We start from the raw sequence: 144179 nt of genomic DNA on the forward strand, positions 1-144179 counted from the left end.
GATATTTGCAAATGACATATCAGATAAAGGGTTAGTATCCAAAATCTATAAAGAACTTACCAGCTCAACACCCAAAAAACAAATAATCCAGTGAAGAAATGGGCAAAAGACAGGAACAGACACTTCTCCAAAGAAGACATCCAGATGGCCAACAGACACATGAAACAATGCTCAACCTCACTCATCACCAGGGAAATACAAATCAAAACCACAATGAGGTACCACCTCACGCTTGTCAGAATGGCTAACATTAACAACTCAGGCAACAACAGATGTTGGCGAGGATGTGGAGAAAAAGGACCTCTTTTGCATTGTCAGTGGCAATGCAAGCTGGTGCAGCCACTCTGGAAAACAGTATGGAGGTTCCTCAAAAAATTAAAAATAGAACTACCCTACGACCCAGCAGTTGCACTACGAGGTATTTATCCAAGGGATACAGGTGTGCTGTTTTGAAGGTACACATGCACCCCAATATTTATAGCAGCACTATCAACAATAGCCAAAGTATGGAAAGAGCCCAAATGTCCATCGATGGATGAATGGATAAAGAAGATGTGTTATATATATACAATGGAGTATTACTCAGCAACCAAAAAGAATGAAATCCTGCCATTTGCAACTACGTGGATGGAACTGGAGGGTATTATGCTAAGTGAAATTAGTCAGTCAGAGAAAGACAAATATCATATGATTTGACTCATATGAGGACTTTAAGAGACAAAACAGATATACACAAGGGAAGGGAAACAAAAATAATATAAAAACAAGGAGGGGGACAAAGCATAAGAAACTCATAAATACGGAGAACAAACAGAGGGTTACTGGAGGGGGTGTGGGAGGGGCGATGGGCTAAATGGGTAAGGGGCATTAAGGAATCTACTCCTGAAATCATTGTTGCACTACATGCTAACTAATTTGGATGTAAATTAAAAAAAATAAAATTAATAAAAAAAGTTTATATATGTGCAATATAGTTCATAATAAAATGTACTTCTTAAAAAGTCCATTTAAAAAAGAGAGAAAGATGGCACTGTTTCTGGCCATTTACTCCCATTTTCTCTATCATACTTTGAACCCTAAGAGAACTGACAATTTTCAGCTCAGAACCGGCACCTATGGATACTCAATACATCTGTTCAGTGAATTAAAGTTTTGACAAAAAATAACAAACTATACATTTTTCTAGGATTTAGGAGAAATTGATGTTTGCACTTCTGCATTATCTATGTACAATGATTTTATTTCAGGGTTGTGTCTTTAGAGTCTAGCTCTGGATTCTTAGACTCCTCAGCACAAAATGTTCAAGTCCTTATTTCTCATGGCTCTCAACATACGTGTCATGTATGTGCCCCTGTAGCATTGTGGTAATAATGCGGTTAAGGATGCTCAATTAGCTTTAGCAACAGGTAGATTGTTGTTGAACAGATCAAAGAGGATGCTCCAAATTTTGTCTTGTTAAACTGAAAACATTCACGAATTGGGGGAAATCAAATCATATGAAAAGTAAAAACAACACATTGTGTAGTACATAACTTCTTAAATTCTAAAGTGGACACAAACTGAAGAAGCAGAAGATTGTAAGTGCCGTTCCATTATAACAATAACTAAACCAAAATGTTACGGCTGTTCATTCTCTTCTATTAGAGGTAGTCCTACTGGTGCAGAGCACGGAATAGAAATGGAATATGTATATTTTTCCATGGCAGCAATTCCCTTGTTTTGAGTTGATCAGCACATTAGTTATGCACTAATACATAAATAATAATACAATTCTGAATTTGTAGAGTTCTCCCAGAATCACATGTCCTGAAAAATGATATACCCAAAGTGACCCTGGGTGATAAAGGTTTTGTGGTGTGACAAAATGTCCTCCATCTTCCAAGAGTAATTGGGAAATAAGAAGCAACAAACAAACAAGAGGCAGACAAGGCACATGAATACAACATGAATATGAAGCCTTAAGTACTTTGCATACTTTTTTGAAAAGACAGTAGAGACTTCTTTAGGAAGATGATTATTTTTATTGATATATAAATGTATACTATGACTTCCTATAGGATAATCTAAAGGGAGATCTAGTTTGATTGAATCCAACCTATTGATAAAGAAGTTGTTCAAAGCTAAGATGAATAAACAAAATAAAAAGGGCAAAGATAGGGGTGCCTGAGTGGCTCAGTCCTTAGGCATCTGACTTCAGGTTAGGTCACGATCTCACGGTGAGTGAGTTCTAGTCCTGTGTCAGGCTCTGTGCTGACAGCTAGGAGCCTGGAGCCTGCTTTAGATTCTGTGTCTCTCTCTCTGCCCCTCCCCAACTTGTGCTCTGACTCTCTCTCTTTCTCTCTCTCTTTCAAAACAAATAAACATTAAAAAAAATTTTAATGCAAAGATAAATATCTATGGAATTTTAGATGCTTTGAGTCAGCATGCAAAGGCTATAATATCTCATGACTTAGGACGGAGAAGTCCTCTTTACAGTACATCAGAAATGGACTGTCCAGGCAGTCAAGGTTTATAATCCTCTCCCCGTGGGCCTGGGCCGGATTAGTGACTTGCTTCTAACAAATACAATTTGGCCAAAGTGATGGCCTAACATCTGAGATTAGGTTACAGAAAGGCCTTGACTTCTATCTTGGGCGCTCTCTCTCACTCTCTTACACACTTGCTCTGAGGGAAGTCAGCTGACATGTTAACAGCAGCCTTTTGGATATGCATAGCTTGGAACTTGACATACATAGGAAAGAAGTGACCAACAAAGAACAGCCAGGAAAGAGCAGAAGTCCTCAGTCCAATGTCCCAAGAGGAACTGAATCTTGCTCACAACCGCATAAACGAACTTGGAAGTGTATCCTTCCCAGTCAAGCCTGCAATGAGGCCGTGGCCCCATCTAACAGCCTAACTGCAACCTCACAAGAGACTCAGAACCAGAGGCATCTAGCACCTGACTCAGAGCAATTGTGAGGTAATAAACATTTGTTACTTTAGGCCACTAAGTTTTGCAAGCTAAAAGAGAACTCACAGCTATAGCTCAGCATTGGCTCAATGGTTGAAAGAAGGTATTTTTAAAGTGTGTCACTCAGAGATTGATCCCTTGACAAGAGATAAGATCTTGAGACCAAAGGGTAATGATGGCAGAGGACACTGGAGATGATGTATCCAGGTTCTAAATTCCTCTCATGTAACCCACCAAAGTGAGAATTTACTTTTAATTTTGCTTAAAATATATGCCTTGAAATTTCTTTGTGAAATAAAAACACTTAGTTCTACCTTGGAACCAACTGTTCTGGACTGTACTTTAAAAAAAAAAAGGCAGAGAGGGAAACAGAGAACTATCAAAGGAAATGAAAAATGAGGGAGAGATCAGAGCTCAGCCTTTAATAGAGAACGTTCCCTACTCGAGGTTTGTCCAAAAAAAAAAAGTCCAAGATCCACTAGAGTCCTTATTCTATACTGCAATTACTGGTTTATCCATCTTCTGTGCATACTATGAGACACTTGGTTCAAAACTGGGTCTTATTTATTTATGTAATCCAGCACATTTTTCCAGGGTGTAGAACATAGTAGGCATTCAACTGTTCAGTGGATAAATAAATCAATGGGATAGGAATCTCCAGTGGATTAAGGTTCTTTATACCACAGTACATAGTGCATTTATATAACACCCAGGAATGGGATTATCTCAATTTAAAAGGTAACTAAAGAGTTTCTGCTTCCATGTAAATTGTTGTAAGCCCACTACACCCTAGTTCTCCTAGTGATTGTAACTAAAAGTCCTACAAGAGAATACAAAGAGCAGTATCTGAGGTCTCTGAAAATAAACAAGAGCAGGCATATTAGGGAAGGAAACCAAAACTGAAGAACAGCCTATGCAACAGTTTCCCAGCTTAGACTTGAGAGCAGCCCAAATACTACTGTGCAGCACATGTGGACGTGAAAATCTCCGAGAAAAATACAGTAAAACCTTGGATTGCGAATAACTTGTTCTGTGAGTGTTCTGCAAGATGGGCAGACATTTCTAATAAATTTTAACTTGATAAATGAGTTATGTCTTACAATACAATTAGCATGTGATGCCAAACATCACATGATCACAACTGAGCCAATGATTCTTCTCTCTTTCGCTGTGGGATTATAGGTGATCGCCTCCCATGCTCAGATGCTTTGTCTCAGGCTGTGGTGTTTGGCAGAAATTAGTGATTTTTCAGAAAGTTGGAAGGTGTCCACAACTGGCACAAGTGTATTTTTTGTCACTTCGAAGCACCTATGGACAGTCCTTTAGTTTTCCATGTAAGAGTAAGCTTGGGAATGCTTTGCTCCTTGCCAGGTCAGGCTGTCTGCAGATACAGACCCTTTCCTCTGCTGCCTTATTGCCACTTACATTAAATACAGTATATAACAAGTTTATTAATACTGTACTGCAGTCAACACCTGTGTGAGTGTATACAATGGCCCCCATGCAGAAAGATTCCATTGGGCCAACAGATAGCAGTGATTTCATTTGTGACAGTGAAAATCATCCTACACAATAACCCTCCTCTTTCTCATCTCCCTCACACCAGCCAAAAAGGATTTCAAAGGTAAGTGCAAGTGAATTTGTTTATTTTTCTTTATATTTTGTATTTTCTTTATTGTTTTGTATTATATTACACTATTGTAATAATATTTATATGAATATTTTTGCCTTGTGGAACAAATCATCTGAGTTTCCATTATTTCTTAGGGGGAAATTTGTTTTGATATACAAGTGCTTTGGATTACGAGCATGTTTCGGGAACAAATTATGCTCACAAACCAAGGTTTTACTGTACTCTCTTATCACAAGATGGGGTAGTAGCCTGATTGAGATTGTGGGAGAAATCTTTGTTTTATTTTTTTCTTTTTCTCTATCCCAGCTTTCCCTGAAGCAAACTCCAGTGTTAGAGTAGTGAAACTTGAGGTCTTGCAGCAGCTAAAACCCAAAGAGAAACCCTCATCTCCAGGCAGAAAGGGAAGGGCCTGCTCACCATACCCAAAAATGTGAGAGAAGCCCAGGATACATCTCTCACATTTTTTTCTTTGTTCTTTTTCTCTCTTGCCCCTGTGCTCCAGTTATGGGAAGGGCACAACAGTGTGGGGAGGCTGAAACTCTAGGAGAAACTGCAGCTTTCTAGTGACAGGACTGGGAAAAGGAATCCTTGGAAGATGGGAAATCACAGAAGAGGAAGCTGAAAGAAAATTCACTCAACCTATGTATCCCTGTGTGAACCCACACAGGTCTTAGGTTCACAGCTGAGATGCACATGTGCAATAGAGACCCAAAACAGCATAGTGAAGGCTTTCCATGGAACTGCAGTATAGAGCCCCACTCAAGTCCCAGATTGGGACCACACGGCTTTAAAGTTTGAAAGACTTTAAAAATTGAGCCATTGCCCACAGAAGATAGGATTTGTAGTTTGAACCTAACCAGGCTGTCTACTTGAAACAATGAAATCAACATTTCTAAGGATTTTTACAGGACCCAGATACATATAATATTCAAAATGCCCAAAATAAAATCCAAAATTACCAAGCATACAAAGAACCAAGAAAATCTTGGGGTGTCTGGGTGGCTCAGTTGGTTGGGCGTATGACTTTGGCTCTGGTCACAATCTCCTAGTTTGTGGGCTCGAGACCCATGTTGGGCTCTGTGCTGACAGCTAAGCATCTGGAGCTGCTTCGGATTCTGTGTGTGTGTGTGTGTCTCTCTCTGTCCCTGCCTCCCCACCTTCTCTCTCTCTCTCAAAAATAAATAAACATTAAAAATTTTTAAAAGAAAAAGGTCTTAACAGCTCCTAAGAGAAACTACAACCATCAGATGCCTGGAAACAGGCAGAAAAGTTAAAGAATGTAGAGGACTCCTATAAATCTACAATTATACAAATGTAAGCAGTTTCATGAACCAAGAACCATGAGATGACTAATTTTGGAAAAGATAGCCTCTGGGCAAAAAGTAGGAACTCCTGGAAACCATCAGAACCTCAAGGTGGGCTCCAAGGACATTCACACTCCATTGATGCCAGCATTATAGACTGAAGGGGGCCCATCCCCTCTCCGGTGATTGTCTGCTTGCCAACTTTGTAATGTTGGCAAGGTTAAGCTTAGTAACTCCTTGGTGCCTGTTTCTTGGTTTGAGAAATGGAGATAAAACAGCACCTGCCTTAAAGGTACTCAAAAGTACCTATTGTGGGAATGAAGGGAGTTAAAACATGTAAAGCACTTAGAGCAGCTCCCGGGCAGACCTCAGACTGTGCAGAAAAAGAGGCAAATGGATGGCGTCGCCTATGTGTTCTTGTGCCTGCTGCTTTCTCCTCCACACCCTCTAAGCTCTTCTAATGCAGCAGGCATTGCACTAAATGCTTTCCATGCTTCCCTCCGTTTAATCTTTACGAGGCCACTGTGAAATAGGTGCAATTGTTATTTGTATTTTTCAGATGAGAAAATTGGATTGACTTTACATATGCACGTACTCACAAATATACACCCAGACACATCACCAATCAGGTCACCATTATGTCTTACTTTTATTCATGAGTCTTTCTGTCTTCCCAGGTAATATCTTAATGTCTGACATATCCACCATATATTGATTTTATAGAAAAAAAACACAAAGGAAAATACATTTTCCTTTTTTTAAAATCTTTTTAATGATTATTTTTGAGAGAGAGATATAGGGTGTGAGCAGGGGAGGGGCAGAGAGAGAGAGGGAAACACAGAATATTGAGTAGGTTCCAGGCTCCAAGCTGTCAGCACGGGTCTCGAACTCACAAACCCCAACATCATAACCTGAGCCAAAGTTGGACGCTTGAGTGACTGAGCCACTCAGGTACCCCACCATTTTCCTTTTTAAAAAATCTCTTGGGCGGCACCCCACTCTTGCCCTCATATACCACCTACCTCACCTTTAAATATGTTATTTTATAGACTTCCATCTGGACCCAGCTCCTTTGGCTTTGTGATGGGCACACCATGATACATGTGCAGAAATCTGATCAACGGGGTATTTGCTGCATCTAGAAGCAGACATTCTTGGAGGCAATGTGGGAACAGTTTTTAGTAGCCATTTCATGTTATAATGACAGAAATGTAGTATTAATAGATCAAACTGTCCCTGGCATCTGAAAGCAGACCTGACTCCCTTAGGATGTTTTCTTTAAAATAAGTTGATCAATTTTTTCTGTACCTAATGCCAATGGCTGTGTCAGCGTTGCTGATTTGGAGGCTAATTACATGATTTCATAGCTATTCTGGGAAAACATGAACTACTGGAAATAGAATGAGGGAGGGTATGAGAGTGTTGACCTAAAAATGGAGACAAGCCAAACTGTTAATGACTTCCATGGTGCTCAGCAGAAATCATCTCTCGTGGTCTCTGTTGATATAGTTAGAATCCAGGAATGACAGATTTCCAGTTACGGATCACCTAACACATGACTATGAGAAGTCATCTTGTCCTGGAATTAAAAAAGAAATTAAGGTCTACTTTAAAATAAATAGTCATTATTCAACAACATTTGACTGACAATTTTTAGCTTGGTCCCTCTATGAAGGAAGTATAGTATATCCATATAAAACATTAAATGCCAAGACACAATAATCTCTGGAAATCCTTCAAAACTAAGTGGGAGAAAGAGGTAGAAGTTAGGAGAGATAAGGGCAGAACTGTTTGTAAGGGTTAATGAGCTCAGATCAATCATTTTATGTGTATTCTTCCCTTGTCAATATTTATATACAGGCGAAATCAGGTAAAACTATATATATTACATACATTCTTAAAACAATTAAATTGTTGAATCCATTAACTATCAGTATATATGAAAGAAAAACCTACTCAGACAGGCTTTAACAATAGCCTGTGTCATCAAAGACTCCGTGTTTTCTCCATCTCTCCACTCTGCCTTTTGTCACACAGGCTTTATCCTCAGGATCTACATAATGGCCTTCCAGGGAAGCCTCAGGGTTTCCCTGCTGGTGACAGTAATATGGACACAATATAACCAACTTCACATGTTATACCTCAACATCTTGGACAAAAGACATGTCATCTCTGCCATTTCCACAATCAAATTTTTTTCTTTACCTTTCTTTTAATGAGATAGTTCAGCAAGTGTGACCTTAAATATCATTGTGATCTGGTTACACACACATGTCTGAAGCAATCACTCAGGTTAAAAGCACAGGATTGGCTTAAATCAGCAGGGCCCACATGTTCCACAATAGATATATGATGTACTCAGCTCTACATTCATGAACCTTCAGGTCTCCATTATCAGGTCGTTTTCTCCTTCCCTAATCTTTAGCAACCCATTGGGGAACTTTAAGGACATACTGACAACAATCTTCCTTTAGGACAAACACCAACCATTTAAAAGGTTTTAATAACATTGGACCTCAAAAGAGAAGGGTTTGATAATTCACTCTCCACTCTCTGAGGATGTGTCTCTTCTTGGTGGCCAGCCGTTCATACCACGGAATCATGGGAGAGATTGTCCTTGTAAGGCCATATTTCCTGCAAAGAAATAGGTTCCTCTTGGCTCATCTTTGTATAACTTGTACTCTGAACAAAAGTTGAGCAACTGTATTTCTTGATCCAAAGGAACCATGCATGTTCACTGTTAACCTTTTGATAAATGTAACAAATTATAAAAAAAAAAAAAAAGAAATGTGGACAAATTATAGGTATACAGCAAAGTAAATTTCATTAAGTGAACATACTTTATAACCAACCTCCAAATCGACACAGAACACGACCACCAGCCAGAAGTCTCTCCACAAGCTCCCTTCAGTCACTTAACCCCTCCCCACCAAGACTAATCAGTATCCTGCCTTCTAACACCATAGATTGATTTGTCTCTACTTTTATTTCAATGACATCACATAGTATCTACTCTTTTCTGCCCAGCTTCTTTAGCTCAAGATTGTTGTTTTATGTTGTTATAGTTTTCTTTCATTCTTAAGTTCATACTGTGAGAAGAAAAGTGAGCAGTGAATTTATCATTTTACTCAGAAAAACAAACAAGATGGATTTTCAAGTTATATAAGTTTCTTTCAAAGATGTAACATGAAGTTTGATTCCAGAGTTCTAGAAGACTTCCAGGTAGTGAGACGGTAATGAGGCTACCCACTCTGATTAGATCCTGACAGTAATAGCTAACATTTGTAAGTGTGGCCAGAAACTGTACTAAGTGTTTTATATGGATCATTTAATCCCCACAACTTTATGATTCTTTATATTTAGTAGATGAAGAAATTGAGGTCTTATATTATGAAATTTGTCTAAGGTCACAGAGGTAGTCATATTACAGCAGTGCAAGATTCTGGATATGAATCCACGTTCTGAGCCACTAAGCTGTGTTCTCCTCTGAGACACTGAATAAAATAATTCACATTATTCAATGTAATTGTGCATATCTATTTCCAGTACACTACAAATACTACTTCACATTAATAATAATAAGAAAAATATCTTATATGACTTCTCCCTATTTTAAAAAATAATGCTTGTAATTTCAAGGATGATATTATATTAAAGTGATCAATATGGTAAGGAATTTACAGACTTGGTTTGCATCCTATAGTGGGCATTTCCTCTTTCTTTACCTTCTTTATAGAACCACAATTTTCATTCCAGTATCTTCCTTCTCTCATTCATTCCATGTGTTTCATGGATATACATGAGTTTAAGTCAAAGAGCACATCTCATCACCTGGTCACAGTAATTAATTCAGGGAAGGGTCCATGATACGATTCACATCAAGGAAATAAGAGATGTTTGCTAGAGGCTTTGGGGAAGAAAGCATACTTATTTTCCTGCTGAAGCTCCATGAAGAAATACTTTTAATGCTTCTGATCAGTGGGGTATGTGGATGTGAGGCCTAGAACTACAGCTGTTTTTCCACCATAAGGGAAGTCAGCATGAAGATGAAACCAAGACACAGAGGAAGGAAAAGCTAAGAGAATTACTTGATGACTGAAGAGCCTGATAAAACCATGTGTAGAATCCCCCCTCAACATTACATTCCAAAGTTTCAAGACCACACTACCATAGCTATATGATGAATCTACCCAACAGACACTAGTAGTCGTGTCTTCAACCATTATCCACCTAACTACCCTGCTGGAAAAATAACGCTCTCCATTTCTTCTATAAAACACACTTAGTAAGCCCCTTGTCACATTGCACAATCATGGCTAATACTCTTCTCCTTTATGCCTACATACTTCTATTCCCACCAGTCAAACTGTGTTGTCATCAAGTCACTCAGGTTCGTTCAAACCTCTTTATCCCAGTTGAGCTTAGTACTGTAAACACATAACTCAGATAAATACCACAAAAATCAATTAAATATAAATGAAAAAGGCAAAGTTGTTTCAATAAGAACTAATGTTTTAGAAATGCTCAGTAATAGAATCATAACCATCTTGTTCACTTTAGTGACTCAGTGAAGGTGAATCTCTAAGAACTACGGTCTTTAATTTAGGAGAAGTTGAACAGGCCCTCAAAAAGATAGGTGAACAAATCCTAAAAATACAGGAGCTTTCCCATAGCTCGCTTCACAAGTGTTTTAAAGTTTCCATCCCGGGCATGCCTGGGTGGCTCAGCTGGTTAAGCTTCCAACTTCAGCTCAGATCATGATCTCATGGTTTGTGAGTTTGAGCCCACATTGGGCTCTCTGCTGTCAGCACAGATCCCACTTCAGATCATCTGTCTCCCACTCTCTGTGGCCCACCCCACTCGTGCTCTCTCTCTCTCTCTCAAAAATATTAACATTAAAAAAAATAAAGTTTCCATCTTATTTTCATGAAACAAAACTGAGAATCACAAATGTTAACTATTGTTTATATACATCATGTATATATGAAAGACATTATGAAACTCCAATCACGAGACCCATGTGAAAAAAAAAAAGCCATCCTAAAAACTTGACAAAAGCATACATATTTATGTTTCAAGTTTTAATTACACATTGAATATATCGATTTTTAAAGATTCCCTGAAAGAAAAAAGGAAAAGAAAAAAATTTAAGAAAAGATTCTAGGCTGAAGCCACATTGTTGATGAGTCATTGGGTCCAGCTATGTGAGGTAAGGATTTTTCTGCCATTGTTCAAAAACAAGTAAAGTTGCGCAGTGTACCTCTGTCTTCAGCAAGTACCTTGGGCCCAAAATGAGATGTAGAAACAAAGTGTGGATTATCACAAATAAATCCAAGCTTATATTGAAAATGATGATGGCTTACGGAGTCATACAGACTTTTATTACCTTACATGCCTAAGAATTGGAACAATGTCTCTCTCATAATAGGTGATCAAAATATCCTTGTTACATATTTTTCCTGGACGTATGCTATTTTTATTAAATATTGCCATTTCAGCAACTGGCCATTACTAACTGATTATAATGATAAATCATTCCTTATATCATACCCAAAGGGGGTCTGAGGTTATTCCTTACCACTTTTTCAAAAACCTAAAGAACAAGATAAAGTCAACAAAAATATATCCTACTTATTCCCCTCTTCATTATATTCAGCCTCTTTTTTTAGTCTTTTGTCTGACCCAGATAGAATCTTTCTAATGGGCTAATTATTCTAATGTACTAAATGTAGTGATTTCAATGTAATTGTCTCACTTGATATTGAACAAGTAAACAGCTACAGCTTGATTTGCCTATACTTCTAGGAAAATCCCATTTAATTCATTTTCATTTTACTCTAAAAGATAAGGCTACATAAAGATAATGCTACATTTACTGCTATGTACACATTACTTAAATAAAATGCTTTTTTATTTATTGTTTTTTTATCGTCTATTTTACGTGTTTATCTTTTTCAGTTAATGTTATCCATGTTAAATATTCAAGTTAAAATTTAAAGTTCTAGGATAGATCATTTTTTTAAATGTTTTTTAATGTTTATTTATTTTTAAAAGAAAGAGAGACAGAATGTGAGCAGGGGAGGGGCAGAGAGAGATGGAGACCCAGAATCCAAAGCAGGCTCCAGGCTCTGAGTTGTCAGCACAGAGTCCGACGTGGGGCTTGAACTCACGAACCGCGAGATCATGACCTGAGCCCAAGTCGGTCACTTAACTGACTGAGCCACCCAGGCACCCCCAGAATAGATAATTTTAAAAGTAATTATCATATGGGGCACGTGAGTGCCTCAGTTGGTTGAGCGACCGACTTCCACTCAGGTCATGATCTCACGGTTTGTGAGTTCGAACCCCGTGTCGGGCTCTGTGCTGACAGCTCAGAGCCCGGAGCCTACCTCAGATTCTGTGTTTCCCTCTCTCTCTGCCTTTCTTCCACTCATGCTCTGTCTCTCTGTCTCAGAAATAAACATTAAAAAAAATTTTTTTAAAGTAACTATCATAATATAGAATAGAATGCAAATGAAATGCAGTACCCATACAAATTCTAGTACACAATACATGCCTCTGAGGGCAGGCCAGAAAGGTGCAGTGGGCAGGCCTTCATCCAGTTTGGGCCCTAGTGAACTTTCATGATCCTAGTATACAAAAATAATTTGTGACCAGTTGTTACTACTGAATGACTGCTATTTGACATGGAAAGTTTAACTTTCTCAACATTCACAAAATTAGACATCTATCTGCTCTTGAAGTCATCTCATGTGGACTTCTACCTCTCACGCTAATGTTTGAGACTTGTACTTGACTCAGTTCTGATTATAACCTAAGTGTATTATCCCACATGAGTTGGAATGTTATCCTTTCAAAAATCCAGATGATAATCATCAATGAGTTAATCCATCAAACACTTTATTTTACACTTAGATGATGGGAAAGAGAAGCCAACACAATTTAATCATAGTAATATAATGTCATTGAATAGTATGGCAACGTAGCCAGCCTAATTACTTTGGTAATATGGAAAAACTAAAGATTATGACGCAGTAGAGATTGGGTGGTAATCTACATCGCAGCCATTAAAACAGTTATACATGTTGACTCAGATGTTTCCATGGAGAAACGCTGAAGTATAAGGAAATTACTACCCAGGTTTCTCTTATCAACATGGAGCCAGAAATTTAGCAAAACTCAGGGGAGTTTGCTTAAATTAAATAAATAAACACATTAATTTCCTATTTTCTCACCTAACTTTGTGAGAGACAGTCCATCCCCCAAATCTAAATAGGAACTAGCACAGATCCTTGCTTAGAATAATACTTTTAAGAGGCACCTGGGTGGCTCAGGTCATGATCTCAACAATGTGTGGGTTTCAGCCCCACATTGGGCTCTGTGTTGCCAGCACAGAGCCCACTTCAAATCCTCTGTCCCCCTTTCTCTCTCTGCCCCTCCCCAACTCGTGTGCGGGTTCTCCCTCTCAAAAATAAATAAACTTTGAAAAAAAGAATAATGTTTTTGATATCAAGTGGAACAATAAACTTTAGGATCTGTGAGCTAGACAAAACAAGAGTGGTATCATCAGACCCAGCTCCCTTCTCCCAGAAAAAAAAAAAAAAAAAAAAAAAAGGAGCAATTTCAGGCTAACTGGCATCTGAACTCTTTACCTAAATTACATTAAAATTAATATTTAAAAAAAATTCTCAAAGCACACCTGCTAGGAAATCCTTTCTTTTATCTAAAGTCCCAAGTGGTCATAATAGCCCTCTGTTTCCTGCTGACATGTTCACCCCAAAAATGGAAGCAGTAAGGAGACTGTGAAAATACATAGATATTGATATGCCATTAATACTGACACACTTGATTAATCTGAGTTATCGAGGCTAGCAGTCTGAAGAAAATATGCTTGTGTGCAGGCCGTGGTGGGAGGAAGGCAACGAGGAAAAAGGGGCGGGGTCCTCACTCAGCTCCTTGACAAACTCCTCACAGGCTTGGCTTGCGAGCCATGAAAGCTCGGAAAACTCATTTCTCAATACACCATGCAGCGTCCCACTCATCAAGCTCACGAAGACTGATAAATAAACTCGATTTCAAGTATATTGATTTGCAAAGAAAAGTGTTGACTGCCACACGTTGCCATCGCCCATGCCTTCTTTACCTCCAGGAACACGGTGTGGGAAGCTAGGTTATAATCCAAAGGTTTCTTGGTGATCATAACCTCAAGATGAGTAGCATCAGTTCTATGCTCCCTCCGAGTCATGGTCTCTTGTCCCTCGGTATAGTCAATCTTTGTCCAGGTGATCTTTCTTTTTTTGAAATTTCAGGGCTGGCCAAGGCCCCACACCATCTGACTGATGCATATTTTCTTCAGCGACTAAATATATTCACTCAGGTTACAGTTCATTGTTACCTGCTGAGCCACCATTCTTTGTCTTCAGAGAAGATTTTGCTATCCTGTCCTGTGATCTTTTTAAACTTTTAATTCTCAACAGACAACCTAAAGTCTTACTGAGGAATGGAGTTCACCTTCACTTTCAAATCTTCACAACACGAAGTAATCTTGAATTTAAAAAATTCCTCTGTAGTTAGCCTTTCTTCACATGTCTCTTAAGTGTCATCTGGCAAAAGACTGTGCCAAGCAGGAGTGCATTTGTGAGGGAGAGGGAGATAACAGAGAGACATTAGTACTTGGATACGTGGATATGGGATACCAGTTTATTTTAGCCATACTCAGCTCCCAGATCAACCTGTCAGAAGCTCAAAAACATATCTAAGATGAAAGCAAGGATGAGGGGCGTCTGGGTGACTCAGTCAGTTGAGCGTCTGACTCTTGGTTTCAGCTCAGGTGATGATCTCATGGTTTATGAGTTCGAGGCCCAACTTGGGCTCTGTGCTGACTGCGCTGAAAGCATGGAGCTTGCTTGGGATTCTCCCTCTCCCTCTCTCCCTCTCTCTCTCTCTCCCTCTTTCCCTCTCTCTCTCTCTCTCCCTCTCTCTCTCTCCTCTCTCCTCTCTTTCTCTCCACCCCTCCCTTCCTCATGCTCTCTTTTGTTCTCTCAAGATAAATACATAAACTTAAAAAAAAAAAGTAAGGATGAGAAAACTAAGATGAGTCAGAAAATAAAAAAGTGAACAGAAATCACAATTCAGGAATAGTGAAACCTAGAACATAGGGTCAGTCAGAAAATAGGTGCAGGCAGGACCCAAAAGAGTAGAACCAGGACTGCACCACTGGGCATCCCAGGGGGCACTTTCAAATCACTGTCCACATGAGTGCAGCCTGCTACACTCTGGCACATGCACGGCATCCATAGAGGCTCTAGGCATGAGAATAAGATCAGAGGCCCAGATCTCAGGAATAAAGAGCTGAGGGAACAGAATGGGAAGGGCAAAGCAGGCAAGACAGAAGATGGAAGAGGAAGAAGGGGAAGGAGGAGGATGAGGAGGAGGAGGAGGAGGAGGGAAAGAGGAAGGAGATGGAGAAGGGGAAGGGGAAGGAATAGTAGGGAGGCCACTGCACTAATAGGACTTAAAAATTAAAATGCTGTCTTGGTTAGGGAGCTTTTCTAAGTTCTGCCAAGGTAGGGAACACATTCTGTGAATATGCAAACTGAAGCAAACTATATACCCTATTCAAGTGGGAAGGGGTAGGTAGGGATGATGGCAAGTCCCAAGAAGTGTTGTTAAACAGTCATGATCTCATTCCATGTTTCACACTTGATGGAGGATGATGTTTCCAAACGTATATTCCAATCCAGCTGGATGTACCATTGAAAAAATGCTTCGATGCCCCAGAAATATATGAGAAATGAGTAGAATGTATTCCCCTGGTGGGAATTTACAACTCTCAATAATTTATAATGATACACATATAAAAAGCTAAACTGTTTATTTGGATATGGAATTTCTCTTTGTAACATGAACTTTCTGTGGAGCATGCTTTAGGAACAGGCAATTACTGTCATATGAAATAATTATTTAATTTTCCCTCAGGATTGACGGTACATTTAGGTTAAGAAATACTGTACTTCTAACCAAACAGGATGAGAGAAAAAGAGATCAGGGGAAGTGTAGTGGTTAGGAAATGGCTTAGGCTGCTAGAGCTGAAGCTCAACTATAATGACTTAAACCCATTAGGATCTCTCTCTCTCTCTCTCTCTCTCTCTCACACACACACACACACACACACACACGAACTACAGAATAGTCCAGGAATGCTGTGTAGTCCTACAAAGTCACAAAGAACTTATACTCTGTCTTTCTTTTCTGCCATCCTTATCTCATGGCTTCCATGTTCGGAAATAGTTGCCAGGCAAGATAAGGCATAGAATCCTCTCTGCCAAGCTAAGTCAGCCCTCCACTAATTTTTTATATTCAGTTAAAATTTACATATAGTGAAATGTACAAATCTTAAATGTACAATTTAATGGGTATACTGTAGAACCAACACTCCACTCAAGAGATAAAATAGTGCCTGGGGCGCCTGGGTGGCGCAGTCGGTTAAGCGTCCGACTTCAGCCAGGTCACGATCTCGCGGTCCGTGAGTTCGAGCCCCGCGTCAGGCTCTGGGCTGATGGCTCGGAGCCTGGAGCCTGTTTCCGATTCTGTGTCTCCCTCTCTCTCTGCCCCTCCCCCGTTCATGCTGTGTCTCTCTCTGTCCCAAAAATAAATAAAAAATGTTGAAAAAAAAAAAAAAAAAAAAAAAAAAAAAAGAGATAAAATAGTGCCATAATGGCAGCAAATTGCTCTGTGTTCCCATTCAATTCCAGTCCCTAAAGGCAGGAACTGTTCTGGTCAATTGTTATAGTTTAGTTTTGCATGTTCTCGAACTTCATATAAATGGATTAATACAGTGTTCTTGTCTGTATCTGGATTCTTTCATTCAACATAAAGATTTTGAGATTTATCCATGTGCTAGCATGTATCATTTGTTCTTTCTCTCTCTTTTTCCTTTAAATTACCCACTGTGGAGCCCAACACTGGGCTTAAACTCACAACTCTGAGATCAAGACCTAAGCTGAGATCAAGAGTTGGACGCTTAACCGACTGAGCCACCCAGGCGCCTCTCTTTCTTTCTCTTTTTAAAAACTGTTTGCTACGCAGTATTTTATTATATGAATATACCACAATTTTCATGCACCCTCCTGTTGGGAGATGACTGTGCTGTTTCCAGCTTTGAGTTTGTATGAATAAAACTGCATAACTATTCTTATACAGGTCTCTTTGTGAAGACATGTATAAATTTCTATCAACTGAGAGGCCTGGAAACAGCAACGTTCTAATAGTTATAACCACACCTACCTAGTATCCAGTTCTTAATTTCTAAATATCATCCTGCACTAAAATATCACAAATATCACTAAAATATCCTACCTTTGTAGGAAACACAAACGTAATCATGGGTGATGATGTATCATGTTAGCAACTTACTCTCAAATGGCTTAGGAAAAAAAGTTGATTATACTGTACTGGCAACTTTCATGTAAGTTTGAGAATGCTTTTGTTTTGAATAAAAAAATAAAACCAGGGAGAAAATACTATATACATAGATTATATTTAACTCTTCAGAACACTATGAATGAAGAAAGTTTCTAGTGTGAATTAACTTGCCCAAGGACAGGTAACTAGTAAATGACAGAAGATAACATTAAATAAGAGATGCAAACTTCTGGCCCAGATTCATAAAGATTGTTCCCTGCAGGAGACAGCAGTTACGTTATTTTGGGTCATTTAAATTGTCTAGTTCTTCATCTCAAAAATGTCAGATGTTTTCGTCTTTAAAGTTGAGTTTAAATCAGTTTCTGATTCTATTCTTATTGTGTTGTTCAAAGAAGGCACACAGAGATCTTTGATCTCTTTGGGTATAGGTCAACTAAATCCAGTTCTCCAGTAGTGATAGGGAGAGGCAGGGGAAGATGACACATAAGTAAGAAAAATTATTTTTCTTCAATTTAATTCTGTCTCTGTTTTTCAGAGCATTCTTCCTACCTTCCATTTATCCCAAGTGAAAACCCAAAGTGACACATGCACCAAAATGTTTTGGGAATGTGGAGTATGGCGGAAGAAAGAGGGAATCATTGTATTTCCTTCTCCCCAACCTAAGAAAGTATAATGACAAAGCCTACATATCATTATATAATTTGTTCACATATGGTAAGAAGTCATTGAAATTATGACTTTTCATGTGAAAAGTGCCACTGTTTCCAGAACTCACTGTGTTACGCAAGATCATGGTTCTAATTTAATATCCTTCCATTTTTGTCAACAGCTCATCTAAGTACTGACAGCTCAAACAAGCAGCATATGCTCGTCCGTCATTCTTGTCCCAAATAATTATTTGAGCAAACAATTATTAGTTACTAATTTGCCATTTGTCAGAAGATATTTTTATTCATTCATTTAACTACCAAATCCCTTGCCTGGGGCTCATACGGAGATACTGCAACATTGGATAAGTATGATTCATGAAGCTAAATATCCATGTTTCTCCCTCCCTGTTTCACAGCCCTCTACCTCTGCAGGACACTGTCAAAACTCTCTGTACCTTTAAACTTTTCTAGAAGTATTTTTTTGGCTATGATAATATAGTCAACATCTGGCTTTTCCCTGATGGTATCTTTAACCTTGAAATCTGCTATAACAGGATAATTCTTCTTACTCTCTCCAATTCAAAAGAAAGAGGGGTAAGCCTTTCTTTACTGCCCACCACCCTTCAATTGTCCTCATGCGACCCTCTCTTTCTGCCCCCCACGCCCGAAGCCATCTGTTCCTTATACTTGTGCAGCCTGCCTTTCTAGTCTACATCAGCCTGTGGTTGATAGGGGCATGTCAAAGGAGCATAGGAACCAAGTGAAATAGCTCTTAGTCATCAAAGCTGGAACAATTTGAACAAGAAAATAAAAAGTAGTATTGAATTATAACCCAAAAGCATATGATAAATGCTCATGAGTCCACACTGATACAAATAAATTACTGAATAAATTACAGTTGACCCTTGAAAAATGTGTGTTTGAACTGCGTGGGTCCACTTATATGTAGACTTTCTTTGATAAGTACAATACAGTACTGCAAATGTATTTTCTCTTGCGATTTTCTTAATTACAGTTTCTTTTCACTAGCTTACTTTATAGTAAAAAATATAGTACTTAATACATATGATATACAAAATAGGTGTTAACCAACTGTTACTGTTATCAGTCAACAGCAGGCTATTAATAGCTAAGTTTCTGAGGAGTCAAAGATATGCAGGGATCTTCAACTGTACACCCCTAACCCTCACATTGTTTAGAGGTCAACTATAATACGGGGAAGAAGAAATAAATCTCCCATGTAGAGTAATTCCAAATAATGTATGTAGCTACTCCAGCCTCAAGAAGGGGGAGAATAACGCTCCACTCCATAAGTGTGGTTTGAGCATAGTAACTTCCTTCCAAAGAGTATGTGGTGGGGGGTGTGCAGGTCACAGGACAGTAACTTTACAGTGGAGACACCTGATAAATACTACCTTAGCCAGGTGATCAAGATCCATACTAACAGTGAGAAATAAATTCAAGACGACACAAAGAAATGGAAAAACATTCCATACTCATGAATTGGAACAACAATATTGTTAAAACGTCTATATTACCCAAAGCAATCTACAGATTTAATGTAATCCCTATCAAAATATCAACAGCATTTCTCACAGAAGTAGAACAAACAATCCTAAAGTTTGTGTGCAATCACAAAGACCTCAAATAGCCAAAGGATCCCCTAAAGGAAAAACAAAACCAGAGGTAGAGCAATTCTAGATTTCAAGTTATATTACAAAGCTGTAGTGATCAAAACAGTCTGGTACGGGCATAAAAACAGACACATAGATCAATAGAACGGAACAGAAAACCCAGAAGTAAGCCCACAATTATATGGTCAATTAAACTTCGACAAAGGAGAAATGAATATCCAATGGGAAAAAGACAGTGTCTTCAAAAAACGGTGATGGGAAAACTACACAGTCACATGCAAAAGAATGAAACCGGACCACTTTCTTTCACCATACATAAAAATAAACTCAAAGGGGACTAAAGACCTAACTATGAGACCTGAAACCACAAACATCCTAGAAGAAAGCATAGGCAGTAATGTCTTGGACATCGGCCATAGCAACATTTTTCTAGATGTCTCCTCAGGCAAGGGAAATAAAAGCAAAAATAAGCTATTGGGACTACATCGAAATAAAAATTTCTGCACAGTGAAGGAAACAATCAACAAAACTAAAAGGCAACCTACTGAATGGGAGAAGATATTTGCAATCGACATATCTGATAAAGGGTTAGTATCCAAAATGTATGAAAGAACTGATACACCTCAGTGCCAAAAAACAAATAATCCGATTAAAAAATGAGCAGAAGATATGAACAGACATTCCTCCAAAGAAGACATGCAGGTGGCCAACAGACACATGGAAAGATGTTCACCATCACTTACCATCAGGGAAGTGCAAATCAAAACTACAAGGAGATATCACCTCACAGCTGTCAGAATGCCTGAAATCAACAACACAAGAAACAAGTGTTGCTGAGGATGTGGAGGAAAAGGAACCCTTGTACACTGTTGGTGGGAATGCAAACTGGTGCAGCCACTGTTTCCACGGTGAAGGTTCCTTAAAAAATTAAAAACAGAACTACCTTATGAACCCATATTTGCACTACTGTGTATTTACCCAACAAATACAAAAACAATACATACAAAACTATACATACAAAACAAAAAATACAAATTCAAAGGGACACATGCACCCCTGAGTTGATTACAGCATTATTTACAATAGCCAAACTATGGAAGCAGCCCAAGTATCCATCGATAGATGAATAAATAATATTGGAATTCAAACTTTCATTTAAGAAAGAATGAAATCTTGTCATTTCCAACAAAATGGATGGAGCTAGAGAATATAATGCTAAGTGAAACAAGTCAGTCAAAGACAAATACCATATGACTTCATGCATATGTGGAATTTATGGTTACCAGATGGTTACCAGAGGGGAGGTGGGTGGAGAGATGGGTGAATTAGGGGATGAGGATTAAAGAATATACTTATCATGATGAAATAAGATAAAATGATTTAAAAAGAAATCTAAATAAAGTATGTTTTAGCTAGTAATACTATATCAGTATTGGTTCATTAATTCTAACAAATATGCCATATTAATATAAGATGTTATTAACAAGGGATATTGGGTGTGGGATATATAGGGGCTCGGTATCATCTTCATTTTTCTATAAATCTAAAACTATTCTAAAAAATAAAACTAATTCTAAAAAATAAAGACTATTTTCAAAAATACAGTTTTGGGTTACATCTAGGATTGACCTCTAAGTCTGTGTCCTTCCTCCCTGTCTACCAATTGAAAGTCCAAATTTCTTAGTATCCAAGTATCCTAGCAGATTGCAAAATATTGTCCCCGATAATGTACAATTCTTCCTATCAAAAGGTGAAGTCCTTTCTTCAAAGTCACATATGGGCTCAGTTAGTGACTTGGTAATGTGAAACAACCAGAGGCTTAGCAAGTCCATGAGCACTGGGTCTTGCCTTTGCTGCTCTTGAAACACTGCTGCTCTATGAACAAGCCCAACGCAAATGGCTGAAGTCACAACATGGAGAACTGAGCCACACCAGCCATCAATCTATCAACTAGACATGTGAATGAAGCCATCCATTCCCAGCTGATCTTCCAGCTGACTGCAGCTACATGAGTAAACCCAAGCAAAAGAGTTGAAGAACTAATGAACTGCTGCCAGTCCCAATTGCCAACTCAGTAAGTAGTAAGTGAATAATTGTTTTAACACACTAAAATTATGGCTTTTGGGGGGTGGTGGCGGGGAGAGATGACTGCCACATGACAAAGCAGCAAAGATGAACGGATGTATGCCTCTAATACCTTACCCAGCCAAGTCACATTTCCACTTTTGTTTTCCAGAATTCCCCTATGCTTCACCCAAATTGCAGGTGTTTTTATTCCCTATAAGTTCTTTTCACTTTCCTGAATATTTCCTCATGAAATTTTCTTTCACCTGAAGTGCCTTTACTCTCACATCTCTGCTTAAGCAAATATCACTCATATTCCCCTTGTACAGAAAGTTTCATATGTGAATATAAAAAGGGGGAGAAATTTTGGCTCACTGACTTCCTCTTAGTATTCTTTTTTTTAAAAACATTTTTTAATGTTTATTTATTTTTGAGAGAGAGAGAGAGGAGGAGAGAGATCATGAGCAAGGGAGGGGCAGAGAGAGAGGGCGACAGAAAATCCCAGGCAGGCTACTCTGTCAGTGCAAAGCCCAATGTGGGCCTTGAACTCACAAACTTTGAGATCATGACATGAGCCAAAATCAAGAGATAGACAACCAACTAAGCCACCCAGGCGCCCCTTCCCCTTAGTATTCTTAAGAAATGCCTTGGTGTGAAGGGTGGGAGCTTTAAGGGCATTGCACGATTAGAATATAGACCCAGTGGCAGAAACAGAAACCCAAAATATGAGTGATTTAAGAAAATAAACATTTACCTCTCTCAAGGCATAGTCAGTCAAGGACAGGCATAGGGACTCCATCATGTCAGTACATCTTGTTGCTCTACTGGTCCTGTCACTCTTATCTGCATAGTTCGAGAGCATACTTACCACCACATCCACATTCCAGCCAGAAGGAAGAGAGAAAAGTGAAAAGGAGGAAAGGCTCATTCCTTTATAGGGAAAACCCCTAATGTTATATACTTCAGTTCTGTTTACATTACATTGGCTAGTGACACTCATACAATCATACCTGTCTGTACATGAAGCTAGGAAATGTATTGTTACATTGGCACTCAAATATTCTACTAAACTATGGAAGAAGAGAGGAACAAATATGGATAACAGTAGTAGCATCTACCACAAGTTAGATCAAGTGTATTAGCCTACTAAAATGCTATATGTAAGGCAAGAAGAGAAATTAGCTTTGTCCCTGAAAGATAGAAGAGAATACGAGACAGGAATAGAAGCCAGGGAAATGGTGGAAGGCTATAACTCCTCCCTGAAACTTTTAACTCTCCCACAAAGCCTCTAAACTCTTAGAATGAGAAGCCCTGTGATAACTGGTGAAGAGATTCAATTCTTTTTTTTTAAATATTGATTGATTGATTGATTTTTGAGAGAGAGAGAGAGACAGAATGACAGAGGGACAGAGAGAGAGGGAGTGTGAGAATCCCAAGCAGGCTCCGCACTGTCAGCACAGAGCCCGAAGTGGGGCTTAAACTCATGAATCACAAGATCATGACCTGAGCCAAAATCAAGAGTCAGATGCTTAACTGACTGAGCCACCCAGGTGCCCCAAGATTCAATTCTTCAAGGTAAAATAGAGTGTACACTTTGATACAAGCATTAGAGGAACCTTCAGGACCCTATGGAAAGATCTAAACATAAGTGGACTTTGGAAATGAAGCAATCTTTCATTGATTTTATGAGATAGGATATGGGAGGCCTCAACATGTGAGTACCAGAGTACCACCACAGCTCCTTTAAAAGAAAGAAAGAAAGAAAGAAAGAAAGAAAGAAAGAAAGAAAGAAAGAAAGAAAGAAAGAAAATCCACAACTTTTAAACAAACAAGGGTGCTGAGAACAGGATTAAGCATAGTTGTTAAAACATAATCAAAAAGAAACCAATGCAGAATTTCTAATTATGCTACTTATAGCAACTATAATGTTAGCAATTTGAGAGAGCTTTTAGTTAGGTCTAAATAATGTTAAGTTTTAGCTACTGGAAATAAATAAGAAGTATGAATCACTTTCTTAACTGAAAAGTAGGCTAAACGTAGCCTTCGCAGATTTTAAGAATTTCACCTAATTTTCTCAACCATATTTTGTGTACTGACACTAACACATCAGTTAAGCAAACAGGATAAACTGGCTAATTTCTGTCTTTCGAAATGGACTCCATATTAGTGGAAATGACCTAGCAGATGGACAACTGTGCATTTCTAAAAGATTGCAATATGCCTGATTACAAAATAATTCATTGGTGAATAGGCCTCATCACCATTAGAAGCTGTCATGGAGAAAGTTTATTTAGAACCAAATAAACACAAATCAAGAGTCATCGGGAAGCCCTATGTGAGTGTCCACCTGTCACTTCTCACAGAAACTGACCTTTCAGATGTTAACCAGGTACAAGAAGGTCTTCATAGAAGAAATTCCTTGTTGAACAAGATAGTCCTGTCCTTCCTATGTAAGCTTGTCAGAGACATCATCAAAAAGACGTGACCACCAACTGATCCATGAGCTAGACCTGGGCAATTGGAGGCTCCTTGCCCCTCTCCTATCCTTCAAATGTGGGTTCTGTTTGCCTTTCAGCTGCCAGAGGCTGCCCCAAGGACATAGCCTTGAGATAGGGATGTGGTGTTGAAAAAACCTACATAGCATATGTAACTGAGCCCAATGAGGCCCTCTTTGTAAACTTTTATGATTTGGAGGGTAAGTGCCTGAATCCATTCATCTTGCTCCCTCTTTCTCAAGACAAGCCTCGTATGTAAGCTTCCTTTTGTTTATCAAAAGTGCCACCTACAAACACGTCTCTGGAAGCAAGGGAAACAAAAGCAAAGATGAACTACTGGGACCTCATCAAAATAAAAAGCTTCTGCACAGTGAAGGAAACAATCAACAAAACTAAAAGGCAACTGACAGAATGGGAGAAGATATTTGCAAATGACATATCAGATAAAGGGTTAGTATCCAAAATCTATAAAGAACTTATCAAACTCAACACCCATAAAACAAATAATCCAGTGAAGAAATGGGCAAAAGACAGGAACAGACACTTCTCCAAGGAAGACATCCAGATGACCAACCAACACATGAAAACATGCTCAACCTCACTCATCATCAGGGAAATACAAATTAAAACCACAAGAGATACCACCTTACACCTGTCAGAATGGCTAACATTAACAACTCAGGCAACAACAGATGTTGGCGAGGATGCAGAGAAAGAGGATCTCTTTTGCATCATTGCTGGGAATGCAAGCTGGTGCAGCCACTCTGGAAAACAGTATGCAGGTTCCTCAAAAAACTAAAAATAGAACTTCCTTATGACCCAGCAATTGCACTACTAGGCATTTATCCACGGGATACAGGTGTGCTGTTTCGAAGGGACACATGCACCCCCATGTTTATAGCAGCACTATCAACAATAGCCGAAGTATGGAAAGAACCCAAATGTCCACCGATGGATGAATGGATAAAGAATATGGAATATGTGGTATATATATACAACCGAGTATTACTCGGCAATCAAAAAGAATGAAATCTTGCCATTTGCAACTACGTGGGTGGAACTGCAAGGTATTATGCTAAGTGAAATTAGTCAGAGAAAGACAAAAATCATGTGACTTCACTCCTATGAGGACTTTAAGAGACAAAACAGATGAACATAAGGGAAGGGAAACAAAAATAATATAAAAACAGGGAGGGGGGCAAAACAGAAGAGACTCATAAATACGGAGAACAAACTGAGGGTTACTGGAGGGGTTGTGAGAGGGGAGATGGGCTAAATGGATAAGGGGCACTAAGGAATCTACTCCTGAAATCATTGTTGCACTGTAAGCTAACTAATTTGGATGTAAAATTTTACAAAATTAAAAACAAAAACAATACAAAAAAAACCTTGCCACCTACAACCTGGAGTGATCTGACTCTTTCTTTGGTCTCTCCTTTCCCTCCTCATACAAGGGCCAGCTTCAGATTATACCTGGAAAGCTCCTTAGAGTTTTGCACTAACAAAACTGTACAAAAACAGAAGTTGAAAATGTCTGGTCAACTGCAAATGGAGAACATGACTCTGTCCAATTTGAGTTACTGGAGGGTGCTTCAATTTTCTGCCCAGATATTCAGGTAACCTTTACGCTACTAAAAACTGACAAGCAGAATTTCAGGTAATTTGGGACTTTAACAAAGATGAGAATATCTATTAAAATGAGACACCATTCCCTCTCTGCACACACTATGGCTTGCAAATATTTGTGACAGCTATATTAAAAAATGTTAAAGTAATATAAACAATTTTTTTCAGCTTCTCACATATAAAATATTGAAAATCCTAATCTTTTTAATCTCTTCATCTCCTGTGAGAGGGCTCAACAACTCTGTATCATGCCCTATTACCACTCCTATGCCCTATTACCACTGTCCTATCTCTTCACTACTGTAAAGGACTCAGGTGAATATACCAATTCCTGCTTTTTGGGACCCAGAGGCATCTCTGTAGTCCAGAATGCACTCTGCTGAGTTGCTTGTCTCCTAAGAATGCTGATAATTTCCAGGTACATATTTCCTTTAATCTCCATTTTCCACAGTAGAATGTTATAAATTAGAATTCCAGTTCTGGGTATGAATTCCATATCTCCCAAATTCCAAAATCTATCATAGATAGATAGATAACTAGAACATATAGTTTATGCAAACTTTTATTAATTATGTGAAATCAAATAGCACTTAACATAAATGCTATATGTCAAGTATTCTTTCAGTATAATAACAATTTTGAGCTATTAATGGGTTGCTATTCCATCCTGAACTTTCTCATAGCTGTTATCCTTCATAAAGGCAACTTTGATAGCTTTCTCTACACTGCCTCAGAGGAAGAACATACACACAGACCAGAACAAAGAAGTAAATTAAACTTCTGAATGGACTTTTATAAATTTATATGAGACAATATTGAAACTCAGAGTCTTTAAGAGCCAGGAACTATAGAGGGGGGGAAAAAAAAAGGTTTGGGGAATTCTAAAAAATTTCATTTAAAAACTAATAGAAGGGCCTAGACCACCTAGATTCAGAGTCTATATCATGAACTGGAGCATGGGGAGAATGCTGATGATATAAGAGCTGTTTACGCAACCAAAAGAAATGAAATTTTTGACAAGAGAACAAGCTGTAGTAGATGAGAAGGGCTCCCCTATGCTACTCCCTTCTTGGAATCAAAATCCTAGGTCAGAGGGAAAGAAAGGAATAGAAACCCCAGATGAGTTTATAGGGTTCCCAGAGAAGAATGAAGTAGATTCTGGCATTCCAGGGCTTAGTCCAAAAGACTCCATGTTCTGGTTAGCTAAGTGAAGAAAGAAAGAAAGAAAGAAAGAAAGAAAGAAAGAAAGAAAGAAAGAAAGAAAGAAAGAAAGAAAGAGAGAGAGAGAGAGAAGAAAGAAAGAAAGAAAGAAAGAAAGAAAGAAAAGGGAAAAGAAGGGAAAAGAAAAGAAAAGAAAAGAAAAAAGGATAAAGGAAAAAGAAAAAAGGAAAGGAAAATTACTCCAAAACATAGTGGCTTAAAACTACAATAACCATTTTTATTATTGCTTATAGTTTCTATGGATGAGGATGTGGGGATAGGCTGGGATAATAGTTCTAGCTGACAAGTTTCTCAGGCCTTCACAGTCAGATAATGGCTGGAGCTGTAACAATGGATGAAAGAAAGGTATCTACAAATCCCTTCAAAAGGTAGAGCCAGATCCCTATCCCCCTGAATGTGGTCTGGCCTTAGTGACTCACTTCCAATGAATAGAATAAAATAGAAGTGACAATGTGTAACTTCTGAAACTAGGTCATAAGGGCACTGAAGCTTCTTCCTTGCTCTCACTCTTGGATCACTTGCTCTCGGGGAGGCCAGTGGCCATGTGTTTGAGGACAATCAAGCTGCCCTATGGAAAGGACCCAAGGGTAGGAACTGAGGTCTCCAGTCAGTAGCCAAGGATGAAGCCTGTTGCGAATAGCCATGTGAATGGAGCGATCTTGGGACTAGATCTTCCAGTCCCAGTCTGACTGTAAGCCTCAGCTGACATCGTTTGACTGCAACCTCAAGAGATTCCCTAAGGAAATCACCTAGCTAAGCCACTCCTGAATCCCTGACCCACAGAAACTATGAGGTAATAAATCCTTGCTGTTCAAAGATTTGGAGGTAATTTGTTATGCAGCAATAGATACCTAATTTGGAGAGGAGGCTGGAGTAGCAAGGGGCTCTCCAGTCATGTTTCTCTTTTTACATAATGCTTCTTCATATGCCTTTTCTGAATGGGCAAATTTGGGCTTCCTGATGGTTTGGCAGCTGGACTACTTATATGATGGCTGCTTACATGATGGCTGATAGGCTTTTGAGGATCCATCTTCAGAAGTCACATAGAATGACTTTCTTCATACTCTATTCGTTAAAATAGCCACAGAAGCTGTTCCATTTCAAGAGGAGGAGTCCCTCCTCTTGGTGGGAGGAGTATCAAAGTTGTATTGTATGAAGAGCATGTTGGATGAGAAATACCATTGCAGCCATCTTTGAAAAATATAATCGTCCACATTTAGGCCAAGTGCCACATCCAACAGGGCATAGTAGATTAGCAGAATTATACAGGTAGGAGTCATCACTGTAGACAGCAATTGAAGTCACTGGAGTGGATGAAATCACTTAGGAAGAGAGAACAGAAAGAGAAGGAGGTGTGGGCTTGAGAAATCACCACAAAGAACTCTAAAATTGAAAAGTTAGGCCAGCCAAGAAGTATTTAGAGAAACAGAAGGAATTACAGAGTGATTTAAAAGTACCAACAATTGCCATGTTGCTTAAAACTATTTGAGATAAGAGGCACCTGCATGGCTCAGTCAGTTGAGCATCTGACTCTTGATTTCGGCTTAGGTCATGATCTTACAGTCTTGGGATCAAGCCCCATGTTCAGGTCTGTGCTGGCTGTGGAGACTGCTTGGATTTTCTCTCTCTCTCTTTCTCTATCTCTCTGCCTCTCCCCAGTGTGCGCGCTCTCTCTCTCTCTCTCTCTCTCTAAAAAATTAAAAAAAAAAACTTTTAAGATGAAATATAATAAAACTTGAACTTTCCTAAATAAATATCTTGTCTAGAAAAAGAAAAAAAATAAATATACATAGCAGATTCATGGCTACAGCATAAGGAACATCCTATAAGTTTTTAATTCTTTCTTGTTGTTGTTCTTGCCACTCAAGGAAATCTGTACTTATTATAGCCAACAGTATCATTATTGCTTCAAGCATAACCACCATACATCACACTAGGCTAAATATTAGGCATTTAGTCTTGATACAATAAAAGATAGTGTTCTTTATGCCTGGAAAAAAAGAGAGTATTATATCTCAAAATCAAGAAAAAAATAGTATTCAGAGAAAGAAGAGGTCGTCATTTCAGGAGGCAGTGCTGCTGAAAAATTAAGTTAAGTGATAATAGAACATTATTCATTGGATTTAGCAACATGGAGGCCATTAATGATCTTCAATGGCATGTTAGAGGCAGTAACCAGACTACAGTGGTTGAAACATAGAGGAAGGCATGAGCATAGTCCTAGGAGGGAGACAGATCAAAAGCATCAAAGAAGAGATTAGCCTTGAATAAGAGAATGAACATCTCTAGGATTGCAGAGAAGTTAGGATGAACACAGATCAGGATGAACACAGATCAGCATGTTAGCGGGGGAAGCCAACGAGGGAGTTAAAGACTCTGTGAAGGTCATTTGTTGAGAGAGAGGTGGAACAAACGACTATCAGGGTCTTGGGAGCTTCTGAAAGCTTGTTACGGAAGAAATGGCATTACTTGCAAAGCTTTGGTGTATGATCTATGACTTTAAATTATTCATCAGGATTGAATTTTACCTTTTATTTGTTTAAACATCAATAAAAAGAAGCGAAATCAACCATTTTAGTGGGTTTTTTTAGTTTTTTTTAAAAATAAAACATTTAATAATATTATATATTACTACCAAGTCAATATGAGAATGGTAGGAAAACTCTGGTCACTAGTTACATCCCTACCAGCAGTTATAAGCCACCTATCCTAGCGAAATCTAATTTTTAAATTCTTCATCCAATTTATTACTTTATCAAAGTGTAGTTACAGTGAAGAGAGAGGTAGGAAAGGCCTAAAAGCAAAGAATTCAGATTCATTTTTGATTTTGGCCATTACAAGAGACAGATTGTAAATAGAGTACTATATTTACTGTGACCTTTTCAAGTAACATAGTTATTTATAACATTATGTATGGAATATTGTTGTATTGTATATTTTTCCCACAATTGGTCTACAATGGTAAAGCAGCATGGGTTCATTCTCAGAGGAGATTCTTGTGAAAATTTATTACAGGCTCAAGATCAAGAGTGTTCTCAATAATGATTTCACAGCAGATGGCTCTTTGGCAAAGGAAAAGAAAGAAAAGACTGCAACATCATGTGAAAATGGGCTCCTGTTCAACAAAAATAGAGCTTATCCAATTATAATGGAAATAGAGAAAGGAGTTTCACCTTCAAAGAATGGCTGTAACAGCCTTATGTCTTATTATACCAGGTTGAACTAACACAGACCAAAGTTCAGCCTAAATGTAAACTTCTGGTAAGAAATATAAACAGAGGGTAAAGACATTAGGGATATTGTGACTGTGTGGGAGCCACATATCTTCCTTACTCTAAGTTTGCTAGTATCAATATAATACTGCTGCAATGGCTACAATTCTAAAACAGGATTATATGTAATAATATTATTCTCAAGTCTGAACAGATGGGCCACAGAAGCTCTGCTTTCCTAATCCTGTTATTCTCAATCTCATTAAATTAAAAATTATATATTACATATTTTTACCAGGTCTGCCCACTTAAGATGCAGTCATTATAACAAAGGTATTATGCTCTGGAATTTAATTTGATATGGTTATATTTAATGTAATGTAGATGTTCTTAAAATAGGTAGGTATTAGAAGACTAGGTTGTTATTTCAGGTTACTATTCTTGGAGGAATTGTTTCCTTGATAAACAGTGGTTTCTGTCGAGTTTGGATTTTAAATCTAACATAAAATTCAGGCCAAGAAAGACCTTTAGTTTGCATATGTTTACATGCTTCCGTTGTATACATATTAAAGGTATGCAGTGAACCTCAGTAGAAGGAGATTCCTCAAATAAGTGGCCATGTCACTTTCTCCAATGCATAAAACACTACCCAGAAACATGAAAACAGAACAGTTTCCAAGAAGGAGTTTCAGAGAAACATAAAATTCAAAACAATGGAACTTATAATATTTCTTTCCATACTTATCAGCAATAGGCTGATATTTTGAAAGGCAGTTTACAACAAATTAAAAAGATATCTACAAATAGACTACTGTTAGCTATTTTTATTTCCACATAAATCTTTTTTCTCAATATAAATGTTAAGAAATTTTTTATATCCTAATTGTCTTCACGGAGATAGAATCATTACCTAACAAATCTTACTCAACAAATATCACAATTCTCTTCTGCTTTTCAGTTTTTGTTGCTATGATGGGTGAGACAAATAATAATATCTGACATTTTTGAGCACTTACTGTTCAAAGTCCTTTTGACTGGAACAAATATTGTTAAAATGTCTATACTACCCAAAGCAATCTACAGATTTAATGTAATCCCTATCAAAATATCAACAGCATTTCTCACAGAAGTAGAACAAACAATCCTAAAGTTTGTGTGCAATCACAAAGACCTCAAATAGCCAAAGGATCCCCTAAAGGAAAAACAAAACCAGAGGTAGAGCAATTCTAGATTTCAAGTTATATTACAAAGCTGTAGTGATCAAAACAGTCTGGTACGGGCATAAAAACAGACACATAGATCAATAGAACAGAACAGAAAACCCAGAAGTAAGCCCACAATTATATGGTCAATTAAACTTCGACAAAGGAGAAACGAATATCCAATGGGAAAAACAGTGTCTTCAAAAAACGGTGATGGGAAAACTACACAGTCACATGCAAAAGAATGAAACCGGACCACTTTCTTTCACCATACATAAAAATAAACTCAAAGGGGACTAAAGACCTAACTGTGAGACCTGAAACCACAAACATCCTAGAAGAAAGCATAGGCAGTAATGTCTTGGACATCGGCCATAGCAACATTTTTCTAGATGTCTCCTCAGGCAAGGGAAATAAAAGCAAAAATAAGCTATTGGGACTACATCGAAATAAAAATTTCTGCACAGTGAAGGAAACAATCAACAAAACTAAAAGGCAACCTACTGAATGGGAGAAGATATGTGCAACTGACATATCCGATAAAGGGTTAGTATCCAAAATGTATGAAAGAACTGATACACCTCAGTGCCAAAAAACAAATAATCCGATTAAAAAATGGGCAGAAGATATGAACAGACATTCCTCCAAAGAAGACATGCAGGTGGCCAACAGACACATGGAAAGATGTTCACCATCACTTACCATCAGGGAAGTGCAAATCAAAACTATAAGGAGATATCACCTCACAGCTGTCAGAATGCCTGAAATCAACAACACAAGAAACAAGTGTTGCTGAGGATGTGGAGGAAAAGGAACCCTTGTACACTGTTGGTGGGAATGCAAACTGGTGTAGCCACTGTTTCCACGGTGAAGGTTCCTTAAAAAATTAAAAACAGAACTACCTTATGAACCCATATTTGCACTACTGTGTATTTACCCAACAAATACAAAAACACTAATTCAAAGGGACACATGCATCCCTGAGTTTATTACAGCATTATTTACAATAGCCAAACTATGGAAGCAGTCCAAGTGTCCAAGGTGTAGTATATATACCTATATACAATGGAATATTATTCAGCCATAAGAAAGAATGAAATCTTGTCATTTGCAACGATGTGGATGGAACTAAAGAGTATTATGCTAAGTGAAACAAGTCAGTCAGAGAAAGACAAATACCACATGATTTCAAACATATGCGGAATTTAAGAAACAAATGAGCAAAGAAAAAGAAAAAATAGTCAAACCACGATACAGACTCTTAAATACAGAGAACAGATGGTTATCAGAGGGGAGCGGGGGGCGGGGGGGGACACTTAAATAGGTGAAGGGTGAAATAGGTGAATACTCTTATGATGAGCTGTGAGTAATGTGTAGAATTGCTGAATCACTATATTTTATACCTGAAACTAACATAACACTGTATGTTAACTGTATTGGAGTGAAAATTAAAAATCTAATAAAAATATTAAAGAACTGCATTATCATTAAAAGAAAACCAAAGTGCTTTGACTAAGCAAGACCAATGAACATTGATCTTTCCTAGTATTTGCAATTTAGAGTAATCTGATGACACCAAGTGATTTGATTCATATTTTGTCTCATTAAGTTGCTAACAATGAGCAACTTTTATGGGCAGTTGCAGTAAGTCAGTAAATTGGTAGTTTAACCAAGGGTTTGTTGTTTGTTTGTTTTTTTACAAAGACATATTGAAAAAAACTAGTACAATGTAAGCTCCTGCATTAGATTATATGTTCTTTGAGGGCAGGGACCTTACCTCTCTTGCTCTCTACCATATTCCTTCTCCCTAAAATAGTGCTCAGCACAAAGTATGTGCTCAGTAATGTGTGATGAATGAAACCAATGAATAGGTGTATCACAGATGTGCAAAGCTATAAAGGTTACACAAGTTCCTTGTTTCTTTCTCTGTCACTCACTGCATATTCTGTGCAAGAGAATTAGCTGTATGCTGTACATTGAATAAAAGAGAAGAGGATACATCAGTGATGAGTCTTTAAATGCTAGAACACCTTTCACATTTAGATTTCAAAGCATATCCCCCTGGTTTTCTTATTCTTGAGGCTTGTCATTGGTCTACCATAGTATACCACTAACAAATTCAAGCCAAAAAATTCCCATCTACTGTTGAAGCTACTACTCTGGAAAGAAAACAAAAATCTTGCTAAACAACAGGGACATCTGCTGGTTAAAATGTAATGTTTTTATCCTTAAAATACTGCAACTAGGGGGATAAGGAGATTTGGGCAATAAAGTAACACCCAACCTTCTGTTAAAATAACCTCTTTGCACTACAGGAATAATAAGTAGCATTTGTTTTATTCCAGAGTTATGTAAGTACTGACAGTATCTGAAAAACAAATGAGCTCTCCTGTAGTCAGTAACTATCGCCAAAGAAAAGAAATGACTAGCTTCCTGATCTCCTGGCTTAAGATACTTAATTATCTTTGATCTCAACAGACATTTAAGCGTCTATTAACTTAATGTGTCATACCATATGCTGGCAAACTGAAGCTATATGATAAGGCAGAGGTAGCAAATTGTCCAGCCACCTCTGGGCACATGCTGATTTCCAATCTTAGAGAAGTGGACTTAAACTGAATTAACGACTGTGAGAGAGACTGAGCTTACCCCCTTACCAACACTGTGCTCTTTCCCTTTTACAAACATAATGTAAGCCAGTTGCTTTCTGCAAATGCACTCTTTCCCATGTTAACTGAATAAATACTCTCCTACCTTTTATCCCCTACTATGGTGATTTCTTCTCTTCTTTCCAGTCTCTGTTCAAATGTCTTCTCAGAATGCCCTACTCTGAACACTCTATGGAAAGTTCGCTTTCAGAGCCTTCCGTTTCTTCCTCAGAACTTATAAAAATTGGCAATTATTTATTGTCTTATTGTCCTTCTCTCCCCTATGACATACTGTAAAAGAATGGGTCCTTGAATCTGGGTTCAGACATTCTCCCAACCTTAGTAAAGTAACTGTTTTATTTTGCACACACAAAAAATTTCAAGGACAGAATGAAAACTTTTATCCTCACTTGCTGGCATTATCCAAAGCCTTAGTTCTCCATTTGCCTAACTGAAAGAGAAGCCAAATTTTGCTAACGTTCCATTAATAAGTCTCAGTAAAGATCTGTTACAAAAGAAAAAGTGAAGAAGGTATGAAGAGGTGGTGACTATGTTGAAAGATTAAAAGAATGTGGAGAGGGGCGCCTGGGTGGCTCAGTCGGTTAAGCGGCCGACTTCGGCTCAGGTCATGATCTCATGGTCCGTGGGTTCGAGCCCCGCGTCGGGCTCTGTGCTGAAAGCTCAGAGCCTGGAGCCTGTTTCGGATTCTGTGTCTCCCTCTCTCTGACCCTCCCCCATTCATGCTCTGTCTCTCTGTGTCTCAAAAATAAATAAATGTTAAAAAAAAAAAAAAAAAAAGAATATGGAGATAAGATATCTCCACTGTCACAAAATGGAAGAGGCAGGAAAAGGGTTATAAGATGGAGTGCCATGAGTCTCAGAGAAAAGCCTAGAGGAGAGAAGTGAGACAAAGTAGGACCTGGAAGAACTTGATGTATAGGCCTAACCAGGGACAGTTTGTTCATTCCCCTATTACCGTAGGATTCCCCATCAGATATCCAGAACTTTCCGAAGGCCTTCCAATGTAACCCATAAACTGTACTAACAGGACTCAGAAATGGTGTAGAAAGAAAATGAACCTCTCAATAATTGTAGTTTTCGTGTCCTTTGACAAAAGCCCTTGTAAAAACATCTCTTTCACACCATCCAAAATACAAGACAATTAATCATCCAACAACAGAAACTGCCTCTCAGTATTTTGAAACACTTTTTCATTAACATATCATCCTTTCATAAAAAGAATAATTTCATCAATATTCTATCACTGATAAGGTTCAAGAAAGTGTTATAAAAATGTAGAGTCCAACAGAGTTAATCATAACTAGCAAATGTAGCAAATACCATAACTGTACTATAAATACTTTTATAATATAGTAAGTTCTATTTGGGATAGAATTATTTCTCATGATTTTTCTACAAAATATTTAGTTCCTAATTAGGCAAATCCTAGGATATTAAAAATCTCTTGCATCCCCTAAGTATACAGTGACTAAGTACTAAGGTGGAAATGACCTAGATGTGCAACTACAGAAAGCTACCCTAGACTTCAAATAACATTATGGATAATCCTTACAATGATTATGCGAGTTAAAGACATAATGGTGTTACTATAATAAATTTAATTTTATTATTTTTTCTTTATTTGTTACTAAAAAAAATTTAAGTGCACCCATTTCTTCCAACTTAAACCCATCACCTCTGGCAGCTATCAATTTGCTGTCTATATCAGTGAGCCTGGGATTTGTTTTTTGGGGAGCGGGGCAGTTAATTTTCCACATACACTCATATGGTATTTGTCTTTCTCTGACTTATTTCACTTAGCACAATACCTTCACTTAGCATAATAATAGGTCCATCCGTGTTGTCACAAATGGCAAGATTTCATTTTTTATGGCTAATATTTCATTTTATATATACCACATCTTCTTTATCCATTCATCCATTGATGGACACTTAGATTGTTTCCATATCTTGGCTCTTATAAATAATGCTGCAATAAATATGTGGTGCATATATCTTTTTGAGGTAGTGTTTTCATTTTTTTTCAATAAATCCAGAAGTAGGATTTCTGGACTATATGGCTATTCTTTTTTTTTTTTTTTTAATGTTTATTTATTTTTGAGAGAGAGAGTACATGTGCATGCGTGAGCAGGGGAGGGGCAGAGCAAAAGGGGGACAGAGAATCCAAAATGGGCTCTGCACTGACGGCAGTGAGCCCAACATGGAGCTTGAATTCACAAACCATGAGCTCATGACCTGAGTCAAAGTCAGATGCTCAACCAACTGAAGCATCCAGGTGCCCCCGGACCATATGGCTATTCTATTTTTAATTTTTTGAGGAACATCCATACTGTTTTCCATAATGGTTACACAATTTACATCCCCACCAACAGCGTACAAGGGTTCTCTTCTCTCAGTGACCTCATCAATACTTCTCACTTTTTTGATAATAGCCATTCTAACAGGATAGCTCTTTGTGGTTTTGGTTTGCATTTCCCTGATTAGTGGTGTTGAGCATCTTTTCATGTACCTGTTGGTCATCTGTATCTTCCTTGGAAAAATGTCTATTCAGATCTTCTGCCCATTTTTTAATCAGATTATTTTTTTGCTAGTGCATTGTATGAGTTCTTTACATATTTTGGACATCAGCCCCTTATCAGATATATGATTTGCAAATATTTTGTCCCACTCAATAGGTTGCCTTTTCATTTTGTTGATGGTTTCCTTTGCTGTGCAGAAGCTTTTGAGTTTGAGGTAGTCCTATTTGTTTTTGCTTTTGTTGCTTTTGATTTTGGTGTCACATTCAGAAAACCACTGCCAAGGCCTATGTCAGGGAGGTTATTGCGTGTCTCCTTTTAGGAGTTTTATGTTTTCAGGTGTGGTTCAAGTCTTTCATCCATTTTTTGGTTAATTTTTATATATGATGTTAGATAGTGGTCCCCATTTCATTCTTTCACAGGTGGTCGCCCAGTTTTCCCAATACCATCTACTGATGAGCCTGTCCTTTCATCATTATATATTCTTGGCTCCTCAGTCATAAATTAACTAACCACACATGCATGAGTCCATTTCTGGGCTATTTTGTTCCTTGGATCTATGGGTCAGGTTTTTTTTTGTTTTTGTTTTTTTTAACGTTTTATTTATTTTTGAGACAGAGAGAGACAGAGCATGAACGGGGGAGGGGCAGAGAGAGAGGGAGACACAGAATCAGAAGCAGGCTCCAGGCTCTGAGCCATCAGCCCAGAGCCGGACGCGGGGCTCGAACTCACAGACCGCGAGATCGTGACCTGAGCTGAAGTCCGACGCTTAACCGACTGAGCCACCCAGGCACCCCTATGGGTCAGTTTTTAACGCAAATACCACACTCTTTTAATTCATATAGCTTCGTAATACAGTTTGAAATCAGAAAGGATCATGTCTCCAGGTTTGTTCCTCTTTCTCAAGAATGCTTTGGTTATTTGGGGTCTTTTGTGGTTCCGTACAAATTTTAGTATTCTTTGTTCTCTTTCAGTGGGAAATGCCATTTGAATTTTTAAGGGGTTTTATTAAATCTGTATATTGCTTTGAGTAGTTCAGATACTTTAACTATATATATTTTTTAATAAATATTTTTGAGAGAGGGAGAGAGAGAGAGAGAGAGAGAGCGAGCACGAGTGGGGAAGGGGCAGAGAGAGAGGGAGACAGAGGATCTGAAGCAAGCTCTGCACTGACAGCAGGGAGCCTGATATGGGGCTCAAACCCATGAACCATGAGACCACAACCTGAGCTGAAAATCAAGAGTTGGACACTTAACCACCCAGGCACCCCCACACTTTAACAATATTAATCTTTTCAACCCACGAGCACAGAATATCTTTCCATTTATTTGTCTTCACGTTCTTTCATTAATGTTTTGTAGTTTTCAACACACAAATCTTTCACCTCCTTGTTTAAATTTAGTATTTTATTCTTTTTGATGCAGTTGTAAATGGGATTGTTTTCTTGGTTTCTCTTTCTGACAGTGTTATTAGTGTATAGAAAGGCAACCAACTTTTGTGTATTGATTTTGTATTTTGCAACTTTATTGAATTATGAATTCTAACAATTTTTTGATGGAGTCCAGGATTTTACATATAAAATGTCATGTCATTTGCTTATGACAGATTATGAGTTTTACTTCTTCTTTTCCAATTTGGATGCCTTTTATTTCCTTTTCTTGCCTAATTATTGCACCTAGGGCTTCCAATACTATGTTGAATAAAAGTGCTAAGACTGGGTATTCTGGTCTTGTTCATGATCTCACAGGAAAAACTTTCAGCTTTTCACTACTGGCTATGGTTAGGGGTGGGCTTGTCATATATGGCCTTTACTATATTGAGGTACATTCCTTCTATACCCATTTTGTTTTTAACACAAATGGATGTTGAATTTGCTTTTAAAATTATGTATTAAGGGGCACCTGAGTGGCTCAGTTGGTTAAGCATCTGACTTCAGCTCAGGTCATGATCTTGGGTTCTGTAAGTTCAAGCCCCATTGTCAGGCTCTGTGCTGACAGCTCAGAGGCTGGAGCCTGCTCTGGATTCTGTGTGTGTCTCTGTCTCAGCCCCTCCCCGACTTGCACTCTGTCTCTCTCTCTCTCTCAAAAAAAATATTAACATTTAAAAAAAATTATGTATTAAACTGGGGCACCTCAGTGGCTCATTCAGTTAAGCGTCTGACTCTTGATTTCAGCTCAGGTCATGATCCTGTGGTTTCGTGAGTTTGAGCCTTGCATCAGCTCTGAGCACTAAGTGCTAACCGTATAGAGCCTGCTTGGGATTCTCCCTCTCCCCCTCTTTGTCCCTCCCCTGCTCACACTCTCTCTCAAAAAAAAAAAAAATTATGTATTAAACTAATATTAAAATACATTTGTCCTCCCCAAGTAAATACCAATGGACGTTGTTAAACGTAGTTATGAAAGAAACTCACCAAGAAAGGGAGAATTATGAGGATGGGCTTGACTTTTTCAGGGAATTAACAGTAGAGTGCAGCAGAGCGCAGGCTGCAAAATTTTGCAGAGGGCAATGGACAGCCAAACTATAATTTAGACACCACTCTGTTATGCCTTGCTGAAAAAGAATCCTATATGGTTATGCTTTATGAAAAATGTGGCTAATTAGGAACCACTTCCTCATAAATGTTAATGTCAATGATTTTACATATGTAATTATTATTTCATTAGAACTGCTCTGAGAGTAATTGCTTTTCTAATTCAGGGGTTTATTAGTTTCCATTTTTAAGTGCTTTCTACACATGTCAGGCTCTGTGCAAAGCATGCCTCCATTATTTGGGGCGGTAGATTTTATTATTCCCATTTTTTGAAGGCTAATGCAGCTGCGTGGTGAGGTACCATATCCACTACTAAGCAATAAAGCCAAGATGCACACTCAGGTCAACCTCCAACATCATTCCTCAACACTATTCAACCTCATGGTTTTGCCTATGTACTTATTTAGAAATTGAGTGATTTACGTCATAACCATAATGGAATGCAAAGTATCACATATTGGTAATAAAGTTAGATGTAATAAAACGCTGCTTCTGGCATTCATTTTTGAAAATTGGCCAAACATGTCCATCTTCCAGTTAAGACTCTGGAAACTGGTTGTAATTATTTGTTTTCATTATAAAAAGGCTGTTACCAAAGTGTACTTTGCAAACTGCAAAACTGTATGGTCTGAGCTGAGGCTTCAATTCTGACTCTACCATTTACTTATGTGCTGTGTGTCCCTTGACATTTTTTTCCTTTTTTTTTTTTTTGGTTGTCTAAAAGAGGATTCATTTGTAATAACTGTACTAATGAATTTGGCACTTGTGAACATTAAATGAGTTTAAGACATGTAAAACATTTGACACGTAAGCACTCAAAAAATGCTGGCTCATGTTGTCCAAATCCAAAAGCTTATCTAGCTTTTTCATTCTTTCTTTTAAATAGATTTTTTTTTTTATAGTAGTCTAAGATTCAGAGCAAAATTGAGACAAAGGTACAGACTTCCCATATACCGCCTGCCCTACACATGCATAGTCTCCTCCCGTATTAACATCATCCACCAGCGTGGTACATTTGTTACAAATGATGAACCCAAAGTCCATAGTTCACATTAGGGTTCACAATAGGGTGTTTTACATTTTGTGGGGTATGATAAATGTAGAAGGACTTCTATCTACCATTATATCAAAGAGAATTGTTTCACTGCCTTCAATACCCTCTGCTCCATCTATTCCTCTCTCCAGCCCCAAACCTTGGCAACTGCTGATCTTTTGTACTGTCTCCAATTTTGCCCTTTCCAGAGTATCATCTAGTTTGAATCATACCGTATGTAACTTTTTTAGAATGACTTCACTTGGTTATATGCATTTAGGCTTCCTTCGTGTCTTTTCATAGCTTGATAGTTCATTGCTTTTTAGCATTGGATAATACTCTGCTGTACAGATGTAGCACAATTTATCCCTTCACATACTAAAGTACAACCCGGTTTCTTCCAAGTTTTGGCAATTATGAATAAAATTGCTATAAATATCTGCATGCAGGTTTTTACACAGACATAAGTTTTCAACTCGAGTAAATATCAAGGAGCAATTTGTTGGATCATATAGTAAGAATGTTTATTTCTGTAAGAAACTGCCAAACTGTCTCTAAAAGTGACTGTAACCTTTTGCATTCCCACTAGCAATTAATGAGAGTTCCGTTTGTTGCACATCCTCACAAGAATTTGGTGTTGTCTGCGGATTTTTTTTTTTTTTTAGTCATTCTAATAGGTGTATAAAAGTATCTCGTTGTCGTCCCTTTGTGAAACCCAGCATTTATGGCTGAGAAATTATTTTACTGTAAAGAATAGCATGGTAATGGGTACCACTGGTGAAAACTAAGTACATTTGGCTTAAAATCTAAATAATAAGTTTCTAAACCCGTGTCAGTGTGGTTTTTTTTTTGTCCTCCTCCTCCATGTTTCTTTGATGAATTATTCTTTCCACAAAGTCTTTCAACTATACTTTGTAGTCAAAGGAAACCACAACTTTGTGGCAAAATCAAAACATGCTAAGATAATGGAGGGGGAGAAATTACTAAGTATTACTAATCTCATTAATTCCTTAGGACCAACTTAGTAGTACATATTCACGTTCTGCAGAGCCTTTATTTGACCTTTACGACTGATGCTGACTACATTCCCCTTGTGTCAATGTAGTGTGAGTCTACACAAAGCTGTTGGAATCAAGAACATCAGTCAAGTCTAACTTTTAATCTCCCTTCATGCCAATACAGAAAAAAAAGACTACAACGTATTTAGTTTTATAAACAAGTAAAATGAGTTCGGAATCATACAGAGTTGTAACAGTTTCACACCACTACACCAAAAGATTTTCAACGCCTTAAAACTCTACAAACAAAATCTCTGCCAGGGTCTCATAGAGCTTCTAAAAGGCTGGTCTAGGGGCTCGGTCCGAGTATAGGTCCTTCCTAAAAGCTTCCCACTTACTCAAGAGCAGCTGGCTTAGAAAACCTACGCTTCAAGACGGACTGTGCATTATAGTAGCACCTCCCTTCGCTCACAAAGGATACATTTGACCAGAACAACATCACACGCCCAAAGAGGGTACACCTCACACCGAGCGCCTAGGGCAACGCAAACTAAGTGTGAAAGGCCACACAGAATTTCCAACTTTCTTTTGCATCTAGACACGGCATTCACTCCGTTCCACACCCGGCTGTCTCCGCTCTGAGCTCTGCGAATTTATGAAACTCGGCCAGCGGGGCGCCACTGCCACCAGAGCCAGAAAGACCCCAGTTACGCCAAAGAAAGATGGGCCTTCTATACAGCATCAGCAGCGGAAATGTCAGTACCGAGGTTTCCCAGTAGGAAAAGAGAAGCTGCGGACCGCAAACGAACGTTACCCAGAATGGTACCGAAGCTCCAATTACCCGAGACCTTTTTTCGCGCTCCGACTTGGTCGGAAGTGACGCGAGCAGCCAACAGACACAGCAGTCCCGAGGGAGCGGAGCGCGGGAGGGGGAGCGTGCGGGGGCTGGGGGCGGGGCGCGGCCGTAGCTCCGTTTCCGGTGGCTTGTCGCGCTCGCTCACTCCAGCTGCAGCCACTCTTGCCCGTGGCTGCTTCCTCCATCCTGGTATTTTTTGGAGCCTCCATCCTGGTTCTTCCAAAGTGCCCGGACCCAAAACAGGAAGTAAGTGCGATGGAACCTTCAGGTCCCAACCGCCGCCAGGGCCGCTCCGCCCAGTGGAGCCTGTCCGGCCCCCTTGCTGCCATCCTGTTCCCGCCGGCCGGCGCAGGCTCTGGGCGCCCGGGCACCGCGGGCGGGGTCGGAGCTGGGCCTTCGTGACGCTGAAGCTGCCGTCCCCGCACGCTCAGGCCAGGGCCTCCCTCTCGGGGCCCGGCCCGCGGCAGTGGCTCGGGCTACTGAGTGGGGTAGCGAGCGGCCGCCGAGGCGCAGCAGCGATCCGGCGGGGGCGGAAAATGGCGGCGGCTTCGGAGGAGCTAAATGGCGCCGGGACCCCTGGGGGTGGGGTGGGCCGAGAGCTTCGGTAGAGAATTGGGCCCGAGAATGCAGAGAGTAAGGGAGCCTTAGTTGCTTTCTCTTGGTGTTCCTTTTTTGTTTATTTCCTTTTCAGGCTTATGTAGTCCATTGAAGAGAGGTGGGCTTGAGAGAGTTGGGCGGGTCTTGTCCCCCCTCCCCCCTTTTTTTTTCTTTTACCTTGTTTGCGTCTTAGACTCTTCCATCTTTTGGGATTCATTCTAGCTCTGCTATTCAAGGCCCGTGCCGAGGGAATCGGGGTTGCTTGGCCATAGTATGTCAGGCTCTTTTAAGGAGGGGCAGGGACTAACTGCGAGTGAGAGTGCTCTAGTCGTGCCGAGAACAGTAAAATGCGTCTGCAAAGTAGTAATCGTCATATGTTGAGTTCTGAATGAGTTTTTAAATTTTTTAATCTTCTTGTCCTTAAAAATATACTTTGTTTTGACCCATTCTCCGGCATAGATACGACAGTAGAGGTGGCCAAGTGCCGTTCTATGCGGTTGAATGATACAGCATGTATTTTTATAATAAAAATATTCGGTGAAGTTAAGGGGAGGGTTACAATTACGTGAAATATAAGTCAGGACTTATCTCTACTTTGCATGATTGAATTTGGAAATTCAAATGCAGTGTGTGGTTGCTTTCTCATAACTTGATTGATCGTCTGTGTTCCTTCTGACAGGCGAGGCAGGTTGTTGGGACATCCGATAAAATGCGTATTTTGTAGGGTGACTTTCGAATATGCAATGTTGTCAGCATAGAATATACCGTTTCGAAATTTTTGATCTTGTACTAATAATACTTTTATTTTTAATTCGTGAAAGACGTTTAACCATTTATAGCGTTTAAGCTACAGTCTAAGTAAGAAAATATTCTTCCATTGTGTTGAAAGTTTTACAAACGGAAAATCTTTTTTTCTTTTTCAAAGGGTTTCATATTTTCCCATTAGGATTCTTTCTGTGAGCTGGCTTTAAATTTGTTCCCAGCTTTTTAGTATCACTGTTTTCTGGTTTTTAGTAATTTGAGTAATTACCACCGCTGTAACATTTAAAGACTCTGGTGATAATATGCCGAAAACGTAGCGTTTTACTAAGAAGGTGTAGTGATAAGAGATGGTTTATTAGGCTCAGATACAGAAATTTAGTTAAGTTTTAAGAAAAAATTAAAATTAAATCTCTCAGCCTTAGGAAAAAATTGCCAGGGTGTAAAATTTGATGTGAGAGTTGTTTCATTCACCAGGGGCAAAAAAAAACAGCTTGAATTTGTCAGGGGGAAAAATTACAGTTATGAAGAAAAATACATTTCATGTTTTGTGATAATTTTATCTCATTATTTTTACTTCCATATACTTATGTGCCACCAAAAAGCTAATTTTTTTTTTTTTTTTTTTTTTTTTTTTTTTTTACTACTTTAGTTGATAGGCTCACACCAAAATATGCTTTTTGGGACTGATCTAGAATCTGCATTTTCTGCGTGAATCTCTTTAATTGATTGCAGTTGAGCTAGATGGTGGAGCCAAAATGCTATTGCCCTGTCTTCATCTACAGTTAATCAGTAAGTACTGGGCATTGCATTCTTGCTTAGAACTTTAAGTTCATACTTTGAGCAGTTAGATGAATAAATATATACTCTGTATTTCAGAATGTTGAGATTTTAAAAGTATTTTGAGAGGAAGCAATCACAAGAACATTTTGGAATTAGGATTCGATCTTTGGAAGCAGAGTGTGGCTGGAAAAGGATTACTGATAGAATTATATCAAAAGAAGACCTATCCTCTTGAGTCTTTTTTAAGTTCACTTCTCTTTACTGGCTTTTTCTTTTTCTTTAAAGATGGGGCAAGTTTATCTCCTTTCACCCTGAGGCAGTGAGAGAGAGAAGCCTATTTGTAAGGTTAGAAATGGCTAGTTACTGTTGAAATAAAAACAACAAAACTAGTCCTTCCCTTCCCCCGCATAATGCCTTTCTTTTTATTCACCTCACTTATCTCTCTAACATCTACAGACCCTATAGTTTTTATTAACGTTGTAATAAATTTGTATGTCCTGACAGTAACCTCTCATTATTATAAGCAGTTGCTTTTGTCATGCTCCATTAAGTACATTGGCTTAAGTTAACACCTGTGAAGATGAATGCGCTAATGTGAAACACGAACATCCCTAGGGATTTACAACCTGGCACATAGATGTTAAAAATTTAGTGGGGCAGGGAAGTTGTTTAAAGTATTGAGGTCCTAGATCATACTGAACACACACTTTCATTTGTTGCGGGGACGTCAAAAGTTTCGAGTAGCAATGAAGTTTAGGAAGAGTTCTAATGTCTTAGAGGCTGCTTATTTAACAGGAGATGGTAATCTGTCTTCTTGGAATGGAGTTTTCTTTTTAATAGTCAATTTTCTCTTACTGCCCTAATCGTCAGCACTTTTTTCCCCCATATAAAATAATTGTTTTTGAATTGCTGTACCTTTAAATGCTTTGTAATTTCAGTTCCAAAGCTTTTTCTGTCCTCAAAGGATATGAAGTGACCTGAGAAAATGATAAACTGTGCCAAGTATGCTAAATGTACAGATATATTAAATGTGTGTGCTTTCGTATCATCGCCCCCTCTTTTTTTCATTTTGTGAAGAAAATCCTTGTAATAGAAATCACAAATAGGTTTTGGTTTTGTTTTGATTCCATAAAGATAAATGATAAATAAAAGAAGGAACCTGTTTAACATGTCTGCTGCTTCAAGTTTGTGGGAAGATACTCCATTCCATGACTGAATCCCAGAAGCTGTCAGGAAAAGGCACACTGGAGAGCCCTTTATGAACAGTTTTTAATTTTATTTATTTACACGATCCCTTTTTCTTAGCTGTCATTTTGGCTATGTACACTGTTGTCAGGCCATTCTTCCAGCAGTGGGTTGTGAACACTGATCTTTATTTACCATCATTTAAAGAGCTTCTAATGGTAACTTGCATGAAGTGCTCAGTTTTGAATGAATAAAATTTCTAAATGTAGCCAAATACATATTATAAGCTCTTAAATCATGCACTGGGTAAAAAATATTCTTTGTTTTTAATAAGCAACATTGTTGCCAGACCAGGTATGAAATGCTACACCTTGAAATGAACCATGTTGCCAAGAAATCTCTTAGACATTGTTTTCAATTGTCCATAGTTAAAATCAAAGCGTAAGTGACTAAAGCCTGTTAAAATAAACTCTATAAACAACTATTGATATGGCATACAGCTATATTTTGCCACTAAAACTCAGCTATTAGTGATCATTTGTTACCTTAGTCTAGTATGCTTTATGTTCATTTGTAGCTTTGCTTCTCAGACTTTTCCACAAAGTGTACAGAAAAGCAAATCCCCATGGGCCTGGAACAACAATCCGAAGCATTCAACCTCAAGTCCCTATTCCTATCTTGAATAAAATCAATATTCTGCAGCTTTCTATTCTGCCAGCCCGCTGTGTACACATGTTGAGGATACAAGCATTTGTTAATTATTCTCTTCCACTAAGACTTTCTAATTAGCAAAGAGGTTTATTCTTTCAGATTATTTTCAAACACATCTTTATTAAATACTACTAAGCAAATCCACTTATAAGCGTGTCCTAAGGCATTAGTTATATGCAATGATCGGTATGTTGGTGGTCAGTATGAGGTCTTTATAATAGTATGACCTCAAAGAAAAATGTTCATTTATAGGATCATGGTTAGATAAACTTAGATACTAAGTACCCATTAAAAATGCTGTGGAAGAGTAAGTAGACATAGTGAAAAATACTACAAAAAAAATAAATGCAAAAAAAGTTCTAAAAGATGTGACAGTATGTTTGGAAGAACATCACAAAAACGTTACAGAGGAGGGGTTCCTGGGTGGCTCATTCAGTTAAGCGTCGACTCTTGCTTGATCTTGGCTCAGGTCATGATGTTGCAGTTCGTGGGCTCAAGCCCTGCATCAAGTTCAGCACTATCAGTGCAGGTTGGGATTCCCTCCCTCTCTGCTGCCACCCCCTGCCCCTTTGTCTCTCAAAATAAACTTAAAATATATATATATTTAAAAAAGAAATAACTGCAGGCTCAATCCCATACTGCTGCAGTAAAGGTTGCAATAAACAAGTCAAATGAGTTTTGGTTTCCCAGTGCATGTAAAAGTTCTGTTTATACTTTACGGTAGTTCATTTAAAAACGTGAATAGCATGTCAAAAAACTCAATGTGTATACACATGCATTGTATGTATATTCAATGTGCCTATATTAAAAAATATCACCTGAGCTTTCAGCTAGTCTTAATCACTGATCACAGATGGCCACAGCCAGTATACAGTTCTTGGGAGCTTATAATGGGAGCTTAGGGGTGATGCCCCTCTGGGCAGTCAGAAATCCATGTATAACTTTTGACTCCCCCAAAACTACTAATAACCTACTCTTGCTGAGAAGACTTAATAATAACAGTCAATTAACACATTTTGTATGTTAAATGTATCATATATTGTATTCTTACAGTAGAGGAAAAACATGGCTAAGAAAATACATTTACAGTACTGTATTGTAAAAAAATCCACATATAAGTGGACACATTCAGTTCAAATATGTATTGTTCAAAGGTCAACTGTAATAATGAAAAAGTTGGAAATAGTTTGAGAATTACCAAAATGTGACACAGACCTGAGTGACCTGTTGGAAGTATAATGTGGATAGGCTTGCTTAATGCAAGATTGCTATAAACCTTCAGTTTATAAAATAACTCCCTTTCTGTGAAGCGTGATAAAATGAGTTATACCTGTATGTAGATTCAGTTGATGAAAACACCAGTCTAAGATAATCCATTGAATAAGAACTTTCCATCAATACCAGAATGAAGTAGGATGAAGGATTCATTTCTTTGAATTCTGTATTAAACACTAGATCCAGAGTTGTTCTTTTGTTCTACGTTAAATAGGGTTCTCACTCATTGGGAGCTTTAGATGAAAAGAAATATATTTATTTAAATGCGAATATAAATGTTCCCTTATAAGCGTTTTGTACCACGATCTCTCTGGGTGATCTTTTTAAAAAGTACTTGCATGCCACCAACTTAAGCTTGTCTTCATAGGTCTAATCCTGTTTGTTGAATTCCAGCTTCCACCTGTCAACTTAATATCTTCATTTGAATGTCTTACAACTTTAATTATTCATACAAATAGTAATGCAAATACGTAATGAAATATATCTAAGTGCCCCCAAACTCAGCTGTTAAAGCCAGAAGCCTAGGAAACAGCTTGAGATAGTTCACTTTCTCTTAATCTCCATCATCTCTTCATTCAGCAGATCCTGTCAACACTACCTCCAAAATATATCCTTTTTCCAGCCTCCTTCCTTTGCTTTCATCTCTTCTGACTTACCTATCCATTCTCCATACTGCAGTCTAAGTGATCTTTTAAAAATGTAAATTATATTCCTCAACTGAAAATCGTCCAAGGATTTGTACAGCCTTGTGAGATCTGCCCCAGTCTTTATCTCCAATCTTCAGTTCAGCTGCTCTCCCTCTTTATGGAAAGCCTCTGCGATACCAGCTGTGGGGTTGTTTTTTTTTTTTTTCCTGCAACAGGCCAAAGCGGTCCCACTTTAGGGACTTTGCCATTGCTAATCCGTTGGCTACCTTGCAGTTGCGTGCTGTAGTGATGTCTCCTCATCTTGCTGCTGAGGCAGTGGAAAGTAGCCTTTAAGGTACTGTTCAGTGTTGGTAGTATGATACTACTTCTGTAAAAAGAGTATGTGTAGGAAGAGTAGGAAGGGCTGTATTGACTTCTCAATGCATAAGATAAGTGTAAGGAAGCCTGAGAAATTGATGAGTTCACCTATACAGGGAGGGGGGCTGGATGACTGGGGAACTGGAACGGGAAGTAGACTAAACTGTATAACCCTCTTTATATTTTGAATTTTGAACCATGTAAATGTGTTACCTAATAAAAATAATTGAAGGTAAAACCAGGTCAGTTTCTTAAATATTAATAATATTTAAGATATTTAAGTTAGACCTTGTAGCTCTAACTATGGTGGGAAATGGGAGAGACCCCTGGAAAATGAGTCGAGAGCAAGATGGTAAAAAAATAAAAGTGACTACCATATCCCCAATGCCTAGAGAGCGCCTAACATGTAGATAGTAGACATGTGATAAATATTTGTTGATTGACCACATATGCTTGTTAATTTGCACAGCACCTTAGAACCATTTACTAGTCTCAAACATGAGTTGCTGAACTTTAAAAACCGAACCCAGATTTCTTATTTAAAGCTGGTACACCGCACACTGCATGGAATCACCTGTAATCAATACAGCTTGTCAAGAATGAAATACTGATTGCATCTAGCTAGCTGTTTCAGACTCCCTTTTTTCTTACACTGTTATCTCACTTTATCTCCATATTGCCTCAAATCTGCCTTTATTTTTTCTTAGAGTTTTGGATTAATTTGGGTCCTGAGATGACATTGATTAAAATGCTAAACCTGTGACTGTTTTGCACCTATCAAATGAAGTCTTGTGCTGTTTCTTGCTTTGTGCTTTCTTTTTAACAAAAGAACGGTTGCCAGGAATAGAGATTATACTTCCTTGGTTTGGATATAAATTTGAACAACATTTCTGGAAAACTGATGCAGGCAGGCCAGGTCAGAGGACTCAGAAGGGGTCCCACAGGACCAGCCAAAAGGGTTGTAAGCTTCACGCAGGATGGAGATCAGGCTCAAGCCAGCAAGAAGGGAGGACAGAGTTTAATGAAGATATTGGAGACAGCAGATACAGAGCATCTGGGAGACTCAGAAAGGAAAAGGAGCATGAGTCTCATCTTTGCTTGGGGGGGTCTGGAGTTTTTATTAAGGATAGTGGCCTGGTGTACATGTCCTCTCAGGCTTCCAGTAACTGATCAAACAAGGACGAGTGCTCAGGTGTCCTCCATAAGTCACTTATGCTCTGGAGCCAGGGTCTTTTGTCAAGGTGTTTGGAGTCAGTGGTCTTGGAGAACTTTCATGAGGACCTCACCTGGCCACTTCAAAGTTGTTATCAGTTGTAGTGGAAGACGTCAAAGAAATAATTAACTCCTTGACCCTTACAAGGGGGACATATATTAAGGCATGTGTAAGGTGGGAGTGCAGGTATTGGCAAAAATAGAAGCAGGAAAACGAATAGAAACCAGCTCTTTTTCATAGGTCCTTTACAGTTTCCCTGTCTCAGTGTGACTTAAGAGTTCTAAATTTTGGGGCACCTGCATGGTTCACTCAGTTAAGCATCCGACTTGATTTTGGCTTAGGTCGTGAACTCACAGTTCAAGCCCCACATTGGGCTCCACTCTGTCAGTACAGATTCTCCCTCCCTCTGTCTGCCCCTCCCCTTGCTCATGCTCTGTCTCTCTCCCAAAATACATAAGTAAAATTTAAAAAATTTAAAAAGTTCTAAATTTTGTCATTTTCTTTCATGTAATAATTTCCATTAATGTTCAAGGAAATAGAGTATATAAATGTTCCAGTATGTTTTAAGGAAATGAAAAATTAGGAAAAACATAAATGTCCATCGATAGGGTCATTGTTAAATAATGTCATTTTTTTAATATGGTGTAAATTCTAAGTGATACAGAAAACTTCAGTTAGGTACCTAGCTTCAGTTAGGTTTCATCATACTGTTTAATGTGAATTAATTCTTAAAAAGCAAAATATAAGTTGCTTGTACACTGTAGTGTATACATGTTTACAAACATACACAAAGAGAGTGAACTCTGCTTTTGGTAAGTTTATGGATTTTTTTTTAGAATTGAATTTCTTTATCTTCAGTATTACCACCTTTTAAAGAAAATTTAATGGATTCAGAAATAAGAAAAACATGAAATTTAATAGTTGACTGGAGTTGACCCTAGTAGGATCTCTACCTTTTCACTGCAGACTTATTTATGAGTAGCAGTTCTCCAAATATAACCATCTTGGAGATGAGTTCTAATTAGAACATTGCTAAAATGAAATGTTAATCATTAATTTTTGCTGAATCATTCCCTTGAATCTCGAATCCTGCTGTACTTTTTGATTCTTTGGTTGAAGGTTTGGGATGATAATGAGGAGTTTATTGAAACAAAGCTTTAAAAATCATTTCAGATTTTGTAAGTTTCACATTGCATTCAAGAGCTTGCTTGTAATTTACCTTTCTGGCTCAACTGTTGAGGGTTTCTTTTTTCCACAGATCTGTAGGCAGGTTTGATCACAGATAGGATACAGTTTGTAATGCTTTAGGATGAAATACGGTATTATGTATAAAGAGGTGTTAGTAAATTGTTACAAAGAAAAAATACAGTTACTAGTAACATTTGTGGCACTCTACATCTTGGGTCATGTTGCACATACCTTGGTCTACAGTTCATTGAACTAGTAGCATAGTTTAACCTATTTTTTCTGAGACTGTTTGCCTGTTGAGGTTGAGAAACTGCCTCTAAATGAACTTAATAGGTACAGATCTCATCATTTCTGCCTTTCACTGGGGAATACTTTTAGAGGCTGAGTTCTAAAAGGTCTGTTTAGAAAAGAATTCTGGTTTTTGTCATTCTTTTTCTAGTTAAGACATCACAGAGGATTGAGGCTAGAGTGTCCTGGGCATACGGCTAGCACACAGTTGTTTGTTCTTATTAAGCCTTATTGTGTAATGCTGTTACTTTTTCAGAGTGTTGCAGAGGTAGGAATATGGGCAAGAAGCAATCTGGATAACATGAAAGTGATGCTGGTGTCTAAGGGAAGGCGACTTGATTCTGTGGGAAGGGCTATACCTGATCCATCTATTTTCTAGGTAAGCCTGCCTTTATTCCAAGGATGTCACCTTGTGTTTTGCAAATTTTGGTTATAACTAGATTGTGATTTCTATTTATCTTGAATTTGGGACCTGTCGTCTTTTATTATTGCAAAATTATGTCCTTTTAAGGCAGTGATTTGTATAGTAAAACCTGAACGAATCACTGGGTCTTCACCCTGTAAATATCAATAGATCTTAAGTTTTTCTGGCAAGCGAAAATGTACTTAAATAAATGGTAAATATATGAGCAGACTAATATGTTGTGTATAGGAACCAAATAAATACTGAGTGAGTAGTACACATTAAGCCTTATGGCCTCTTGTTTAGTTGGTAAAAAGTATGTGGACAAGAACAAAATTGAGTATTAAGGGAAAAACTTCATTGAACATTATAAGGTTAACTGGAATACTTCAGCCAGGCCCTTGATTTTAATTCAATACATTTCCTTCCGTTAGCCATGAGGTATTATACTGTGAGACTCTGATCATTCAGTCTGTCTGAACAAGAGGAAAATGATATATGTGTAAAATAGCAGGTGAAGGCCCTCTAAACAAAATCAGTTCTCTATTTCAAAAGAAGGCCTTGCACTATATCCATTTAAAAAGCAATTTGGTCAATGATGAATGTACGTACTTGTTTAATATTATGAGGGGGGGAAAATGATGAGAATGATTTTTTAGTGTTCTTAGTTGCAGCTAATAATAGAGCTTACATACTTGTAAAAAGTGTTTTGGAGAAGTAATTCTTAGATTTATCGATGCTTTCTAAGATAAAAGGTTTAATCCATCTTCTGAAAGAATCAGAAGTTAAACACCTATTTGAATGTATCAAAGTTGCCAGTAAATAAAAAGTGGTGAGAGTTTTACTGATAAGACCTCATATTTTATTGATGAAACAATTTGGAACAGAGTCTTTTTCATTGGATGTGGTAAAAACAAGTCTTTTTAAAAACTAAATGCTATGGGGGCTCAGTCAGTTAAGTATCTGACTCTTGATTTTGGCTCAGGTCATGATCTCACGGTTTGTGAGAGCCAGCCCCACGTGGGGCTCTGCGCTGACAGCCTGGAGCCTGCTTGGGATTCTCTATCTTCCCCCCACCTCAAAATAAATAAACATTAAAAAAATGCTGTAGGTTGTTAATTAGAGAAGCAGATTCTTGCAGACTATTACATTTTATTCTGAATCATGGATATAACCTTTTGAAAAATTTCAAGTCTGTACTGCCATTGGAATTTCACATAAAGAGCACTGTATAGCACGTATAAATTGTGAGGGTTTTTTTATGGGGAGGTGGGGGAGGTTGGGGGCTACTTTATGTTCATATTTGGGAGTAATTTTTTAAATCTGAAATCTATTATGTAGATTTGAGTATGAGCACAGTTGAAGAGGATTCTGACACAGTAACAGTAGAAACTGTGAACTCTGTGACTTTGACTCAGGACACAGACGGGAACCTCATTCTTCATTGCCCTCAGAATGGTAGGAAAACTTGCTGACATGTAATTATGGATCTTTCTGGATTTCTGGATTTCACATTCCCTTTGATCGTTATTACCCTGATTGAGAGTTTGGGCTAGGATAATAGAAATGGGAGTTCTCTTTTTGGCTTATGAATTAATCTTAATTTATATTTTTATGTTTTTAAAATATACCTTTATATTTTTTTAATTTGCCATAAATTTTAACTTTTTTGACTTTCGTAGCTACTTTATAAATAAGTAGAATGAATTGGGCCTCCAAAGATGATGGATTAACTGTAATTAACACTTTCTCTTTGATATCATTTGGTGCCGGCAATGTATATAGCACGTTAAAAAATGTAAAAGCAATCTTGTCAATTTTTTCTGGAATCTGTAGAAGAGGATTTTACATGACTATTTGAATAAGATTTAATATCATTATCTGTAATCAGTTAAGATTCAAGAGGCTGAGGCTTGTGATTTTGTTGTCACTTCTCTACCTATTCCGTATTTATATTCATTTTGCTTTAAGTTTATCTTTGTTCAACCTAGGTTTTATCTTCTCTTCTCATTCAATACTTAATTTCTGGTAATTTTATTCAAACTTGTGATTTTAAGTACCACCTACCTATTAAAATGATTCAAATTTCTGTCTTTATTCTGAATTCTTTGTGTTTCTCATAGACACCTTAAATATCACATGTTCCAAACTGAAATCTTTCACAAAATTCTGAGACCTGGTTCTCTCTTTCTCAATTTCATTACTTAGTATCCCAGATCATAAATGTGGTAGGAATAAACCCTTCTTTCATCTCCTACATTCATTCTATCATGAAGACTTGTTGATAGTATTTTGTTTCTTGAGTCCATTGCTTCCTTGGTCTCAAGTTCCCCTTTCTTAGTTTAGAGTCTCATTTCTCACCTGGGAGGCCCCAGTAGCCTTTTAACAAGTCTCCCTGCTAATTCATCTTTCATACTGCCATTGACCTTGGTCATGATGCTCAGTAGTGGAGGAAGGTTGTTGTTTTTTTAAGTTTCACATGGTTTTTAGAACACAGTGATGGCCTCCTACCATGTCAGCTTTTCTGCTAGCCTCCCTTCCTGCCACATTTCATATACCTATGTCCTAGTAATTCATAGCTGTCTTCATTTTCCTAACACACCTTAAGCTTTTCATACTATACTGTCACCACAAATAATTATTCCTAGTGCCAGTAATAATCATTTTCCCCTGGTTTCTGTTCATTCAAGTTCTTTCCGGTTCAACACACTTCCTCTGGGAAACCTTCACCTGTAGTCTAAATTAAGTGCGTCTCCCCTCTGCCCATGAAACAGCTTCTTCATTCCCCTCGCATAGCTCTTAGAACACAATTTTGAAATTGTCGGTTTAGTCATCTCCTCTATTACCCTGTGAGTGCCTTGACAGTCAAGGGTATCTGTCATTGTTCTGTTCGCAGCACTTAGCACATAGTAGGCATTCAGTAAATAACTGAGTGAATTGAATAACCAGCCCTGTCTTTGCATGTGAAATATTTGGAAAGACAGATAGTTGGTAGTACAAAAGTGTGATGTTTAAAAAGTAGCACCTCTCTTCATAGTTCTTGTCATAAAAATAGGAGCTGAGGCCCTGCACTGTGGATAGAGACGGCAGTGTCGTTGGGGGTCCTACTTGCACAACTGGGTTAACTGAGCAAATAGATAAGATTGTTTCACACTTGTTGAAGATGTGGGTTTTTCTTCATTGGTTTGAAGATTTTTGAGATTTTTGTTTTATTTTGTTTCATTAGAAGCTGATGAAATAGACTCAGAAGATAGTACTGAACCTCCACATAAAAGGCTTTGTCTGTCTTCTGAGGATGATCAGAGTATTGATGATTCTACTCCTTGCATATCAGTTGTTGCACTTCCACGTAAGTCACCATGTACGAAGAACGCAGTTCCCTTTTGAAATCTGATTTTAGCTTATGCGAGATCAAGTTGGCATTTCAAGGTAGACTTAGACCCATTATTTTTCTCTTCATTTAGTCAAAAAAAACCTCTTTTTACTAATACTTAATGAGTGGGCATGGCTCTAAATGCTTTTGCATATGTTGCCTATTTGAATTTTTTCAGCCTTTTTCATTGACAATTATCACCCTCCCCACCCCAAGCTTTTTTTAGACATTTTCTCCTGATCATGTTCTCCCCAGTGAAATTGTAATACCACAGATACACTGGTGTGTGTGTGTGTGTGTGTGTGTGTGTGTGTGTGTGTGTGTTTTAATGTACTGTATGTATGTAGCATTTTAATAACAAAGAGGATACTTTTTTTCCACACACACCCCTCCTAGATGCAAGCATATTTTGCCCTCATTGAGAAAGCATGCTGTAGAGTAGGTATTATGATCCCTGTTTCATAAATTTTTTAGGAAAACTAAGGCACGGAGAGATACAATAACTTGCCTAAAGTCATACCCAAGCATTCTGGTCTTTGAGAACTTTGATTTTGCACTCAGCATCAAGCGCAATCACATCTTCATCCATTTGGAAAAAACTAAGATTAGGTTTTCATCATGGCAGACTTTGTCTTCACACGTAGATGTGTACTCTTTATTTAGAGTTTATTGTTTATCCAATTGAACAGAAACCATTTTCAGTTTACTGTGAGACTTTATGGAAAGACAGTATTAATGTTAATATTGCTAATATTGCTTCCAGTGACGTAGACAGACATATGTATTTCCAATTAAGTGATCTTTACTCCTAGTGATGATTCATACGATTTTTTTAAAACTCCTCTAATTTGACAATCATTAGGTTGTGATTCAGCCATGATTGGCATGTCTATACAGATACAATCCTATATGGCCATGTTCCAAGCTAGAATTTTTTGAATTCAGATATAATTAACATGTAACATATTAGTCTCAGGTGCACAACATGATAATTTGGTATCTGTATATGTTGTGGAATGAACGTAATAAGTCTGGTTAACATCTGCCACCACACATAGTTAACACTTTTTTCCTTGTGATGAAAAGTTTCAAGATAAGTTCTCTTAACATTTTCCAAGAATACCATAGAGTGTTATTAACTATAGTCCCCATGCTGTACATTATGTCCCCAAGACATAAAATAAGATGAAAATTTTTTATTAAGCCAGAATTTTTGAGGGATTATTTTGACATAAATTAAGACTGGTTAATTCATTTGGGTAAAGTTGAGTACCTTGATCATGACTGTAGGTTCAAAGTCCATTTGCTATTATATTCTATGTACGGTGTCACACTGAACCCTTCACACCCTCTTTCACTTAACTGGGTATGATAATATGGACGTACTGACCTGAGCTACTTGCTGTGGGGTCAGAGCATCATCACATATGGAGAATGTTCTAGAGCCTAATATTTACAGTAGTACTAAATTTGTGAAAAGTGGGCTTGAAGTATTGTTCCCTAGATTTGTAAAAAGCATGTTGATAAAATCAACGTAGGAAAACTTCTCCATTAAAAAGTCACGTAAAAAAATGAAGTCCTGTATCATCACAATCATCTGGGACTGACTGAATGGGCAAGTCGTTGTTTGCTGGACTTGATGGAGGTAAATACTAGTTTTTAAAGATTTAACTTCAAATTTCATTTTAATGTTCACGTTTTCTTTACATGCTTTATAAAGCTGATAAAAAAAATTTGTTCCTTAAAAAAATCTTAACTCTCATGTTAATCATTCTAAATCACTTACAACTTCTTATTGCTACTGTCTGCCACCACATTTTCTCCATTCCCTACTCATATTTACAACTCTTGGTGGTTATTCATTTAGATGATTGTTCCAATACTTTATCCTCTTCTGCCTTTTGTTCTCCAGACTACTTCATTAATTAGTCCCATTACCTCCTTTGGTATTACCTGTTAAGTGGAGTCCATTTGTGATCTACTTCAGACTTTGTTTTTGTACCAATACTTCCTTTCTTTCCAGGTTACTTTGTCTAATCCTCTCTAACACTTGGAATCCTTTGCCCCTCAGGGACCCACTGATCTTAACCACTTTTTCATTGTTCCTTTTCCACTTCCATCTTTTATTTCCTCCCTACCAGGTTTGGCTCATAATTAATCATTATAATCACTGTTGCATTTACCCTCAAATCCTTTTTTTCCTTCTCTCACTTCATTGTTTTTAGTGAAACCACAATCCTGGTTAAATATGCCTGGCTATTCATGTCTATACTGGCACAGCTAATTGAAAAACAGCACAAGCAAGCTGAATGATCTTATTTTAAATTCATGATCATTAACTTGAGGTGGGCTCATACTGTTGCCTGCCAGTCACACCACACTTAACAAATGAATGGTTTTTTCTCCCACTCAGAGATGACTTTCATACATTCCTGAAACCTCCAGTATTTTCTCTACCTTTGTTACTCTCAACTGATAGCCTTGCTTCTACCCTACTGAGAAAATTGAAGTAGTCAGAAGATAATTTCTGCCAGTTTCCACCACTACAAATGAATCTGTCCATATGAATCTGTGTCCGTATGTTCCCATCTTTTCTTCTCACTAAGGCCAGCCCTTCACTTTACTAGATCCCATCCCTTCTACCTACTCAAGGACATTGTTGGAGGATTTCTTCCTTTCTCACGTGAATCATTAGCTTTTCATTCTCTACTGGATCGTTCCCATCAGTGTTAGAAACCTACTATAATTTCTTCTTTAAAATAAGAAGTCCTGTTAGCCCACTTTGGGCTCCCCTCCAACTTCTCCTCTTTCCTTTAGAGCAGAATACTTTGAAAGAATCCATATACTTCCCTCCATTTCTTCTCCCATTCTTCCTTAAACCCACTCCAGTCTGGCCTTCATCTCTGTCACTTCACCAAAATTGTTCTTCCCGGGTCTCCAGAGACTATCTTGTTGCTAAGTCCAGTGATGAATTTTTTGTTTTAGTCTTTGTCTTCACTTGATCTATCCACAGTTTTTGACAGTATTTATTACTCTGAGAATATTTATCAGTCTTCTCTGAAATAATGTCTTTTGGCTTTCAGGGAACCATTCTTCTAGTTTTCTTCTACCTTTCTGTCTGTGCCTTCTGAGTCTCTTAGGCTGACCTGTCCACATGTCCCTAGTCTCTAATTGGAGTGCTCCAGGACTCCATTCTTAGGCTGCTGCTTCTGTTTTGTTTTCTCATTCCCTAGAATTGGTGGTTTTAAATCCTGTCTCTTGTGATCATGTTCAGATTTATTCCAGTCCAACCTTAATCTTAACTCTAGATGTTTAGTAGGTATCTCAAAGTAGTGTGTTTAAAACCAACCCATGAAACTTCTTAAATTCTAAAATTTGCTGCTTCTACAAATCTTCCCATTTCATTAATGGCAGGTACATTTTTCTAGTAGCTCTGATTTTTAAAACTTTAATAACATCCTTTTGTTGTCAATTTCTTTCATATTTAGTTTATCCACAAATCCTGTTGGTTCTCATATCAAAATATATCCACAGTATGAACTGCTCATCATCCTCACTTGCCTTTGGCCCTGGGCCAAGTCCCTGACTTCTCTAACCTGGATTATTGAGTTAGCTTCTTAACTGATTTCAGGGTGCCCTTGCCACCCTTCAGGCTGTTTTCTTGTTAGTAGCCAAAGTAATCCTGTTAAAATAAAAATTAGATTATATCACTCTGTATCTTCCAGTGGTTTCCCATCTGAGAATTAAAGCCAAAGTCTTTACATTAGCCTACAAGTCCTCACAGAACCAGTCCTCTGGTTACACTATCCTACTTGCCATCCCTTTGAACAGTCCAGATGTGCCCCCATCTCAGAGTCTCTGCCCATGGCTTTCCTTCTGCATGAAGTGCTCTTTCTTAGGATACCTGTGTGACTAGCTCCCTTTCCCATTTTGTTCCAAGTCTGGGTTACTTCTCTTCTCCTGTTAACTAGAATTTCAATCTCCTCCCCCCAGTGCATTCCCTTTCCTGCTTTACTTTTTTCTCATTTATCAACACCCAACATAATATGTTAATTTCGTGTCTTCCTTACTAGAACATAAGCACCATGAAGGCACAGTTCTGTTTTATTTGCTCACTGCTGTCTTCCCACCACCCAGAGCATTACTTAGTGTTTATTAGGTGCATAATGACTTTCTCTTAAACATATATATATATATATATCTGTATCTTTATAGACATAGACTTAATTGGCAAGGAATGTGCTAGGAAATTAGATGGTCACGTATTTTTTCCCATGGATTTTATTTTTTTAATAATTATAACTTGCTATTATATTGGAATTGAATTGTTCTTTCTTCTTGAAGTTTCAGAAAATGATCAGAGCTTTGAGGTGACCATGACTGCAACCACAGAGGTGGCAGATGATGAGATTACTGAGGGAACTGTGACACAGATCCAGGTATAGTGAGTCTTTTTACTGACTGCAAGAGGATTATCCTTAACACATACCTTAGGTGATAAAATGATGAGAACATAATTTGTCTGACAAAGGACAGAATTGAGGTAAGATTTATTATTTCATTCAGGTTTCCAGTCCCCACTTGTATGAATCTCACAATAGTAGGCAAAGATAGAATTTTAAAATTCATTCCCTATAGTGGTTCACATCTGTTGAAACAGATGGTGCACGTGTATTCTTTAGCTACATGGAATGAACTCATTTGAGCTGTTAAATAACTTTAAATTTTATCTTACCGGTTATATAAGATATTGATATAAAGCTTTTTAAGTGTTACCCAGCACTTCTCTCTAGTGACTGATTTAGAAAGGCTACATGTGTTCTCTGTTCTAATATGAATGGAAGCTAGTTATTTAACACGGATTTTAATTATGACAGTTGTAGCTCAGGTAGAACCTTTTGGTGTTTGCAGGACTAGATAACATTTTACCCTGAGTTAAGAAGTTGGATAACAATCAGGGGTTACTGCTTTCTTTTTATGTGAACTTCTGTGTTTCATATGAGTTATTTCTGCCAAAAGTAATAGAATCCTTTGCTCTTTTAGATAGCCTGGAGCTTAAATCTCTTTTACTTGTAAGTTTATATGTCTGGCTGATTGGCCCTTTCTTTTTAGTATCTTGTCCTTTTGTTTCATTTCTTTAATAAAATATTTTTAAAGCAGACAGTAGAGGCGTTACATCATTATGAATTATAAGTTGATAATATAACATCAAGGACTAAGGATATCTCAAGTGGGTGCACTATGAGCCTTTTTCAATAGGGAACTTCACAGTGGTTCCAGAATGACTGAATTTCTAGAGGAGTGAGTCTTTCATGTACTTCAAACAGCTTTGAGCCCAGCTAGAGATTCTCATAATCTGCTCTTATATTTCAGTGGGTGATTTAGACAGGAATTTTTTCCATGCTCTCTGAAGCAATAGAGCACGTTCTTCAAAATGGGGCTTGTCAAATTCATTTCCAATTCAAAGACTATGTAGTCCCGCTTAGATTCCGTTTTCAGCACCGTACAAATAGGTGTGTATTCATAGGTGATTTGGTTCACAACCTAGTTGTTAAAAGATTGAGCAGTGGCAGTGTTAGACAAATTATAGGGTTGTTTTGTTTGGGTTATTTCTTTTTTTTTTTTTTTTTGAAATTTATTGTCAAATCGGTTTCCATACAACACCCAGTGCTCATCCCAAAAGGTGCCCTCCTCAATACCCATCACCCACCCTCCCCTCCCTCCCACCCCCCATCAACCCTCAGTTTGTTCTCAGTTTTTAACAGTCTCTTATGCTCTGGCTCTCTCCCACTCTAACCTCTTTTTTTTTTTTTTTTTTTTTCCTTCCCCTCCCCCATGGGTTTCTGTTACGTTTCTCAGGATCCACATAAGAGTGAAACCATATGGTATCTATCTTTCTCTGTATGGCTTATTTCACTTAGCATCACACTCTCCAGTTCCATCCACGTTGCTACAAAAGGCCATATTTCATTTTTTCTCATTGCCACGTAGTATTCCATTGTGTATATAAACCACAATTTCTTTATCCATTCATCAGTTGATGGACATTTAGGCTCTTTCCATAATTTGGCTATTGTTGAGAGTGCTGCTATAAACATTGGGGTACAAGTGCCCCATGCATCAGTACTCCTGTATCCCTTGCATAAATTCCTAGCAGTGCTATTGCTGGGTCATAGGGTAGGTCTATTTTTAATTTTCTGAGGAACCTCCACACTGCTTTCCAGAGCGGCTGCACCAATTTGCATTCCCACCAACAGTGCAAGAGGGTTCCCTTTTCTCCACATCCTCTCCAGCATCTATAGTCTCCTGATTTGATCATTTTGGCCACTCTGACTGGCGTGAGGTGATATCTGAGTGTGGTTTTGATTTGTATTTCCCTGATAAGGAGTGACGTTGAACATCTTTTCATGTGCCTGTTGGCCATCCGGATGTCTTCTTTAGAGAAGTGTCTATTCATGTTTTCCGCCCATTTCTTCACTGGGTTATTTGTTTTTCGGGTGTGGAGTTTGGTGAGCTCTTTATAGATTTTGGATACTAGCCCTTTGTCCGATATGTCATTTGCAAAGATCTTTTCCCATTCCGTTGGTTGCCTTTTAGTTTTGTTGGTTGTTTCCTTTGCTGTGCAGAAGCTTTTTATCTTCATAAGGTCCCAGTAGTTCATTTTTGCTTTTAATTCCCTTGCCTTTGGGGATGTGTCGAGTAAGAGATTGCTACGGCTGAGGTCAGAGAGGTCTTTTCCTGCTTTCTCCTCTAAGGTTTTGATGGTTTCCTGTCTCACATTCAGGTCCTTTACCCATTTTGAGTTTATTTTTGTGAATGGTGTGAGAAAGTGGTCTAGTTTCAACCTTCTGCATGTTGCTGTCCAGTTCTCCCAGCACCATTTGTTAAAGAGACTGTCTTTTTTCCATTGGATGTTCTTTCCTGCTTTGTCAAAGATGAGTTGGCCATACGTTTGTGGGTCTATTTCTGGGGTTTCTATTCTATTCCATTGGTCTATGTGTCTGTTTTTGTGCCAGTGTTTGGGTTATTTCTTAAGAGTTAGTGAGTTGTAATTTCATATTAGCCTCTTGGTTTATTATTAACCATTTTAGTCAATGAAAAACTTGTAATAGTTTCTAATATTTGTTTCATAAGAATACCGTTAGGTTGTGAGTGAAAGCATAGTTAAAATTTCAGAAATAGTCTGCTTTTTGCTCTGTCCTCTGTGTCAAAGCAGGTGTAGCTATTTCACATATTATGGTAGTTACTATACTGTCCCATTTCAGCAATGGAACTATCTTGAAAAATGATTAGAAACTAAAAAATTTCCCAATATATACAGTGTTTTGTGGTTGCAAGAGGCATTAGTGGGTCAAATGCTTAGATTTACATTCCTAAGTCAATGTATGTTATAGGCATGAAACCCTACAACCAAGTCAAAAAGGCTACATTTAAAAAACAAAAACAAACAAACAAAAAAAACCACTATAGTGGGTGGCTCAGTCGGTTTAGTTTAGTGTCGGACTCTTGATATCGGCTCAGGTCATGATTTCAAGATCATGGGATCAGGGTCCCGTGGGGCTCTACACTGAGCATGGAGCCTGCTTATGATTCTCTCTCTTTCTCTCTCTCTCTCTTTCTCCCTCTCTCTCTTTCTCCCTCCCTCTCTCTCTCTCTCTCTTTCTCCCTCTCTCTCTCTCTCTCTCTCACTTTCTCCCTCTCTCTCTCTCTCTCTCCCTCCCCCCCTCCCCCCTTCCCCTCTCCCCCTCTTCCCCTCTCCCTGTCTCCCGTCTCCCTCCCTCTCTCTCTTCCTCCCTCCCTCCCCCTTTCCCTCATCCACCCTCCCTCCCTCCCTCTGCCCTTCTCCCCTGCTCAAGCTCTGTCTCTAAAAAAAAAAAGTATACTAAACATATCTGAGTAATTTAAAAAGCTTCTACATAAAGTAGTGAAAATGGAGGTAAAATAATGTAAAACTTAATATCTACATACTACGTGTAGATAGATAACATTTAAGGTAACTATGTCTCCTACTATCCTCATTTAACTCATTTGTTATGGACAGTGTTGATTATTAGTTCTAAAATACAATAATTGTTGGCTTCATTTGATGGCTTTTTACATGTTTACCATTATATGACTTAAGTAATAATTGTAATTCTTCATCAGGGTAATTTAAGCCAAAAGGCATTAGGTATTTGTCCAAAGAGAGCGGTTAATTAGCATGACAAGTGTATTCCTAAGTTCATAGAGTGGCCTGTGTATTTAGACTCACTCTGGGAAATGAGGATTTTATTCTTTTAAGCAACTGATTAATATATAAGAGAACATCATTTCAGAAGAATATTTTCTACATTACATTTCTTAACAGTAGATATTGTTTGTATCAAGGTCTTTTCACAGCAGTCTCTATCACAGTAACCTCTGTGTCAAATCTTAGATAATTGGGTTCTTCAGAATACAAGAGACATTATCTGTCTAGTCTGTCTCCATTCTCAGCTTTATAAAGGTAGCCTCTTGATCTTTAAAAGAAAAAATCTAAAGTGTATGACACATAAATGCAGGGTTACAAAACTTTTCATACTTGTTCCAGTGACTCTAGCTTTTTGCCCATGGATTTAAGAAAACACCTTAATAAATACAATATATTCATTACCCCCAAATAGAAAAATAAAGTAGGTGACAAAAGAAACATGGCTTTTCTCTTCATTGTGCTTGGTTTGTTCACTGACAGCTTCTCTCTTTCCAAGTAGGATGATTTCACTTCCTCTTGATTTTAGAAATTCAATTTCTGTCTATTCAAGAAATAGTCCAATCTCTTAGGATTTATCTCCAGCCAGTGACATAGTTTAGTTAATATAGTCTGAGACCAAATGGAATTGAGTGGTCACTAGGCATGTGACTTTCCTCCTATTCTTATCTGCCTATGGTAGGTGGGCTCATGCCTGAAATGGTAGCACTGTTTCCAGATCTTTCTGACTCACACTATAGCTGTCTTTAGCCCAAGACCAACTCTCTTAAGCAGCTTTGTTCCTGCAGAATTTGTTAGGTTAGGTATATCTGTAGTTGAAAATGTACCTGGTGTGACAGTTGGATAAATACACTGAAAGCAACTGAATTTTATATTATAAAGGGTGAATTTTATGGTGTGTGAATTATATCTCATGCTTGCTTCAGCAGCACATATACTAAAAAATTGGAGTTATAAAGGTCTCAATAAAGTTGTTAGTTTTTAACTTCATGTTATTCAGTGAAGATTATTTTTACCATAATAATAATAAATAATACCATATAGTTCTTTGAGAAGAAAGTATATTAATGAGGTTAGGAACCAACTCTCAAGATTGGCTAAAACAAAGTTGTCAGTGAACTATAAGCAGACTGTGATTTTGCAGTGTCTTTTGATTTAGCCTGTTAATTCTTTAAATTTAGCAAGAGAGTACATTACAGGTGACTAAATATTTAGACAACAAATAACCTGTAAGGACATGAACAACCGTGACACTCATCTGTAACATTTCCATTTTATTGTATGTATGAGCTCATTTTACATATATGAATGTACAGATGGCTTCAGATATATTAATTCAGTCACATAATGGAATCTTAACTATTATTCTATAAAATTTAAGCCACTAGTACAGAGTTACTTGCTTAAATGAAGGTCATATTTTATTAATGCAGGCAGTTTCGTTTTCATACTGCCATGAGAACAGCAAAAAAAAATTAGAGTTTTAGAATGTTTATTATTGCACACAAAGATGAATCAGATTGGGTATTAAATCGAGATATACTTTTTTTTTTTTTTCTACTTTTACATCTTCAAGATTCTACAGAATGAGCAACTAGATGAAATATCTCCCTTGGGTAATGAGGAAGTTTCAGCAGTTAGCCAAGCGTGGTTTACAACTAAAGAAGATAAAGATTCTCTGACTAACAAAGGTAAGCTATATTGTGAATTTTAGTGTCCACTGGAAAAAAATGGAGGTAAAAAGATCTGGTAGTCATCAGGATTTTGGATTGGGGCTTCATAGTTGTGATTGAGTAGTTACAGAAATTGAGTTTACCATGAAACCAACATTTGTTTTTCAGTACTTGATCATTTCTCTGACATGCAGTAAATTATAAACAGATGTCCATTAAAAGACAGTATAGTTACTGCATGGGAGTGGGAAGACCGGTCTTTTCAGAGATCTAACTTTGGTCTGATAGGCAGCTTAGTGGCTTAAAGTAAGTGTTTTATAGTGCTGCAGAGTTCATAAGGATTGTTAGGGAACTGCTACAACAAAGTGCAGGTCATGGATATGCCACTCTGAAATGAGAAAAGGAAGCAAAAGTAAGTAAATTGATTGTTTTCAACCACTGTATAGTAAATACTCATTAAGAATGTATTATTCACTTGGTATCCATTGGATTATGTTTACCTTGTCCTAGAATCTTTTGTGCACATTCTTTTGCCCATAAAATTTATTTATTGCATTGGATAAATTTTTCAGAAAGTTTGGAGCATGATTTGGCTTTTATAATTCTCATGCCTTTTTTTAGCAGGCTTTTATTATTGAATAAGAAATATAACTGATACAAAGTAATAATTTTTTCGTCTTTTACTTCTTACTGTCTTTATTTAGTAAGATTGAATGTATTCTTTTTTAAAAACCAGAGGTTACAAAAGCAACTACGTGGAGATCTTTCAGATTTCAGATGAAGGAGAAATTAGCTACATTTTATTCACATAGATAATTTATTTAATCACAAAGCAAATCTTTAGTGTTTTATCCATCTTGAAGGATAACATTTTCTATAATATTATTTGTTTTCCTTTAAAGGACATAAATGGAAACAGGGGATGTGGTCTAAGGAGGAAATTGATATTTTGATGAACAATATTGAACGCTATCTAAAGGTATCTTATGGCATATTTTTGTTTCACTAATTTTTTCATTTCCAGTTGCAAAAATTATCAAAGCATCATATTGTATGTACTTATTAGGAGCTTTTCAGTAATTTTTATAATGGATGATTGGCTAATATGTGTCTTGGCTTAATAATTGTAAGGTGTATGATTATGGTATGTTTTTAAACAAATTTTGAATTCTTAGTTTAAAATGGTTTTACTGCTTTAGTTAATACCAAAAGTTTAGACAAAATCCTAACAGCTTCTCAAAACCCTAAGGCCCTGTCTTTTCAAGCAACCTAATAATTAAGAGTTTAAGCTTGTATTGTCTAAAGCTTAAGATACACATCTTCTTCTTTGAGTGAATTTCTGACATGACAGTCCTCCCTTTTTAAAAAAATGGATAATTTAGTTCATTTTCCTGTTGAGGCTTATATGTTAGCTAAGTCATCCTCTTCAGTAAATGTCTCTCGAACACAGTATTTTTGAGGCACTGGAGATAGGAATTCCTATAACACATGGTACTGGTGTTTGAAAAGCCAGCAGTTCATTTGGGAGTGTTGAAAGCAGGTGAAGACCAACACAAGGGTTTGTACCATGTGAGTGATAAATTCTGCATGAAATCAGAGAAGGAAGAGTGTATTTTTAGGGTTTGGGGCAGTTAGGGAAAATACTTGGAAGATCAAGGATTTGAGCGGAATCTTTAAGAAATAGAACTTAGACTGGAATAGGGCTGGAGGGAACAGCATGAGTAAATGCTGAGTACCAAGGAATCAGAAATGAAACCCAGAGCACGTTGAATTAGCCCTTTTAACTTGAACTGAGTTAATTAGCCTCTGGAAACTTGACTTTGAAATCCAGTCCAAAAAATTAGAACTCTTTCCTATAGGAAAATGAGAAAAACTGGTAACTTAGTTAAGTGAGGAATTGGTGGAGTAGATCTGTGCTCTTCTCAAGGAAATGTTTCCAGAGATTTGCTGACCATTCCTGTAAAGGAGTTAGTGCATGTTTGAAATATAGACCATTAGCACTGTTTGGGAATGGGTGGAGTACAGTATTTATTTAACCATTCTATTGTTTGATCCTTAGGTGGTTTATATTATTTTTCACTATTATAAATACATTTGCTGCCTAGAATATCCACGTTGTAAAGCTTAATTTTAAGCTGTACTCTTCCCAAGCTAAGCTTTATGAACTGTAAAGAGTGAAACACTTCATTTCTTTGTTAATGGGTAAAGATTATTCCTAGCAAACTAAATTTTTGGGGTTTTTGTTTGTTTGTTTGTTTGTTTTTAAGAGAAACACAAGTGCAGTGACCATTGACAATGTATCTAGAAGTGTATTAAAGTTGTCCACTGGTCACATACACTTTAGTTAAAATGGAAAAACCTGGAAAAATGTTGCAGGTTTAGATAAGGCAATGACGAACAGTAACAACATTGAACTTTGGGAATTACGCTGGTTTCTTGTCTAGGGGATTGGAGTAGATGGTTTCCAGGGATTAAAGGGTGGGAATGTGACTGAAATTTGAGAGCTTTTAGATGACCATTTCAGTTGACCAGATGAGAGTAGTAAGGATTTTAAACTATGGTGGTGGGAGAAGAATTTTCAGGGAAAGGGCAGATAAGCAGGTAATCTCTAAGGAAACCTGGTGACTGGATGTTGGGGAAGAGGGAAAATGAGGGGTTGGAATAACTTCAGAATGTTTTATTTTTGGATAACTGGGAGAATAATGAATGGATTGGCAGAGATAGGAAATGTCCACAAAGATGTACTGATCTTGGGAAAAGATAATTTGTTTGATATTTGACCATGGTTTTTATTATGTGCTGCTGTTTAAGAACATTGTGGTGCCATTTTTAAACCAATTAATTAGATGTCAGATAAATGAAAGTAACTGTCACAAGTTTGAAAAAAAAAAAAAACAGAAGAAAAAGAAAATCTTTCCATCTCACTGTATGGTCATCCTGCAACACATTGCCTTTCATATATTTAGGCTTATAAATATTAGGCCTAATTATTTGCATAATTGAAACTGCATAAGAAAAATTTCGATTCTAGAATTTAGAAACTTGGGGTTCCTGGCTGGCTCAGTCAGTAGAGTGTGTCACTCTTTTGATCTTGTAGTCGTCAGTTTGAAGTGCATGTTGGGTGTAGAGATTACTTAAAAAAGAAAATTAATTTTAAAAAATTTAGAGACTTTTTACTCTGAAATTTTACATATTCAAAAGAATGTATATAATGCATATCAGTATAATTGTACTTCTTTTTGAAATTTATGTAAATAGATTTATCCTGAGTGTTCTTTAACTGATTTCTGTTGTTTGTTGTGATTTTGTGATCCATTCCCTGTTAACTTTTTTAGCTATATTTCATTATGCTAGGATAAATACCTACCCAGGTGCAGTCAGTGGTCATTTAGGGTCTTTTTAGGTTTTTTGCTATTAATATGTAAAAATCTGATGGGTGTGAATGGTATTTTATTATGGATTTAATTTGTATTTCTCTGATTACATACTTTAATATATGCTTAGTGGCCATTTTTAGTGTTTCCTTTTTGAAATTCCTATTTGTATTTTCTGTCAGTTTTTCCATAGGGTTCTTTTTCATTTTCTAGACTATTTATTTATTTATTTATTTAGAGCGAGCGAGCGAGCACACATATGCGAGGGACAAAGAAAAATACAATCCTAAGCAGGCTCCGTGCTCTCAGCGCATAGCCTGATGTGGGGCTCCATCTCCCCAAGCCCTGAGATCATGGCCTGAGCCAAAATCAAGAGTCAGATGCTTAACTGACTGAGCCACCCAAGTGCCCCTAGACATTCTTAACGTATGCTGGTTACTAATGGTTTTTTTTGTTTATTTGTATTGTAGATATCTTGTCCCAATTCAGTGGCCTAGCATTTCCTTCTCCCTAGGGGTCATATGATGAAAAAAGATTCTTAATTTTCAATATAAAAATAATCATTTTTACCTTTATATTTTGCATGGTTGTTTAAGGTACTCCTCCTCTGCATCAAGGACATAAAAGTTTTAGTTTTGCCTTTCATACTGATTTTTTTTCCCATAGCTGTGAGATAGGATTTCACTGTTGTTGGGGTTTTTTGTTTTATTTTGTATGGATGGCAGTTGTCCTGGCATCATTATGGAATATCAATCTTTTCCCGATGTACAATGTCCATTCTGTCCCAGATCTAGTTTCCACACATTTGTTTCTAGGTTTTCTAATATGTTCCCAGGTTCTGTTTGTTGATACCTGCACAAGTATAGATAAATGTGGAACAAGTCTCTTTATGAATGTCTTGGCTAGTTTTGGCTCTTTGCTCTTCCTTTATAAATTTAGAATCAGGTTGCAGAGAATGGAAACTGTTGGGATTTGTTGGGGGGACTGCATTGAATCTGTGCATCAGTTTGAGGGGAATTCACATCTTTATAGTATTTCATCTTGCTAATGAGAACATCGTATAGCCCTCCATTGTAGTGAATTCCTCTTTAATGCCTTTTGATAGTTTGTTTTCCTCCATGAAGGACTTGGGTAACTTGCCTAAGATTTAGTCCTATTGCTTTTAATTTTGATGTTACTGTAAATGAGAACTTGTAAACTTTGTTACGAACTTTCTATAGAAACGCAGATGACTTTATATATTGATTTTGTAAGCGGCAGCCTTGCTAAATATTTTCTTTTATCAAATTGTCAGCAAAACCAAACTTGATATTTATATTTTTTCCATAAATCTTATAATTAATAACTAATTTTTTCTGAAATTAACACAAATTTGTATTCCTGGAATAAGCTCACTTTTTGCATTGATTATTAACCTTTTTATACATTGTTGGGTTCATTGTGCTAAAATACTTTAAGGACTTAGAGGATCTATGTTAATGAATGAGCTTACCTGAAAAATCTTTTCTGAAACTGTCCTTGTCTGGTTTTGTTGTTGAGGTTATGTCAGCCTAATAAAGAGAATGAAGAAGTGTCCCGCCTGTTTTTCTATACCCTAGAATAGTTTAAAAATCAGAATTATCTTGATTGTTTGGTAGGATTTACCTATAAAGCCATGTGGGCCTGGTGTTTCCATTGTGAGAAAATTATTAATAACTTATTAAATGTTCTTGATGGTCTGTGCTTACTAGATTTTCTTTCTCTTCCTGAGTCTATTTTGGTAAGTTTAATTTTTCTAGGAGTTTGTTCATTTTATGTAAGTTTTCAAATTTATTGCCATAGAATTTTCATAATGTTTAATTCTCTACTCTCTGTAGCATTTCTATTTAGGCCCCATGTTTTTCATTTCCAGTATGGTTTTGTTTTTTAGTTTTGCTGTAAGTTTATCTTTTCATATTTTATTAGTCTTAATGGATCTTTTTAAAGAAGCATTTTTTAGCATTGCTTGTCATTTCTGTTACTTGATTCCTCATTCCATTAATTTTGTTATGATTTTCTACTTTAGATTTTAATATTTTTCTGTTTTAAAAGGGGTTGACACAACTTTACTGAATTTTATACAGTTTCTTTTTGGAACATTAAAGTATCACTTTATTATCTCTTGAAACATTCTAAAGTTTATATTTGACTTATTAATGAATTAACAATGCATTATTTTTCTAAATGCCATTGGTGATCTTGAACATAAAAGAAACAACTTTTAAAAAGCATAGTATATCCATATGCATTTTATCAGAAATCCCTAAATCAAAGAAATGTAACCCATTTAGGCACGCGGAATAAAAGATGCTACAGAAATCATCTTTGAGATGTCAAAAGACGAAAGAAAAGATTTCTACAGGACTATAGCATGGGGTCTGAACCGGCCTTTGTTTGCAGTTTATAGAAGAGTGCTTCGCATGTATGATGACAGAAACCATGTGGGAAAGTATGAAAACTTGTAATGCTGCATGTTTTCATGTAATTAGGGGAAATACCTTAAGGAGCTTTCATTTTTTAAAGTATAGTTATGATTAAAACTTTAATTGGAGACAGCTATGATTAGTTTGTTGTGTTAATATTTTTTCTCTCCATTTCCATGTTATAAATATGGAAACCTCATTTTAACAAGGGCTCCTAGAAACTAGAATCTAAATCCGCTTATATATGTCAGATTTTAGACTTAGCTGTCTTCATACGTCAAACTCTGCTTTGTAATGAAGTAACATTATAATAAAATGTATTATAGTGGTTAAAGATTTAGGAAGTGTGGAAAAACCTCAATTCATCAGTAACATTGTTCCTATTCAATTTTTTTTTTTTATAGTATAGCATTTCCTAGGTTAGTGACTTTTTTTTTTTTTTTTAATAAAACCAGAGTGGAAAAATAACTAAATTTCTGAATACAATGCATGGATTTCTGTTATAGGCAACATTTATGGGAAGGCATCATTTTTTTCAACTCAATGATTATATAGTGTTACTAACATATTTGTAATTTCTCTTTGGAAATTTTAGGTAGTCATAGGGACAGCTTATTAGATACTGCTTTTAAAAAGAAATTGCAATGGCTGTTTTGAGTACTTGCCCAACTAAAGAAAAAGAGCCTTTACATTAAAGCAAGAGTATGGCAGATGTCCATGCATGGGTAGTGGAAATGAAGAGAATTTTAAATTTTTCAGTGCCTTGTGAGAATTCACCATAGATTTGCATCTTGGCTCTGGTTTATAATGTCATGCATAAGTCTTTGGGAATAACTATCAGAGGACCTGAAACCAGTTTTGAAATAAAGGGAAAGTTAAACAGAATAGGAGCCAATATGTTTTAAATGTTGAATTTTCCTAGAGAAAAATATACATTAATTACTTTTGTTACAGCTAAAAGGTTTTTTTTGCAAAAAAATAGAAGCATTAGTTTTAATTTTCAGTCATTTACCTTGAAATGAGTCACTTTAAAAATATTATCATTATGCTAAGTGACTTACCATTTGGCTCCCTAAGTGAAAATCTGATTTTTATCAAGGTTGTTTAGCATTCTTTGTTTTAATTCATCTTTTTAAAAATTTGTTTAAATTTCTAGATATACACCTGAAGAAATTGAAAAGCTCAAGGAGTAAGTTTAACAATTTTTTTCCTTTTCATTAATTCTGATAGTTGGGTTTTACCTTTCTAAAAAAAATATCTTTGTGTTTAAAACTTTTATTTTGAAAATGTCAAGAGAGTTTTAGTAGACTGGTATATTTAATCGTGCTCTTAAGCATGAGAGACCGTAAAAAAGAACTTTTCAGATCCATACGTGCAGAGTATGCCCATAAATGCCCATAAATTTAGTCTCCTGTTGTGAGCTGCCGAATGAAATGTGTGGCAGACCACTGATAAGGGTTACAGAAGAGACTAGATGGCCATTCTTGGTGGCCTGAAGACTGGACCTCAGGAACTTACATATGGAATTAAAACCAGGGTTGTGCTACTTGTGTGTTTAAAATGATGACTTAGCAAATGTTTTACTTAATATCTGGGCAGACTCTACCTTATAAAAGCTATTTCACAGGAAAAATAATTTTGCTTCGTTGAGCAGGGCCATAAAGTATGGGTAAATGGATTGTATGGATCATGGTGAAAATTGAAGGCTGGTCCTTGTTATAATGATAGCACCTTGTGAAACTTTTTCAGATGACTGAGAAGAGCTTGTTAGGAGTACTCAAAAGGGAACAATCTGGGGATTGCCTGGGAGATTGTCAGTAACCTGAGGGGAAATTTGGTCTTTTTTGAACACATATCCAAGTTACTTATTTCTTCTCTGACCCAGGAAAAAGGCAATTGCTGCCTGTTTTTTTTTCACCCACAGACAACTGTGGACCCCAAAAAAAGGCCACACTTTCAAACTTTGGCTCTCAAAGTATTGCTGCCCACAACTTCCAAACCACTCAAATGGGAAGAAGAAGAATGAAGAATAAATGATGAAATTAAAAGGGAGAAAACAGTTGAACCAAATGCTGATTGGCAGACTCTTGTTTTAGGCTCCGGATAAAGCATGGCAATGACTGGGCAACAATAGGGGCGGCGCTAGGAAGAAGCGCGTCTTCCGTCAAAGATCGGTGCCGACTGATGAAGGATACTTGCAACACAGGTACTGTGAGCGCCCCCGCTGGCTTCTCTGGTCTCCATTGGCGCTTCCTGGCCTTTTACTTATGTCCTGTCTTCTGTCCTGGGAAGAAATTTGTCATTCACTTTGTAGCAGGATTTTAACTCTTAGAAACCTTAGTCTCCAGTGAAAACTAGTAACCAATTGTGAACTCTCTGTTACATCAGAATTTTTTTTTAGATGGCAAGCTTATAAACCCATTAAGCACAAAGCATGTTTTTCACCAGTTCCAAAGATCCTTAGGTTTTTTGGGTTTTTTGCCACAAGTCAGAAGCACAAACCCACATCTAGTAATTAGTGCTTTAGCCTCTTATCTTGTTAGATATCCAGTGAATTCAATCTTAGTTTACCTGCAAGCAAAACATTAACGTTTTAGGTTACCAAAGACTGAAAGCTATCTTAACAGTTACCCATGAAAACTTAAGAGACCGACAAAATTAACCGTCACTTTAAGTCATCCTTTTGTTAACAAATTGGAACAGAGATAACATGAGCTTATTTGACCCTCAGCAAATCAAGGTAGAATAAAAGTTTTTTTAATGTTGATAAACATCTATCTCAAACCAACAAACTTAAATTAGCTTAAACACTGAATACGTTTTACTTGAGTCCACGTAAGACAATTTGTTCCCCTTGGTTAATTTTTACCTGCAACGTTGGTGGGGAAATCTGACATCAGTGGTCTTTGTTCCTGGACATCTAGGGTGGGAGGAGGAGCTGATGGTGCCTGAGGCATTGAGGAGCCAGTTGTGCCAGCCGCCCCCCAGGTGGTGCAGAAACAGGAGCGGGGAAGGGAAGGCAGAAGAGACAGGTGCCAGCGGAAGGCAGAGAAGAGAATTCCCAGTTTTAAATCTTGGCAGCTCAGACAGAGGAGCAGACTCCAGGTTTCTTTTGTTTTGTTTGCCACCAGTGGAACGAGACAGTCCATGTCAGTCCTGAGAAGACAGGGAATTTCCCCGAAACAAAAAGAGTTTCGGCAGCTGCTTGGGAATATTCCCTCAAGTCCCCGTTCTGAGGTAGAATAACCAGAGACAGTTGGCTCGAATTATAGTCGTTGACCAAGGAAATGAAGGAGACACAAGTCCCCATACACAGTCACACGGCGACTCCAACCTGCTGCCCAGCACCAACACCTTAGTGTTGCAGCTTCGTTCCTCGTCCCTTGTGGAACTATTAGTGGACCTCTGGGAGGTGATCAGGCTCCCCTTCTGCCTCTTACGGGCAGGTCTGCCAAAACGAACCTGGGTTCTTAGAAGGCTGATGGGCATCCCTGAGCCGGTTCCTGGGCCTCTTGGGTTCCATGAGCACATACGGGGGTTGTTGCCCCGGTGTGCCAGGAGGGCTGGTCTCCTGTGGATCAAGCGGTCTGCTGGCACCAGGTGAGGCTGCCTCTCCCGGCACCCCGAGGTTTGCAGCCCCGGTGGCAAAGGAGGTGGAAATGCACTGTCTGAATCCCGGACGAGCCCCCCAGTAATGTAGCAGGATTCTCGCACAGAGAGTCATAACACCGAGGCTTTTCTTTCCAGGAAGCAACTTTATTCCTGCTGGCACCGCTCAGTTAGGTTCGTACCCAAAGAACTGAGCCCCAAATGCCACATGTAGTTTTCTATGTATTTTTTTACTTCGTCTCCCATATATGGTAACACACAAACATGTGGTCTGATGTTAAGTGGTCTCATTTTATAAGGTCTTGAGGGATGTTGTCAAGTAAGCAAATAGCAAGGTTGCCTTGAGGGTTTTTTTTCCCTTTTCTTTCCTTAGGGAGGGGACCCTACCACAATTTTAATTCAGATTTTATTTTCTAGTCTTGCTTTTTCATCAAGCTTTATAGACCTAAGTAATCCTTCATTTTTCTTTTGTGTGAGATGACACTGTTCACAGGGACACATCTCACTTTTCAGACGTTTTAGATATGTACCATGTTTCCTTTTTGTAGCAACTCATAACTGCTCCGGTTGTGAAAGTATTTATCATTAAGGCTTACATACAGGAGTTTGTTTTAATTTAAGCCCATCTAACTGTGGAGCTTACGTTAACAAGCTTATCTACTCAGGTTTATAAAACACTTTAGTTCAGGCAGATCACAATTTAAGAAGTTATATTCCAAAGGTGTGGCTCTCTTTTGCTTATTTCAAACAAATAAGTATATTTTTCCATAGAAAAAAACTTGCGACTGTTGTTTCAACCTCCAGACCACAAATGCCTTTTTAACTTTTAACAGATGACACTGTTAAACCTAACCTTTGTGATCAACAACAGTATTTAGACTTTGCCACTAACTCTCAATCTTTCTGAGCCTCAGTTTCCTCTGTAAAAGAAAGAGGTTAGAATGATCTCATTGTTCCCTTTTAGCCCCCAAATTCTCTGAAGGATCCACACTCTGTGCTCATTCTTTGAATTAAAAAAAAAAAAAAAAATAGTTATCAAGTTAAACTTTCAGTGTATATATTTTCTGTTTTCACCTCCCTATCCTGCTAAAGTGGAATTAGGAATATTTTCTGAGTAACCATTCCACCACCACTATGACCTGCAAGACAGAACAGAAATTCCACTAACTCTTGTTATTCTGTGAATGACAGCTTAATGAATGAAGCTGGAATAGGAGCTTTAGATTTAGGATGGGACCCTAGCGTTTTATGTAAGACATTCTGAGAGCAGAACTCCTTTTGTTAGCATAATAATGGAAAAACACTGCCATTTCCTGATTGCCAGTCTGAGGGATTGATTCGCCTGTTTGCTTTTCATGTTGCTACATAGTATTTCTGATCATGACTTCTCTTTTTTTGTACCACACTATGAGACACTCATGCTAAAGTAGGAGAGCAGGATTTTGCCTTGAGTATGTGGTATCCAGAACTATGCCTAGCACATAATAGATGTTCAGTAAATATTTGTTGAATGAATGGAATCCCTGAAGCAGGCATAGTGGCACTTTTGAAATTTTCTAGTTATTTTTAGTTACTAATAACAAAATGGAAACAGAAGTGGAAGGGGTAAAAAGTTTCTCTTCTTTTCCTGTTTTTCTGCTCGATCCTTAAGAAAAGACCAAAGAGAATCATTTGGTGTTATTACTGGTTTATGGCTTCAGGAAAGCCTTGAGTAAAATCATGTGTGAGTGCCAGTCTCGGACTTTTCTTTTATCACAGTTTCTTGGAGTTGGGATGGGGGGAAAGGAGATCATGTAAACCTAGTTTTCATTTTTACTAAAATGGGCGGAAGCCCATAGGAGTTACACCATTCATTACTGTAATGAAGGATCTCTGTTGGCTTACTACACTTCTGCAGAGCAGGAATCTTAGGTGATACTAAGTAAAAATTGTGTGTTTCTTTGTCCATCATGCCATTCGTGAAGCTCTTCCTACTTACAATTAATGCAACTTGACGGTACAGAATTCTTTCTAGGTATATGTTGGGTAGTTTTTCTTTCCTTTAAGAGTCGGTCATTGTTTTCTACAAGACTCTGTATTTTCTTTGATACCAAGAACCTTACTGGGCTAGTATAGGCTAGTAAAACAACTGTCTTAGTAGATGTGTGCAGTTTCCCACCCCCGGGTCATTCAGAAATACTTTGGGTGTTACTGTGTACTTCCCATCAGTCCTTGGAAATACAGGGCTGAATCTGATTTGGAAAAAAAAAAAAGGTAGCAGTAGTAGTCTAGATGATTTCCTTCTTTTAGGGAAGTGGACAGAAGAAGAGGAAAAGAGACTTGCAGAGGTGGTTCATGAATTGACAAGCACTGAGCCTGGTGACATAGTGACACAGGGCGTGTCTTGGGCAGCTGTGGCAGAACGAGTGGGGACCCGCTCAGAAAAGCAGTGTCGCTCTAAATGGCTCAACTACCTGAACTGGAAACAAAGTGGAGGTACTGAATGGACCAAGGAAGATGAAATCAATCTCATCCTCAGGTTTGTGTCCTAGATCTTTTAATAACAAAAGCTGCTTAATGGCTCTAGGTATCTTGATGGATTTTCCTCTTTGGGTCTCCCTAGATGCCTAATGTCTGAAAAGCATCCTTTCCATAGAGAAAGGATCCATAGAGGATCCTTCAGATCCTATGTATTTCATATTGAGCTTTTTTTGTTTTGTGTTCCTTTTTAGTGGATTTAGTGCTCGTGCAAAGTAGCAGATTGAAGGCGTAGAGACTGAAGTCCTCTCTATCCACAGAACAGGTATGGCACAGGCGGTGGCCCTGCAGCTTGCCACCGTCCCAGCAATGTGCCTCACTCCTAGCAGAGGGAGACTGTGTCACGGGGAAGAGGGCTGTTCAGTCTCCATGCCCTTCACTCTTGGGCTGTTTGGATTGCCAAGAAGGGGGTTCAACTACAGTTACCCCACACCTTCATACTGGGCCGAATCAGATACTTCATTTCACACATATCCAAACATAGCTAGGAGATAATCCTAAGCTTCTTTTTTAAATTAGTCGTTTTAACCATTAAGAATCAGTGACCCAAATGGGCAAAAATACCAGCAAGAAAATGTTTGAGACCTTGAAGTAATAGAAGCTACTCCCTCCTGAAAATCAAAATCATCATGACAGTTGAAGCTAGAAAACAAGTAGACCGTTCATACGCCAAAATTTAGTTGTGCTATTATAATGGTTATTAATGTTTTGGTTGTTGCTGGAGCATTGTTTTTGTTTTTTCAACATTTTATTTGGGGTTTTGTTTTTAATACACTTTTTGCAAATAGTCGTCTACAAATAGCTCATTTCTAAACGTTTTTAGTATAGAAACGGAAAAGCTCAGATGTAGGAAATCACTTGCTCTAACACACTATAAAACATCGCAGAACACTATACAACTAAACCTGCTCTTATCCTGTTCTAATAACCTTTAGCTACTCCCTTTCCTTTACAGTGTTTCGTCTGGTTGTCACCATTTACACTCAGGCCCATCAGTTGCACCATTAACAAAAGACTCTTGCTGGTGGGATTTCATAGCTCTCAGCTCTGGAAGCAGTGTGCACTCCTGGAATCCCTTCCTTCCCATGCACCTTAACAAAGCATCTAAAACATAAGTTGACATTCCCTTTATTGCCATTGCCATCACGTGTAATCAGAGGAGGTTTCTTACAGAGAAATAAATAACATGTAACAAATGGTTGTTTTAACCTGTAGGATAGCAGAGCTTGATGTAGCTGATGAAAATGACATAAACTGGGATCTGTTAGCAGAGGGATGGAGCAGTGTCCGTTCACCACAGTGGCTTCGAAGTAAATGGTGGACCATCAAAAGGCAAATTGCAAATCATAAGGATGTTTCGTTTCCTGGTAATGTATTATTTGATTCTTCAGTACTTCCCAAGTCTTACCATTTTTACTCCTCAGGACTTACTTAGAGGTTAGAAGTTCTTTGCCTCAGCTAGAGATCTGAATCATGGCAGAACTTCATTTAAACCTCTGCCCTATTTTGGGGGGCAACTGTTTTTTCTTCCCTTGAGAAGAGTTGATGTGATTTGTAATTCTTAAAGCAGCTGAGATGAAAATATACACAATTGACATACATTCTTGTTCTCATATAAACCGTGAAGAAGAAATTGATTTCAGATATTGTGTACAAAGATGTATTTTTGAAAACTTAGGTTTAAATCAACTTTTATGTGTTGAATAATTTCAAATATCTTAACTGGGTTTGTCATTTAGAGAAATTCCTTAGTGGTTTTATAGTACAAAGACTAAATTGTAATTCGTTTGTTATGTAAATCTAGAGATATTAACTTGGGTTTGCTTAAAATGAGGCAGAGCACGTTTGGCTCTTCATTGCCTGCTTTGCACGTAGGGTGTGCATCTAAGTCGTACAGTCTGTTTAATTAAGGGCATCAAATTCATTCCCCTTGGTATAGTTATCCAACTTCCATTTTTCCAAAGGAAAATTATATTCTGAAGAACTCTAGCTTGATGAAAATATATGTATATTTTAACATATAGTTATAAATTTATAAATCAGGTGTTAAACCCAGAAGAGTGAGTGAATACTAATGTGACATGAACCCACCCAGATTTTACTATCACCTGAAAGGGCTTACAGAGTTTATCATGACTAGTGGAGGGTGACAAGTGTAGATTTTGCTTTCCTGTACAAGAATTCAAGGTGGTTGCAGAGTACTGTTTGCTAAAGATGAGCTGCTACTCTGGGGGTGTGAGTTAAGTGTCCTTGAGTCCTGGAGGGGGTTGGAGGGCATACACTATTCATTTTGAAAAGAAAATAAGCTACTTTGCATTAACAATATTCTTCTTAAGTAATAAGAATTTTATCCTGAAGCCTTAGGACATTGAAGAGGTCTTATTTTCATGTTCCACACAGGGTTTTGTGTTTTTTCTAATGCATCTTCGTTGACAAGAATAATACTATGATTTTTTTTTTTAATTTCTTGTGATGGATAGTGTTTCCACAAATTTCCAGACAGGTTGTAGCCTTAAAATATTTTTACTACTATTTTGCTGAGATCTCACATGCAGTATACAATTATTTATTCCAAATACTTTCCCTCCTTACCCCCACCTCCCTTGCTGCTTAGATGGTGGTCTGTCGGAGAATCAATGTTCTTTTTGTCTACCCATCTCCCTTCAGTCTTAATAAAAGGTCTTAAACAGTTACATGAGAACCAAAAAAACAACCCAACGCTTTTGGAGAATAAATCAGGATCTGGAGTTCCAAACAGTAATTCCAATTCCAGTGTACAGCATGTCCAGATCAGAGTCGCCCGCTTGGAAGATAGCACAGCCATGTCTCCAAGCCCCGTGGCAGCCTTGCAGATTCCGGTCCAGATCACCCATGTCTGTAAGTGTTTATTACTCCAGACCCCTTGCCATTATGGGACCTATACGATTTGTTAATGGCTTTACCATCTAATACCCTTCATTCTTCTAGAATGTGGATAGAAATTTGTACAAGTTGACAAAGGCAGTCCAAGGCATTTTGTTTTATTAGCTCAATATTTGCACAAAAGTTGAGTGTGACAGGAAGGACTGATAAGCAACTGCCCAGCCTTCATAAACCATTTGAAATCCTTTGTTTTAGATGTTACAAAGAATGATTAATAAAACACTACCTGAACTCTAGTCAGTTTAGTAAGGAAATAAACTTCACAAGGTGGCACATCATTTGTAGTAATTCACCAGAAGGCACAGGGATTGGGGGTGGACTTGAGGCCATATGTAGAAGAAATGGTTTTGGTGAGATTAAAGACTTTCTTCAGAAAGTGAAGAGCCAGTTTCCTGTGGGAACTCTTGTGTTTACCCTTCTTTTCCTTAGCCTCTGACATCTTTTTGCTTAAGGAGATTATGAGAAACCAACAGTTGGTGTAGGGAGGGAAACTTATTTCCTGAGATCTAAACCAGGTTGATATTTCTGCCTTTTTTTCCGTGATAGAGTAACAGAAAAAGAATGAAAATAAAATTCTCAGAACCATATTATTATTCACGTTCACCTCATTTCTTTTCTCTTCCTAAATGCTATGCCTATGGCAAGGTCGTTGCCGAGAGTATACCAATTGCTGTGTGTCATTCTCAGTCAGGGGATTATTGGCATTTTGAGTGGGACGATTCATTGTTATCAGGGCTGTCCTACACATTGCAAGATGCTCCTTGTCCCTTGACCTCACCCACAGAATGCCAGTAATACTTTCTAATCATTATGGCAAAATATAAAAACACCCTACAGGGTTTCAAATGTACCCCATGATCCCACTTTGAGAATCACTGAGCTATCTATTGGTGGTAGTAACACCTCCTGTATCCAGTGACTGTCAAAGTTACCTTGGATCTTTAATCATGCCTGTCTTACAGTCCTAGTTTAAGTTTGGTTATTTGCATTAGCTTTCCACCAATGTAATATAAAGCATGAAAAAATGTGTTAGCCCTGTTTATTTTCCTTTATAGTATGAAGAATTGCAAAGCAACTGAAATTACTGGTCTGCCACAAATATGAGCTACTGTTGGCTATAGATTGTGCACAGAGACTGGTAGAACTTTCCTTGGCCATTGGAATGACTATAGTTACTGGCAATACAGACATTTTAGAATTGGTACCCTAATATTTACAAGATGGCTTTTTTTTTAAAATATATGTAGAATAATTTTCAGCAAGAAATGTGAGTACAGTGAGTTTTACAACACATCACTTACTGTTTGCATTCAGGCTAAAATCTCAGGATTGTTTTTTCCTTTGTGTTAGGAGTCAGGGATTGTTACACTTTAAGCCAGAATAGTAAATATAAACATGGTAGGGTCTGGAGCCCACATAGGTCTTTGTGGAATATTCTGGTTTGTTTTTAAACAATCCTGTAAAAATGTAAAAACCATTCTTCGCTTTGGGCCACATCTGTCCCTGCCCATAGTTTGTTTACCCGTGACTTAGGTTATTTATTGGGAATCACTTTAAATTATTCTAGGTATGATCTTAAGAATCCATCTAATAAAGAAATAACATAAATCAAGTGCATTTATTTTGAAAAGGGTCTCTTCCTTTCTCACTGAGATGTATTATAGTTGTAGTAAAAACTGCAGATTAAAAGCCGATTCCAAATCTTTTTTTCACATGGATTTATCTGTAGGTACAATTGAAAGCACCAAGAGATAACATGTCTTCTAGTTATAGTTCCTAATAACCTTGATCAGGTGTAACCAACACTGCCCAAGTTTAAATAAAGCCTCAATTGACACATCTATAAGGAGATTATATGATGTGATCTCTAATGCGCTGTTCAGTCTCCCACATGTGGTATTCTGAAATAGTACTCTCTTATATTTCATGTTTTTGGTCCTCCCAACAACTCCCATGATGTAGGAAGGACAGCCAAAATCTCTAAACGTTAATAAGTTAAGTTCAAATTGAGTTACTTGCTCAGGTTTACATTCTCGGAAGTAATGTTGCTAGAACTAAAGCCTCGTGTTTGGGGACTACCATTCCAGTCATCTGTACTGCTTACCAGAATATCCAGGGAAATTTTATTTTTTTTATCCACTTTCTCTTGCTTTGTAAGTTAGCCTTAATGTCTTCCTCTTACTTCTTAATACTAGAAATATTTTGTGATTAATATCAGGGGTTAACAGATACTGTATCACAGCTAGTCATCTCTGTCCTTGTAGTGCAAAAGCAACCATAGAAAATAAACAGGTGTGGCCCTGCTCCTCTAATATTTTATTTACAAAAACTGGTAGTGGGCTGGATTTGGGTATGAGCCATGGTTTGCCAACCCTGATCTATGCCATCCCAGGTAAATCCATTAGATTTCTTCTCTCATAAGATTAAATGACTTCAGGTTTCCATGCAGATTATTCAGTATGAGAATATGTCTTTTATTTATTTTGTCCTTGTTCTCACCATAGCTTCAACGGAGTCCCCTGCCGCTACTGTTGACTCGGAAACAATAACACTAAACAGTGGAACACTACAGACATTTGAGATTCTTCCAGTGAGTAACACTGCACAAAATAGATATTGGCCATTTTATGCATTAAAAAAATTACTGGTTTTACACTGTTATCACATGAACAAAAGAAACAAAAATTACCATGAATGGCATTACGTACAACTGTGTCCGTGTTTTTGAGACCAGATGGTTAAGAGGACATAAATCAGACTTTCACTTTTATAATTAACTTCAGTCTTTTTTTTCACCTGTATATAAGCCAATAATAATATATGAAAGTGACAGTGCTTAATGAGTAGGGTGCATGCTATGGATTTGTATGGAGTCCTTTTTTTAATTTGCCATTTTAATAATTTTTAAATTTTTTATTGTTTTTAATTTTTAAAGTATTTTTAAGTTGATTTATTTATTTTGAGAGCGAAAGCGTGAGTGGGGGAGGGGCAAAAGGTGAGAGAGAATCCCAAGCAGGATCTGCGCTGTCAGCACAGAGCCCGATGTAGGGCTCGAACACACAAACCGTGAGATGATGACCTGAGCCAAAGTCGGATGCTCAACCGACTGAGCCATCCTGGTGCCCCTGGGTAGAGTGCTAAACAGACACCATGTGCAACCAAAAAGTTTATACTGGTTATCTGAGAAAAGGTTTGTGGAATGAATTATTTCACAGTACTCTCAGTAAATACCCTTTGCAAAAGAATCTTGCAGTTCCTAAAAAGGTAAAACAATATAGTTAACATCTGAGCCACCAATTCTAATCCAATATATATTCATTTCTCTTGAAATGAAAGCACGTTTGCATAAACTTGAACATGAATGTTTGTATTCATAATAACCAAAAAGTGGAAACAACGCACATGTCCATCCCAATGAATGGGTAATTAAAATGTGCTATAGCCACACAATTATTCAGCAGTAAAAAGGAACAAAGGAAGTACTGATAACATGTCCCTGGGATGAACCTTGAAGACATTTTGCTAAGTGAAATGAGATGCAAAATACTGTAAAGTGTTTGACTCCTGTTTCTTTGAAATGTCTAAAATAGGCAAATCTGCAGAGACAAAAAAAAAAGTAGATTAATGCCTATTATGAGGTTTCTTGAGAGGTTTTGGGGAGCAATGGGCCATGATTGCTAATTTGAATGGGTTTTTCTTTTGGGTGTGATAGAAAAATTTTAAGTCCTTGTTCTTTTTCTGTTTACTAAAATGGGTAATGCCCAAAATTAGCTCATTTTTCAGGAAGAATATAGAAAGTAGATAGTATTTAAATTATGAGGTATTAGTGCAAGAATTTATCCTCTGCACAGCCAAATCTCATGAGGATGGCCAACACAGCAAGAAGTTCTCTTTTAGAACAATTTTGGAACTTTTACTAGCAACTTACTTAACCTAAGCTTCCACTTCTTAATCCTGTGGTCTCCAAAACAGGAATGTGTTTATCACAGGTGGATAACCTTTGCCAACTCCCTTCCTGCCCCTGGCCAAAGTAATAAATACACATACATTTAGAGTATGTGTCCAGGTTTTAACTTGGGTTACGATCAAGTATTTAGAAACTTGTCCTAATTTAGTAAAAGAGGATGATAATAGTGCTTCAGCTTCAAAAAACTGATTATGTGAATTTAAGTGTATTAAATAAAATGCATATATGTAATATTTACTGTCCTGCCTGACCACATGTAATTTACTAAAGGTTGTATTTATTAAAAGATCAGCTTTTACTTTTATGAAGAGGGAGGAAAGAAATTGAGCCCCCGTGTGCCAGACACTCTTTTGTAATAATTTGTAATGCTCACAACCCCTTCCCTGGGGGTTAGTGATTATGCCCCCTTTGCCAATAAGGAAACCTAGATTCATTGAATTAGTACCCAGAAGAATTGTTGTGACTCAAGTACACAAGACCACAGGCTCTAGGACTTCAATGTCACCCTGTCTTTCAAATGCAAATACTTTCCTGTGGGGGTGGGGGAGGAAGGATAAAGCAAACTGAAATTATTCTATAGAAACCTATGGCTGTGAAAGACTTGATGTTGAATAGTTTTGTTACAGTTTTATTTAAAAAAAAATCTCCAGAGATAAACATATTATCAGTTAACCAGCTTTTCAAATAGGAATTTTCTTTTTCATTCAGATTTTGAATTGCTATCTGTGTACATTTCTTCTTATACTATGAAAAAAATCTGTCCAGGTCAACTCTGCTGTAGTACCTCTTCAAAAATGTGAAACTTTAAAAAAGTGGGGGGTTGGGGGGGGGCGGAGATTGCCAGTTATATATGTGGTAAAGGAAGATTGTGCAGGTAGGTTACTGCGCTGGACACAGTGGCTTAGGCAGCCATTCTTGGTGCCTTGAAATAAATAGCTAAGACCAGATCATAGACATACATGGAAATGAAGAGCAGGATCAGGGCTTGACCTTGTCTCTCTGGTAAATCTCCAGAACAACTAAGGACTTGGGATAAGTCAAGAATATTATAGCCTTCATTTTGTTACTTGATGGCATCTTCAGGATGGGGAAATACGTGTGTGGCTAAACTGAAGTCCCTGTTTTGGATGTAAAGCTAGATTATGAGTGTACATAAGCGTACTTACTCAGTGTTCTTGCACCTGTATTGATCTTCATTTTTTTCCCTTAGTCTTTCCATTTACAGCCCACTGGCACTCCAGGCACATACCTACTTCAAACAAGCTCAAGCCAAGGCCTTCCCCTAACTCTGACGGCTAGTCCCACAGTAACCCTGACAGCTGCTGCTCCTGCTTCTCCTGAACAGATCATTGTCCATGCTCTATCCGTATGTTACCTTTGTTCCTTGATTTTTCTACTTTCTCTAGACTGGCTAAACTGATAAGTGTCACCAAATGGCTTTTATTTTTAATACTATGATGAAACCCATGTGCCTTCAAAAATAATGTATCTCGGGGGGGAAAATCGATTATATATTCCCTTCAAGTATCCAAGTACTTGTTAGGGAACAGGATTTGTTGACAGAAAGTTTAAGAACCAGAACTAATGTCGTCCATTTATTTAAACAATGTTTCCTACCACCGTTGCCTTGGGAACAAGGTTTTACACCATCACTCTGCCTTCATTGGGATATAACCCTCATCCCATGTCTGTCCTTACAGGAGATTGACAGGGGTTTTAGAAAAATAGTGTAAGAATTCAACATTCCAGAGGGGAGAGGGGAGGGGCGGGGAAGGGACAGTAGGGTACCATCTGTAGATGGTATTTTTTGCCTGTAACACGAGTCTGGTAGGTCCTTTTTCACTTTACCATTGTTTTTCTTTAACATTTTATAGCCAGAACATTTGTTGAACACAAGTGACAATGTCACAGTACAGTGTCACACACCAAGAGTCATCATCCAGACTGTTGCCACAGAGGACATCACTTCTTCCATGTCCCAAGCAGAACTGACGGTAGATAGTGATATTCACTCATCTGATTTTCCTGAGCCTCCAGATGCCCTAGAAGCAGACACTTTCCCCGATGAAATTCATCAGCCTAAGATAACTGTAGAGCCATCATTTAATGATGCTCATGTATCCAAATTCAGTAACCAAAATAGCACAGAACTGATGGATAGTGTTATGGTCAGAACAGAAGAAATCTCTGACACCGACCTTAAACAAGAGGAGTCGTCTTCTCCTTTAGCCCGTGCTTACGTTACTGAGGTAAGTTGCAGCCAGGGAAACAGACTCTGGGTTCTTGCCTTGAGCCTCAAACCTGCAGTTTTTAAAGAGCCTAGAAATGATCTGGGGGAGGTAAAGGTCATACATCCTCCAATACCTTCCTTTTTTCTCTAGACACAAAATCAAGTGCAAACCCCTACCTGTGACCTCACAAGTATCCGTCAGACAGCAGTATTGCTCTTAGCACTGTTCTTCACTAAAACCTTTCCCCACTATCCTTCCAGTAGACTGAGAATTGTTTGTTGAAACCTATGGAATCATTTTCAGGAGGGTGGTTAATACTAGGTCCTGGTGGTTCAGCTTAACCACCTTACTGACCCCAGTGTAACAGCATTTGTTTCTTCTACATTCAGGTAACCTATAACTGAATTGCTTCTTTTAGGTTCTGTTTTGTCAATATTTAAGAGAGTAGGGGGTCATTACTTTTGTCCATTTTAAGGCTTCATTTTTCTTTGCTTTATAAAATATGGGACAGTGTTTGAATTTAAGTCCTTTTAAACCTAAATGTGGTAGGGATCTTACAACTGACAAAGAAGTCAGAATCTGATTTTTTTGAATTGCTATTGTTTAGGACCTCGAGTCTCCTACCATAGAAGAACAAGTTGATCAGACAACCATTGACGATGAAACAATACTTATTGTTCCTTCACCACATGGCTTTATCCAGGCATCTGACGTTATCGATACCGAATCGGTCTTGCCTTTGACGACACTAACAGGTACTATAATAGAACTGCATCCTGTGCCTGCTACATCTTAAGGGGAAAGTCAGGCTCCTTAGTTCTGTTGTTTTAGTCTTGATCCAACAGTAGTTCATCATCTTGTTTAACTTTCCACTTTGGTAGAGTACTTACTCTAACTTCTTGATCTGGTTTAGAGTACATACACTTAAAACTTAACTTCTTACAGATCCAATACTCCAACATCATCGAGAAGAATCAAATATCATTGGATCATCTTTGGGCAGTCCTGTTTCAGAAGACTCAAAGGATGTTGAAGATTTGGTCAACTGTCATTAGGTAATTCTTAAGAGACAGGTACCTCAGGCAAAGAAGCCACACTGTTAATTACATCTCCAAAGAAATAGGAGCAACTCCCAAGAGGCTGAATTTACCATTCCTATGGCTTTTAAATAGCTACAGTGCTGAAGCCACATACAGTGTTGCTGCTATGACTTTTTACCTCCTTTAAATGGATCATCTGAGGTCTAGTCTTATGACAGTGTGTAGGTGACTCGAGTATGGAGGACTTAACTGCATAGATCCCTGTGATTAGTGTTAATTGACAGCAGGGAATTTCATTCAGCTACTGAAAAAAAGTTTACAATCACCAAAGCTTAACTACTCTGTTTTAAAAGCAGTGATATTCATCTCTGAAGATCAGACATGGCTCTATCCATTCTCAAGCAGGCCTTTTCATATTTCAGAGAAGTCCTGTCAACATGGCGTGGAGCTTATCAGCAACCCTCAAAAATGTTAAGTATCCTTAGTCTGAAAGTTAACCAGCATTCACACACACACACACACACAGAGACCTAAGAGACGATTGTGTGGCGGTTGCTTTTGGTTTACCCATTGCTGGCAGTGGGAGCTGATTTAGGCTGGGTACACAGAAAAGCATTAAAAGAATTAAAATTCACTACAGGTTTTTTACTACTTTTAAAGGGAATATGGAAGAGAGTAGCAACACAGCTCACCAGAAGCTAAGTAGACTTTTCACCCCTTCGGAACCCCCCATTGTTGGTTTACAAAGTTAGCACTTTGAAGTAAAATTAAACTAAATGACAAAGGAAGGAAAGTTGCCTACCCCATACCAGGCGTGTTTCTTACACGTTTTGCTATACAGATTACCCAGGAAATAGTTGAGGAAGGTATTGCAGTCTGCCCTTCACTTTAGTGCATTAGCTGGTGGGGTGCGACTTAACTTCTCCCTCTCAGGCAGTTTAAAAACACAAAATTTGCTTCTGTTAGCAAAGGAAAGAAATCAAGAGTCATTCCTGTATTAGAGAAGGTTAAACCAAAATTAGCCTCTAGGACTTTAATGAACATGACCCCAATAGAAAAGTCACACACACACACACAAAAACAAAAAAAACAAAAAAAAAGAAAAAAACTTGTATAAATTATTTTATTTATTACTGTAATTAGATCTTCACAATCAAAGTTGTCTTTTCACCGTCTGTGTTTTGTTAATGTGAAATTTAATTGTAGTTATAAGCAAAAGTTGGTTGCCTAGGGAACAATAATTGTATATTCAGTTTAACAGAAATAAAAGAATATTTGTCTTAAAATGCAAGATTGTCACATAGCCTTTCGCCATGCACCTACATTATAAAAAATTTTAATTTCAAAAGTGAAAATTGCTTGTGCTGTTTGAGCTTTAAGGTTTGGAATGTTTCAGTGCAACATCAGCTCCTTAAAGAAAAAAGCAAAGCAATCTAGGATACGTCTCCCCTGCAAGAGGGAATTTTAGATTTACAATTAACATGAAAATCATGTATCAGACTTGCACAGGAGATTCTTCAGCACACCTGACCCAGCTCTTACAGTCCAAGTGTACAGCTTCGCAGAGACCTGATAAGTGTTTCTCCTTGGCAGCCTCACTTCCCCACGTCATGGAAGTACAGGTTTGCACATATACATAACATGATGATCGAAAATAAGATGTAGTAAATTAGATTTCTAAATTTCGGTTCTAAGTCTCCTTGTCGATACCAGTAGATCTAAAAAGAAAAGAAGCATTAAATCAAGGTTTAATTAAGTCACTGGTCCTGGCATTAAAAAATTTTAATTCAACTAATCTTTTTTCCACTGTGACAGATTTCATGCATATAAACTTTTCTCCTTCAATGAGGCCCTCTTTACTTTTAGTCTACATTCCTAAAACTAATGCAGCCAGAATGTAATTTTGTTTCCCTTTTTTCTAGTAGTACCGAGTGTCCACACCCAAGATGATGCTTATTCCTGCTTTCTCACCTTTGGTAATGTTCAAACCGATAGTCATCCAATTATTGACCAGCTATCCAAGAATTTGTACCTTGTAGATCTGTTTTAATTCTATAGGAGTAAAAAGTACAGCTCTCTTTAGGTACTGGGAAGGAGGGTAACTTTTAAATTCACAGAGCAGAGTCAGATTGCCAATACAAAATAAGAGCTTTTATACCAAACTAGACCCTGTGTGTCATTCCAGGGCGTTAGGCTGGGAGGGTGAGGAGCATCTCTGGTAGCTTTGTTCCAAAGGCTCTGGAAGGGTGTGGGCCAAGTCTCCCTCAGATCATAGGGGTCGAGCAAACGAAGTCAATTAAACACATCACTATGAAGATTTAAGCCCCATGTGAATCAAAACTATTGTTTTTAAGGGTGTCATTTATAGTTTTGGTTCTACCTCTTCTCAAAAGAAATGAAACAACAAGCCAACTAATGAATAAGCACCTGTCCAATATCCAAGTGAGGACCTATCACCATCTTTGTTTCTTTATGTAAAAGAAAAGCATCTTTATGGTAAAATTGTACATTCTTGTGATAAGGATACAACTGTAGCTTAAGATTTCCCAGGAGATTCTTGGGTTAATTACTTTCATTTGGGGAGATATGCACAGATATTAAAATAGACTAATTTTGTAATTATCAGAAATAAATCCAGAGTGCTATGTATCTCTTCCCTTAAGAGCAGTACTGGCATTTGCCAAAGCCTGTTGGACCCTGTATGTTGTAGCCCTTGAAGGAAGATGAATTAAGTAAGTTAAACTTAAACCTTAAGTTTTGGCCACCCAAGTCTTAACTCTTTTTTTTCCCCCTTCCTCCTGTTGGGGTTTTTTGTTTTTCACTTTCAAAGGAAAAGAGTTTTCCTTTAGATAGGAACTTAACTTTGAGATTTAAGGGAAAAGGAAACTGATTACAAAGATAAATAAAATCTCTAAAATTAGTAAATACTGAGAATTCTTAACATTCTTGGTGGGGCCAGGACTAGGGGGTAACTAGACACACCCCTTCTTATAGATCTAAGGCTGGGAATCTGTCCTAGGTAGGCACTGCAGCAGTCTGCCCTCAAGGGTTCTCAGTAGTACTCACAAGTATGCAGGCAGTAATACTACTCAAAGAGATGCAGACAGCAAAAAATATATTCAGCGGTTTTGGAGGTAGTTGAGGGAAAACAAAAGCACTGATCAGCGTTACCTGTATGAAGAGAAACTGTGTCAGGCCTTAGGAGTAATTCCAATAGTAGGCTAGACTGGAGTTTAAGCAATGTCCTATTATATAGTATCTACCAACAGGTATGTTAATAGTAAAGTATTTGTAAATCTGTTCCAGTGTCTTACTTCTCTTAGCACTTCCTCTTCCTCTTTCATCAAAGGAGACAAAACATCACAGCTCAGAAAACTAGCGAAGCTCCAAAAAACCCTCTTAACAAAAAGATTAGAAAGCATTTAAACCTCATTCCAGGATTAAGGATTACACTGGAAAAAGTTCAACCTTTGTTATGTTATTTTGAATACTTCAACAAAAATGAAAACCAAAACCGTTTTTGCTGAACATTCTGGAGAATACGCAGGTTTCTAATACGCTGGAGTTCTATTTCTACCATAGATAAAACATGATACCCATTCTTTTTATTAAGAAGTCAATGAAACCAACTTCACTAAAATTCGCAGACTTAATAAAAATGTGGCATCTTTAGACCACAGAAAATATAGCTTGTCTTTATTTTACAGTGATAGCACCAAGCTATACTACACAGGATGCCGAACTGTTACATGACCAAATAATCTTTTTAAACCAAAGGATAATGAATGTGCTTTAGTGATAAATTAAGGTAGTAGAAGGGGGCAGTTGTGGATTATGTACAACGTTCCTAGACAAGGCAAACTCAGTTTGTTATTTGCTGTGTGCTATTTCATATACTCAACTGAAGGCTGAAATCAATTTAGCTCTTCCTGTTACCAACTGCAGTTTTATTCAAGCAGTAATGAAACTGAAAGCATTAATTTAACTATGACTTCAGTACCTCACATGGTCATGTACTGGCCCCTTTTAAGTTTTTTATTTTTTGGGTTTGAGTGGTAACCACAATACTCAAGTTTTCAATAACTTTGGTTCAGAGCCTGCAGAAGACACAAAATAAAGGTACTTACTAGAATCAATAAGGATGTTAAGCTGCCAACAACTAAATTGATGATTCGATCCTGAAATAGAAAATAACTGTTTAGCCCTGTGATGGATCCACTTTCAGAAAGGTACAATGCTAGTAGCCACCGGGGTGACTTAGAATTAAGACACCAAGGTCCTGCCTCTCTCTGAGCTTGACACATACATACAACTGCCAGAAAGGCAAAGTGTACTGAGCCACCAGAGTGGAAAAGGTACTTTAGGAAGACAGGGACAACTAGTTGGAAAAAGTTTCTTGGGGCGCCTGGGAGGCTCAGTTGGGCATCTGACTTCCGCTCAGGTCATGATCTCACAGTTCATGAGGTCGAGACCTATATGAGGCTCTGTACTGACAGCGTGGAGCCAGGAGCCTGCTCTGGATTCTGTGTGTCCCTCTCTCTCTGCTCCTCCCCGGCTCATATTCTGTCTCCCTCTGAAAGATGAGTAAATATTTAAAAGAAAAGAAAGAAATGGTTCCTTGAAAGGACAGGCCATTTTTACACTACAGTCTTCTGAAAGCTGGGAAGGACTGAATGGGCAAGGGATGCTTATCAATACTCCACGCACGCTGGGAACAGTCTGAACAGAAGCCAAGGGATGGGAGCCACTAGGATGGCCAGCCCAGAGCCGTGGTGAAGAGATCAGAACCAGACTGCAGATGATGTTGAGTGCTGTGAGTTTGGACCTACTTGTGATACTGCTTACATGTCCTTCTCTAATGTCATTTACAAGGAGATGCTTCTGCTAGCAGAGGTCACACCATGCCAGGGCTGGAGGCAATCTCAGAACATCTAGTCCAGTGCTTTTCCAACTTACTTAGTAGCAAAAACCTTCAATACATAACAAAAGTAGAATCATATGGCTGAATTTGCAGCCTGGGGTCCTACCCATTGAGCCTTCTCTTCATTCCTATGCCCACCCAATCAATTCCACAGGATGGTTTGAAATTTTTCTAGGGCACCTGGGTGGCTCAGTTGGTTGAGCATCTGACTTCGGCTCAGGTCATGATCTCATGAGCCCCATCAGGCTCTGTGCTAACAGCTCAGAGCCTGGAGCCTGCTTCGGATTCTGTGTGTGTGTCTCTGTCTCTCTCTCTCTGCCCCTCCCCAACTTGTGCTGTCTCTCAAAAATAAAAAACCAACATTAAAAAATTTTTTTTTAATTTCTCATGTAATTCAATCCTCATTTTATAAGTTAATATAAATTTAGGTCCACTGAGTGTGGTTAAATTATTTGCATAAAGTCATACAGCAAGTAAAAAGCAACTTTTAACATGTTTCCCAAATCAAGATCACTGGCTAAATAAAGTTTCAGCTGTAGGGACTAAAAAGTTCAAATATTTTATACATATATAAAACTAGTGTATATATAATAATATTAGTAATATATAATACATGTATAATATATGGATTTACAGAACAAAGTCCTAAGAGTTTAAGACCTGATTAAGAAACACTATTTTCAGGCAGCGAGAATACCAAGTAGTCTTATTTCTGAGAAGTCAAAACTGAGCAATCAGTGGTGTTAATGAGTGTTCTGGTAACATCTGAGCAAGGACCAGCGGGATATGGACCATGAGCAGCCAGAAAACAAAAGCTCACAGATGGAAGGGCACAGGAACAAGCACAGAGAAGCAACTGAATTCAGAGCCATTTTCAAGTTGTCTGCATTTAAAGATAAGAATCCAAAGTTAAGAGGCAGGCAAAGCTGGGAGGGAAAAGTGAAGGAAAGCCAAGCATTAAACTGGGTGTGTTTGAGCTAATCAAGGACAGACCACTCTGCAGACCAAGGCCACTGCAATTCACACTGTGGACAAAGGTAACAACTGACCACACCCTCACTTCTCATCCCATAGCTAGAGAAGCCTGCCCAGCAACAACCATCTGTGAGCGAAGAGACCCAGGGGAAAATTACGATCACTAATCACTTCTTTCCACATGCAAGACAAATGTGTGTGTGTGTGTGTGTGTCTTAACCTAAGATGTAGAGACCGTCTATTAATGGGAGCCCCATTGTCTTTACCTTGGGAAAAAGGTTCAACTTAACTCCTGTCTGTACTGAGAATATCTGCTCTGAGTTCCAAGGATTTGCAAAAGTTTACAAAGGTCTGCTCTGTGAGGTTTTACCTCACAACAGCTGTTTTACCAATAGAAGACAGGGAAGAGGTTCCGCTGAGGTAGCCAAGAAGCATCACTTATGTCCAAACAGCAAGATGCCAATTAGGATCCAGAGCAGGAGGAAAAATAATAGTAATAGTGAAGGGATGGTAACTATGCCAAGACCTTGTACCTATCTTCTACAAATCCTGGGGTGAAGTGGCATTAGGACTCTTACAGGTGGCAAAATTGGCTCTGGGAAACAATTTGTCCAAGGTCTCAGATCAGTAAGTGAAGGAGACAGGATTCAACGCCAAGAGAGTGGATTCTGTTGACACTTCTCACTGGAAGAACACCTACAGTTGCTACAGCTGGTCTAGACAAACACAACAAGACACTTAGCACAGAGATTACTTTTCAAGGCTTTAGTAGCTCTCCCAGGTCCCAGTCTCCAAAGAGAAAACACTGTAAGGAAATAATTATAAATAGTCAGCATTTCAAAGGGCAATTTTCAAAATAATATGCACCAAATCAGAAAAAAGTACATGAAAAGAAATAATTTCTCAAAGAAACTCTCTTCCCCAGTTTTATTAATATCCTATTTCCATCTATCAAAACTTCTCCCCTCCCAGATCTTTCTTCAGACCTTGTACTGCTGCTTATTTTCACTCCCCCAGAAAGCCTGACAGGATCAGAATCAGCCTTGATCCTACCTGCAGAGAGGATAGGATACAGAATTGGGACATCCTTGCCAAAGACTCAGCAACAAGTTCAGAGTCTTAGCTTATATGCATATGACATATATATAAATATATGTATGTATACATGAGCACAGAAAATAGAGTATAGTTTTGTGAGGAATTCTGCATGTATAACCTTGTAAGCGATTTATTCATTTAAACATCTCAATTATATCTCATTAAAATGAAAAAAATTCCTATATTCCAGATGCAAACACAGCAAAATAAAATGGTCCTTACCTTCCACAAGTTGATACCATCCAGAGCTCAAGAGGGCACTAAGGCGAAAGGGAGAGAACCTAAGAGAAAGTCAAACCTGAAAGAGGACTAGCAGATGAACAAAAAGCAAAGAAAAGGTGGCCCATGAAGAAGGAGCTTAACCAAGACCCCAGAGAGAACAAAAGCATGGCAAATGGACATGGCCAATAGTTGAGCCAGCTTTGTCAGAGCTGAGAAAAGGGGCTGGAGTCAGCCTGGGCCCAAAGCAGTTAAGTCTTCATCTAACTTTGAAATGGAGAAGGAGAACACGAAGAACATACATCCCAATGGTTTGTACCTGGGATGGCAGAAGGTAACCCCGTAAAGTAAGGAACATACAATCTCTATTTACTAATGAGTAACTAGGTTCAATGGTATTCATCTGTCAAGGTCATAAGGCAGGTAATGGCCAAGTCTATCCAATGCTCTTAGCAAAATGGAATCCTTAAACTAATCTGTGTGGACCCTGAAATTTTAAGAGTTAAAGAGACGAAGGTTCTCCTCTCCATTCTGCCACTGGCTAACTCTGAGTCTACCGTATCAGAGGATTGGGCTACCTGGTATCTGGTCCCTTCCTGCTTTAACAGTTTCTGGTTCTGAATCATCAGCTTCAGACTGCACTTGGGCCAGAGTAGAAGGCCTACTCCCCAGCAATCAAAAAGCAGAGGAGCCCCCAATCTTGCCTGGTCAGTCATTAGCCAGCATCCTGATACAAGACAGAGAACCCCAAACTCATATCAAATGCTCAGGTGTTTAATGATGGCTCTGGGAGGAAACTGGCAGTAACTCCCCAAATAACCAAAAACTGGCATTTGCCCTCAGCAACCTGGAAACATCCTGGTTCTAGACTGTTTGGAATGCTAACATTTCCAGAGCCACTTATTTTTTGTCTACTTCCAAAATGGATTTCAGGACTTGGGCTACTGTAGTAAAATTCTAACCCATTTAAGTAACAATAAAAAGATCAAGGCAGATTTTCTAAAGGGGTTTGGCAAGTGGAAAGATAGATGATGAACATATTATAAATTGAAGCAAAGAAAACGTTTCTGATTTAAGCTCAAATGTTAGCCCTAAGCACTCCTGACAACCAAGTGGGAAGTGCAATAGGGTTTAAAAGGGCTTGCTAATTATTAAGCACACTGGATCATTAGAAGAGACAAACTTCTGGATCTAAGAGTTCGTGGCATGGGACTGTGCAAATACACGGATGCAGAAAACACCGCTACTTAACACATAACCGTCTCACGTTGACCCACAAGATAAACAAAGGGCGTAATGTTCTCAAAAGAGTGAGCTGTAGGGTGGGAGGTGGGATGGCTGACGTGCCACACTCCCCATCTGACCGCTCACCCTTCAGAGCTCAACTCGAACAGCAAGTCCACTGTCCTTCCTTTCTGGCCACCATCCTCGGGCACACCCCACCTCCCCCCTCACCGCCCTTCAGGAAGAGATGTGCTGGTCTTGGCACAAGATCACATTGCCCAGATTTATGCTTCCTGCATCGCAATATGCTCTCTGAGCCGTATCCTCCATCAGGACTGGCAGTTAGCTTAGGGCGAGGCATGCGGCCTGTCTTCCGTGCAGCCCGGCACACCTCCTGCGCTCTGAGGAGAGAATCGTCAAGAGAAGCGGCCAAGGGCATTTTGCTTAGAGGGTCTCTCACCACCAGAGGCCACTTTCATCACTCATCGGGGGCCCGGCTCCTCAGAAATCTCAGCTCCCAGGCAGCAGAGCACGTGGCCTCACCATTCCGGGATGGACACGCCGCAGCACGGGGACACCACTGCACCCAAGCGACGGCCTGGTTCCACAGCCCACAACGTCAGGTTTTTGCCAGCCACAAAGGCCCGACAGCCCACTGGTGCCTCCCAGGCTAGGTCCCATTAGTTCCATGGAATTATCTAGGTTTCCCTATGTGAGTACAAGCCCAGTTATGCATTTTCCGCCAGGGCAAGACCAAGCCCCGGTTTCAGAGGCACAGCAGCAGCCCCTGCTGCGGAGTCCATCCTTTGGCAGTGCTGGTGGTCACTCCCAGGGAGTAGGAGGAAGGAAAACAGGAGGCTCTCTGCAGAAAAGAAAACCCCTGGAGGGACAAAGCCATGGAAACGTGCCCTTCCACTCCCTGGAAGGAGACAAGAGGGGCCAAGGGCTGGGGAAAGACTGAGAATTCCATTTTTGGTGTCGCCTCTAACTTTGTGACTCCTTAATATCCTGCTCCTCAAACACCAGAGATCCCAGCACACCCACTCCCTCCCACTAAATGTTCTCCCATCAGTCCTCATACCCACACTTGCAAGTCCTGTGAGCCATCCCTGTGAGCCCCCAAAACCTGTTCCATGTGAGCAAATGGCTTCGTGGACCTGCAGACTTCTCCCACACCCTGGATTTCCCCTGCTGCCTCGGTCTCTGAACCCGGTCCCCGAGAGAGACTGTGTCACCCTCATACTCATCCCCAGTGCACTGGGCCGGGCTGTAGGGTGCAGGGTGTTCCCCGCTTCACGGGCCAGGTGGAGTTAGCAACTTCAGTTAATATCCTCTGCTACGGGCTGAGTGTCCATGTCCCCCAATTTCTCAGGCTGATACCCTTATGCCCAATGTGACCATATTAAGAGGTTGGGTCTTTGGGACATAATTAGACCATGAGGGTAGAGCCCTCTGGAATGGGATTAGTACCCTGATGGGGGGTTCCAGAGATCTCCCTCGCCCTTTCAGCCATGTGAGGTTGTAGCTTGTGTTTGCACCTCATCTTGGACTTCCGGCCTCGAAAACAAAGAGGAAAAAAAACGTTTGATGTTTATAAAATCCCCGAGTCTGTGGTATTTTGCTGTGGCAGCCTGAACGGACTAAAGCATCCTCTTTAAAATATATGTCCCTGGCAATAACCGGTCGACTTCTTCCCCTCGTCCCAGTTAGTTCACTTATTTCAGCATCTGCTTCGGCCAAATCTATATTCCTGCAACACTCTGCCCTACGTACACCCACTGACTAGACCGTTCCCCATCAGTTACACCAAAGCTCTAACTTGAGGGCCCCCCTATCAATTTCGGACCATGGAGTCAGCAGCTTCTAATGCATGGAAAACTCCCCAGTGGATCTGTTCATCTGCTCTTCATGCTTTGAAAACCCAGTCCTGAGTCCCTCCAAACCCTCGACCGCTTCTATGCTCTGGCACGAAGCCTCGCTGTGAAGCCTTTCGACTGTCCTAACCCTACCTACCAGTTTCCCGTGCATCTCCCAGGGGCCACGTATTCCTTGTTCACTGTCACACTGTGGGCCACTCACTACACACGGCCACATGGCTGCAATCCAGCCCAATGCTTCACTCTCCAAGCTGGGCACCCTGGCACCAGCCTGCATCACCCCACTGGCAGGAAAACCTTTCTGTAATTCAGACAAAACCAAGCTATGTGGCTTGGGAAGCTGCCACTGTCCAGAGTGGAAATAACCTTCTGACTGTATAAAGGTGCCAGAGAACTGGATAGAAGTGGTCATTTCCCTCTGCTGACCACAGCACCCAGCACATACTGGATGCCCAAATATTAGCTGAAATACACACTACCTGAGTTTACTGCAAATTCGTGTTTTCAGCTGAGCCTTCACTGTATTGCCACTGCCTTGTGAGTGAGCTGTCGCTGTCTCTCTCCAGAAAGCGGTTTGCAGATCCGTCTCAACTCAGCTTCCTGATCCCATTCTTGAAGCTATACATCAGCAGACATCCTTTTAAAAATAAGATGCCGGGGCACCTGGGTGGCTCAGTCGGTTAAGCGTCCGACTTCGGCTCAGGTCATGATCTCACAGTCCGTGAGTTCGAGCCCCGTGTCAGGCTCTGTGCTGACAGCTCAGAGCCTGGAGCCTGCTTCACATTCTGTGTCTCCCTCTCTCTGCCCCTTCCCTGCTCATGCTCTGTCTCTCTCTGTCTCAAAAATAAATAAACATTAAAAAAAATTTTTAAATAAATAAATAAGATGCCAACAACAGGAAGATAACTCCTCCTGTTTCCACCCCTTTCAGCCTGAAGAGGATCAAAAGGTGACCAGCTTCTCTGATCCTGCATCCGTTTCCTGGCTCAAGTAATTATCACCATTTCCGGCTTTATGTTCAATCTCTCCTTCATGGAGTCCATCTCCAGCCCAAAAATCTCAATTCCCTCCAACATCGGAAGAGCCTTCCATCCATACTGCATCCCACTTTGATGTTGGTCATTCATTCTCCATTCATTTTACAGGCAAAGTGTTAGGAAATTAGGAAGAAAATCAAACAGGGTCAATGGAGAGTGACCAGGGTGGAGATGGGGGGCTATTTTTAAAAAAAGGTCAAAGAATCCTAAGGATGTGACACTGAGCAGGGGCCTTTATAAGGGAAAGGAATGACACAGGCAAAGATCTGGCAGAAAGGTATTGCAAACAAGCCACTGCAGCATGTGCAAAGGCCCTGAAGCAGGAGTAAGCTTGGGTACTAGATGAATAAAAGGGGGGGGGGGGGAGGTGCAGAGTGACTGAAGCTTATAATAAGGAAGACAGAGAGAAGAAAAATGATTTGTTTAATGCCTTTCTATCTTCCGTGCGGTACACACATGCTCTGTGAAAAAAGATAACTACCCAACATATATTACACCTCCACAGACGTAGTATGCGCTCAGTTAATAACTGAATACAAATATACATACATTCATACTCAACAACCTATAGCCTCCAGAAGAAAATCATTCTTCCTAGTACAGCATTCAAGGCTCTCTGCCCAGCCCAGCTTTTCCTCTGTCACAGTGGTGCTCAGAGTTCCTTTACCATTTCCTGTACTTTCCTGCTCCTACCCCTTTGACACAGCTGGACCTCCTGCTTGGGATTCCCAGTCACCTCCTCCCGTCAAAAATCCTACATTTGCTTCAAGGCCTAAGACTCAAAAGCCCTCCGATCTGGTGCCCCAACTATAATTTTCTCTAGCCCCTAGAACAGGCTTCCAGCACTTTGCTCATTCTTTCAATAAAGGCCTCAACCCCATTTTAAATTCAAAACTTATCCTCCATAACCCACAAGAGCTTCATGTCATTAAAGACAGTGATTATCTTCTTTTATGAGGGAAAGAGCAAACAATCCATTCAGCACGTATGAAATGTCCAAAGGACACCACTTCCTACCATTGTTAACCAGACTGAGTGATTCAGACCCTTGAGCCACATCCTACAATTCTGTTTCAAAAGTCCTTGCATTTCTCAAACGTAAGGGTTCCAATACCATAAATAAGTGGCCAATTCTCGGAAATGATTTTCCTTTTATTTCTTCCAAATCACAGTGCAAAACTTCTTGTCAGGAAAGTTCTGGGAATGGCCCAGTCAGAGGTCTTAAGAGGCAGCCCTATAGGAATAAACATACCGAGAGGACGTAAAACGTGGAAGGTTGGGGCCCAGATGAAGCAGGAAATCTCACACCTTCCAGTGGGTTCATTTGGTTCCCCCAGAGCTACATACTCTTAAGTAGGAACACCCCTCACACTTTCATCTGGAGCAAACCTAGGGACAGCATCCAAAGGGTGGAAAGCCAGGGGACACCTTATCTCACTGGCAAAATCTAGGTGATAGTGCACTTGATCATAGGTGCTACTGCTCAGACTTCCCGAAGACACATGGGACTTTGAACGATGCCAGGAGCAGAGGCAGCGTAAGACAGTATTTATGAGAATGCAGACACGCCCATGCTTTTATCACCTTTACACCCACAACTCTCATAAATGCACCACGACCACCACCACTGCGTGTACATCTGAACACCAACGGCCCCCCATCTCCATTTGGACAAAGTACCATGCATAGACATCTTTAAGTGCTTCCCTTATTTCACAGATCGGTATTTTGAAGTACTTTGCATTTGTGAATACTTTTGTATATCCATCCCACCAGATTCTTTCTCATAGACATGCGCACTTGAACTGTATTAATTTTATTAAAGCACCACTTAGGGGCATTCAGCAGCAGTAAAAATAGAGAACGAACCTACTCCACAAGTTTAAGGGGCAAAGGTACCCACAGGAAAGGCCTTATTTTATGTGCCATGACCTTCAGCACAGGAGGCAGAGTACAACACTATGAGGTGAGGTGCCTGATGGACCAGGCAGATTTATTCTCCTGCCATATGCCAGCCTATGTCCTTAGAGGAGTCACTCAACTTTTAAGCCTAAATTGCCATATTTGTACAGTGGTCAAACATGTACAGTTGCTCTAAGGATTTAGAGATAATATACGTCAAGCCCCTAGAACAGAGTGACATTTACCAGAGCCAGTCAACAGCTGCTAATATGGCATTGGTATTATTTCTACATCTAATGAGGTGTCTTACCAATGACATGTTGGGTCCTCGGAGATGAGTGGGAATGGAGACGGTCCAGACCCTGGCCCCAATTTCTAAGTCAGCCCCAATTTCAAATGCATTCCATCATTCCCACAGGGACACTCAAATTTGTCAACCCACTGGATCCTAAAGCAGTTCAAAAAATATTAGAGGGGCGCCTGCGTGGCTCAGTTGGTTAAGTCTCTGACTCTTGATTTCAGCTCAAGCTGTGATCTCACGGTTCATAAGATGGAGCCCCCTGCACTGGGTTCTACACTGACGGTGCAGAGCCTGCTTGAGATTCTCTCTCCCCATTTGCCCCTCTCTCTCATGCACACACTTTCTCAAAATAAACTTTAAAACGCTGCGTGTGTGTGTGTGGGTGTGTGTGTGTATGATCATACATATACATGGCCTATAGACTGACCGTACGAAAAAAAGGACTCATTTCAGTAGACCCAGCCCACCACCACACACCTGCAAAACTCACACCTATCGAGAGGACAACTCAGCAAACCAGACAGCCCTCTTAGAGGCCAACCTCGGTTTACAGTTTTTATGCAATACTGTATGAAGTTTCCTACCTGCCCCTTTGCTGAAGCTCAGCAAGGAGAGGATCACATGAGGACTCTAACTGCATGAGAGCCTGAAGCACCATTTCCTGTTGTGGTATCCAGTGTTCCAGGTTTCTGAACACCAGCCCCCTCTTCTACTGTCACCCAGTATGTCCCAAGAATGTAGGTTACCCTTCTGATGTTGCTCGATGTTCACTTAAGGCTTAGCATACGTAACTCCAAGAATCGGGTAAGGCATTACACCCAGTGCCAGAGAGGCTGGAGAAATGAGGCAGCTGGAGGTTAAGGCAGCTGGACCTCAAGGAGGTTACACTCGGGTCAGGAAGGCACAATCTCAACAAATCCCAGACAACACAAGGAGTTAAGTTCCAGGGGGCACCTCTGGCCACCAGGCTCCTTTAAGGGCAGCATGGGTGCAGGCTGGGTCTTAAGAAAGGCTCTAAGGTGGAGACGGAAACGGAACAGGATTCAGATATTTGGAGAAGAGAGGGTGCTGAGCCTCAGGAACAGGTTTCTTTACTCACTTAAACCTTTAAGAGGCTCTCCCTCGTAGTAACTTCAGGGGCTGCATACAGACACGTTCCTTCGCCACCTTGCAACAATTAATAACTCTGTCCTTTCATTCTTTTTCCTGAAGCTAATTACAGAGACCAGGAGTGGGATAATAGTTGAAATGTCTGTCTTGCAGAACCGGTAACAGACACCAGGTTAACATGTAACATACCAGGACCCTCTGGCTGGCACCAAGACTCTGAGCACAGCACATGATAACCTCAAGAAGTTTCGAGGCCCCCTTGAGAAGTTTCAAGGCCCATCCACGTCCTGCCATGACTGCCACATATTCTGCTAATCATGTTCCTAGGCTCAATAGGGCAACTCAGATTTGGCGATGCTCCCCTGTCTTCTTATTGGGCTGCCCTCCTCTTACTACAACTTTCTCTGCTTGACACCCAGTGACTCAGAGACAGGCTTACTGCACACCACCAATCCGATTTCAGGGTTTGGCAACAATGCTACGGAAAGGTAAACAGCATTTGCCCATAGCACGAGACAGCTAAAAGCAAAGAGGTGGGTGGAGAGGCGCCAGCCTGCCCGGAGTGTCCACACAGCTTGGGTTAAGACCCAGAGATTTCAGCCCTCTCTATGCACCAGCATCCTCTGAGAGCCTTCCCAAGTTACCTCTGCCAGAGTCCAACCCCCAGAGATCCCCAGTCCTCTGGTCTGAGGATGAGAAAGAGCAAATTTATTATGGTAGGGAAGAAAAAAGCAATGGCCTGAATCATCCTGAACTGTCTCCAGCACAAGAAACCGCAACTCAAAGTGGTTTGTCAGGCTATCTGAGAGGCAAGGGGACGGCTGATCTGGTCCCTTGGGCTACAACCTCTCCCATGAGGGAGACAGGAGTTGTGCTCTGAGTTTGCCCAGAAGCTGTGTCAAGAGGAAAGAAGCTAGAAGCCTGCACCCCTCAGAGGAAAGACTTTAGGGTTCTAGGCAGGGGGAAGGGCGACAGCCAGACACAACTATCTTAATCGTAGCTTTGTCCTTAAATAAGCAGCAACCTTTAAACCCACCCTCCCACAAAAAAAGAACACGAAGGAACACTCTCATTTTACACTATCATTTGCAGAAGCCACATGCCCCAAGTCTGAATTGCTTTAACTGGAGTACCGGTCATAAAAAGACCTTCCCCCCGCCCCCAACAATTTTATATGTATTGTTTACAGGAAAAGAACAGAGGATGCTTTTTGTACACGCAACTCTTGCCTTTGGAACCAAAGATCTGAGCCTCAGGGCCCAGTAACTTGTCCTCTACACAGAGCGCCCCACCCCCACCCCGATCATCAGAGTTCAATGTATGCACCTTGGCCAAAGTCACTCATTTTCTTCTATAACATCCAACCACCATCACCACCCCCTTAGAAAATCAATCACTTATTTTGGGGATCAGTGACAAATCAACAGAATAGGCTGGTCTAGAAGGCAGTTTATACTATATTCTACCAGTATATTCCCGCTTGCTCCAGCGAGGAGGTGCTGGTTTCCGTTCTCCCCAGAGACAGCCATCCTCTCCCTCCCGGCCTGGGTTCACCCCATCTGCACTGGAACACACGGACTTCAGATGATTGGGAAGGTAGCCAGCAAACCAAACGAAGACCGACTCACAAGCTTGAGGTTAACATAGCGCCCCTCCATTACACAGAAAGACACCCAACTATGTGCTGTCCTAAGACATACTTTTAAAGGCAGTCCTGGAGGGGCTCCTGGGTGGCTCAGTCTGTTAAGCATCGGACTCTTGACTTCAGCTCAGGTCATGATGTCAGGGTTCATGAGATCAAGCCCCGTAAATCAGTGCTGACAGCATGACAGCCTGGAGCCTGCTTGGGGTTCTCTCTCTACCCCCACCCTGCTCGTGTGTGTGCTCTCCAAATAAATTAACTTAAAAAACAATAATAATAACAATAATAATAATAAAGACTGCCCTGCACAAGAGAGGGGGAATTTCTCCAGGTTTTAGTTCAGGACAGAGAGAAGGAGGGAGGGAAGGAAGGAAGGAGCAAAGGATGAGGCTTTGTACAGTAATATTTCCCAAAGGGTGTCCTGTAGAAACTGGTCTCATGAACGCTCCCATGGGGGAGGTAAGAACTCCATACATAACACCTCGTGCCAGTCCTAAAAGGCTACGTCACCAACAGTCCAGAAGTACTACTTATCACTCTCTCCAATCAGAGTCCCTGAGAAAATTGCCATGTTAAAGGTTCTGAGAAGTCCCACAGAAAAGAAAAATATTTTGTGATAATGATTATGGAACCACCGTAACTAAGAACTCACCTGCTTCAGAACTGTGCTGTCCAATAACGTAGCACTGGCTCTTTGTGGTTACTGAGCACCCGGAATGTGTCCAGCACAAACTGACAGGGGCTCAAAGTGAAAAATACACGCTGGATTTCGAAGGCTTAGTCCAGAAATGTAAACATGTGTCTGCTTTTTATATTGATTGTACATTCAAACGTACTTAAGTTTATTTATTTGAGAGAGACAAAGAGAGTGAGCAGGGGAGGGGCAGAGATCCCAAGCAGGCTCTGCACTGTCAGCAAGGACACTGACATGGAGATTGAACTCATAAACCATGAGGTCATGAGCTGAGCTGAAACCAAGAGTCAGAAGCTTAACCAACTGTGCCACCCAGACGCCCCTCAAATGTACTTTTTTTTTTAACCTTTTTTATGTTTATTTAGAGAGAGAGAGAGAGAGAGAGAGAGAGAGAGCATGTGCGCGTGAGCAAGTGGGGGAGGGGCAGAGAGAGAGAGAGGGAGACACAGAATCGGAAGCAGGCTCCAGGCTCTGAGCTGTCATCACAGAGCCCAACGCAGGGCTTGAACTCACGAACCGCGAGATCATGACCTGAGCCGAAGTCGGATGCTCAACCGACTCAGCCACCAAGGCTCCCCTCAAGTGTATTTTTGATAGGAAATTAAATAAGACGTATTAAAATTAATTTTACCTGTTTATACTTTAGCATGGTTACTACGACATTTAAAATCACATATGCAGCTCTCACTTTATTTCTACTGGCTAGTGCTCCTTTAGAAAATGCTAAGCTAGAGCATAGGCTTGGAAATCCCAGATATATCCATCCAGGTAACTGTGCCACAGCTATTTTTCACTCTAGAGAATATACCTAACTATATCCCAGAACTTGGGAATGGATAAAAATAGATGAAAACAACATTCTGACCAGGATTCTAAAGCTACCCCACCCAGCAATATGTAATTCCAAAGGAATGACAGTTTTCCAAAAAGATAAACATCGTTCCTTTCTTTCTTTGTCTATTATCCCTTCAATATTTGGGTAATGACAGAACTGCTTCACTTCACCTTTCCCTCTATGGCTCTATGTGAGAGGGTATTCCTAAGCATCATGCTGAATTCTGAGTACGGGATCCCTGTACACGATGCACATACTTCATTTACCAAACTCTAAGTTCGAGTAAGTTTGGACTTTGGTAAATGAAGTATGTGCATCCCGTACAGGTGAAAACAAAAGTTCCTTCAGAGACTGCCCAAGAGAGCTGCTCGAGTCCCACTGGGTTACGTATCAGTTGTTCTACAGTAGATTCTAGTATCTTTCACTTACTCTGTGACTCACCTGTTTCCTGTGAATGGAAAACTGGTATGTGAATGTCTATAGTGCTTTTCAAAGTATGTAGCACAGGGGCTCCTGGGAGGCTCAGTCAGATCAGCGTCTGACTCTTGATACGGGCTCAGGTCATAATCTCATGGTTCGGGAGTTCGAGCCCCACATCGGGCTCTGCACTGACAGCGTGGAGCCTGCTTGGGATTCTCTCTCTCCCTCTCTGCCCCTCCCCTACTTGTATGCGTGTGCTGTCAAAATAAACATTAAAAAAGAATTTTTAATAAAAAACAAAGTACGTAGCACAGACTGCATAATTTACCATTTACTATCCTATTCAACTCAAGAAAGCAAGTTGTTAAAACATTACCAGGCAAGAACTAGTAGGGTGACTGAACAAGCAGCCTGCTTTGTGTTTGGTTTCCTTAATTCCAAAAGTAACAATGCCCACCTCACAAAGGAATTGGGTGACCAAGCAAAGGAAAGTGGAACGCCTAGCAGGGTGCCTGTGGCACTGAGGACACACGACTTCCCTTAAGACGTTGCTCTGCTCTGTGGGCTTTCAGTCACCTTTGCCTTAAAGCTAGAGACTGGACCTAAAGCTCTCCGGTCCTTTCTCGATTTAAAATTGAGAGGCCATATGTGGTCAGTTGCTGTAGAGCAAACATGGTTACTGGAAGCTCAGAGGCTCTATCAGATTATGACAGGACATAGGCTTTCCCCTTTCTGGATTTTCTCCTCAGGAGTTGTAATGTATTAAGTTTCACTGTTAAGTGACTTTTGTGTCCAGTTTCCTAGCATCTGAAAGAGAGCAAGCAGGGAAAACCTACACGTAGGGGCCAATGAAGGTTTTTCTCTGGGTCTGCAGGAACCCAGCCTGCTCTGGCACTGACTGTCCTCCTTGGGAATGGCTCCACTGCAACATGTCCTACCCAGTTCCTGTGCCTTGCCCACCTCAGATCCTCCAATAAAATCATTTGCTGTCCTTAAAGACACAAATCTCCGTCTCTTCACACCTGACATCTCAACTTGTAAGACATACGATGCACAGATATACTCTTACCCTCAACCACACCCAGGCACCAGCAGAGCTCAGCTGTCAACCAAGCAAAGTTTGACGTAAGCTTCAGATGGCGAAGCAATTTCCCTGAGTGCGTGTACTGCACCTCAATAGCTAATGCTTTCAATAGCCGCTTTGGGGGCACCTGGGTGGCTCAGTCGGTTAAGCATCCAACTTGAGCTCAGGTCATGATCTCATGGTCCCTGAGTATGAGCCCTGCATTCGGGCTCTGTGCTGACAGCTCAGAGCCTGGAGCCTGCGTCCGATTCTGTGTCTTCCTCTCTCTGCCCCTCCCCTGCTCGCACGTGCGCTCTCTCTCAAAAATACACATTAAAATAAATAAAAATAGATGCCACTTTGGCTTCTAACTGTAAGTTAAGACCTTGGATATGGTTTAATTGTTATCCTTAAAAGAAATAACACTTTTGTGCTGACTGGAAAAAAAAAAAAAAAAAAAAAGTCACGAGGTTTCCTCCCATCCTCAGACCACTGGTCTGTTTCTCAGTTCTGTGTAACTTCTCTATGTCCAATTATTCTGTCAGCCTCATGGAGGGGGCTAAAGGGAGCAATTCTGTTATCTGGAATTATATCTTATCTAAAAAAACTTTTTTTAATGTTTATCTATTTTTGAGAGAGAGAGAAAATCTGAAACAGGCTGCAGGCGCTGAGCTGTCAGCACAGAGCCTGATGCAGGGCTTGAACTCTCAACGGGGAGATCGTTACCTGAGCAGAAGTCAGACGCTTAACCGACTGAGCCACCCAGGTGCCCCAATTATCTTATTCTTAATGTTGTCTCTGAGTAGCCAAATCTTCTGTCATAAATGCCCAAAGCTGCCTTGCCAGGCCCATATACTCTTGGACTAAATAATTATGAAGCCAACAGATAAACATTTTGAAAGGTTCTTGGAGGGTTTCAACTTGATCACAGGCAATAGGAAACTTACAGTCATTAACTATCTAGGCCCAAGCAAGTCAGAAAACATCAATATTTCTCAGTGCCTCTATAAATCAAGTCCATTACCAAATCATCCACCTCAGTATTCATGGGCTGTGGGGCTTAAAAAGGGGATCAGAAGTCTACATCACCCAGAACCCCAATCTGTGCACCAAGGCACATGAGGCTGACAGTGAACCTCTTAGCTCTTGGAACAGCTGGACAGTCAGGTGCCCTGGGTCCAACAAGCAGCAAGCTGCTGCCTCCACTCTCCAGGCCTCAAATCCTCTTCTTGTTAAACCCCAATTTAGGGACATTTATATCTGAAAGCCAAGGCTATCAGAAAATCTGAATGGAGAAGCCATCCAAGATCTTGCCAAAGCTTCCCAAACAAAAGTGACCAGTTTCTCCTGTGTACCCCAACATACCCCCTCTATGCCCCGCCATAGCACAGATTCAACGCATCACATTAGTCTACATATTTCCCTCACCTATGTTCCTTGGATCCCCAGGGCCTGTCACATAATGGTCAATAACTGTAGCAGAAACAGGTACGTCTAATAAACTACAACCATGCTTCTCAAACCACAAGCAATGTGGGCAGGGATTATGCAAAGCCCCCAAATAAACAAGGTGCATCTTCCTAGAGATCAAGCTTAAAGCATTTTCTTGTTAAGATACTTTAAGAAAGGACATCCACAAAGAATTTAAAAAATAAAGTAGTTGTCCTGTGGCAGGCTGGCAGCCCAAATTCAGGACTATGCCCCACACTCCCGGGTGTACAAGTTTCCAATCCTTGGTGTTAGAGGTCCCCCGCCAAAGCTGAGAAACACAAGAAGCTCTGGACTCCACATGTGCCCTCCTTTCTGAGAGGCCTGAAAGTCCTTTTCAGGGGTGAAAGGTTACCAAGATCACTTTCTAGCTGGAAAAAAAAAAACAAAAACAAAAAAACACAGGCTAATCTTGCCAAAACAACTCAAAGTTACAGCTGAAGACAGGAAAAGAGCTCTGTCTTCAATTACTGGCCCTGAGCATCACATGATAAAGCTTGTAAGAAGGCATTATCCTTGTCAGAAGGCTAAAACAAGATACTATAGCTTGTTTAGGTCCAGAGACCCTTTGATCCCTTCCAGGAATGGAATGCCATCAAACAAAAACTGATTCCAAGCCTCTTTTTCTTTGCTTGGCTGCCTCAGTATAAACCCTTAATGGCTCTAGATAAATACTAATCAGAAGCACCTCTGCAGGGTTCTTTCTTACCAAAGCTTTGGTCTCACACCTGAAGCCTCTCAGAGATTAGCACTCGATCCCCACGGAGAGAGGCTTCCGCACTCCCCTGAAGGGCCCCTATCAGCCCAGAACTTCCTGAACTTTTCTCCACCCACCCCCCATCCCTGCTTTCAGAGCTCCGGGCCAACCCTACCCCCAAAAAAGAGCCAAGTGGCAGGACAAACATCTTAAGAGGGAAGCAGGATAAAAGAAACAGCTCTTTCTACCCACAAGTGCTTCCCGGGGCCGCAACCAGGACTCTGGGCGGGAGCGCAGACACACAGACACACAAACCCACTACCCTGGAATCCGGGTCCGCACTCACCTTGGCCGACGTCTCTCCGAACAGAGGTCTGTTGTCCAGGCCACTGGTGCCGTACGTCCTGGTAGTAAAGTCCTCCATTTTAGGGTTTCTTCGTTCTCCCCGGGCCACTCAAAACTGAGCCAGCATTACCTCCCGAAGTGGCAGGTCCACGACTCCCCACGCCGCCTATTCACCGATCGCCCATGGCCGAAAGCCCCGGAGGGTTGGGGACGTCCCGCGGCGGCAGCGGGTGGGCGCTCAGGCCCGGGGGACGAGGCCGCTCCGCCCTAGGCCCGCTCCCCTCCTCATAGCGAGCGGCCGCTGCAGGAAGTGAAAGGAAACAAACAGCGCGTGGCCGAGTCTCCTCGGGACGCCCCGCCCGGGCAGCTCCCACTTCCCCAAATCTCGGCGCTCAACCCCTCCGGACGCTGCGGCTTGCAAAGCAAATCGGCGGCCCCGCGCTCCCGGGGCTACCCACGATCCCCACCCCTCACCACCCCATTACTTTACGCGATAGTTTCCCAACCTTTCTAAGTATTCTGGTGAGCACCAATACCTCCACGCTCGAGGAGGCGGTGGTCCTGAGAATTCATTACAAGCCCTTCTCCAAACCCCCGGCACCTCTCCACCCCTCCAATTCTCGAGCGGCGGAAGAAGTGAAGTTGCCCGAGCCGAGCGCCCCTCGGACCTCTCCCGCACCGGTGCACCTTCAGGTCGCGGCCGCAGCCGCGCAGGGCAACTCGGTTCCCCTCTCAAGTGTTGCAACTACCAGCGCAGCGTCGCGCTTTCAGCAGCTCCCGTTCCTCTCTCAGCAGGAGAGTCGGCCCGGACCGCGCCAGCGGAAGAGAAAATCCCGCCTCGGCCCCGCACAGATTGGCCACCCTCCCGGGAAACGCCCCGCGCCCGCCCCGCGCCCGCCCCGCGCCCGCCCCGCGCCCGCCCCGCGCCCGCCCCGCGCCCGCAGGCCAAACCTCTGCGTCCCCTGCCGCCCTCGCGCTGGGGAGTCCTGGCCTCGCCGGGGTCTGCTGGTCCCTGCTGGTCCAGGTTCACACCCCCGCCGGGTTTCGGGGCCGAGGCTCTGCAGCGCCGGCGAGTCGCGCGTTGGAGAAAGAAGCCCTCCGGGCTGGCGAAGAGCGAGCTCGCGGGCCGAGCACTGCGCTGCAGATACCTCTTCTCAGCTTCCCCGGCCGGGACCCGCGGCCTCTGTCGCAAACCGACTCGGCCCGCCCAGGCTACGTCACGGCCGAGGCCGCCAATCCCGCGGGCGGTGGCGCCGCATTGGCTGCAGAGCTTTATTTCTAGAGGTGCCAGTTTATTCCCGGAGGTGCGGCCAGTCTCCCTGGTTGCGTGTTTCTTAGCCCGTTAGTAATTAGCGTTTGCGCGATCCACGTGGGCAAAAAACATTTCTGAAGGTAGCTTTGCATTTGGCTGAAAAGATCTTAAAAACAACCAGCCTAGTCTTTGCACGACTAGGACGCAACGGGGGTCACTGATAAATTTGGTTTAGGGTTGTTTGTGTATTTCTCTTTTTTGTTCTGTGATAGGGATCCTGTGGCGTTTAAAGAACAGTTGGGACGTGATACTTGTAAGGAAGATACTTCCTTGACTTGCCCACTCATCCTGCTAGTGATTGTGCTGACTAAGCGTGTTAGCAGCCACGGAAAACGCTTCATGTGTCAACCTTTTTCCCGGGTGCTACAGCATAGTCAACTGGATGTGGACGACATAGTGTCACTGCATTTGGAGTCATATACAGTACAAGTGTTGGGAAACAAACGCAATCACGCTAGCTTCGCTGGACACTGCAGCTCCTAGATTAGAGAGAGCTCTGACAATTCTGTGTGCAGGGAGAACCCATGTTGGAATGCTGTAGCCATATAATATTTAGAGTCCAAGCAAAGATTCCAGGTGGTCTTTCAACGTTTAGGTCGAGGGATTAGGACAAGGGATGGACTAAGAACCACCATCAATTCGAAAATTTGCGACGCTGAGCAGAGTATGGTGTGGTGCACATCTGATCTACCGGTTATAGATTTCATAAAAGATATTTTTGTTAAGGACTTCTTAAGAGCAGTACTACACAATCCTTCACTCAGTTCTGTTATAAGGCTAATTGGCTTAACAAATAGCTTTATTCACTCACATTCAGCCACATCCATTCAACAAATACCTTTGAGAACTGCTCTGTACCAGCCAACCACCAGACAGGGCAATACAGTGATCAAGAGTCTGGGGAAAGACGATGGCTAAGAGGACGAGCTTTGACCTAGATCATCTCTGCTCTCAAACCCTAATTACCACCACCCACAAACTATGTGCTCCTGGGCAAGTCATGTAATCTCTCTTGAGCTCCTTTTTATATAAAAAGTGAAAATGATGTTAATAAATGGAACTAGAATATCTAACTTCAACTAGTTTTTATCAAGAAAAATGCGTAGAGAATATATAAGACATTTGGCAAATAAATATCCCAATGGTGGTTGTCATGGTGATAAATGCTATGATCTGGACACCAAGAGGTGCTATAGGCACACATAGGAGGCCACCCACCAGCTTCAGCTGGCAGAGAAAGCTTCCTTAAGGAGCTTTCTAAATCAAGACACCAAGGAAGAATATGATTTAGCCAGTGTGAGGAGGAAAGTCAACAATGCAGGCCAGAGAGGCCACATACTTGTTTAGGGCATATTTGAGGAGAAAGGTTGAGTTGGAGATAATCACCTTCTCACTCTAGCACTTTATTCTTTCGTCTCATTAATTTTCTGTGCCAGTGCTCCATTCTTTATCCTAAGAACCAGCTTCTTCCTGATTGCTACTCCCCAAAATTTCAAGTGACATATGGCCTAAGCTTGTTTTGCTGCTAAACTTGGGGAAAATAGGTCTTAGAGAGCCACTGCCCACCGATGATTTGCAGACTTAGTCTCTAGTGTGTAAGTTCAGAATCTCATGAGAAATTTCAATCAGCTGAGTTCAGATTATGGGTAGTTTCTAGTTGCATCAGGTCCTCTACCCCAACAGGGCAACAAGTGGGACCAGGTATAACACGTACTTTCTAAGGTCCATCCCCTTCAGCAAAGTGGGATAGAAGGTTTTTTAATAAAGAGAATATGCGTAGAAGTCGATGGTGGGCTTATCCAGTGTTTTGCCACTCAAATTGTGGTTCCCAGATCAACAAATCGGCATCACCTGGTAACTCGTTATAACTGCAGAGCTTCAGTCCTCATCCCAGATCTACAGAATCATAATCTGCATTTTAACAAGATCCCCAGGAGATTCATAGGCACATTAAAGTTTGAAAATCACTTCTTTCATCCGCTTCCATTTTTACAAATTGTGCCTCAGGCCATATAGATGGCCCTTCCAATACCATAGCTTGTCATTTCTCGATCTTCATCATACGTAAGCCACTCGTTCTAATGCAACATTCTGGATGTTTTCAACACCCAGAAGGGTGCCGTGTTTGAAATAAGTCAGCCCATTTGCTAAGCCTTGTCCTCCAATTCTTCCAATTCATTCGTTCACACCAGTCCCTCGGCCACTTCCATGCCTGATCCTTTGGTGTCTTGATTTTCTCCCAGTGAATCTACTCCCCTGTTTTCACTTTGTTCCCATTCAGATTGTGTGTGATATCAGTGAAATTGCTCTTTAGATGATGCGTTCAGTTCCCTTGTCGCATTTATTTTGTCACACCTGTACGGAAAGTCCCCTGAGATAGTAGCCGTTGTGCCTTCTCAACCCCCATGGCCAGGCGTGTAGTGCAGCTGGAGAGGACAGAAAAATCACGACTTCCCCTGATAAGAATAATTTTAAATTCAGGGCAGCCAACCTCAACTGAGCCCTTAAAATCAGCTGGAATTCCTGTGTTGCCTGGGCAACTCTCTCCTGTGCTGTCTTGTGTCCCCCTTACCCTTGGCAGAGAACTCAGTCACCCACTTCACGAGAAACAAACCAAAGCCATCAGGGGTGATCCCCTCAAGTCCACAGCAAACCAATACATTTAGGGTATCCACCCTCTTCATTTCTCCTTCCCTCCAATTAGAATGGAAGAGACACCTGTCCGTCTCTCATGTTTTACTTTCCATGCATCTCACAACCATGGGGGTCTCACTATTATATTTTATCTGTGAAAAACATTTAAACATGCCCAGCTTCAAGATGTTAACACAAACATGCGGCAAACTTGCATTAAGTCCATGTCTTCCTCTGACTATCATGTTTCCTTCATACTCTCTGTGGAACTCTGTGGTTGCCTATATAGCCATCTTTCTCCTCCCCTCTTCTTTGAAAGCAGAGCCTACTTCCTAGTATAAAGGGAAAAAAAGCCAGATGTTCACTCACTGAGAGATCCCTTATAGCTGGAGGAGTGGCAATGTGGGTGTTAAGGGTGATGAGTCATTAGAGCAAGTCGGCTTGGGGCTTTCAGGAAGGTTTCCTCCCTAACAAAAGGAGAGGTATAAGAGGAGCCCTGTCCCTTAGGTGTTGTCATATGAGGATGTAATATTTGAAGATGCTTCTACCATCTCATGACCATGAAGGGGTGGCCAAAAGTATCCCAGAGAAGCCAACTAGAGTCTAAATCTTTGAACCGTCCACCTCTGGGCTTCTTGTTATATATGTGGGGTGTGTGTGTGTGTGTGTGTGTGTGCACGTGCGCGTGTGTGTTGAATGGGAGGGTCTCTATTGTGTAAGTCACTTTTATTTGGGGATTCTCATGCTTACAGCTGAAAACATACTGACACATTGTTAAAGCCAGCATTTCAGTAAAAAGGTCCATATAGATTGTATCTGCTTCCTTCCCTCCCACATTGGCCTCAGTCACTGAAATCTTGTTCATCCACACTGCTCCCCCAGTGTTCCGCCATAAACGTTCCCATGAGGACTTGATGCTGAATCCACGGGTTTTCAGGCATTCTCCTACATGGCCTCTTGGCAGCATTTAGCATCTAAAAATCCTAGAAATATCCTGTCCTATCACTCTTCTCTTCCTCCACACATCCCTTCAGCATTAGTCCCCAAGGCTCTGTTCTTAGTTTTTTTCTCTCCTTGCTACATGCTTTGCAAGAGCCCGCTCATCTACATTCAAGGCTTCACTTTATATCTCTATGCTAATGACTCCTAAACTTATACAGACAGACTTCCACAATTTGGCAGGAGACAGAAAACTCACGAAGCCATTTTTGAAGCTAAATAACTCTCATTCATTTCGGTTGTGATTTAATTGTTGCTTCTCCTCTTCTGTTTTCTCTACAGTGAGGTCGTCACAGAAAGCAGTAGCTGGACATTAAAACACTTGGATTTTTGGAATACCCTGATGTTACATCAGAATCTCTAAGGATGAGGCAGCAGTGTCTCTCAAAGCTCCCCAGATGATGCTGATGTTCAGCCAGGGAACCACCGGTTTCTGCACAGAGTATCAGGCTAAGTAACAGGACCTGGAGTCCCACTGTGTATCCTCACTCTACTATCTGACAAATCAGGATCATAGACTTTGAAGTCCACCCACCTTGGTCTGAATTCTGACTTACCCCCTCAGTAGATGGATGAATTTGAGCAATTTACTTAACCTCTCTGCCTCCGTTTTCACTTTTGTAATTAAGATGAAATGAGCAAAACAATTCTTGCTCTGTAGGGTTTCGTGGGAATCAAATAACATTTTAAACACTGGACACACAGTTAACACTGTACATTATGCATCTACTAAAATGAACATAATAAAGACAGTAGCAAAATGAAAAAAATGCACATGATTTAGTGTTAAAGGGAAAAACTAAATATAAAGTAGAATCTTTATAGTACTGTTGTTTAAGATATCTATGCATGTGAACCAAGACTGGGAAGAAACATAAAAATATAAAAGCATGCAGGCACCTGGCTGGTTCAGTTGGTGGAATTTGCAACTCTTGATCTCAGAGTCATGAGTTTGTGCCCCCCACTAGGGGGTAGAGATTACTTTAGAAAAATAAAATATTTTTTAAATGGAAAATATAAAAGCAGAGTTGTCATTTTTTTAAATCTTTCTCTTTTCCAGAATGGTTTCTCAGTTCCATGCCTTCGCCAGAAAATAGAAAAACTGATAATAATGCCTTTGTGCTTCTTTATTGTTCTTTCTCCTTTTTTAAAAATGTTTATTTATTTTTGAGAGAGACAGAGTATGAGCATGGGAGGGGCAGAGACAGAGAGGGAGATACAGAATCTGAAACAGGCTGCAGGCTCTGAGCTGTCAGCACAGAGCCCGATGCAGGGCTCGAACTTGGGAATGGTGATCATGACCTGAGCTGAAGTTGGATGCTTAACTGACTGGCCCATCCAGGTGCCCCTGTTTTTTCTCCTTTTTTTCTCTTAGTATATGCTTCCTGGCATAGCATGTTCCTTCAATAGCCAAGGGCAACACTTTTCAAAGACTAACACTAGAGCTCCAGAGAGAGTGAGGAGAGAAGCAGTGTTCTCAGCCCAAGGGCAAGAACAGAGTTGAAGGAAAAATTCACCTTCCAACACTTGTCAGTGAGGTGGCTTGCAAAAGGAATGAAGCAGTTACCCACACACAACCCTTGTTGGGGGATAGAATAATATTAAGCAGCTTCATTTGGGTAGGGTCACCGAGCAGAATTGGAAGAATTGTGCTTCTCCTTGACCCCAGAGCTCAAAGATGAGAGGAGTCCACTCCAGGTAATTTGTTCCTGAGTCTTGTCCAACTGGGATGTCTCTTAAATTGTAGGGATGGGGAGAAGCACACGGTTTCAAAATTCTGCTATGAGTCCCGCCCTCACAACCTCACTCAACGGACACAGGGAGAAGGGTAAGTTGGAAAAAAGAAGTCAAGCTGGAAGAAAGGCTGTGGTACCAATGAAAAGCAAAGGAAATGAGAAAAAGGGAGCCAGTGTCTTCCTACGTCATGGGGCCAGATGGCAGGAACTGCTGGGGGCCTTTGCAGGTGCACATGGTTTGAATAGTCATGTGATAGGAAGATTGATTCACAAATATCATGAATTCAGGCATTGCAACATACTGGACATATCATTCTGCATGTGTTTCCAAGAGTAGGTTGGATCTACGGGCTTGCTGACAAAGTTTTCTGAATAGAAGTATGCGATCTCTATACATGCCCTGGAAACCAGGCAGGTGTCATGAAAGAACCAGCTTAGTAATTGAGAGTCTGGTCTGGTGTGAGCTTAGGAAAGTCAGCCTGGAACCCATTTTCTTATCTGTAAGTGGAAAGATTATATTCTAGCCCACCAGATCTAAAATTCTAATCAACTCAGAGAATAATTAGAGGACCTATTTTTCAATCACTTTAAGTTTTTAAATACTTTTAAAGTTACTGAAAAGCTACAGAGATCCTACAGAGAGATCCACTATATACCCTTCACCCAGCTTTCCCCCATGTTAACATTTTACACGGCTCAGGGATTTATCAAACCTAAGAAAATTATTGGTATAATACTATTACAAACAGACACTTTATTTGGAGTTCTCTACTTTAAATAAGGCTGATGTATAATAGAGAACTGTGACCTTGAGCAAATCCCAGGAGCTCAGTTTTATACACGCTAAAAAAAAATCAGGAAAATACATTCCCGTTCAGGGTTACCATGTGAGAATTAAGTGAGATATGGTGGGGGAAATTGATTTTTATACTCTGAAGTGTTATTCTCTGGAATGAGCCACAACTGATAGAAAGTAATTTTCAGGTGTTTTAATGATTGACTTAGCAGTGAAGTAAATAAAATCTGAAGCAATTGTCTGTTGCCCACAGCTGAAGCCCTGTTCTCACAAAAAAGTACATAATTTGCACAGAGAAATTAGATTAAACAAATATGACAATTTAAGCCAGTCCTCTCAAATAGGAACAAACAGAATTTTGAGCAGGTAAGCACTTCACTGTACCTACAGTAACTTCTGGGTTTCAAATTTTGTACCTGTGTGTGTATATTGTTTTTAATTCCATGAATTAGAAATTTGAAAATAAAGATGCAAAGACAAAGTATTTTTTTAAGTTTCTTTTAAGAAAACATATGAAAAACTGCTGGGAATGACAGTTATTTTTTGTAATCATTCTATAGGAGATCTAGGATATTCCTGGTAATGATTTTGAATAAATTGTTTAAACTTCAGGCATTTAGATTCAGAAGAAGTGTGTGCCAGGCCAAGGCTTTGTCACTACATGTGTCACATTCTGTTTTTCATTTATCCTTAAGAGCTTCCATTTCCTCACTCTGAAATGAGAACAATAGCATAAGTAACTTTTCAAGAGTCTTTAGCACTAAAACCTTGTGACTCTGACCTTAAGAGAGGAAGGTCTAAAGTTAAGAGGGAGAAAGAAAGGAAAATATAAGCATAATGTGTTCACAGTGCAGTTATATTAGCTTCTTATTTTCTTCTTATGTAGTAAGCTCCTTATGAAGCTTTTATTAGCTTCTTTGGATACTTTGGGACCTTTTTTTTTTTTTTTTTTTTTTTTTTGGAGGGCACAAGATCTTTTTCACAAAGGTATTTTCCCTGTGATGCTTATTTTTAGTACTGTATGGACAGCCCTGCACACTCCTGTCTGAAACTCCTCACCTTGCTGGAGGCACATGTCCTGTACTAATTATTTGAGTGTTGTCTAAATAGACATAACAATGAGATCATCACACTTCTTTTCTTAGAATAATGTCACTTTTTTTTTTAAGAAATACTAGACAGGAATACAACTTTCTTACTGCTTAGAAATCCGGGTTCAGAGTGAAAAATAAACATCTGAAGAAGTAAATATTGCTTAAAATATCTATGATGTCTCTTGCTAATGATGGGAAATTTACCAAATTAACTTTTTCACTGTAAGAATACAGAAAAGTTAAAAAAAAAATCCCAAGAATTAAAAAAGGTCACATGTTGTCATTCTCGCTTCTGACTTTTTAAATAAAATAAATAGGGCATTACAGAATAGGTTTATTTTCCAGGGAAGAAATTTCCAGGGAGGGCTTTTTCTTTTCTTTTCTTTTCTTTTCTTTTCTTTTCTTTTCCTTTTTCTTTTCTTTTCTTTTCTTTCCTTTCCTTTCCTTTTCTTTTCTTTTTTTAAGAAGGATATTAAGATCAGGGAGAAAAAGTTAAATAAATAACAACCACCATAAGGAAATTCTTTTGCAACCTGCCTATCCAACAGCACATATATTTTTCCTTCTTAGAGAGTCATTTATATTCTCCCCAGTGAAACTATTAGCACTACCTCCTGTTGGCTGGCTTCCCTGACAATCCCTATGGTGAGATCAGACATCTGTTACTGAGCCTCTATTTAGGGAAAAGCTATGAACTCTCAGAATACACAAATGAAGAACTCTCATCTATCATGTTCAGCATGGCGTTTTTCTGCTCTACCCACTAAAAGAGAGATACGAGCAGAACCTCTGAATGTGTGATGTGATTAGCTTCCCCTCTCAACAGCATCCTTTGTTGCCTCCTGGAGCAGATTGAATTGTGGACTCCCAAAAGATGTGTTTACCAAAAACCTTACACTTTGACCTTACTGAGAAAAAGGTCTTTGCAAGTGTAACAAAGGTAAGAGTCTCTAAATGACAGCATCCTGGACCAAGTTGGGGCCTAAGGCAGTGACAAGTGCCTTTATAAGAGAAGAAGGTCATGTGAAGACAGAGTCAGAATTCGGACTTCAGCAGTCACGGAACGCCAAGGCTGGCTGGCAGCTCCCAGAAGCGAGCAGAGAGACACGGAACAGATTCTCCCTCAGAGCCTCCAGAAGGAGGCTGGACACCTTGATTTTGGACTTCTGAATTCCCGAATTGTGAGAGAATTAATTTCTGCTGTTTTAAGCCCCCCACTTTGTGCTAATTTGTTACAGCCGTCCTATGAAACTAATACTGGGAACCACTTCCTCCTTCACTAGAGATATTGCAAAAAGGTGTTAATGTTGACACAGTTCTCTCCTCAGATAAGCCCTCTAGAAGAACCACTTGTTCCAAGGTGGAAAAGAGGGAAGCACAAAGAGGGAAGGCTATCATCATCTGTACGGTATGAGACCTGCCTGTAATATTAGGACACTGAATTTTGACTAGACATACAAAACTTTGGTGTCATCCTACAGTGTATCCTTCGATACAACACCTAACTCAAGGTGCTAACTTCAATCACACTTTTGAAAGTCTTCTCCCATCATGGACCTTAGAACCTGTTGGCAAGTTGTATTAGTAGGGGTTCTCTAGAGAAACAGACCCAATTATAAATAAACAAATCATCAGACAAACAAACAAAATATTTATTATTAAACATAGGCGCATGCAATTATAAAGGCTGAGAAGTCCCGTGATCTGCCATCTGCAAGCAGGAGACCCAATAAAACTGGTGATAGAATCCAGTCCTATTCTGAAAGTCTGAGAACAGGGAAAGCTGATGAGGTAGATTCTAGTCCAGACCTAAGGCCTGAGCACCAGGAATGCCGACGGCAGAAGAACATCGATGTCCCAGCTCAAGTCAGAAAAGGCCAAATTCTTCCTTCTTCCACTTTTTTGTTCTACTGAAGCCCTCACCAGTCTGGAGGATGCCCACCACATTGGAAAGGGCAAGTTTCCCAAGTGAGTCCACTGATTCAAACAGTAATTTCATCCAGAAATACCCTCACAGACACATGCAGAAATCACGTTCAGCCAAATATCTGGGTGATCCAGTCAGGTCGACACATAAAATTAACCGTCATATGAGTTATGCAAGCAAAACAATTTCAGTCATTTATAGTCACAACTCCAGCTGTTATTTCCAAACTTTCTTCTTAGACAATTTAATTTGAAAGGACAGAGACCAAAATTGAACTTGAATCCGCATGAGTTTTAAATTTTAAAAAACGCGTGTGTGTGTATCCTCTCAAAAAATGAAGAAATTTCACTTTATACCCTTCAGACTGGCAAAAATTAAAAGTCTAACAATATCGGGGTTTTTTTTAGTTTGAGAGAGACAGAGAGAGAATGAGTGGGGAGGGGCAGAGAGAATGGCAAAGAGAGAGGGAGAGAGTGAATCCCAAGCAGCCTCCACACTGTTAGTTCAGAGCCTGACTCAGGGCTGAAACTCACGAACTGTGAGATCATGACCTGAGCCAAGATCAAGAGTCAGGCGCTTAACCAACTGAGCCAGCTGAGTGCCCTAACAATATCATTTTGAGTAAAGATATGAAACTTTAGAACTCTGGTACTCTGCTGCTGATACTTCTACTGGAAGAATACTGCACTCGTTATGTAGTAAAGTTCAGATGCAAATACTTCCTACCCCAACAATTCTAAACCTAGGTATGGAGGAGAACCTCTTGACAAATGCAGGAGATTTTGTGAAAGAAAATGACACTATTTCTGAAGACAAAAAAAAAAAAAAAAGGTAGAAACAGCCCAAATGTCCACTAACAAAAGAAAAGATCAACAAAAAAGTAGGGATAAATAAAAGGGAACATATTCATACAATGGAGTAGAGCAGTGAAAAATGGAGAAACCGCAGTTACATGTCCCAGCATGCCGGCAGGAATGAGCCTCACAACCATAGTGGTGAACAGTAAGCCAAGAAAGCAAGTTGCAGAATGCTCACAGGGTATGTATCAAGATACTGGAGGCTCCCTGCTCCTATTCCCTTCGGTCTTACCATTTCAGCACAGGCCAGTCCAGCCCCTATGTCAGTAATGTCAACCATTTGCCAGAGGGGTTTCTCTGTGACGCTTGCTCTGCCTGCAGGCATGCCAGGCCAGGGCGCCCAGGAATTAACATCCTGTAGAAGCCAAACCTCAACCTGTGATTGACAGGAGTTGCTGTAGTAATACTCCTGTTCCCTCACCCCTTGGGTGGGATAAATCTTTAGTGTATATTCTATTCTGGCTCCTCGGTGTGATTAAGATATAGTTGCCCACGGGGGTAAGTTCTGTGTTGGCTTTTCCTTCCCTGTTCCAGTGTTCCACTCCCTTACTGGGTTTTTGTGGCTGTGATGCTTAATTTGATGTGTCAACTTAACTGAACCAAGGAATGCCAGAGAGCTGGTAGAACACTTCTGGATGTGTCTGGGAGAACATCTCTGAAAGAAATTAGTATTTGAATGGGTAGACTGAGCAAAGAAGATTGCCTTCACCCATGCAGGCGGGCATCATCCGATCTTTGGAGGACCTGAACAGAACAGAGATGCAAGTAAAAGGCAAATTTGCTCTCTGCTTGACCTGAGACGTCTGTCTTCTCCTGCCCTTGGACATTGGCACTACTGATTCTCTGGCTTTCAGACTCAGACCAGGACTTATACCATGGGGCCCCGGTGCCCAGGCCTTTGGACTCAGACTGGATTACACCACCAGCTTTCCTGGCTCTGCAGTTTGCAGACAGCAGATGGTGGGACTGACTTCTAAGCCCCAAAACCATGTGAGCCCATTCCTATAGTAAAAATAAATCTCCTCATATATATCGATGTATATCCTATTAGTTCCATTTCTCTGGAGAACCCTGACTAAAATAGACCCAAATAAACCACTCTCATTAGAACCCACATCTCAGAGTGTGCTTCTGGGCAAATAGAGCTAACTTGGTGGGATTCTATTTGTATGTGATTCAAAAATAAGGAGAATGACAATATATTGTGAAGAGTGGGTAGAATAATGGGGCGTCTGGATGGCTCAGTGGGTTAAATGTCTGACTCTTGATTTCAGCTCAGGTCATTATCTCATGGTTCATGGGATCAAGCCCCACATCGGGCTCTACTGACAACACAGAGCCTGCTTGGGATTCTCTCTCTCCTTTCCTCTGCCCCTCCTCCCCTCAAAATAAATAAATAAACTTTTAAAAAAAGAGTAGGTAGAATAAGTAGATAAGGGTACAGAAGCTAGAGCAAACTGCCTGGGTTTGACACCAGGACCTGCCAGCTGCGTGACTCTGAGAATGTCACTCAACCACTCCATGCCTCAGTTCTGTCAACTACAGAATTGAGATGTTAATAACAATATTTACCTTGCATGGTTGTTGGGAGGATTAGAGTTAAAATATGTAAAGACTTTAGAATAGTGTCCTACAGGGATACCTGGGTGGCTCAGTCAGTTAAGTGTGTGACTTCGGCTCGGGTCACCATCTCGTGGTTTGCAAGTTCAAGCCCCACGTCAGGCTCTGTGCTGACAGCTCCGAGCCTGGAGCCCGCTTCGGATTCTGTGTCTCCCCCTCTCTCTGCCCCTCCTCTGGCTCACTCTCTGTCTCTCTTTCCCTCTCAAAAATAAACGTTAAAAAATGTTTTTAAAAATATTGTCCTACAAAGAGAAAGAACTCAAAGAATGTTAACTGTTACTATTATTAAGGATGTATATAGTCAGTTAAGTGTCTGACTTCAGCTCAGGTCATGATCTCACCATTTATGAGTTCGAGTCCCACATCGGGCTTTCTGCTGCAGAGCCCACTTCAGATCCTCTTTCCACCCCCTTTCTGCCCCCTTCTCTCTCCTCCAAAATAAGTAAAGATTTAAAAAAGGATGTATACATTCACAATAAAACTGTAAAGGAAATGTTAAACACAGAATTCAGAAGAGTGGTTACTTTTGGAAAGGCAGGAGCTTGGTGGGTTTAGAGAGAGGTATTTGAGGGTCTCAAAGGCATTAGTCATGTCCTATTTTTTAAGTTGGATAATGGAGATATTTTTGTTGTTTCATTATTATGCTTTACAACTTGCGTATACATTATATCATTTAAAATGTCTGTCAAAAAGTGCGCAATTTTTGGAAGTCTAAAAGATAAAACTATTTCTACCAAACACATTCAAATTTTTGTGTCCTTTATGAGCTCGGGGTACTCTACTTCAGCCGTAGTCAACCCTCACCATTTTCCCAGTATTTCCTGAGGGAACTAGCCTGCGGACTTCACTTGGTGGCTCCATTGAGGAAAATTCCCAGGACACCTGTTCCATCAAAGGCCTCTGGGACCCAGCCTGAATCCCATCATACTTCTGAAGACATTCAGCAACCCTGTGCTGTTGTCTTTAAAAATATCTTGGTTTTTAAAATTCCTTGTTTCTTTTTAAAATTTTTTTTAATTTATCTTTTATTTTAGAGGGTGAGAGAGGAGCAGAGAGAGAAGGAGAGAGAGGATCCCAAGCAGTCTCCATGCTGACTGCAGAGCCCAATGTGGGGCTCTATCTCAAGACTGTGAGATCATGACCTGAGCTGAAATCAAGAGTCAGACACTTAACCAACTGAGTCACCCAGGTGTCCTAAGATTCCTTCTTTCTTTTTAATGAGCATTGCACTTAAAACATTAAACAAGTAGTATACAGTTATTTTAGGGAAAAAAAAAAAAAACTTGTGCAGAAAAAGTATATGCTCCCAAATCATCATTCAGCTGGAACTACTGTTAATATCTTGCTGTATACCCTTCCAGATTTTATGTTATACATTTTAAAACAAAATTACATTATAAAGAAGTGCTGTCAAGGGATATCCTTTTTTTTTTTTTTTTAACTGAATATACTGAGAACATCTCTCTTTTTTGTTTTCTCGATGAGGCTCCTTTGTAGGAATAAAGAGAACATCCTCGACTGCAGCTTGGTCAGCAAACGAAACAAGAGTTTACTGTAAAGATCCCTGGCACTAAGGAATACAGGGTTCCATGAGACTCTTAGAAAGGGAATCCAAGTATGACCAGGCCTTACAGAACTGGGAAGTCCAGGGACGCTGGCAGCAGGAGTGAGAACTTCCCTCCGGGGCTCTGCCATTAACATGACTGCACCTCCTTGTATATTGATCCTATCTCCTCTTCCAGGTGCCAATGGGCCTGGCCCATTTAATTGTATCCTGCAAAAGACAACATCCCTGCCCTCTCCTGAACCCCAGTGCGGGGAGCCTTTGGCGGAAAATGTGTCTGGCTAGAATTGTGGTGCCTTCTTGTGGAAACTTGAGGTTTTACAAGCACCATGGTTTGCTTCCAGAATCTGTTTCAAATTTTGTCACATTAATTCAGGATGATGACCTCAACTAGAGGGTGACAACCAGAATTTTAAGAATGGAATAGAATAGAACAAAAAATATAAGACTGCTTCATACTTAGTAAGATTGGGTATTGTTTTCACGAAACTTCTATTTCAGATGTGTGTGTGTGTGTGTGTGTGTGTGTGTGTGTGTGTATAAAACAATGTATGTGTGTATAAAACAATGTATGTGATACTCCAAAAAATTTAAGAACTGGCATGACATAGGAAAAGAGACACCCACAATATACAAATAGCACAGCTGTGCTGGTAGAAGCCACCTTACCCTCAACCTGTCATGGATCAGCATGGTTGCAATGCAAAATGTTTATTTCTTAATAGAGGTCATGTCAAAAGAGTTTGAAAGACACTGTTCTAGAACACAACTCAATACAAGAAGATCTCAGAGCTATTGCGGGGTCAGTTCCAGACCACTGCCATAAAGCGAGTATCGCAATAAATTGAGTCAAATGGATGTTTTAGTTTTCCAGTACACATAAAATTAATGTTTCTATGCTACTGTATATAGTCTATTAAGTGTGCAAAAGCATTATGTCTAAAAAGTACGTATCTTAATTAAATAATACTTTATTGTTAAAAAATACTAACCACCATCTGAGCTTTCAGCCAGTTGTAATCACTGATCATAGACCTCCATGACAAATACAATCATAATGAAAAAGTTTGAAATAGTGTTAGAATTACCAAAATGTGACAGAGAGGCATGAAGTGAGCAAATTCTTTGGAAAAATGGTGCTAACAGACTTGCTTCAAGCAGGATTGCCAAAAACCTTCAATTTGTAAAAAAAAAAAAAAAAAAAAGCCACAATATCTACAAACTACAATAAAACGAGCTATACCTATATAGTTATACATTTTTAATAATTGCATAGTATTTGTATAAATGTTCTATAATTCATATACACTCTCTTTTTTCTACCCCCATGCTCTCCTCCTCCTCCTTCTCTTTTCTTTTTTCTTCTCCTCCTTCTCTCTCTCTCTTTCCCTCTTCCCCACCCCCTCGCACATACACACATTGAACATTGTTGATTTTAACCCTCTCGCTACTATTGGCTGTTTAGATTGGACAGGAAGTGGAGAGGAATGGTTAAGACTGTGGACACTAAAGCTAGACAGCTGAGGCTAAATCTTGATTTTCCTGCTTACCAGGCATATGACCAGATTATTTAACCTCTGTATGCTTCAGTCCTTCATCTGTAAAATGGGGGTACTAATAATAATAGTATCTCCCCATATTGTTTTTTGTAAGGTCTGCATGAATTAAGCTATATAAAGTTTTCAGGCAAGTGTGTGGGATGTTGTAAATACTTAATTGTTATCTATTATCATTATTTAGATCGTGTCCAATTTTTCACTCTTACAAGTAAATACTGATACAATGAATATATTGGTACCAAAATCTTTGGAGAACAGACTTTCTTAGGTCTTGTAGAAATAGAATTGCTAGGTGAACTATGTACATTTATAAGGTTTTTAATTTTTTTGCTAAATTATCACCTGAAAGGATCTTCAAGTGTTTGGGAGCTCACTGTCCCAAACTCTAGTCAACACTGGATATCATGATTTAAAACAAAAAACTTTGCCAATTTGATCAAGGACTCACGATATTTATGTGAATTTCTTTGTCTGTGATTATTGGTAAGGTAAAATAATTTTCCAAATGCTTACTGGCCTTTAATATTCGACCCTCCACTAGAACACCTTGATAATGTGTCTTGATGTAGAGTTACTTTTACATGTGACTCTCCCAATTAGCCTGGGAAGCTCTCACTTTGGAACTGTCCTCTCTGGCTGAGCATAAATTGTGCACACAATTGTTCCCAGTACATTTCAGCTGAACTAGGGATCACGGTCACCACATCTGATCTCTGCGATGAATTTTTGAGCAGAAAAATCTGGCAGTTAGAAAAAGGAAGACATCATTGATCTCTCTACTCTATCAAAATGCCTTGGGCAAAGAGAGGCAATATCCTTTCTTTTTTTTTTTTTTAATTTTATTTTTTTAACGTTTATTTATTTTTGAGACAGAGAGAGACAGAGCATGAACGGGGGAGGGTCAGAGAGAGGGAGACACAGAATCTGAAACAGGCTCCAGGCTCTGAGCTGTCAGCACAGAGCCCGACGCGGGGCTAGAACTCACGGACTGCGAGATCATGACCTGAGCCGAAGTCGGCCCTTTAACCGACTGAGCCACCCAGGCGCCCCGGCAATATCCTTTCTTTGTGCTCCTGAGAATTGTTTGATGACATAAGAGTGTTTAAATGCATTTCTTATTTATTACACAAATATTGTAGTTCCAAACAGGACTGCCTTTTCATCACCAACAAATATTTTTTTTTTTTAATATATGACAATTTTATTGTCAAATTGGTTTCCATACAACACCCAGTGCTCATCCCAAAAGGTGCCCTCTTCAATACCCATCACCCACCCTCCCCTCCCTCCCACCCCCCATCAACCCTCAGTTTGTTCTCAGTTTTTAAGAGTCTCTTATGCTTTGGCCCTCTCCCACTCTAACCTCTTTTTTTCTCCTTCCCCTCCCCCATGGGTTTCTGTTAAGTTTCTCAGGATCCACATAAGAGTGAAACCATATGGTATCTGTCTTTCTCTGTATGGCTTATTTCACTTAGCATCACACTCTCCAGTTCCATCCACGTTGCTACAAAGGGCCATATTTCATTCTTTCTCATTGCCACGTAGTACTCCATTGTGTATATAAACCACAGTTTCTTTATCCATTCATCAGCTGATGGACATTTAGGCTCTTTCCATAATTTGGCTATTGTTGAGAGTGCTGCTATAAACATTGGGGTACAAGTGCCCCATGCATCAGTACTCCTGTATCCCTTGGGTAAATTCCTAGCAGTGCTATTGCTGGGTCATAGGGTAGGTCTATTTTTAATTTTCTGAGGAACCTCCACACTGGTTTCCAGAGCGGCTGCACCAATTTGCATTCCCACCAACAGTGCAAGAGGGTTCCCGTTTCTCCACATCCTCTCCAGCATCTATAGTCTCCTGATTTGTTCATTTTGGCCACTCTGACTGGCATGAGGTGATATCTGAGTGTGGTTTTGATTTGTATTTCCCTGATGAGGAGCGACGTTGAGCATCTTTTCATGTGCCTGTTGGCCATCCGGATGTCTTTTTTAGAGAAGTGTCTATTCATGTTTTCTGCCCATTTCTTCACTGGGTTATTTGTTTTTTGGGTGTGGAGTTTGGTGAGCTCTTTATAGATTTTGGATACTAGCCCTTTGTCCGATATGTCATTTGCAAATATCTTTTCCCATTCTGTTGGTTGCCTTTTAGTTTTGTTGGTTGTTTCCTTTGCTGTGCAGAAGCTTTTTATCTTCATAAGGTCCCAGTAGTTCATTTTTGCTTTTAATTCCCTTGCCTTTAGGGATGTGTCAAGTAAGAGATTGCTACGGCTGAGGTCAGAGAGGTCTTTTCCTGCTTTCTCCTCTACGGTTTTGATGGTTTCCTGTCTCACATTCAGGTCCTTTACCCATTTTGAGTTTATTTTTGTGAATGGCATGAGAAAGTGGTCTAGTTTCAACCTTCTGCATGTTGCTGTCCAGTTCTCCCAGCACCATTTGTTAAAGAGACTGTCTTTTTTCCATTGGATGTTCTTTCCTGCTCTGTCAAAGATGAGTTGGCCATACGTTTGTGGGTCTAGTTCTGGGGTTTCTATTCTATTCCATTGGTCTATGGGTCTGTTTTTGTGCCAATACCATGCTGTCTTGATGGTTACAGCTTTGTAGTAGAGGCTAAAGTCTGGGATTGTGATGCCTCCTGCTTTGGTCTTCTTCTTCAAAATTACTTTGGCTATTCGGGGCCTTTTGTGGTTCCATATGAATTTCAGGATTGCTTGTTCTAGTTTCGAGAAGAATGCTGGTGCAATTTTGATTGGGATTGCATTGAATGTGTAGATAGCTTTGGGTAGTATTGACATTTTGACAATATTTATTCTTCCAATCCATGAGCAGGGAATGTCTTTCCATTTCTTTATATCTTCTTCAATTACCTGCATAAGCTTTCTATAGTTTTCAGCATACAGATCTTTTACATCTTTGGTTAGATTTATCCCTAGGTATTTTATGCTTCTTGGTGCAATTGTGAATGGGATCAGTTTCTTTATTTGTCTTTCTCTTGCTTCATTATTAGTGTATAAGAATTCACCAACAAATATTTATAAAACAACTATTGGGTGGGGCCTTGGTGGCTCACTTGGTTAAGCATCCAGATTCTTGATCTCAGCTCAGGTCTTGATCTCAGGATTGTGAGTTTGAGCCCTGCATTGGGCATGAAGTCTACTGGGTGCAAGGCATGGGAAAAGTTATGTGGAGTGGAAGGGGAAGGGGGGAAATGAGGGACCGGTTATGTATACAAAGTATGAAGTACCTTCTCTTCCCGCAAGGAAGTTACCCATTAGTTGGTGAAGGAAGCAACAAGGTGTGGGGAGAATGATGTTGAAGGGGCACCCAGAAATTGACATTCTATACCCAGGTCTGCTGTACCTTACTGTGTCAACTTGCATAAATCCCTCAACCTCACTGCACTTTTGTTTCTTTTTGAGGGAAATCAAGAACAAATTATGTTTCTAATATCTGCCTATGAGCTATACAGTATAAGAGACAAAGGGGTGGGACTAGAGAGAGACACAATAACACTCATAAGTAGTCACTGTCAGGAGGTGAGAGATGGGCCAGACAAGGGAAAGGGTTTAAAGAAGTGGGGGAGGGGGGGATGCGGAATGGCACTTGTAGTTGGGGCAATCAAGGGAGATTTGTGTAGAGGTAAGAATCTGATTTCAAGAATCTGATTTCAATTTGTGATTTATACCACAAAGCTGTAGTAATCAAAACAGTCTGGTACTGGCACAAAAATAGACATATAGGTCAGTGGAATAGAATAGACAGCCCAGAAATAAACCTAACCTTATGTGGTCAATTAATTGATGGAAAAGGAGGAAAGAATATACAATGAGGAAAAACAATCTCTTTGATAAATGGTGGTGGGAAAACTGAACAGCTACATGCAAAAGAATGAAACTAGACCACTTTCTTCAAGGATACATAAAAATAAACTCAAAATGTGTTAAAGACCTAAATATGAGACCTGAAACCATAAAACCCCTAAAAGAAAACATAGGCCGCAATCTCTTGGACATTGTTGACCTTAAAAACATTTTTTCTAGATATATCTCCTCAGGCAAGAGGAACAAAAACAAACATAAACTATTGGGACTACCTCAAACTAAAAGCTTTTGTACAACAAAGGAAACCATCAACAACACAAAAAGGCAAACTAATGAATGGGAGAACATATTTGCAAATGATATATCTGGTAAGGCGTTAATATAAAAACTATATAAAGAACTTAGTTCAACACCCAAAAAACCAAATAATCCAATTTAAAAATGGGCAGAGAATCTGACAAAACATTTTTCCAAAGAAGATATACAGATGGCCAATAGACACATGAAAAGATGTTCAACATCACCCATCATCAAAGAATTACAAATCAAAACCATAGTGAGATATCACCTCACACCAGTCAGAATGGCTATTATCAAAAAGACAGGAAATAACAAGTGCTGGTGAGGATGTAGAAAAAAGGGAACCCTCATGCTCTGTTGGTGGGAAGGTAAACTGGTGTAGCCACTGTATGGAGGTTTACCGTATAGAAGTTCCTCAATAAAAAGGGAATACCACACAATCCAGTAATTCCAGTGCTGGATATTTACCCCAAGAAAATAAAAATATTAATTTGAAAAGACATATGCACTCTTACATTTAGTGCAGCATTATTTACAATAGCCAAGATATGTCCATTGACTGATGAATGGATAAAGAACATGTGGGGTGTATTTGTGTGTGTGTGTGTGTGTGTGTGTGTGTATATATATATATATATATATATATAACAGGTGTCTGAAAAATAAGCTTTAAATTTCTTGTTAGTTTCAATCTCATTAACTGTCTGAGGCATGTTTTCATATGTCTGATTTATTTCACGTGGTATAATACTTTCTGGGTCCATCCATGATGTTGTAAATGGCAAGATATCATCCTTGGCATCCATGGCAAGATGATATCTTGCCATTTACAACATCATGGCAAGATATCAACATCATGGATGGACCCAGAAGGTATTATACCACATGAAATAAATCATGACTCATAGAATTAATGAAAACATGACTCATAGAATTAATGAGATTGAAACTAACTAATGAGATTGAAACAAATTATGTTTCTAACATCTGCCTATGAGCTATACGGTGTAAGAGATAAAGGGATGGGACTAGAGAGAGACATAATAAGATTCATAAGTAGTCACTGTCAGGAGGTGATAGATGGGCCAGACAAGGGAAAGGGTTTAAAGAAGGGGAGGATGCAAAATGGCATGTCTAGTTGGGGCAATCAACTTGATTGAAACTAACAAGAAATTTAAAGCTTATTTTTCAGACACCTGTTTCTCCCTCATCAACCATTGTTTCTTTTCAGACTCCATGAACAAATCCACAGGAAGGGTCATTGATATTGTTTCACCGTACGACCAAGAATGAGCCTGCATTTCTTACCCTAGATTAATGAGCCCAAAACCACATCCAGTTTATACGGGCTCTAGAAGCATGCCTGTAGCTCCTCTCCTAATCCTAAAATAACCTCCTGATGTCAGAGGGTGAATTTTGCCTCATTTTAATGTTAAGTGTCCACCCCAAAGTGAATATGGGATACATTTTACATCTATGTTTGCACAGTGCACATGCTTCATCTTTCCTCATGAATAGTCATAAATTTCTCCACCTTTTTCATCAATATGTATGTAATCCCATCCCTATGATTATAAAAAAAACTTGTTCTAATCTCAGTCCAGGAAACAGATTTGAACTAGCTTTCTGTCTCCTCGTTTGGCTGCCTCAAGAATAAACCCTTTCCTTCCTACATACTCAGTGTCCCAGGGATTGGCTTTGCTGTGCATTGGGCAGATGAACTTGCACTGTATTACACAAATAGATCGTGTAATATGATTTCACTTATATGTGAAATCTAAACAACAAAACAAACGGAAGCAGACTCGTAAATAGAGAAAACAAACTGGTGGTTGCCAGAGGGGAGCAGTTGGGGGGGATGAGTGAAATAGGTAAAGGAGATTAAGAGATAAAAGCTTCTGGTTATAAAATAAATAAGTCACAGGGATAAAAAGTACAGCCTAATGAATATTGTCAATAATATTATAATAACATTGCATGGTGGCAGATGTAAGTACACTTATTGTTGTGAGCAGTGCATAACATATAGAGTTGTCAAATCACTATGTTGTACACCTGAAACTCATACCATTGTATGTCAACTATACTTCAATTTTTTTAAAAAGCTAGAATCTGAGCTGGAATCTGAGCAGGGGAGAGGGTTCGATGGAAAGCATAGAGGGCGTGGGAAGCAAAATTTGGAAAACAGCATAAGCAAAGAGCAAAGGCCAAGGTGAGAAAGTGCCAGACGTGTCCCTGGGACAGTGAATAGAGCAGTTTGGCTAGAATAGTAGGGCTCATGCAAGGATCCATAGAGATTTCACTTGAAGAATGAAACCATTATTGGGGAGGTCTTGACCGTGCATGCAGGAGGTTACCCCCAGGGCTCTAGGCCACAGTGCAAGAAGAGTGTCTCCTGTGTGCACCTGACTAGTTGGGATTCCAAGGAGTACTGGGTTGAGAGAGAAGATGGTTGTGATCTTTGAGCACTGTGTGCTCAGATAAGAGCGAGGGATGGCAGGGGAGCACCAAGGGGCTCTTCTGTGACCCGTGTTTGTCATTCCAGCTCTAAGTCCTAGGAAGACTTGAAGTTCTTAGGACAGAGTCCACACAAAAGCAGTGTTTTAGGGCAAGTAACTTGTATGAAATACAGATCAGTCTGGAGAAATAAGAGACTGGTGGGCAGAAACTGGTAGGAGCCTATTACATATTCAAGGCCTCACCGTTCCCTGGGGATGAGCAGTGGGCTTAAAGACATTACGGCCACAAGAGCTGGTTGCCAGGAATGGCTAACAGGAAATTCACAGCAGGAAGTTGGAGACACAGGCCCGGGAAGGCAGAGGAGGTGAGGGAAAGGTCCAGTGAGGTGCAGACAGTAGGATTGTAGAACGCAGGAGGGGGAAAGAAGGTGAAGCATCTCTTCCCCTAAGCTAGTGGGAAGAAGACACTGACAGGTTCCAAATGGAGCAGGAGCTTATGCCTTTGTTTTTTTTTTTCTGGTAAAGTACAATGTGGTGGGAGCCAATCTACTGTGGTGGTTAGAAGCGTGAACTTTGGGGAGCCTGGGTGGCTCAGTCGGTTGAGCGTCCGACTTCAGCTCAGGTCACGATCTCACAATTCATGAGTTGGAGCCCCACATTGGGCTGCTCGCTGCTGTCTGCAAAGAGCCAGCTTTGGATCCTCTGTCCCCCTCTCAATCTGCCCTTCCCCTGCTCTCTCTGTCTCTCAAAAATAAATAAACAGTAAAAAAAAACAAAAAAAAAAACAAGGAGCAGCCAGCCAGACACGGAATGATTTGTGGTCACTGAGTTTGAGTTCATGGCCCTGTCACTGGAGGAATACGTGATTATCAACAAGTTACTTTGAACCTCCCTGAGCCTGTTTCCTCCTCTGCACATGGAGATACTAACACCTCCTGCCTAGGCCGTGGGGAAGCTGCTCATCTGGGACAGAGTAAAGACCGTAAACCATAGCTCCTGGTAAAAAATATAATTTTTATTTTCAAATGTTTACATTTTTATATGTATTGAGAGTAGAAAGGTGTATAGGCACTGTGGCTGGCAGCAAAAAGGTAGTCCAGGTTAGACAGCCCTTGAGAGGAACAGAAAAGGGAGCCCTTTGTGATCAAATCTCTGGATTCTGAAATTTTATTAAGGACATTTTCAAGCAAACATAAAAGTGGAAGGAATAGCATAACGAATTCCTTTGTACCTATCACCTAATTTGGCCAATCTTGTAGGGCTTTCAGTGGTGGTGGTGGGGGGGGGGGGGGAAATGGAATTATTTTAATGCAAATCCCAGGTATGATTTCACATAATCTTTTTAAAAGAACACACAAGTTCATTTTCCATCAGTATCATGAATGAGATATCGTCAGGAAACATCTCACATAAAAATTTTTTTAATGCTGAATTAAATTAAGGGAAAATATCTTTGAAAATGCATTGAAGAATTGGCAAGAAAGAAAGGAATTCTCAGAGGCAAAAAACTAAGTGAAAATCAGAGCAGGCAAAGAACTGCAACTGGCTTTCACCTTGAGGATTTTAACTAAACCCAGATGAAGTTGCATTCCCATTCTCAATGGTATCCATGAATTCAGGGGATGGAGACCCAAACCCAGAATCGACACAAAGCAGCGAGCACCGTAATGGTTCCTATTCCTCCACTTTTATGCTGGGTGCCACAGGGCTACGTGTTTAGTGTGAACGTAAAGTCGGAAAAATGAGCTTTTCATGTAGCAACAAGGAGAATTGATCGTCTCAAACCTCGGTATCGGGTGAAGCTAAAACAACGTCAAGAACTGATGACCCCAAAACGCCCTCACAATAGATCTCCACCCACACACAGCACTATCGGGGTACTCTGGAAAAAGAAAAACCCTCAGGGCAAAAATTTAAAGTGGCCCTGCTTTTGTAGTGCCACAGGCTCTGGAAAACATATATCCTCCCTGGTGGAAAACACTTTAAAGTCAGGCCTCTGAGAATTCTCCCAGAGAAAGTTCCAAGGAATCTGAACGCACTCTCAACAATCCCAATGTCATAAGGAAACAGCCATGAACTAGAGTTCAGAGAGACAGCAGACAGGAGACACCAGAATCAGAACCATAAAGGCTGCCCGTGAAAGAGTGTTAAGTATCCCAACACCCGGCCTGTATGTGGCGCAGTGAGAGCTCTGGCAAGTTCTCGAACTCACCTGAGGATGGAGCTCATAAGTGAAAGAGCCCACAGCTGTTAGCTGCAGTCCCAAATCAGGTCGCTCTTTTTTTTTTTTTTTTCTTATAGGTAACACTTAACTCATACGTCTACCGCCCCTGAGGTTTCCCAACACTTGATCATGTTTGATGCATATTCAACAGATAAAATGGAAGCCCCGCATATAACACTGTCCCATCTCATTCCCATCCTTGTCTGCCCTGGGGTTTGTAATACTCATGCATGCTATTGTAATTCTGCAACTTGCCTTTCCCTTAACCTATGTTTTTAAGAGTTATCTATACTGATACATGGAGCTCATCTGCTTCATTCATTTACCTATTGTTTGAAGATATACAATTCATTTATACATTTTCTTACTGATGGAAATTTAGGTTGTTCCGAATTTTGTACCACATGTGGGAGTTTCTTTGGTATATACCAAGGGCAGGAACATATGAGCGTCTGTGACCTTATTAGATACAGCTGAATGGCTTTCCAACGGGTGCCACAGTTTTCTGCTCCCCCCCAGCTGTGTGTAAGTTACTTTAGCCTCACATTCCTACAGTGTTCAGTATACACAGGTGTTTAAATTTTTGTCAGTATTATGGGTCTGAAATTCTATCTTGTATTAATTTGCATCTTCCTGGTTATCAGTCAGACTGAGCATCTTTTCAAATACTTATTCGCCTTTGGGTTTTCTCTTTAGCAACCTGCCTGTTCAGATCCTTTGTTCATTTTGCTAATAGGCACGTTTGCCCCTTTCCTTATTGATTTGTGGAGTCCTCTGATAAATTCTGGACATCCATTCTTTGTTGGTCACAGGTGCTGTGAACATCTTCTCCCAACCCATGGTTTGTCTTTTCACTTTTTTGAAAGGTATCCTCCGATGCACAGATGTTTTCATTTTGACACAACTTATTAATATTTTACTTCATTTGTTTTCTTTAAGTCTTGCTTTAAAAAGCATTTTTCTATCTGAAGTCATGCACTCTCCTAGGTTTCATTCTAGATGTTTTAAAGTTTTGCTTTTCGCATTTAAATCTTTAATCTATCTGAAACATGTTTGCATTGATGTGCAATAGAGATCTAATTATTTTACCCTATACAGATATCCCAGCCTCTCTCCAGTGACCTGGAGAGCCATGCCAATAAAGAAAAGAAAGACAAAGACTCACACCCTCACCAACAAGGAGAGCTGTTATCAGACCACATTCCCGGGGTTAACTAAGTCTCCCAGAAACGAACCGAAAGCACAATTGGAGAGCAACCTGTTATATGCTTTGGAAACTGAGCAAACAAGCTGGCTTTCACAGAGGGAATGCCTTTAATTTTTCTCTACTGTCTTGCTTTCCATTTCAGAAATGCAGAATCCACTGACCATTTGTAGATGCTGCCTTTTTTTAATTAAAAAGATTTTTTTTATTTTTTTTCAGTGTTTAGGAGCTACATTTCTTTGGTTTTTTTTTTCAATATATGAAGTTTATTGTCAAATTGGTTTCCATACAACACCCAGTGCTCATCCCAAAAGTTGCCCTCCTCAATACCCATCACCCACCCTCCCCTCCCACCCCCCATCAACCCTCAGTTTGTTCTCAGTTTTTAAGAGTCTCTTATGCTTTGGCTCTCTTCCACTCTAACCTCTTTTTTTTTTTTTCCTTCCCCTCCCCCATGGGTTTCTGTTAAGTTTCTCAGGATCCACATAAGAGTGAAACCATATGGTATCTGTCTTTCTCTGTATGGCTTATTTCACTTAGCATCACACTCTCCAGTTCCATCCATGTTGCTACAAAGGGCCATATTTCATTCTTTCTCATTGCCACGTAGTACTCCATTGTGTATATAAACCACAATTTCTTAATTAAAAAGATTTTAATGTTTATTTATTTTTGAGAGAGAAAGAGAGAGAGGGAGAAAGAGACAGCGCATGAGTGGGGGAGGCACAGAGAGAGAGGGAGACACGGAATCTGAAGCAGGTTCCAGGCTCTAAGCTGCAGCACAGAGCCAATTCAGGGCTCTAACCCATGAACCATCATGACCTGAGCTGAAGTCGGACACTTAACCCATTGAGCCACCCAGGTGCCCCTAGATGCTGCTTTTTGAGGCAGCTAGTGTGCTTTTCCCATTTTCCCAGTTGCCACACCTATCAATTTGCTTTTGTGTAAAATCCCTCTTTGAACTGTACCTCTCTTATTTACCTCTGTGTCCCTGAGTGCCTATTATAATGCTTAACTCACACTCTCCAGTAAACATTCCTTGCATGAGTGTTAAGGGAACCAGGTACTTTCTGTATTCATCCGGGGATCACGATACTCAGAAAACAATTAGGCAAAAGGGTATTTGGAATCCCACAATACATGCTGGAACATATAGTCCCCATGGTAAAAACTATAAATAAGGACAGAAACTGAAAGGGCGGGCCTACGCCCGCCGACTCCATCTTGTTCTGTGTCCTTCACCTTGACCACACCTCCTCCCCTTGAGTAACCCCCCTCACCTGCCTAACAGGACTCGGACCCTTCCCCAGGACCCTTCCCCAGCCAATCGGCTGAGGCCATAGCCATTACCTCACCAACTGCCCCTAGGCCCCAATAAAACCTTTGTCCTTTTGAAACTCGCTCTCTCTCCCTGGTATCTCACCGCAGCGTCGGTGCAGGTAGGGGATTGAGCTCGAGCTAGCTTGAATAAAGGCTCTTTGCTTTTGCATCGGACTCGGCTCCCTAGTGGTCTTTGGGGATCACGAATTCTGGGCATAACAAAACATACTCCGGGAAACATTTTTTCCCCACATATCAGATGACCTACTAGGAGCAGAAGAAGCTTCCATTTCATTTGGCAAAAATCACATGAGAGTATCTGCCAGACCGTGAACAGAAGGAGAAGCATCCAGCTAAAAACACAGGAAAGGTGATTGCTAGCCTATGGTCAGTTCAGCAAGTTTAATCAAAGACCTATCAAATGCTAATATCTGTGCCTGGTACCACACTTGGCATATAAAAGGAGCTTAATAAGCCTTAGTTTATATTGTATTGGGTATTGTTAAATGTTAGGCACTTACAAAATAGACTAGGTTTTTGTTCAAGTACTTTAAAAAGGTGTGTTTGACATGAGCTGGCCGGTGGGGGGGCGGGGGGAGCCAAATTACACAGGAAATTACATGGGAAGTGAATCTGAGGGCAAAGTTAAGCTTTGGGAAAGGAGGAGCAGAAAGGGAAAGGGGTAGGGTATTTGTTTTTGTCAGATAGGAGAAATTGAAGCACGTGTGTAAGTCTAAGAGGAAGGAATCTGTGAAGAGAGAATGACAAGATGTAAGAAAATCAGAATGGAATTAATGCAGAAAGATTCCAGGGGAAGTGATAAGAAATGCAATCAAGAGCTGAGGTAGACAGGGGCACCTGGGTGGCAGTCGATTAAGCAGCTGACTCTTGATTTCAGCTCAGGTCATGATTTCATGGTATGTGAGACTGAGCCCCAGGTCAGGATCTATGCTGACAGCACAGAGGCTGCTTGGAATTCTCTCTCCCTCTCTCTCTGCCCCTCCCCCGCTCTCTCTCAGAAATAAACATTAAAAAAAAAAAAAAAAAAGAGTTCATGTGGACAAGTTACACTTGGAAAGCATAGAAACTTCTCAGAGAAGACAGGCGAAGGTGCCAGGAAGCTAAGGTAGAGTCCAGGTCCCCCGGGCTTGCCCTTCACTGATCAAGTCCCGGTGACCTGGGGCAAGAAGACTACCATACGGGGTAAAGGGACTTTGGAGCCAGGTAGACTCAGTGTTAATGTCCTGGTTTCACTACTTACAGCTCTGAATCCTTAATCAAGTTTCTCAGTGTCTCTTGTCCTCCTTTTCATCATCTGTAAAATGGAGATAAAATGAGAGCATTGAGGTGAGGTTCACGTAAAATGTACAATATCACACGTAATTGTTTCATGTATGTATATGGCTTATAAACACAAGAATTTGATTTCCCACAGTTATGCAGGGTGGAAACCCGAGATTAGGGTGCCATCATGTCTGGGATCTGATTAAGACCCTCTTCTGGATTGCAGACTATGGACTTCTCCTTGTGTCCTCACACAATAGAAAGAGGGCAAGGGGACCCTCTAGGTCCCTTTTATGAAGTCACTCATCTCATTCATGAGGGGTCCACACTCATGACCTAATTATCCCCTGAGGGGCCCACCTCTAAATGCCATCACACTGGAGGGTTAGGATTTCAACATATCAGTTTGAGGGAGACACAAGCATTCAGTCCTTTTCAGGTACCATTAGAAGGTGATTGGCCCAGTGGGCCATCTGCTATCGGTGCCTGCTCTATCATGGTTGGGCAGTCCCTTCCACATGGTGCCCTGGCACTTGTGATGGGCTCTCCTTCCTCTTTTCCTTTCCAGGACTCAGGTTCTCCATTCTCTCTTTCCTCCCTTGTATGATCTCTCTTCATTCTTCTATCCTCTTCCTCAGTCTTACCTAGTTTCTGAATACAAAAAGTTTGTTTTATAAGTGTGCTTCTAAAGCAAGTCAGTTAAGTCTACTGATTAGGGGGTGGGAAGAAGGAAGGAGCAGAGATTAGAAAGAACAACCAGAACAATAAACACACAGCGTCTACTTACATACTTAGAGATGTGACTTCCTATGCATGTATTATGGTGAAGATATTTTAATGTTTTTCATTTTTTTGTTTTTTTTTGAGAGAAAGAGAGAGAGAAAGAGTTCAAGTGGGGGAGAGGCAGAGGGAGAGGGAGAGAGAGTCTCAAGTAGGCTCCAGGCCCAGTACAGAGCTCAACGCAGGGCTCAATCTCACAACTATGAGATGATGACCTGGGCTGAAATCAAGAGTTGGATGCTTAACCCATTGAGCCACCCAGGCACCCAAATGGTGAAGATATTTTCAATGTGGCTGTGAAAAATAGAAGTATCTTGGTTATTACATGACCTCATAATTCACTACATATTCCCTTGATTTGGAACTGACAACCTGGAACTTTTCTTCCTTTTCTACCTGTCAGTCTCAGGTCTTGTGTTTATTATAGACTTTCCCCCATACATTGTTGAACTGAAAGCAAAAGTTGGCTTTACTGAAAATAAAAAACAGTAATTCACAAACATAGGTACTTTTGAACTTGAAAAAAAAGTCCCTGATTTTTGTAGTTAAGAAAATGTTTTCAGAAATATTTACCATATATTTGCTTCTCCAACAGCCTCCTAGTTGGTTTTCAGTATTGTATTGCACCACAGTTCAGTAGCTTCCGATTCTGGCTCTTCATTCACACTATCAATATTAATTGCAACAAGAAAACTGAACAATGTCAGTTCATTTCCCTCAAGTTTTAAACCAGAAAACCTTTCCTGAAATCCCTTATTCAAGTCTACAATTTTACAAATGTAGCTGCTTAGACCATCACTCTTATTTCTGGGAACCAACCCCAGTACAAGCAAGGGGGCACATTATTTCTTGCCACGTTAGTACATCAAATCATACATTCATGCAGCTATTGCTAACGCCTTTGCAGAGAAATGTTCTTGCATTCATGGGAACCTCAACGCCAAAGGCTTTGTGGTTAATTCTTTGTTGGTTAACTGAGGAAGGGACTTTCTCTTGGACTACATAAGCAATCTTTCATTTTGATCAACAAGAAATTGCTTGGCATTGTCTTCTGTTCTCAATTCAATAAAGAAGTAGTGAGTGATAGTCAATCATGTTGTAAATCATCTAAAAACAGTGCCTTATTTCCTTGCGCAGGAGTGGGGTTCCATTAGCAGTTTATATCTGGCAGAACACAGTGTTGTTGCAAATGCTTTCTATTTCTTTTTAATATATTCAGCCATTGCCTCAGAGTAAATATTTCACCTGCCTAGCAAGTGTATCTACAGTGCCTGTGCTTTTTGATAAGAAATTCGTGTTTTAACTTATTGTTATCTTTTTTTTAGTTTTCCTTTTTCTTTGCTAATTAAGAGCTGAAAAGGGTTATTTTTCCTTTTTTTTTTTTTTTTAAATCTTTACCATCAAAATGGTTACACGGTTACCATCTTCCCTATCGGGCAACACATTTACATGCCTGAGTAGCAAGTTTTTCTAGTGTATCTGGAAATGCTGTTGTAATTCTTATAATTCTTTAATATAATGATTCTCCTAGACTATAAAATGCTTCTAAGAAATATGCCAAGGCAACAACAGAGCACTGAGGCATTCGAAATATTTAAAAAGTTTAATCTTGCGTTTTTACATAGATTTATTAAGAATACTTCTTGGGGCACCTGGGTGTCTCAGTCAGTTAAGTGTCTGACTTCAGCTCAGGTCATGATCTCTCAGTTGGTGAATTCAAGCCCCATGTTGGTCTCTGTGTTGACAGCTTGGAGCCTGGAGCCTGCTTCAGATTCTGTCTCTTTCTCTCTCTGCCCCTCCCCTACTCATTCTCTGCCTCTGTTTCTCAAAAATGAATAAATGTTAAAAAAATTTTTTTAAAAAGAATACTTCTTAAAATTGTGTTACTAATGAAGTAATTTTTTCTAAGAGGTAAAATAAGATTAATTATCATTTTTCTCTAGCTATGTTGTAGCATTTTCTTCATAGGTTAGTTTTTTAGTAAAACTATGGAGTTTTGATTATTGACTTTCCACATTAAAGACTGCCAATAAGTGATCTAAGTCCAGATAAAAGGAAAAGAGTGTAGAACCAATCAGGCAGTGAAGAGATTAGTTGAATTCTTGGTGAAGGAAATTAGCAGCAATCTGAAAAATATGGAGTTTCAGAATCTATCAAAATCAGGAGATAAAAGAAGAAAAAGAGCAGAATACAATCTTAATATAATTAAAAATGGAAAATGCTCATGGGATCCATGATGTTGTATAGTTGCATAGCTAAGTCCTAGCTGAAATGTGGGTTAGGGAATCCTTCATTTACTTTGCTGGCCATATCCAACTATAAGAAAGGGCATGGCATGTCCAGTCCAGGTAAATTCGACCTGGTACCCAATTACTGTCAACAAGTGAGGACCACCAACCAGCCTCTTGTCCTGCTGCTGCATCACATACTGCAGTTAGAGAAAAAAACAGACCTAAAATGCAATCTAATATGAAATGTTACCTTAGAGCGTAATTTTTTTTTTAACGTTTATTTATTTTTGAGACAGAGAGAGACAGAACATGAACGGGGGAGGGTCAGAGAGAGAGGGAGACACAGAATCCGAAACAGGTTCCAGGCTCTGAGGTGTCAGCACAGAGCCCGACGTGGGGCTCAAACTCACGGACCGTGAGATCATGACCTGAGCCAAAGTCGGCTGCTTAACCTACTGAGCCACCCAGAGCATAATTTCTTAAAAGGTGCTCTCTCTAGCTCTCAATGGAATCGACTTCCTAACCAGAGCCCATCTGACCCTGACATTTGTAAAGCCGATGTCCATAAATATCGATGACTCTTGTACATGCCATATTCACAGAGGAGGAGAAATGCTGCTTTGGGGGCATGAACAGACCAGTCTTGGTAACTTCCTTTTTCTTAAAATATTGTGTTTAGGTGTCTTGTGTGTGTGTGTGTGAGCCAGTTCTTTTAAAATCTGACTCCTTCACAAAAATGTGCAAGTAAAACTCACTTTCTTTTCTTGATAGTTTTGTTTCTGTGTCCTCCTTTCATACCAGTGATTATTTTCTGGTCCAAAACCTTGAATCTAGTAACTTCAGGCCATCAGTGATGATAACCTTGTTTATAAATTTTGCTCTTATTGACACAAACCCTGCATATCTTGTAATTTAAGGTGTTTGTAATTTGACTTGTTATTGACTCTGATAATATTAACCATGTGATTTTAAAAAAATTTAATGTTTATTTATTTTTGAGAGAGAAAGAGAGAGAGAGAGAGAGAGAGAGAGAGAGAGAGAGAACGCACAAGTGGGGGAGGGGCAGAGAGAGACGGAGACAGAATTTGAAACAGGCTTCAGGTTCTGAGTTGTCAACACAGAGCCCAACACGGGGCTTGAACCCATGCCATGAACCATGAAACTGAGTCAAAGTCAGATGCTTAACCGACCAAGCCACCCAGGTGCCCCTAATCATGTGATTTTTTACTTGAAATGTGTGATTATACTTTCTATTGTGATTTAGCACATGTGTAGAAGAATTTAATTAAGTTTGTTAATGGAATTTGAATATATATGAGAACTTGACTTACATCCATTAATGAGTTTATTTTTTGTGTATGGGGTAAGAAAGTAGTCCAGGTTCACTCTTCTGCATGCTGCTGTCCAGTTTTCCCAACACCATTGGCTCAAGAGACTGTCTTTTTCCCAGTGGATATTCTTTCCAGCTTTGTCGAAAATTAGCTGGCCATACATTTGTGGGTCCATTTCTGGGTTCTCTATTCTATTACATTGATCTATGTGTCTGTTCTTGTGTCAGTACCATACTATATTGATGATTACACTTTGTAATATAGCTTGAAGTCTGCATTTGTGATGTTTTCAGTTTTGGTTTTCTTTTTCAAAGACCTAAATGTAAGAGGAAACCATCAAAATCCAAAAGGAGAAAACAGGCAACAATCTTTTTGACCTCGGCCACAGCACCTTCTTACTAGACATGTCTCTGGAGGCAAGGGAAACAAAAGCAAATGAACTATTGGGATCTCATCAGGATGAAAAGCTTCTGCACAGCAAAGGAAACAATCAACAAAACTAAACGGCAACCAATGGAATGGGAGAAGATATTTGCAAATGACATATTTGATAAAAGGTTAGCATCCAAAATCTATAAAGAACTTATCAAACTGAACACCCAAAAAACAAATAATCCAGTACAGAAATGGGCAAAAGACATGAACAAACGCTTTTCCAAAGAAAACATCCAGATGGCTAACAGACACATGAAAAGATGCTCACCATCACTAATCAGCAGAGACATACAAATCAAAACCATGATTAGATGCCACCTCACATGTTGGAATGGCTAAAAGGAACAATCCAGGAAACAATAGATGTTGGCGAGGATGTGGAGAAAGAGGAATCCTCTTGCACTGTTGGTGGGAAGGCAGACTGGTGCAGCCCTCTGGAAAACAGTATAGAGGTTCCTCAAAAAATTAAAACAGAGCTACCCTACGACCCAGCAATTGCACTACTAGGTAGTGCAAGGATACAAAAAAATGCTGATTCGAAGGGATACATGCACCCCAATGTTTATAACAGCACTATGAACAATAGCCAAATTATGGAAAGAGCCCAAATGTCCATCAAAAGGTGAATGGATAAAGAAGATGTGGTATATACATATACAATGGAACACTGCTCGGCCATCAAAAAGAATGAAATCTTGCCATTTGCAACTACATGGATGGAACCTGAGTGTATTATGCTAAGTAAAGTAAGTCAGTCAGAGAAAGACAAATATCATATGATTGCACTCATATGTGGAATTTGATAAACACAACAGATGGACATAGGTGAAGAAAAGGATAAATAAGATAAAAACAGAGAGGGAGGCAAACCATAAGAGACTTAAATACAGAGAACCAGCTGAGGTTTGTTGGAGGGGTGTTGGGTGGGGAGATGGGCTAGATGGGTGATGGGTATTAAGGAGGGCACTTGTTGGGATGAGCACTGGGTATTATACATAAGTGATAAATCACTAAATTCTACTCCTGAAGCCATTATTATACTCTATGTTAAGAAGCTTGGATTTAAATTGGAAAGCAAACAACACAACAACTTACAGTGAAGTACTAAGAAAGATCTTGCTTATGTGTCCAGTTGGGTGTCTCATAAGATGTTTGAAGTGTTCAAGAAAGTCAGATACTTTACATCTATATTTGTTGATTTATATCATCAAATTTAAATCATCTGGAATGTGTTACATATAAATATTCTTGGGACTCACCCTAAGTCTTCTTTGTCAGAAATTATAGAGTTGGATCATCAACTTTGGTTTTAATAACTTTCCAGAAGTTTAAGAAACACTGGTTTGAGGCAATTTATTAAGTAAGTTTATAAAGAGATTATTTGTCCAGGATAGTTTAAACTGTTAGGGGAACATTGATTAAAGAATACTTGATTTTTGTTAAGGTATGCAAAATTATTTTATTTATAAACGGAAAATCAAGATGAACTCAATATTCTGTATTTAAGATTGAGTTGGAGGCTCCTGGGTGGGTCAGTCTGTTAAGCATCCGACTTCGGCTCAGGTCATGATCTCGTGGTTTGTGAGTTCGAGCCCGGCGTCAGGCTCTGTGCTGATGGCTCGGTGTCTGGAGCCTGCTTGGTATTCTGTGTGTGTGTGTGTGTCTCTCTCTGCCCCTCCCCTGCTCATGCTCTGTCTCTCTCTCTCTCAAAAATAAATAAAAATACTAAAAAAAAATTTTTAATAAAAAAATAAAGTTTAAAATTAAAAAAAAAAAGATTGGATTGAACTTGGGACTCCTGGGGTAGTTCAGTTGGTCAAGGGTCTCACTCTTGATTTCAGCTCAGGTCATGATCTCATGGTCCGGAGATCCTCTGCCCAGTGCGGAGCCCACTTAGGACTCTCTCTCTCTCTCCCCTTCTTCCTGTCCCTCCCCTGCTCACACTCAATTTCTCTCTCTCTCTCTTTCTCTCTCTCAAAAAAAAAAAAAAAAAAAGATTAAGTTGAACTTTATCTCTTAAGGAAAACTAAATTAGTGATGTTAATGAA

General features: G+C 39.7%; 2 protein-coding genes across 9 annotated transcripts; one reads left to right on the forward strand and one right to left on the reverse strand.

Annotated features, from left to right (window-relative positions):
* The first annotated feature begins 42129 nt into the window (after positions 1–42129).
* DMTF1 (cyclin D binding myb like transcription factor 1) lies at positions 42130–88088 on the forward strand. 5 transcript variants are annotated; one of them, XM_019443174.2, is made up of 19 exons: positions 42130–42263; positions 44026–44165; positions 51277–51399; positions 52765–52881; positions 54650–54772; positions 59141–59235; positions 64600–64714; positions 65599–65675; positions 70380–70537; positions 71668–71700; positions 72608–72717; positions 76410–76638; positions 77853–78004; positions 79305–79514; positions 82064–82149; positions 84737–84892; positions 85401–85775; positions 86365–86512; positions 86703–88088. In XM_019443174.2, the coding sequence occupies exons 4-19, from the start codon at positions 52773–52775 to the stop codon at positions 86810–86812; spliced, it is 2286 nt and encodes a 761-aa protein (XP_019298719.1). In that variant the 5' UTR covers positions 42130–42263; positions 44026–44165; positions 51277–51399; positions 52765–52772; the 3' UTR covers positions 86813–88088. The 5 variants fall into 5 exon arrangements, with proteins under 5 accessions (XP_019298719.1, XP_019298717.1, XP_019298721.1 ...); XM_019443173.2 differs by lacking the exon at positions 42130–42263 and adding an exon at positions 42336–42650; XM_019443172.2 differs by lacking the exon at positions 44026–44165.
* On the reverse strand, positions 87907–109837 carry TMEM243 (transmembrane protein 243). 4 transcript variants are annotated; one of them, XM_019443182.2, is made up of 5 exons: positions 109597–109837; positions 108647–108946; positions 90925–90975; positions 89864–89968; positions 87907–88515 (listed from the first exon to the last, which is right to left on the reverse strand). In XM_019443182.2, the coding sequence occupies exons 2-5, from the start codon at positions 108722–108724 to the stop codon at positions 88393–88395; spliced, it is 357 nt and encodes a 118-aa protein (XP_019298727.1). In that variant the 5' UTR covers positions 108725–108946; positions 109597–109837; the 3' UTR covers positions 87907–88392. The 4 variants fall into 4 exon arrangements, with proteins under 4 accessions (XP_019298727.1, XP_019298726.1, XP_019298725.1 ...); XM_019443181.2 differs by lacking the exon at positions 109597–109837 and adding an exon at positions 109314–109482; XM_019443180.2 differs by lacking the exon at positions 109597–109837 and adding an exon at positions 109182–109297.
* Positions 109838–144179: the final 34342 nt, after the last annotated feature.

Source organism: Panthera pardus, unplaced genomic scaffold, assembly GCF_024362965.1.
Source record: "Panthera pardus isolate Hobbes unplaced genomic scaffold, ASM2436296v1 HiC_scaffold_8, whole genome shotgun sequence".
Taxonomy (NCBI): domain Eukaryota; kingdom Metazoa; phylum Chordata; class Mammalia; order Carnivora; family Felidae; genus Panthera; species Panthera pardus.

Bases quoted from the DNA above. Each gene is read 5' to 3' on its own strand.
- DMTF1 (XM_019443174.2), top strand. From the start codon at position 52,773: ATGAGCACAGTTGAAGAGGATTCTGACACAGTAACAGTAGAAACTGTG. The intron at 79,515-82,063 runs GTAAGTGTTTAT...TTCTCACCATAG, and splicing joins GGTCCAGATCACCCATGTCT to CTTCAACGGAGTCCCCTGCC. The intron at 85,776-86,364 runs GTAAGTTGCAGC...GCTATTGTTTAG, and splicing joins CCCGTGCTTACGTTACTGAG to GACCTCGAGTCTCCTACCAT.
- TMEM243 (XM_019443182.2), bottom strand. From the start codon at position 108,724: ATGGAGGACTTTACTACCAGGACGTACGGCACCAGTGGCCTGGACAAC. The intron at 89,969-90,924 runs GTAAGTACCTTT...CTCTTCATACAG, and splicing joins TAACATCCTTATTGATTCTA to GTAACGCTGATCAGTGCTTT. The intron at 88,516-89,863 runs GTGAGTACTACT...TTTTCTTTTTAG, and splicing joins GTATTACTGCCTGCATACTT to ATCTACTGGTATCGACAAGG.